General features: G+C 45.6%; 3 protein-coding genes across 5 annotated transcripts; 2 read left to right on the top strand and 1 right to left on the bottom strand.

Annotated features, from left to right (window-relative positions):
- Positions 1-1,282: 1,282 nt before the first annotated feature.
- Pinx1 (PIN2 (TERF1) interacting telomerase inhibitor 1) lies at positions 1,283-65,600 on the top strand. Of its 3 annotated transcripts, none has more exons than XM_027390347.2 (8): positions 1,283-1,422; positions 4,669-4,778; positions 6,425-6,517; positions 8,280-8,358; positions 12,286-12,378; positions 17,593-17,669; positions 27,703-27,768; positions 64,834-65,600. In XM_027390347.2, exons 1-8 carry the CDS (start codon positions 1,404-1,406, stop codon positions 65,350-65,352), a joined length of 1,056 nt encoding a protein of 351 aa, XP_027246148.1. In that variant the 5' UTR covers positions 1,283-1,403; the 3' UTR covers positions 65,353-65,600. The 3 variants fall into 3 exon arrangements, with proteins under 3 accessions (XP_027246148.1, XP_027246149.1, XP_027246150.1); XM_027390349.2 differs by lacking the exon at positions 1,283-1,422 and adding an exon at positions 1,594-1,738; XM_027390348.2 differs by lacking the exon at positions 27,703-27,768.
- Positions 65,601-90,817: 25,217 nt separating this feature from the next.
- Positions 90,818-96,728, top strand: Sox7 (SRY-box transcription factor 7). The gene is made up of 2 exons (XM_027390346.2): positions 90,818-91,055; positions 94,756-96,728. The coding sequence occupies exons 1-2, from the start codon at positions 90,818-90,820 to the stop codon at positions 95,667-95,669; spliced, it is 1,152 nt and encodes a 383-aa protein (XP_027246147.1). The 3' UTR covers positions 95,670-96,728.
- Positions 96,729-120,571: 23,843 nt separating this feature from the next.
- CUNH8orf74 (chromosome unknown C8orf74 homolog) lies at positions 120,572-138,561 on the bottom strand. The gene is made up of 4 exons (XM_027390041.1): positions 138,514-138,561; positions 136,173-136,365; positions 122,610-123,025; positions 120,572-120,811 (listed from the first exon to the last, which is right to left on the bottom strand). Exons 1-4 carry the CDS (start codon positions 138,559-138,561, stop codon positions 120,572-120,574), a joined length of 897 nt encoding a protein of 298 aa, XP_027245842.1.
- Between the last annotated feature and the right edge of the window lie 4,786 nt (positions 138,562-143,347).

Raw genomic sequence — 143,347 nt, forward strand, 5'->3', positions numbered from 1 at the left:
GGGAATGCCACGCATTAGCCAATCCTCCTTGTCCTGAGGAGATCCTCTAGAGAGGAGTGAGAGGCTATACAATAAAGCCTGTATCCTCACCGTGTGTGAGGAAATGCTCCTGTGTGCCCTCCTGCTTGGAAGTCCACCGTTTTTCTGGCCTTGGGAGTGGTGATCTAGATCAGCAGCACTGGCCCTAGGAAAGGGCAAACTGGAAAGGTTTTTGGTCACAGTCCAGGTGCTCTAAAGGGGTGATTTGGTCAAACCTAGCCTCATAGTTGCAGTGTCATACCTCCGGCCTTTTCTTTCTTGTTTATAATTCATGGTCAAGCACATGACCCTTCTTAGCTGAGTGTTATCAATCTCCTCATCTTACAGGTAAGTAGATGGGGGCAAAGTCACTTCCGATTCTCAGGTCTGTTGACTCCCAGTTCTGAGTTGTTGCCCCACCACAGCCATTAGACAATACCACTTCATTTCCCCAGCACACTGCGTCCTAGAAGGGCTGCACTGACTGCAGTGCGGTCTACATGGGTTGGGTAGTTGGGTCTGATGAAAAGTGGACGTGGCCTTCCCAAGAAGAGGAAATGAAGAAGAGCCCTGTGAAGGACAGCGCACTGGCCAGTGCTCAAGGCATGGCTACAACAAAGATGTGAGAAGAGCTAAGGTCTAGATGGGAAGGGAAGCCTTGGCAAAGAAAGGGACCCTGGAGGGAGAAGCTAGAGGGAAAAAGCAAATACACAGCTTGGGGGATAGCTGAGGTCAAAGGTCTGGAGGAGAAGGGATGCAATGTGGGCGCGGCAGAATGTGGCAGGATGATTTCAGCAAACGCCAGGTATGGCAGATCTAACAATGGGACTGGGAAAGGCCTTTGGGATTTAAGTTTGTCACAGTGAAGACCTTTGAAGAGTTAACATTTCTCCACCGTTGAGCACAAAAACACATGGTGCTTCATTTGCCTTTGCCAGCTAGATGTCTGTGTCTGCTTTTTCTCCCTCCCTCCTCGCTCAGCATTCCCAATGAGCAGAGGTAAAATGTGAGGAGCACAGGCTTCCTTCCATAGTGCCAAAACCTTCTTCTTCAGCTGTCTCGCCAGCTCTTTAAAGGCCCCCAGGACAGAACCCCCGAACAGCTCTAAGGGCGCTTGCACACCCATTTTCGGAGTTAAACTATGAATTGCTTTTGTCCCACAAGCTCCGGCCGAGCCCTAGAACGAATCTGGATCTCTCAATCCTGCAAGGCGGTCCCGCCCCTCAGCTTCACGTGGTTGATAGCGAGTCGCGTACAGCTGACGTCACTAGTATGCGCCCCCAGCGCCCCTTTCCACCCGGCGTGCGCGCCTAGGGTTTCTATCTTATCCTCTCTTCAGACCCCTGGGCTCCCGGTCAGAGGCGGCGCTCGGCAGATTTGCGACAATGTCGATGCTGGCGGAGCGTGAGTGTCGGCCGAGCTGGGCGACTGAGTGATGGGTTGACGGGCACTGGCCACCGAAGTACCCAGGGCGGGGGGGGGGGGGGAGTGTCCGAGCTCCGGGTGGGGACCGCAGTGACTGCCGGGCTGGCGCGGGACAGACAGCGATGTCCCCGGGACTCTGTTCCTGGTGCTAAAGGCTCGGGTCGCACGTTCACGTGTGCGTTCTGAGGTTCAGGACACCAAGTCTCAGACTTTCCCTTGCGCGGGCCATCGTGGCCACCTGGGAGGATTCTTTCACTTCTCCGGGCTCAAGTGTCCGGAGGTTGGTTCCAGAAAGGTGGGTCCCGCAGCATCGCTTCAGGCTCTGAAATTCAACTGGCCAAGTTGTGTTGGACCCGAAGAAGAAAAGCGGAAGCATTACAAGTGTCAGACACTGAGTAGTAGCCCATGGCGGGAGTGCAGGCTGCTGCTGAATGGTTCCAAGCGAGATTGAGAGGGTATCCGTGGTTTGAGGCGACGTTGCCTCTATGTCTTTGACACTTGAAGTCCACAAATTCCCCTCCTTAGAGGCTACTTTTACTTATAAATAATAAGTGTAGCTATGAATTCTTGCCACCAGTAGGCAGTCGTGTGATGTTAACTAAGAACCGGCTTTTAACTTTTCCTGGAAGTTGTGTGAAGCTATTAAGGAGCTTAAACAGATATTTTCTTTTTAAAAGATGATATTATGCATTTTAGAACAAGGCATGTTTTAGTGATTCTTATTCCCCATCTCCCACTACCCTACTGCCAACCCTGATCCCCGGTGCCAGTCTGGGTTCTCTGTTTGTAGTTTGCCCCCACTCTGTTTTCATGGAGCATACTGCACATCGGGCAGGCAGCTCAATAGTTGGAGTGGAGAGCGTCCTTTCTAGGTAGATCAGTTGATTCGACCCTCTTCCAGGCAATTCAGCTGGTCTCTACTAACATGAAGTTGGGGCTCGTTTCTGCCTCATCCAGGCTTAATAATCCTGGTGAGGTGATTGCATCAATACAGATTGGAGTGTCAGCAGTAGTATACAGGGGAGAACAACTGACCTGGCAACCAGTTCCTTATATAGCATGGCAATGCATCTTGGGTAAGTATGTGACAGGGATGCATTTCTGATGGGATGGGTAGGCTCCTTACAAGCCATGGTCAGCAACCCCGGCAGGCATTCTCTAGACGTTCATCAGAGGAGACACACATGCAGACCACCAGCTAATACGACTGTCTTTACTGTGTGCATTAGTGAGATAGTGTGCTGAGTATATACCAGGTTGTTGAGCCAGGTGAAACAAGTTTTTGGATCAGCTCCCCTCCACCCCCACCCCACGCAGGCATAACACTGCAAATTTGAATCCAACTCAGTTTGGTTTGTGGTGTTTTATTGTTTTTGTTCTTTTTGTTTGTTTGCTTCTGCCTGCATGCCTGTGAAGGGATTCTTGTTTTTGCTAGGGTACATATAGGTAAAGATCCCTATTGATTTTACATAAAAGACAGTGAGCCCTTTGACAAGGGGCTGTGTTATTTTTCAGTTGGGTTATGAGGCTGTTGATAGTGTGCTTACATGAGTGCAATGGGTGAGCAGTAATAACATTCGACCTCCAGATTCCTTACTTGGCCACAGTTGACTTTGGAAGTTTAGATTCTTGTTTTATTGACCTGGTGGGTTCTTTTCTGCCATAGTTTTCCCTCAAAATTGTAAGAGTGAAGCCAAATGTGGTGGCTCCTGCCTGTTTTCCCCAGCATTTGTAGAGCTAAGACTAGAGATTGCCACCAAATTCAAGGCCACCCTAGTCTACAGAGATAGACTGTCTCAGAGAAACAAACAAAACTATAGTGATGAACTTGTTCTTTTTTTTAGATTTATTTATTATATATATAGTGTTCTGCCTGCATGTATACCTGCAGGCCAGAAGAGGGCACCAGATCTCATTGTTGATGGTTGTGAGCCACCATGTGGTGCCTGGGAATTGAACTCAAGGACTGCTGGAAGTGCTTTTAACCTCTGAGCCATCTCTCCAGCCCGAACTTGAATTTTTAATTGTCAGTTATTTATATTAATTCCAGAGAAAAGTTTCCATGCAATTCAAAGCAGTTCCCTTATTTCAGCTATTCATTCCTTTCTTCCTTTTTTTTTCTTCCTTTCCTTTTTCTCCTTCTTTCTCATTCCTTCATATACTCATACATTTTTATCAGGTGCTAGCTATATGCAAAGTGCTTATTTTCCTTCTTGCAATGAAACATAAGAATGAAGAACTGAATATGATACTTCAGGGATATAGAGTAACAGGACACATGGAAGATGGGTATAAACACCACAGTGCAGTAGAATGTGAAGTGCCACTGATTATTCTGGAGGCTCAGTGAATACGCTGTGATTTTTATTAAGAAGGGAGGTATATTGGCTGTTAATCATAATGTACAATTAACTTTCCATAAGTTGTGTATTAAGAATATGATGAGTTGATCTGGGCATGGAAGGTGGAGGCAGGAGAATCAGGAGTTTAAGGTTATCCTTAGCTATATAGCAAATTTAAGGTTAGCTTAGCACCACATGAATCTCCATCTCACCCTTCCCTTTAATAACTTTTGAAATCCATGGAACCTTGATTTGTATAAAAGGTTTGGGTTTTACTTGGAGATGTTAGGCAGATATTATTCTCCTAGACTCGGGTCTTCTCATCTGAAAGATAGAAAGGTAAGAGTATCTGCCTTCATCGAGATACTGTGGAAATTGAATCTAATGTATGGGTAGCATTTAGCCTACAACATGAAGCAGTGAGCATCGAGGTGCCTGCACCTGCTGCTGTGGTTGCTGCAGCTGCCAGTGAGTATGAAGGTGGCTACAAGAGGGTCTTTGGTTGTTGCCAGTGACTGGATGTGGATGCTTTCTTTTCCTTTTTTTTCTTTCTGTTTTTGATTTTTTGAGACAAGGTTTCCCTGTGTAGCGTTGGAGCCTGTCTTGGAACTAGCTCTTGTAGACCAGACTGGTCTCCCAAGTGCTGGGATAAAAGGCATACGCCACCACCACCTAGCAATTTTGCTTTCTTTCTTAAAGGGAATATTTTGCTTTGAATTTTGCAAGATTAGTTTATATGCCAGGAGTGTATAATTACAGGGAAAACCAGGGGAATGATTCTATTATCCTCTTGGACACTGAATGTGTCCTGTTAACATGCAAGCATGTTCTGATTTGCATGTACTCAAGACTGGTTGCTGATGACATGCCTTTTCATTTACAGCTCGGCGGAAGCAGAAATGGACTGTGGATCCCAGAAACACTGCATGGAGCAATGATGATTCCAAGTTTGGCCAGAGGATGCTTGAGAAGATGGGGTGGTCTAAAGGAAAGGTATCGAATCAAACTCTAAAGTATTTGTGCCAAGCCTGTAGATCACAAATCAGAAGATAACCTTCTTAGAGTCTGGGAGAACTTTGTGCTTTAGGTCAGTAATTGATTTTGGAGAACTAAATTGTGGCCAGGTGGTAAAATTAGACTGGAACATGAATACCAGGTCTTCTGGTTCCTGCTGTAATATCTTTCTTAGATATTTTTCAATTCATTACACATGAATCATACTCCAGCTTCAGTTTTGTGTTTCTAAGAATGGTACTTAATTTTCCTTTGGAGTAGATGCATCCTGTCTTGAATCCCTTATGACCCACCCACTCCTCACTATAGTGAAGCTTTTAATGTGAAACTATATGTCCTATTTCTGTCAGGGTTGCAGGGCTCTTGCTGAATTTAGTGGGTGTAAGGTATCCTTCAATTGCCTCACCCTTAGCAGTGCTCCACAAGGTTGTTTTGTGGAACTTTGTTGTGGTAGCATTACTACCCTTTCTCTCGCCTTGTTCTTTATCACATCAGCTACCTCTAAATCATGGCCATCTTCTATCTCTAGACTCTTGAGCTGTGGAGCTGATTTGTATAGTCTGCTTGGGTGACCTCATTAATTACCTACCATGCATTGAATTGTGCCTCCTAGCTGTGATACTTAAGTGGCCACCTCAAAATTATTTTTTATTACAAATCTCTTGTCCCCTAAAATCTTCTCTTTTCCATGTTTCCCTGGCTTTCAAAGATGGTGCTAACTACCCAAGCATTCAAGCAATGCCACTTCCCATTTCCCTTCTGTCCTTTCACCATACCACAACCAGAAGAGCCTTTCAAACTGAACTTTAGATCATGTTGCTCCCTTGCTGAAGATATTTCCGAGGACTAAAATCTACATCTTGCTCCAACTTTCAAGGTCCTGTGATATTCCATCTCTGTTTTTATATTCTTTCCCCATTCACCTAGCTGAAGCCTTCCTGGAGGCCTTCCATGTCCTGTAGTCCATAAAGGTCTGTTTCACTTACAGTCTCTGTACTTGCTATTCCTATGACCTACAACCTTAGGAATGAGAGCAAGGTGAAACCAGGGTCATGGAGTGCTCCTCCACTTTCTTTCTTGATGTCATGTTGTAGTATCAAGTAACAGAGAATGTGATGTGCTCCACATGCTCCCGTAGGCTTCTGCCACTTGCTGTAACAGTGCCCTACTCCAGAACATACACAAGATATGCACTTTACACAATGTCTTCATGGACCCTGTATTAGTTCTTGGGTTCAAGAGGCAGCATTCACAATTAAGAATGCATCCTTGGTGCTGCAGACATTATCTTCCAGAACCTTCTGGGCCAATGGTTCTCAACCTTTTTAATGCTGTGACCCTAATATACAGTTCCCCCTTTTGTGATGACCCCCATCATAAAATTATCTCATTGCTACTTCGTGATTAACTTTGCTACTGTTATGAATCGTAATGTAAATATCTGATATACAGGATATCTGATATCTGACCCCAGTGAAGGGGTTGTTCCACCCTCAAAGGGATTGTGACCCACAGGTTGAGAACCATTGTTCTGGGCTGTGTCTTTTTTGAATAGAAAGAAAGCAACAATTTCTCTTTGTAGTTGATGGGGTTATATTTAATCTCTTTCTGTTTAATATCCACAGGGTTTGGGAGCTCAGGAGCAAGGAGCCACAGAACACATTAAAGTTAAAGTTAAAAATAACAATCTGGGACTTGGAGCTACAAACAATAATGAAGTGAGTGACTTCTGATGTTTTCTTTGCAGAGTTGAGTTGTATCAGCATAAATTGACATTTGTGCAAGTAGATGGAATGGTTTTAATTAAAAGTATGGTACCTACTTTGAGTGAAGAAAGACATAAGAGCACTTGGTTTAGCTTTCCTCATCCTGTGACTTGCATACACCACCGTTGCCTTGTCCTCCTGGATCCTTTACTTAGTTATGGCCTAGCAAGGCACTCCTGTTTTATAGCTGAACTTTGTAAAAAGTTTTTTCAAAGAAATGTTCCTTTCAGAACAGAGCCTATTTTTATCTTTACCTGTGTCCTAATACTAGTTTGTCTTATTAATGCAGGTAGCTTTGAGAGTGGGAAGTGATGGAGGAAAGCTGGCTTGTTTCTGACTGTTGGTGTTCCTCAGTCACGTGTCCTGTTGAACACAGACTCTGCACTTGCAAGTCAGCAGCTGCCAGACTTTTCAGGTTTAGTACCCACTGCTCCTTTTCATTCAGAGTCAGACCTGGGAGCTTTGTCCTGACCTCTTGTAGCAAACAGAATCCAGTAAAAACAAACAAACAAACTGGGAGAATGACTTTATGGAAACAGAATTGCTTAGAGTAATTTGGTGTCTCTGACTAAAATAGTCAAAATTTTTTTGAGTAACAGCTAAAATTTTAGCCACCAAAGAAAGAGTCTCTATAAGGTTAATGGTAATGCTGCTTTGAGAAACACAAAACATTCTATACTTACATTCTTAGGAGAAGCATTGCGTTCTGTAAACCTATTTGTACACCTTATCTTTTAGGCTTTCTTAATAAATGCTTATGTAAAGTTATATGCAGAAACCTTGATGTCCACTGGCTTGTATTATTTAGAGGTCATTATTAGTGAACACCTTGCAAGTAGGAACTCATTGATTCAGAGACTTGGGGTGGCCTTCCATAGAGTTCTGTAAAGTTGCTGCTGACGCAAGTAGTTAGAATTTAGCAGAATAGTCCAAGTTCTGTTGAGCAATGAGGAGAGCTATGCTCTCACTGCCCTTGTCTTTATCATGCCCATGGTATATGTCATCCCCCAGGTTTATTTATTTTATTTTATGTGTATGGGTATTTTACCTGTACATATGTGTCTGTACCACATGCTCACAGTACCCATAGGTGTCAGAAGAAGGCATGGGATCATCTGGAACTGGAGTTACAGACAGATGTGAGCTGCTATATGGGTGCTGGAAATTGAAACTGTGTCCTCTGCAAGAGCAGCCAGTGCTCTTATCTGCTGAGTCATATCTCCAGTCCCCAATAGTCTCTCTGTGTGAGAAAATACTAATTTTATATTGCGTTAGTGTAGTATTTAGCACACACATTGCCTTTGTTTTTGTTCTGACTTAACTGTGGATGAGCCATAAACTTTTGAAATACAGGTTTGAGCTTCCAAGCAGGTTCCTCTAAATATAATTATATTTTGTTGACTTTGTGCTGCTGGGGACCAAACCTGGGACTCTACATGCTAGACAAGGATTCTGCTATTGACCTTTTCCCTAGACACTCCAGCTTTTATATGGCTCTGCTTAAATCTTATTTCAAGTTTATACTATTTCTTTAATCCAGTTAAATTTATTAAATAATATTGCTTGATGTTAGTTGTAGGTGCCACAGTAGAGAGAGAGTAATATTTTAATAAACATGTATAATTTTATATTAATGGCCAGGTTTTTGTTATATGTCTATGTCAGCAGTACAGTAAGTTTTGGGCTTGCCTCTCATACTTTTTGGTGCTTCCAGGACAACTGGATTGCTCACCAAGATGACTTCAACCAGCTTTTGGCAGCACTCAACACTTGCCACAGTCAGGAAACAGCAGGTAAGGACATTAACACTGCTGCTCCTCCCATTGGACTCGCATTTCACCATAGACCTTTCAGACCCAAGAGCTGAGGTGATGGAAGCAGTTACCAATACTTGACTCTGTTTATATTTTAATGGTCCTATTATTGAATGAGCTTTTGCTCACTGATCCATCTTGCTGATCCTAGAAACGTTTCCCATTGTCACAGCTATGGACATGTTACAGTTATCTGGTAATGCCAGAACTGTGACTATATGTCCTGCAGCATAGACAGCTGTGCCCCACAGCAAAGAATGCCTAGTTTTCTGGGAAGAAGCAGCAGGGCATATTAAGAAGGGGCACATGAATGCTTTTAGATAGTGCTGGTAGTCTAACCCTGGAAGTAGTGACAAAGGGGTTCACTTTATAATTCTTCAACTGTATAGGTTTTAAATATATCTATATGCTACACACATGTTATGATAAAAAAAATTGTGAACATTACTTGTCTTCCTAGCAAACTTAAGTAAAATACAGCAATGCTGGGTGGTGGTGGTGCATACTTTTAATCCCAGCATTTGGGAGGCAGAGGCAGGCAAATTTTTGTGAGTTCAAGGCCAGTCTGGTCTATAAAGCTACACAGAGAAACCCTGTCTCCACACACACACCCCTAAAAAAATTAAATAAGTAAATAAAATACAGCATATGTAATTAATACTACATAAAGACTAAAATGAAAATTAGCTGCAGAGTGACAGTGACAGATATAGCCTTTGGCTACCAGAGAGTCCACCTTAGTGAGTATCTGGTGATATCTAAGTGTCATGACTAGGGTATCACTAAGCACGATATGCTTTTATGACCAGTGCCTTTATGGACCTCTGAACCTGGTTCTTTCTCAGAGATGCCCACACCCTTGTTCTTAGTCAGAGAAAACTGTTTTGCCCTGGGTTTAGCATTGTTATTGTCACTTAGTGCCTTGTGCCTCAGGGAGTGCTTGCAACTTTCAGGTCACAGAATTCCAAGAACTGATCTGCTCCAAGACCTCACAAAGATCTTGGATGGGTTACGTGGAGAGAGAAGAGGTTTCCTTTCCCCTAGTCTGATGGTGTTATGATCATTGTTTCCTAGGTGAGAGGTAACATTTTAGTAGTGTTAGGACCTTGTCTCACTCAGGACAGGCCTCCTTTGTTCCACACTAATGGCCAAAGCTGGGCAGTGTCATTGCAACAGCCCCTCCTGGAGTGTTTAAGTAAGGGCAGGCAGTGGGCATTCTGAAGACACAGAGGACTAAGGTGTTTGTCAGGAAGGCTGTGACTGACTTCACAAATGACAAAACTTGCCTTCTTCATCCTCCTCTAGGGTTAATCTTCCATGGGCTTTCTTTTCCTTGGTGCCCAAACTGGGAGTATTTTAAATGATGTCAAAGCTGCAGCATCCAACCTGCAGATAACTCCTGTCCAGACCACTAGAGGGGGCCAGTAGCCCTGCAGCTCTGATTATGCATTTAGAGAAGCTTGTTTGTGACTCCATTGCCATCCAGAACTGGAAGGACGAAGACGCTTTCAGAAGAGTCCTTTTAGGGAAACCCTCCCTACTCCCAGGACAGACCTGGAGAGCTAACAGATTATTTTCCTGCTGTGCCACCTGTTTTGAAGGCAATGTCTTCATCCACATTAATTTTTTACTATAGTCATGCATTGTTTGCATTCAGTGGTAGATGGCATAGGAGCCTAGTATTCCTTTCTGTTGTTAAGATCCCTTAGTAAATTCAAACTGTTTGCCTTCTAGTTAAGCAGACCTTTTGTTTTGTCCTCTCGTAGGACACAAAAAAATCAGAATGTTCTTTTCAATTTCATTTTTAAAAGTTACCTTGTTTCACACATTTGGGTGTAGTAGGTTTATAATCCCAGCACTTGGGAGGAAGAGGTAGAAGGATCAGAAATTCAGTGCTAACTTCATGTAAATTGTCAGTTCATGGCCAGCCCATGGTACATGAACAGAAAGGAGGGCAGGGGCTGGAGACATAGTTGTCAATAAAATGCCTGTTGTACAAGAGTGAGGACCAGGGTTCAGATCCCCACCAACCATTCCAAAAAGACTAGTGTGTGGCTGTAATCCCAGTACTGGGGGAGCAGAGATCCCTGGAGCTCATTGTCTAGCCACCCTTGCCAATCAATCAGTGAGTTCTGGGTTCAGTGATAGACCCTGTCTCGAATCATCCTCTGGCCTCCACATGCCTATGCGCACTTACACACCCATGCAGACATCTACACAAACAAGTATATAACCCCTCAAGTATGCATGGGTGCGTGTACACATAGGAAAAGCTATCCTGTCTCACTTAGCCAAATCCTAAGGGGTTCACGTTAGCATTTTGATGGCACTTTCTCATGGTATCTGTATATTAACTTTCTGATATTTTGCCACTCATTTGAAATATTTTGGGATAGAAACTGGGGTGCTGAGACATCATTAAATACAAAGTTAGGTTTGAAACAGCACCCTCAAATTTCTACTCATGTATCCCCTGGAAGGATTTTGAAAAGTACGCCATATCATACATTTCTAGATCAACATCCAAAAGATTTCAAAGCCACAAGTACATTTCCAAAGGATGAAATTTCTGGTTCATGGAGATACTGACATTTTAAAGAAAATTATGCCATCACTTTTAAATGTGCCCTATATGCTGGAAATGACATTTATATCTGACACTTTTGTAACAACCCTAAATGCCTGTAGTGAATGCTAAATGCCTTCTAGTTTGTTGTCCATTGTCTCTGAAGTATACAAATATATACCTCTGTAGTGTCAGAAAGGCTATTTCATCATTCCTTTCCATTTCACATACCTCATTGCACTGTATGTGAATATATTTTTAATCTTAAATTTTTTAAAGTATTTGTTTGTCTTTTGAGTTGGGGTCTTATTAGGTAGTCCATGGTGACCTTACATTCATGATCCTCTTGCCTTCCCCTCCCAAGTACTGTGATTATAAATTAGCATCACTATGACCAGCTTTATACCCTTTTTAAATTGGTCACATTTCTCTACCATAGCACAGATAGAACATTTTGTTTCCTAGTGACCTCAACACTCAATATAGATGCTTTCCTTTGGGTTAAGTTGACATAGTAATTAGTGGATTAAAATGCATTGTAAATTTTGACAAATGCTCATAAATAAAACAGGGAAATCTCTGGCATTGTGTCTTGATAAGCTGAGAGGCTGGTTATGGGAACCCATATTTGGGTTTCTCATTGGTCCCAGGTTGGGAGCTGCCTCTCTTAAAGTGGGATGAAGGCATGTGGGGAAGGAGAGCCATGCGGATTGTGTCCCTCAGCTCGGAGAAATGCTTGTGAACCTCCAGAGAAAAACTCACCCCCTGAGCTCAATCCGGACTGGGTGTCCTTCCACAGGGATGTTTATATTCAGAAGGTGCCTCATAACCTGAGAGCATCTCTGATAGACACAACATAGTGGTTTAGGGGATGCACTCTCACTAACCCATGCTGAGCATGGTCAGAAAGCTGAAGCACCTGTCTTCACAGTATTCCTAGCCTGCTCTGCTTCATGCTCTGTTTTGAAATTACTAGGAACTCCTGGGGGAGATCATGGCTACCTAAGATGTGACTCAGTGGTCATGTTGGAATCAACCAACCACTCTTTACTGCAGATGATTAAATTATATTCCAGTATCAAGCTGTGTCAGTGTGAGCTCAGCCATATTGAAAGGTTTTTGGATTACCTTGGTATTGTACTGTTATGAATAAGTGCCATGAATATGTAAAGTGTAAATTTTAGTATGAAGACATATTTTCATTTCTCTTTTTCAAGGGTTTTATAAGGCTCTAGTTTAGTAGTAAATGATGACTCACCTGTAAAACCTTGTATAAAAAAGCTCTTCAGCCTTCCATGAAGAGAATGAGTTACATGGTATTTAATGTTTTTCTTTTAAAGATTCCTCGGACAACAAGGAAAAGAAATCTTTTAGCCTTGAAGAAAAATCCAAAAACTCCAAAAACCGGGTTCATTATATGAAATTCACGAAAGGTAAGAGCAGGCATTCACTTGTTGAAGTATATGTTGGCACTGGGTTTCCTGAGGCATTGTGATGCCTGCCCAGTACTGCAGCACTGGCTACTTGTTTGAAGTTCTGAATAGGGAGTTCTGGGCAGCCTGGCGGATTGATCTGCATCAGCTCTGGGTATCTTATGAAATTGCAAATTGAGGTGCAGTGGTGCCAAGAGGAACCTAGAGGAGGCTTCAGACTGGGCAGGCCCCGTTTGTGCTGTGAATGGAAGTCCATGTTCTGTTTAGAGAAAATGGGAATGCTGTGTAGCTAGATCAAAAAATAATTTAAATTTCTGTTTTTCAATTTTACAGCTTTTATACTTTTTTCAGTTCTTAGGAATTGTGGTGGATAGTTCCTGTTTTGACAGTTTGGTTCATTAATTATATCAAAAATATTCACTGTAATGACTCAGACCCAAGGTAACCCTTGTAATAGTCCACACAAGCTCTGCATCTCATGGAGTATCACTATAGGCATGCCATGGCCAGGGTGGTGTTGAGAAACAGGACAGTTGGAAATTGGGCAGTAAGCCCTGCCTTGCTCACTCACCATAAGTTTCCTAGGCCACCTTCCCCATGTAGCTCATTGTGAGTGCAGCTGTCCTCTGTAGCCATTAGGTGGCAGCCGTGTACAGATGAGAAGTCTTTACCTTGCTGTAAACAAATCTCAGATGTTTCTGCAGAATGGCCACAAGCTATCTATTACATGTTGTACTTCGTGTATACTAGGTGCGATGGTTACTGTTCTGTGACATCCAGTCACTATCTGATTGTCCTTTGGCATAAGGGATGTCTGTTTCTGCCTCTGTGCCAGGAAAGGCATATCTCTCTTTGCCTTGGTCTTGGCATTTGGGGAATTGCTTAACTCCGATAAGCTGCCGGAGTAGCAGTGGCAGACAGAGTCTGGCTGGACACTGTTGATAGTAGCTGTCCTTCAGAGCCAGGACCCCAACAAGTAGAACTGCACTTGGAAGAAGTGAAAAGCGCAGCCTGAGTTCAGGAGCTCTGTGGGAGGAGAACTGGAGTCTCCTTCCTTCCCCACATGTGGTTTTAATTGCTCCCTTGTGCTTTCCCTTTCTTTTTCACAGGCAAACACTCTTGTTAGCAGCCTATGAGGCGTCTAACCAGGGCTTATCTCTACTATACCATAACCTGTTGTAGGACAGAAAACTCCTGTCCCCCTAGTCCTTTGAAGGTGAGGAATGGTAGCCCCTTAAACAGCCCTTCTTTTTTCATTAGACTAGAGACACTGCAGAAGGCTATTGCAGAGCACACAAGTGGAATTCACTTTTGGATGACATGCATGCAGCCTTTCTCCCTTCTTTCCTAATGTATGTAGTCTTCTGATTGTCCTTCAGTCCCTGACTGCATGCCTGACTTCATCCGAAGCATTTGCTGAAGTTAGGATAAACCCCTCTAAGCTGCGCTAATCTATTGGATACTGGCTATGTTTGCTTGCTATTTCTAGCACAGCCACCCCCTTACTGGTGACCCTGCCAAACTGCTTGGTGCATTCTGCCTTCATTTCTCTCTCATGATGGAGTTTGTATATTTATCAGCCTTGCTTGTGAAGAAAGGAGGCGTTGGTGTGCAGAGAAGAAAGAGCTAGAGGTGTATTGTGCTAGGGGGAGAGGAGGTATCAGGAAATAGAGGACCCAAAGGCTAGGAATAAGAAAGGAAGAGAAAAAGGAGTGAAACAGTACAGGAAATAGCAGGTACCACCTTCTGCAGTGTCCAGTGGAAGTTGGTGTTACAAGTCTTTCATTTCTTAAAAGCTGTTTCTTTTCACTTGGTCTTGTCTCTGGGTGTGAATGATAACCACGAACTATTAGATTGTCTAAAGGAGCCTGTCTGGGTCAGAGGAAGCTGGCTTCTGGCTGCTGCCTTCCCAGACACATCCCGAACTATTTCCCTTCCTTCAAATTCTGTTTCCTCTTCTGTAACACAAGAGAATATTTGCAAGCTGCCATGAAGCCAAGCTAGACTCTGTTCTGTGGTTTGTGAGACATGACCCTTCATATGGATCTCATGCTTTTCCAGCCTTGTGGAAAGAGGAGCTTGAATGCTCACAATGAAAGTTTTTAGTTCCCTTTGCTAATGAGGATGAGTCACTTGGTAAATCCCTGTGTGTCCAGAAAACTAAAATGTAGGAAGGTGGTATCTCTACAGCCTGCTCAGGACCTTCCCAGAGCAAGGCTTGGCCATCGTGGTGGTGCACACCTTAAATCTCCACACTGAGGAGGCAGAGAGGCATGCAGATCTCTGCTTCCACGACCAGCTTGGTCTACACAGTGAGTTCAATGCTAGCCAGACTACATAGTAAGACCCTGTCTCAAAGAAAAACTGCAAAATACCTGGCAGAGCAAATGGTATCTGCTACTGCCTAAATTCTGCCAAAATCATTTTAGTCCTGATGCATAGTTACCTCTTTATGTAGCTTCTACTTGATAAATTTTTATTTGAAATAATTAATTTTATATTTTTAAGCTACTGTCATCCATATTTGTTTAAAATCTAGCTCCTCCCACAGTAAGACTATGGTTGTAAGGGGCACTGCTTTTGTATTTAATTTAGTCTTATTGACTGAATTATGAAAATGAATTTTGAAGCAACTGAAGCTACCCAGATAAACCTGTTTTTTAATTTACAAATATATTTACTAAACCCAGCATTTCTTTATGGTTGGGCTACAGCTGTATTTCGTCAATATTATATCTATGTGTTATAATATATTTGCTTCCCAGGTGCCAGACTGGAGGGTGCAGTTGGCATTTGTTGACTCTGAGAGTTACATTCCTTCTCTTAGTTACCACTGTGACTAGCTGGAAAACCTGATAACCGTGATTGATAGCTAAATAGCCAAAGCTGTGCTAAATACAGCATTTCTCTGTGAAACCCTACACCCAGCCTTGCATGGACTTCCTTATATCTGTTTGGCTCCTAGAAGCCTTTCTTCCTGGTTCTTGAGATGCAGTTTTAGCTAAGCTAGAATAGCCACAGCTGTTTTCTGCCTTCTTCAGTTTTTCTGTTTGCTCTTTTGTCAAAGATCTAAATTTGTCAACAGTCTTTGCTGTGGTTTTACCATAGTTCTAAAGCTACTGTGCCTTCAAAGTTAATTTTTACTATGTGTATGTCACCCAGGAGTGGTCATAATTTCATAATGCTTATAAATGATTCAACCAGGACCATTAGTTGACTCCTAATTCCAAAATCCCACCGTCTTTCTATTTCACCACTTACAGGTTTCTTTTTTAATGGACTGTGACTCTCATTTCTTCTTCACTGGGTTCTTGTTTTGTAGATTAAATCCACAGCAAGTCCTGTACAGCCCTGGTTTCTACAATCACTTAAGTGAACTTTGCTAGAGGATAGAAATTTCTGACCCAAGAATCCACACCAGAACTCTAGAAACCCCCAGCACCTCTATTGAACACTTCTACTGGCTTGGCAGCTTCCCTTTGAATCTAAGATTTGTTTTGAATCTCAGTGTGTTCATTTTTTCACATACTGGTTGTGAATTGTGGCCCTGTGTTCTCTCCTTTGACCTTTTGCATTTAGTGAAATTGTTATAAAAAGAGGTATGAATTTGTGTTTCTTTTAGAATAGCTCTTCTTTTTAGGGACTGAGTTAAGGGGAGCTGGTTAATGATTTTGGGGGGGTTGTTTGCTTTGATGTTGGGGTTTCTTTCACTGTGTGGCACACTGGCTTAGAATACTTGATCTCTCTTGCCTTTGCTTACTGAGTACTTGGATTACAGTTTTCATCATCACTCTTGGTTTCTGATGCTCATTCTAAACCAAGTGAAGCTGACTCTCTTTTCTGGGATACAACGACCACAGTGAATGTGCTGGCAAGAAAGAAATGGATTGCACTGGACAGCCGAGAATAGGTTTCTACCTTCTTACTGCTGCCACTGCAAGTTGTCTTTGCTACCCTCTGGTTTTATTGCCTGTGCTACTGTTTGTAACAAGCATGGCTCTGTTCTTAGGTGGATTCTCCATGGGCTTTTTGAATGGGGGTTCTGATGAATCAGGGGTGCTAGCATTGGCTTCTGGTGGGAGGAAAGCAACATTGGGAACCTTCCGATCCCTCAGGAACAGTTGTGCCAACTGCACCATCTATTCCAGTACCACTGCCCCTGAAACTGGTTCTGGCACCTGGTTTTGCATCAAATGGAAGGGTGTTTTGTTTTTTCAATTTCATGGAGTCACTGAGCAGTGTCATATTTGAATGCCCCAGTGCTAATCGGTGAACCAGAACCTTCTAGGTCATGACATTACTTTGTCAAGTCAGTTTGTGGCAGAAAACCAAGACTAGTGAGCTGGTGACTGGAACTTGGCTTCCAGCTAGAAATCCAGATTCCTGTATGTGACCGACCTCTCTTCCCAAGCTTAGCAGGCTTCACACGGAGAGTTGAGTTTTCAGATGCACTTTCCTTGAAGGTGATGGATGGGAATGGATTTGGCTGACTGCTCACAGGGTACTGTTGGGTAGAAGTAGAAATTCCAAAGTGAATTTTAAATTAGTGGTTTGTGGGTTTGAAATTGAGAGTTAGTTTTTAAAATAGGAATCATAGATTCTTCGGCCACTGCTCTTAGCAGAGCCATTTATTTCCCTGTTGCCACCATGTGACTTTCTATTTAACTGGTAGAGCTGTAACAAGTAAGATTTTAAAAAGAGAAACTAAGGTTTGATTTGCTTTTATTCTTTTTAAGTTTCACTTAGTTATTATTGAGATCTTGTGTGACAAAAATTAGTAAATGTGTGAGTATTTAAAGGGTTTGAGATTTTGTGCCTATTAGAATTTTCAGTTCTGCATTTTGCAACCTCAGTACTAATCACTGTTTCTCTTGAAGGGTAATGGAATTGTTTTGCAGATAGTGAACCCAGGAACCCATAAGTCCCATCATCATGACAAAGCAAGCAGGAGGGTCACTTCTAAGTGAAGCTTTCTGTGCAATCCATGTGCCAGGTGGTTTGTAATCAGGAAGGGACTGACAGCTCTGGTCCTGAGACAGTCACTGAAGCTTTAATTGTGATCTGTGTTGCGCTCCGAGTTGTAATGTGAGGGGGTTAGACTTAACAGCCGAACCTCTGCTATCAGCCTTCTGTCTTTCAGGAGTGACATATTTCTACTTGTGCTTCCCATTTCCAAATGAATGGTCTTACTGAAAAGCTCTGTGTTCTTTCTAGGGAAGGATCTGTCCTCCCGGAGCGAAACCGACCTGGACTGCATTTTTGGGAAAAGAAAGAACCAGAAGACTGCTCAGGTACCCAGCTCCAGTTTGTGATGCTGTTTGTGTATTCTCATTCCGTCTCTTCCCAAGGGTATAGAAACTTTACAGACAACTGTTTCCCCCCCCCACTCCCACCCTTAGCCACTGGGAGCAGGGTAGGCAGTGGGCACACCCTCCATTGTACATTATGGCTTGTTTTAAAACTGGAGGAGACAAATGAACCTGTAATTCATAACCCTAATGAGTCCATTGGGCTGTATATTGCACAAAACTTTTGCACTATTTCCAAATGTAAGAGACAGCTCTGTATGTCATTTTTATGTGAAAACACTAGATATTTTAGCTGGATTTCTGGAAATAATGAAATTTATTTTATCTAACTAAACCTGGACTATATAGCTAACTACAATTCCTCAGTGAACCTGGTGTGTCATGTTTATGTTCCTTTATTGGTTCCTGGCCAAGGTCCATGGTGACCATAGAACAGAAAGACAACTTTTATTAATCTCTAGCATTTTCCCAGACTGGCAGGTGTCTTTTTCCGAGGGTAGTAGATATTTGTTACTCAATATTATGTTTAGAAACTGGAGAGTTATCTATGAGAGACTTGCTTTAAGCAATTTTCCTTTGTAGGTTAAGGCTGGATTCCTAGGTATCCTAGCCCCACTCTGTGCCACTCTTTAAGCAGGATAAGCATGGAGGAAGCTGTTTTATAGGGCTCCCAATGACCTGCTGAGACTCGTGGTTGCTGCATTATGTGGAAAGTGGTCTGTCCTTAGTGTTGATGTGTTCTGATAGTGGAAGAAAACAGTTAATTAATTTACTAATTAATTTTTTTAGATTAGAGAAAATGACACAATAGATAAGTAGAGTTAAGATCCCCAGAGCCCACAGAAAGAGCCAGGTAGCCCACCCGTAATTACAGCTAGGAGGTAGCATGGGGGTGGGGAAGGTGACACATGCCACAGGGAATCTCTGAGCTGTGCTGGATAGTCAGACTGCCTGAGACAGAAAACTGAATGAGAGACTCTGCCTCACTATATAAGGTGAAGAGGAATAGAGGAAGACACTTAAAGTCAACCTCAGGCTTCTGTTCATCTGTACACATTCGTGAACATACATGCATACAGACACAGACATGCGCGTGAACGCGTGCGCACACGTACACACACACACACACACACACACACGCACACGCACACACACACACACGCACGCTTATATGACTAAGAATTTGTTTTCAGTCTTTGTAGCTGATCCAGGTGATTACTGAAGTATTATATGGAACCTGGGTTATGAACACCAGAGAAGCCTTGAAACATAGCTGTACCAAGAGAGCTGCTCCACTGTCACCATGTGGCTGGCCTTCACAAACCTCCAGGTGTCACACAGTCACCAGTGGAGCTTGCTAGCCTGCAGATTCTGAAATCTGCCTGTCTGTGGAGTATCTGGGTGTTATTTATCCACTTCCACACTAAGAAGATAGGCCCATATGTACAGCCACATGCATTCAGAAAACAATCTATCTAGCTGTGCTAAGGACAGCAAACAAATGTTTCCCTATGCAGAGTCCTTCTGTCTTGGATATATGTTGGACTTGTCTTTGAGTTCTGGGTCCAGCTGCACCTCCTTAGTGTTGCTAAGAAACCTTACCATGTAACTTACAATAGTCTGCACAGCCAAGGGCAAAAGGCCTTTGATCAGATTGGTTTGAAAATACTTCTTTTGGCTCCTCTTCTAAGTTGGATTATTGTGTTTTCCTCCCTTGACCCTCATAGCAACATTGGCTTGAATTTATGTTTTGCCAAACATTGTGCCTAATGATTTCATTGTATCTAGTAAAGAAATCTATCTACTGTATTGTACATGTGGACTTTTTCATCTGTCAAGTACATGTAGGCAGGACAGTGAACAACTTAAAAGACAAAAGACTTGTTTTATATCCAGTTCTAGGTTACCAGCTTGTGCTGCATCCAATATGGCACATGGTAGGGGTTCAGTAAATAAAAATTTCATTGTACTTCCTCTTTTTAAAATTGGGCTTTAGTTGTTAAATATTTTTTAAATGGTGCCTTGTATAACTATGGGACTGGTATTAGAAATACCTTTTCCTTTAGGAGATATTCATCAACCTGCCCTCTATGTCAGGTGCCATCTGCTGGTGTCCATAGCAGGCTCTTGAGAAGGGATTATCAAATAAATACTTGCTTGTGCTACTTTATGTTTTAGAAGATCAGTACAGTTTGTCAAAAAATTGGCCTTCAGACGTTATATCTCAGGCTAGAATGTTTCCTAGCTGTCCCTGTTTCTCATTGCCATGGAAGTTAAAGCATCTCTGCTTTGACTTTTCTGCAGACTTTATGGGAATTAGCATTTCTTCCAGCTGCAGAGGCTGTTGGGAGGAGCACAATTTCTGGCTGCATCTAACTGTTCAATAGAACTTGTTTAATGCATGAAGAACGTCACACGCTGCCAGTTACTCAAGAGAAATGTTAGAAAATACACAGTTTTCAAGTTCTTCCTTTCCCCAGCTTGATGCTATATTAATTGAGAAACAGTGAATCTGAAGTGAGTGCTCCCTAAATTGGATCTACCTGCATCCTCCATGGAAACAAAGAAATGACTCAATATACTGAATTGAAATTACCTGGTTAGCCGGGCATTGGTGGTGCACACCTTTAATCCCAGCACTCGGGAGGCAGAGGCAGGCGGGTCTCTGTGAGTTGTTGTGCCAGGACAACCTCCAAAGCCACAGAGAAACCCTGTCTCGAAAAACCAAAAAAAGAAAAAAACGAAATTACCTGGTTCTTAGGAGAAGCTTGTTACTGCTAGGAATTATGTGTATGTTCTCAATGGAGGGTGTTGGAAAGTGTCTTCTCTCTCTCTCTCTCTCTCTCTCTCTCTCTCTCTCTCTCTCTCTCTCTCTCTCTCTCTGTGTGTGTGTGTGTGTGTGTGTGTGTGTGTGTGTGTGTCCCACAGTTTGCAGATTGAAGTGGAGACACTGAAAAACAAATTCCATTAGTTCCTATCTAGTTGAACTTCCTGATACTCCCTAGTTTGTTCCCCCTCTCATTTTTTCCCTCCCCCACCTTCCCAGTTTCCTTCCTCCATCCAGCTTATTTCCTGATTCAGCCTTATCACTAGAGAAAATACTCTGAAACCATATCGAGGGTTGGAAATGTGTTACTAACAGTCTCACTTTGTTTCTTTAAACAACAGGCCTCTGGCATAGGCTCTTGGCAAGTAATTATCTTCGTCTTCGCCATATGACCTGACTTAATTAGAAACCTGCATTTCTTGTGTACACTTATAATACCTAATTAATGATGACTTTCTTTGCACAACTTCTTTGAAGTCTGTTCACTATTTCATGTTGCACATCCATTTTTCTGTGTCTTGCTGATCATTAGATCTAAAAACTGCTTTCAAATAGATCCCTTTTCTGAGTTTAATTGGATTCATGGGGCATTTTAAACCATTCTTTTTTTTTTTTTTTTTCCTGGTTGGATGCAGTACCTTAGTCTCTTATATGAAAAGTGAATGTTAAAATAGTTCTTACTTAAAATGTCTTTGGATTGGAGGCTTGTTTGTCCATTCATTCTGGATTCCATGCTAATAATTCTGTACTAGTGAGCTAGGTTGAGTTTGGTAAGTAGTTGAAGGATGTGCCTCTCCCTTTCTCTATCGTCTTATGCCCACTTTGGTCATGCCCACCCTGTCCTCACTGCAGAGCTGGGCACCAGAAAGGCAGGCATTCCTGATCTGCTAAGAACTTTTCAGTTAGAGCAAATCTGGCTTAAGCCCATAAACATGCAACGTAATACACTTGAATTCTACAATTGATTCTTCTCATCAGTAATGATTTCTGTAATAATTGTCACTATTTGACCATAGATAACAGAATCCAGATTTAAATAGTCTAAGTTGGAACATTTGGTCCAAACTTTTCTACCTCTTGAAGATAAATTAGTGAGATATGTAAAGTCTCACTGAATCATTACATTAGAGAATAGGACATGTAGCCCAAATTAACCAAGGTTAAGACTTGTAGCATAACATCTGTCTGAATGTGGGCAGGTGCTTCTGTGAAAGGGTTTTCCCTTTTGCTTCTTTGTTCTGCAGTCTGGCTGGTTGCCTTCAGGCCTGGGTGTCATAATTCATGAAAAAGGTTTCTGGGATGTATGTTGTGCACTGGAACAAGTAGCAGAATTGGGTGTGGTTTGCAGGTGAGCACAAAAGAGAGTTTGTGGGGATGATGGGGAGTCTGGAGATGATGGGGAGTCTGTGGAGACAGCTGCTCAGGGAGTGAAGTAACCCAGACTGACCACTGGCTAGTGGCTAAGGATGCAGCTGTGGTCTTTTTCCAGCTGGAAGTATTGTACAGGTAAGAGTGATCAAAAGCTTTGATTCTGGAGGACAAGCACCCTGTGTGACTTGCTGCTGGTATCCAAGGTGTTTCATATTTTCCTGAGCTGCCAGCAACCATTACTTGATTTTTCTTGTTTCTCATAGTGGACAACTGGGCTTTGTCCACTTACCTTCTTTTTTCCAAAGGGTGGATTGAAAGATCTTGAATGGTTGTTCAAGACAATGAGTGTTGAGGATAAGGTAGTTGTCTCGATATTACTAGTTTATGAGTAAGTGCTAAATTATATGTTCTGGTAATGATTCTGTTTGCCACTGAGGGCCACAAATGCATCCCATTCCACATGCTCTTACGTGTTCACTTTTGTCACCTCCTCCTAAGACAGTGGAGGCCAGCTGTCCTTGGGTAGCTTTGATTTGTTGACAGCCAGTAGACTGGCTGTAGGGATGCTCTGGGGCTTCAGAAGCTGTATGAACAAGAACATTTGCTTGAAGTCCTCCCCCTTGAACTGCTGCACCGAGAAACCCAACACCCACATGGAGACCCTGCTCTTGCTAATGGCAGGAAAAGCTACAGAGAACTAGGAGTACAGGCTGCTGTGCTTCTGGTACAGAAAAGACCTCAAACTCCTGTGCTTGCCAGTGTGACTGAGTAGTCTTTGAGTTAAGGGAATGAAGGAAACTGTCAAGATTCTAAGATGCATAAAACTGCATCTCCCTTGCTGAGGTGATGGCAGTAAATACTCTTCTCCAAACAGGCAGAACACTTTTGTGTCTGTTCTTGTAGACTGCTAGTTGTGTCTTTGGCTTTACTGGGAAGCCAAGTGGGTAGTTTTCCATGCTTGTGTGTGGACTTGCATAGCCTGCTGCTTCCTTCATCCATCATTGTATTAAGCATGTTGTCTTCTGGATATGAACAGCTGGATCCTTTGCATTTGAACTTCTGCTTCCTTGTGTGTTATTGCCTGCCAAGGGCCTAAGGATGGAGGAGACCCTTGGACCTTGTGGCTCAGGGTTTGTATGGCAGGAGTAGGATGTGATGGGTAGAATTGACCTTGGGGGTACTTCCTAGCTCTGAATCCAGAGCACAGGAGAAATCATTGCAGTGAGCAAGAAACATTGCAGAGCCGTTTTTCCTATCGAGCCCAGCCTGTGGTAAAAGGAAGATCAAGCTATTGACTTTTAGGTATCCGTTCTGTTAATCACAAAGGATAAATTACTGCTTCTCAGAAACAGAAAGGTCTACCTTGGGTTGAAGGCAGTTACGCCTTTCTTTTATATGTTTTTCTCTTTGTTGGTAGAGGCTCACTTCTAGCCATTTGCTCCTTGGGGGTTTTGTTAAGGACTGAAGGGAAACTGAAGGGCACTCTTGATTTATCTCCTATCCTTTCCTTTTGGTCACTCCACGGGGCTAAAATAGCCGAGTTGGCTTTAATATGTCGCCATTAGAGACCAAACATTAGCTGCAATAAACCATCATGCCTCACAATGAAAAATGTCCCCTGATTGGCTAATTAATCAGTCAAAGGGGAATGACATGGCTCTCGGCTTGAGGGACTCTTGCTAGAGAGAAACAGGCTGTTGATAAATGGTTTTCCAACAAATTCATATATCAAGGAAACTTAGTCATTTTTTAACTACAGTTTGTGTGACTGCAATTTTTTTCTCAACTTTTTCTTTTCTGCTGTTCTTGCTGTTTAGGCAGTGTTTTTGTGTTGTTGATAGAAAAGTATAGGATTTTAGAGATGAGAAAATAAATGCTTGCTATTTACTCATGTCGGTTTTGACTGTCTGGGTTTATTCATAGGTGAAATCCGACAACTTTCTACATAATAATTTGTGAGATTATCCTTCCCTGGCTACCTTCAAAGTTAAACTCTCCAGACTTTGTGGTTCACACAGGCTAAGTCCTGGTCCAAGTGGTGTTGGCAATCACTTATCTTCTCCCAGTTCACATTTTCTCATCTTTAAATGGGGACCAGTAAGGGGCTGCCCTGCCTGGGTGAGGGTGAAGGGGGTCACCTGTATAGCATCTGTAGCAGTGGCCAGCTCATAGAATGGGCTTTTTGAATGTTTGCTGTTATTTTTTTTTTTATCAAGTTAATATCACCCATAGGTGTGGAAATGTTAAACTGCATGGAATAGCTCACAATGAAAAACAGAATTTTTCTCACACCCGTTGCCGCCCCAACTTTCTGGCTTACTTCCTATAGAATCTTCAGTTCTTGTACCTTAGTATTTTCATATACAATCTTATATTGACACCCCCCCTGTTTTTCAAATTTGCCTTATAAATTTTATTCTCGATGTGGAATAATTTCTTCCATTGCTGAAGTGCATCTCCCGGTACCCTAAAAAGTAGCAGGAAATTCCCAGAGCCTCCAGGGAGTAGGGGTGAGAGGATATGCTGGGGACTGGGGAGGCCTGCATTCCCAGCCTTCCTGCCCTTGCCTCTCAGCACAAGCATAGCTGCTTCTTGCTGTTACTCATCTCTCCCACTCAGTTCTGTGATAAAGACCAAAAAATCCATCCCTATTTACAGCACAAAATAGCCAGGATATGAGATTCTGCCACAGTGGAGAAGGAAGGTAAGGGGAGCTTGCTCAGGGCCTGCTTCCTTGTTGTATCCTATAGCTCCTGAGTATCTTCCTCATCCGCTGGTACCTGCACAAAGCTGATCACTGAGCCTTGAGCACAGTGGTTATTCACTGACAATGTATTTCTCAGGGCCAGGGTGTTAGTGTGAGGTCAGCTACTGATCCACAAGATAGATGCTGGGGTCTTACTGGGCTCTACAACCATATCATTGCCCACAAGGAAAAAGGAGTAGAGGTGCATGGTGTGGTGCTGTGCACTGTGGGCTGGCTGGGGAGGGAAAGATTGAGTGTAAAGCCAGGAGTCTTTACAGAAGCCTGAGTGCAAGTCCACCCATTGACATTTCTCTTGGTAGATAGGATTTGGGCCTTTTTTATATCTCAAGTAAGTTACTGATGTTATTATCTGGTACTTATATTTTCGCAACTATGTAAACTGTACCCCCTGCTAAGTCAAATATTGTTCTAGAATATTTCTGCAATTTCGTTGTTTTCTGATGGAAACGGGCTTCTGTGACTTACCCTCTGCACCTGTAGGTGTTGTAGCCCCTTGCTACTCTTTGTGGGTTGCTCTGTCCGATAGATGTGATTGCCCAGAGGATCTCCCCACCACTCGCCTCACTGGGACTCCCTGCTGGTTGCTCACACCCAGCTTACCCATATCTTGCTCTTTGTCTTGGGTTAATTTCTGTTGCCATGATAAGATGTCCTGACAAACAGTAACTTGGGAAAGAAAGGACTTATTTAGCTTACAGTTCCGAAGTTACAGATGTGGAACTTGAAGGAACTTGAAGAAGGTAGTCACATTCACAGTCAAGAACAGAGAGAACATGAATGCCTGTGGGCCTAGACTCAGCTCCCTCCCTATACTTATACAGTACAGGACCCCTTCACCAAGGTTGAGTCTGGGCACCTTGATTAGTACATAAAGATATGCCCTCATGCCAGCCTAACACTGACACTCTTCCCAGGTGATTGTAGTTGTCAAGCTGACAAAATTAACCACACAACCTCTTAACCTGCCCATCCTAAGCCTCATGTCCAGAAAAGAGTGCAGGGCTGAAAGTAGCTCTCTCTGCAGGTGAGGGTTAGAATGGGACTGGAAATCTATCTCCGAGGTTTGAAGGTTTTACTCTTGTGTTGTGGTACTTGTCAGTGCTTATTTCTGTCCTTTACAAGGACCTATTTTCTTTGTCTCCCATGCAGGATGTTTTAGAAGCTCCTTAACCTTGGAGTCTACAGTCTCATAAGTGGGAGTTGAGTGTTTATATTCCGTAGACATTTCATAGCCTTCTGGCAGCTCTGGAAATCACCTCTACTCATCCTTTTGTACTTACCCCATTCTTTTCTGTAGTTACATGGGCAGCTCCCCTACCCCCTTTGTAGTTGCATGGGCATCTTCCCCTCTTCTCTGTAGTTATGTGGACATCTCTTCCCCTGCTTCTTATAGTTGTATGGACATTCCTCCCCCTTCTAGTTTCATGGCGTCATTGGTTAGGCTTTAGATTATTCTTGTCTCTGATTTTTCTGTGTCCTGGCTGTACTTTGGAGGAGACCTTGGATTTATTTTCTAACCTTTCTGTTAAAAATCTTCAATTTAGCTCTTAACATTTTTATTCTTCCTTATTTCTATATGCCATTTTGTTTTTGTTTCATGGATAAGTGCATTCCCTTGTCACCAGATTTGGAATGTTTGTCTTTTCTCTGCATGCCTCTGTTCTTTTGGCTTTGGTTGTTTTCTCGAATTGGAGGATTCCCATATAGTCAGTCATCCTTTGCCATCTTCTCTGTTCTAAATCAGTTAATGAAATTCCCTTAGGAGCCCATTTGTAGGGGCAAGCAGCTCTTCTTGCCTGGCTGTCCAGGGATCCTGGGTACCTGGCCTTTTCACTAGAAAATCCTCAGATGGAAGGGCTCTGTTTCTCTAGAACAACACGGCCAATGGGCACAGTTCTGGTATCCAAAATTAGAAGGGTCTCACTGTCATCAGTGGGCCTCTTCCTGGCCTTCCAGCCACAACTGAGTTCCTATTAGCAGTACAGTTCAGGCTCCTTGTCCCCAGAGATTATGCCTCTGTCACCTCTGTGTTTTCATTTGAAGAGAAATATGGCTGACTGGCGGTCTCCATTAAATAAATTAAATGGGGTCTAATCCTAGGAACATTGAGCAAAGTAACTCCAGGAAAAAAAGTCAGATGCACTATAAGAGAGCCTTTTCAAATCAAAAGAAGAAATTGTTAAGGGATCTGTTGCCTTTTCTTTTTCATCATTTCCAAATGTAGAACTATTTTATTTCAAATGTTTAGGCAAGTATCTTAGTCACTGTTTTATTACCAAGAAAAGACACTTTGTTAACTCTTATAAAAGAAAGCATTTATTTGAGGGCTTGCTTAGTTTCAGAGGTTTAGTCCATTATCATCATGGCAAAAAGCATGGCATGACAGGTATGGTGCTAGTGAGGTAGTTGAGAGATATATCTGATCTGCAAAGAGAGAGAGAGAGAGAGACCGAGAGAGAGAGAGAGAGAGAGAGACCGAGAGACCGAGAGACCGAGAGACCGAGAGACCGAGAGACCGACCTTGGGCTTGGTATGGGCTTTTGAATCCTCAAAGCCCACCTCTCAGTGACACACTTTCTCCAACAAGGCCACACCTCCTAATTCTTTCATATAGTGCCACTCCCTAGTGACTAAGCATTCGAATATAAGAGCTAATGGGGGCTGTTCTTATTCAAACTACCACAGGGAGCTAGAGGTGGCTGCCAGTTTCAAATCCAAATGTACAAGCTTGTTCTGCTGTGCCTGGTTCCCTTAGGCTAATTTTTGCTTCTTCCTAGGAGACCCGTTTAGGCAGGAGTGTTGCCTGAACACCTTTGTGAGTTTTAAGAATATACAGTTCTTAGCTTACTTCATGAGTACAGATCCTTAGAAGAACATGCTCTGGGCTTCAAGAAATACATCCCTGTTATACTTCAAACTAGAAGCTTTTTGTGTGGCTCCTGTCACCAGCAAACTGCCACTGCTGTGTGTGTTTCCTCTTAAGTCCACACTGGGGAACAGGTCATAGGTCAGATGCCTTCTTCACTCTCCTTGATCTTTCTCATCTACAGAAAGAATATATGCTACTCCACCAGAGAGGCAAGCCCCTGTGCTGCATGCTTGCCCTCTTTGGGAAGGTGAGTGGAAGCCGTCTCTTACCATGTGAAGTGGGAGGAAGATTTTGCATGGATACTCCAACAAGATCTCTAGTTCAGTCAGATCCAGTGGCACCTTCTTCCATGACTTTGAGGCACATCTTAACTTCTCTGGTACAGTTTTACACTAGAGGTCTGAAGAGGTCTCTTCACATAAAGATGGTAGGAGGGGACTAAACCCTTAGAGTTCAGGGAGAAGTGAAAACGCTGACATGCTCTATGACTGATAACAAATGTGAGTGTGATCTTCAGCTTTCCCTTCTGACTCTATCCTGTTGATGCTCTCTAGCCTGTTGGTTTCTAAATATTTTTAATGCCTCAGACATTCCACTTTTTTATTTCTTCTGATAAAGCCATTCCCCATCATCATTGCTCCTAAGTGGTTTTTCTAACCCCAAGTCTTGCTTGTTTTCAAAGCATCTGTCATCACATGTTTCCTCAAAGTGCTTCTTGTCTAAGTGCTGTCCATTATCAGAAGTCCCTATGTGAAGCAAGTTCAAAATATTAGGCCTCAGCCACCTCCATGTTTTCCAAGCCTTTGCTTCACTTTGGGGGTCCTAGCCTTGTGTAGTCTGTCTCAACGAGTAACCTCTCACTCTACAGGTCAAGCCCTGCTTCCACAAACACTGGGAAAGGAAGAGTGCATTTGTTCAGACACACAGACATTGGTCACAAAGTCCTGACTCACCCATGTATTAGGCAGATACTAATTAACTACTTCTGTGCTTGGCTAAGTTTTAGACTTGAAAGATAGATATGGCAGGGAATAGAACAGATAAAAATCACTACCCCCAGGGAACTTATACTATTACTTCTTCGATGCTCATCCTTCTTTTTGCCCACCTATGCATTTGTCGAATTTGTTGATCATGGTGTGCTGCCTCAGCTTGTTGACTCTTCTGCCATCTGTTCAGTAGCCTTGCTATTCTACAAATTTGATGAAGATCATTGGAGGTCCTGGCTCAGTGTCTTTAGTAGTTGCTCACTGAGTAGCTAGGTAACTTTTAGGTAGTTGTATAATTAAATAGGTCAATAGATTGAGCTTTAATGCTAAGCTTATTTGGGTTTCTTTTCCCATTGCTGGCAAAAGTAACTTAAGGAAGGAAAGAAGGGTTTACTTTGGCTTATATTCCCAGGCTTGCAGTCCCTCGTGGCAGCAAGAGTGTGTTGCATCCATAGTCAGGAAGAGATGATGATAAGAAGATGGCTTGTGGGTTTTGGGATTGAACCCCAGTCATCAGGCCATCACGCTAGCCCTACTTTGTCTTTTTTATTCAGTTTGGACTGTTGCCCATTGGATGATGTTACCCACATTCAAGTTTTCCCTCCTCAGTTAAAGCTTCCTGGAAGCAGCTACAGAGACATACAGAGAAGTTTATCTCCATGGTGAGTCTAATCCAGTCAGGTTGACAGTGAAGATTAGCCATCCCAGTTATGCATTATACTAAGAGCTACTCAAAGTGAACTTAGGTAGTAGGTCTAGTTTCAACAGAAAGAAAGGTATTTTCTGATGCTAACCAAGAGCCTTTTATCTCACAGGTCAGTGTTGGTGTGCTGCTGGAGTGACACAGCCCAAGTCCCTAAGTACCCTCACTAGAAAATTGAACCTAAAGTCAATCCAGTCTGAATGTAGTCTCTAGTCCTAGAAAATACAGAGTATAGAGGAATTACAGGCTTAATGCCCCCATAAAGAAAAACAAAAGTTCAAATGTGGGACAAAGCTCAAGACAACTGACATAATTTCTACAATAAGCCCTTGGTGTGGGGGAAATGAAGTAGTAGAAAAGACAGGATGCTGTATATAGAGAGACCCTACACAACATAATAACCAGGTATCTGTGGGAGTTTGATTGCAAATGTCATTAGAACTCACATTAGATGACTGAAGTCTGATTCTTAAGGTGTCTGAAGTACTAATACTCATTTTGTTTTGTGTGCTGCTAGTGTTGTGGTTGTGTAAGGTGGTGTCTCTGCTTCTTACTGGTGTTTATTTGCTTATTTTTGTGGTGCTGGGCATCAAACCCAGGGCTTTGTACATACTAGTTAAGTGATCTACCACTGAGCTATATAATACACCCAGAATTTTGAATGGCTTTTTAAAACTTTAAGAATTATTGCAAGGAGTATGGGAGTGTCTTGGTTAGGTTTTTCTTTGCTGTGAAAAGACACCATGACCACAGCAACTCTTATAAAGGCCAACATTTAATTAAGGCTGGCTTATAGTTCAGAGGTTTAGTCCATTATTGCCATGGCGGGAAGAATGGAGATGTACAGGCAGACATGGTGCTGGAGAGGAAGCTGAGAGTTCTACATCTGGATTGGCAGGCAGACATGAGACTGGCTTGAACATTTGAAACCTCAGAACTCAGCCCCAGTGACACACTTCTGCCAACAAGGCCACACTTCCTAGTAGTGCCACTCCCTATGAGCCTGTGGGGGCCATTTTTATTCAAACCATCACAGATTGCTTGTTAATTTCTTTTGCATATTTAAACATTTTTCAGATTAAATTTGTTTTACAATTTTTTGTTTGTTTTTATTGTTTTGAGACAGGCTTTCTCTAGCTGCCTTGCAACTAGCTCTGTAGACCAGGTTGGTGGCCACCATGCCTGGCTTTGTTTGTTTGTTTTAAAAGATATATTTTAGTGATATGTTCTTTAACATTTTTTTCACCCTACCAAAGACAGCTTAATTACTTTGTGTGGTAAATTTAAAACATTGTGATCTCCTTAAGACAATTTTGGTCTTTGTTATGCTTATTAATAATAATAGAAGTTGGGAGGTTATGATTTTGATCTCACTTGGAATATAATGCCTAGTCCTTTGAGCACTCTTGAGTCCCTAGAGATCTAAGAATCCCTGCTTTCAATCATCATGTGACTACATAAGACAGAGGTAAAGTGTGGAAGGGGAGTTCCTGATTCTTCATGGGCCTCTTATTTCTGGGAAGTATTGTTATGTGGGATCTGGCAGAGGCAGAAGTTCCCAAATTGGAGCTATTTTAAAGGTAGTACTTTCTGTTATGAAGGGTTGGTATGCAAATCTTTTCCCCACCTGGAATATTCAAGCTCAATTACTATCCCCATACAAGTAAAATTTCTTCTGCCTGGGGTAACACACTGAGTGTCTTTGGTCTCTGCATAGCACTGTGTGTGACAGATGGAGCGTCCACTGCCAGGGGACCGGCTGTGCTTAGCCTGCAAAGCCTCACCTTCAGTCATCCTTATGTGCCTCTAGAGGGCATTACTTGAGGTATGCAACCAGCTTGGGACTTGCCCCAGAAGCTTCTGAATTCAGCACCTTCCTCTGCCTGCCACTCACCTTTTTATTTGCTCCTTTATTTGGAGTTATGGGCCCTCTTCCATGAGCACTTCTTTCACAGTAGAGTACAGTGGTACTAAGTATGTCTAAATTTTCCTTTGACACTAGAGGAACAATGCCTGTTTGTCACGTTTAGATGCCCTTATGTATGTCATATTTTCTCACTTGCTCTTTGGCCAGCACAGGCATGGCTAGTGCTAAGGTACCATGTCTTCTGGCAGACATGTTCCTCTTGTTGCCCTTCAAAAGTGCACTTCCCAGCAGGTAGAGTGGTAACAGGTAACAGGAACTCTTCCTCACCATAGGGCCTCTCAGAGGCAAAACTGCTCAGCTGACCCTTGTCTAGGCAGCATCCTTTGAATCCTTTCAGTAGAGGTTGCCAGGTTGCTCAAGTCTCTTATGCCACTTAGCTCTCAGAGTGACTGACAGTTTTATGACTGAACACAGCCTTCGGAAAAGGAAGGCAAGGTCCAGTGAGATTAAACTTGTTTAGTCTATGAATCAGGATTGAAAATTTCAGGCTGTGCTTCTGAGTGAAGACCTGTCCACTCACCTGCTCTGGGCTCTGCTTCTTACTGGGGAGTCTGGGACCTGAAGTAGATGTGAAGAGTCACCGTTAACTTTAGCTAGTCAGATGCTGCCTAGGTGTGTTGCTGTTTGAGCATAGCAGGCCTTTGGCGAACCATCTGGTTTCTTTGCTTTCTCTCTGCCCTGTTTCCCTCTATAGGGTAAGCCATGATTGCTCCATGAGGGTAGGAAGAAGTCACTGACTTTTGTTGATGCTGTTTTTTGTTTTTTTTTTTTTTTTCTTTAGCTATTTGGGTTTTAGTTTAGTGTTATTCTGTCTTTGTTTTCTTTTCCCTACCCATGGGAATTTTATGAGTTGCTGATGTTCTACCAGTGAGCTACATCCCAGCATAGTTTGGCTTTGTTTATTATTTGTCTTTTTGTTTGTTTGTTTTTGAGACAGGGTCTCCCTGTGTATGTAGCTCATGCTAGCTTTGAACTCACTATGTAGCTTAGACTTGCCTCAAACTTGAAATCTCCCTGCTTCTACCTACTGAGTGCTAGATTATAAGTGTGCACCTCTGCCTGCCCTTGCTAAGAATTTTGAATCCCGAGATTCTGTTTTTCAGGAGCAGTGCTTTCATAAATATGTCTTGTCACAATCCTGCTAAGCATAGACAATAAATCTGAAGCAGAAGAAACCTGTCCAAGGATTCTATAAGGTGCAGATGTCTTATTAAACTTAGGCTTGGCCAGGTTTCTGGTCCCTGTACTGAGTAGTACAGGCCCTGCTAAGCCAAGCGCCTTGCCTTGGTTGTGGGAAGGCTGGGAAGAGAGTGGTGCCCTTTGTTTTTGAGACTAGTATAGAATTAAGAATTCCTACGTGTTCCCAGCCGGATCATGTAGGCTAACACCATTCTGTTTCAGTTAGCTGTGACCAAGAAAGCCCAATTTACTAATCAAACTGCTCTTAGTAAAAGAGCCACGGAATAGTCTGGCATTGGGTGGTGCCCTGTGGTGACATCTGATCACATTGATACTCTTCAGCTGCACAGCTTTGTTTCTATGTTATGCTGTCTACAGTCACAAAACCCTAAGAATAGCACCAAATCCTGTATTTCAGGCTATTAGGTATAGTACTGTGTAGGGAGAAACCTCAGTGACAGCAGAGGTGGAAGAATGTAAATCAAATCAAAGCTAGGTGTGTGTGTGTGGGGACAGTGGTGGGGTTAGATGAGTCTTACAGACCAGAAATACCCAACAAATGAGACCATACAGTATCAAGACCAGGGGTGTTACCATTTCACAGACCTTCATCAAAGTCCTCTGCCCTTCTAGTCCTATGACCTTCAGGAATTCAACTCTAGGCTTCATTGGTGAGTCAGAAATGCTAGCCTAGCATTGTCTACTGGGGTCTTCATTCAAGCATTATTAGAAGTCACCCTAACCAGAAAAACCTGTTTGCTCAATAATGTTCCTGTGGCCCATGTTCCCACCCATAGTTTTTGAAAATAGTGTCTTCCCTTGGCCTTCTGCTAAGAATGACTCTTAGCTCTGTGCTGTGCTTGTAGATACCAGGCCTCTCTGTCTAGTCACATTCAGGGTCACTCTGACACACCACAGTTGAGAGAGACTGCTAGGATGACAGAGCTGCAGAGCTGTCTGTCCCTTGGATTTGGCCTCCCTGGTTTTTGCCTTCTATGGGGGCTTCTCAGGATCTAGTCCTTGTCAAAGCCAAGTGGGTACTGAGGGTACGGCCTAGGCATCTCTTGTGGTAGACACAGAAGGTAGAATAAGCTGCTTTGTAGAGCCAAGCTGGGAAAAGGAGGGAATGGAGTGACACTCTTTGTCTGCCTGACAGCTCTCAGGCCTCTGGGAAACCCTTTGCTTATACCCAAAAGCCACAGCACTGACACACTTGTGTGCACACACCCTTTGATCTCGTCAGTTTTACTAGTCATCATTGCTTGGGTTTCAAGCTACCAACATAAAAGAATAGGCTTGTAATAAACATTTAACTTAGTGAGTCACCCTGCCACTTTTTTGACTATTTCTTTTGTCTAAATATAACAGAATAGTATTTTTTTTTAAATGACAACATTAGGAAACTTTTCTCCAACTACCATTTTTATTGAAATAGTTTAAATATGCTACAGCTTGCAAGTTTTTAAGAAGTAGAAGTCATCATTTATAATTCCTTTCTGTAAAAGTATATTTATGTACAAACTCAGTTTTTTTTAAAAAATCTGTGTCATGGAAGGGCCACTTCTTACAAATAGCAGAAAATGATATGTAAATACAATACATGTCTGAGCATCATTAATCATAATTACTAGGTTAGAGGCAAAATGCTCTTCGTCTGGAGGGTCTGCCAGGAAGAGATTGACCTCTTGAGTGATGGCTATGTTTCCTACAGATCATTCATTCTTCCTTGTGCACAGATTTAGAAACTGAGGGTGTCTTCTGGAAAGCTGGCACCAGGTGGAGCTACTGAGTAGTGACATTCACTGCTGCTAGTTCATGGCAGAAGAATCCTCTGGTGGGCTGATAGACACTTAAATATTCAGTCTCTGCCTTAAGTGGACAGGTTGACATTTTTAACTGACTTCTAGGACACTGATGTGTGATTGCAGAAACACAAATTCAAAATGATTCCTTTTCCTTGGTTTAAAAATAAAAGATATTTACCCCTTTTGAGAGTTTCAAAAACAGCAGATGAGCTGAAAGGGATTGATGTCAGCTTTGTGCAGTTTGTTACCAGCATGCTGTTCCACACATCCATGATGATTCAGCTTCTCAGTTGCCTGCTTGCCGTTTGAACTCAGGAGCCCTCGCTACTGGCTGGACTGATTAAAATAACTGAGGTATCTTTTTTTCCTCATTAATAATTTTCATTGTGGAGCTAGAGGTGTAGTTCAGTTATTAGAATACTTGCCTAGAATGCATGAAGCCCTTGAATGTAATCCCCACCACTCAGGAGGTAGAGGCAAGAGGACCACACTGTAGATGAGCATGTGTTTGGGGGTAGAGGAAGATTGGGATTAGATCAGCTTCAGTTGAAGCTGTGGCCAGCTCTTCCTGTCGGCATTTCTATAGGACAGGGTCTCATACCCCCATCTTCTATCCCATGTGTCCCATGGGTGGTAGCTGTTAGTAAGCATACACTCAATTAACAAAGCCATATTGCAGCCTTCTTAGAGCCTTTTATGCATTAATAAACACAGCCCTTCTCCCAAACTTCATTTAGCTATCTGACTATAGAACCTTTTTTTCTTTCTTTTTTTTTCTTTGGGGGGAGGGTGCTGGGGGGGGCTTCCTCATAGGATTAAATTGTAGAAAGTTGTTCTGGGTGACAAAGGGAGAAAAAAAAAAAAAACACTGATCAAGAAAAAGGAATATAGGCAGAGAGACAGATGGTTAGAGACTGCAGTAAGCTGGCTTGTTTTGTTGCACTTCCCATGCCCTTGCATGGTCCAGTAGTCCCCCATATCTGATGAGAGTATATTCTGAGACACCAGTGAATATCAGAAACCATGAATAGCACTGAGCCTTGTGAAATGTATGCTATGTCTTTCCTATATGACCTAGAGGTACTGGACATAGCCTGTCCTGGGTTCCATGCCCTAGAGTATTTTTACAACACCCTGCATGTACTTAGGAGCCATTATTAAATAAATAAGAGTTCTTTAAACACAAGAGCTGTGATACTAGGCAGTTGATCTGATAACAGAAACTATTACCTGGGACTAACAGGTGAGCAGCAGCAGCATATATACCATGTACACACTGCACAAGTCCTAAGCAAGATTATATGAGATGTTATCACACTTACTAGAACTATGAAGCTTAAACTGGAGTTTTCTGCAATTTTGAATTTAATATTTAGGTAAAGGGATTATTGTAGGTGGTTTGGGAAAATCTAGAACTAACCAAATAGAACAGCAAACTGCAAAGCGTGCCTAGTTAGCTGGGTGTCCATTGTTTTTGTGAGTCTGTCCTCCAGAAGACAGACTGATGCCAAGTGAATCTTAGATAAAGGCTGAAACACAAGGTCATCAGTCAGTGCAGTGCCTGTCAGAGTTTTCACACTAATCCCCACCCGGGTTAAAATTCCTTTGTGCTCCACATGGTCCTGGGGGCCCTGGGCCTTCAGTCCTTGGTTCTTTGACTTTGTGGTGAAGCTCTTCTCTCCAAAGCTGCCCACTGTTTCAGGTTTTGCCCAGATCTGCTCAGAAGCCCCTCACCCAAGCGAATGGGTCATTTCTGTGCATTACTGTATGCTTCTGTGGCCATCAGTTTCAGCTCTATCCATCTCCCATCGCGTTCCCAAAGTGAACACTCCAGCTTTGCACCTGTGACCCTCTTCTGTGACTGTAAGAGTTTATCTTAAACCTCCTTTAAGCACTTAAAGCAATTGCTTTGCTTGTGTTTTATTGTACTGATTTTCTGTTCAGATGAGAGGGGCTGAAGCTTAGATACCAGGAGGGATGGGTGATGTTCATAAGTTTTTGTGGTTCTTGCTTCATAGTAACTGTCATATTTGGCCCTCTGTAGCATAGACTTTCATGTTAAAAGTGAGGTCACTTTGATTTTAATGTTGACCAACTTCAGTGACACAGTGTGCTTTGAAAGTGTCGTGGATTTGCCCTGTTTTCCCATAAGTAGTGAATATAAAGTAAGTCTAGGGTAAAGCGTAGTTTTTCCATAAGGTGACATTAACTGCTGGGCATTTTGGTTAATAGCTTCCGAAGGGCGCCTTTTGCTCCTTTGAGTATAGGAGTGTTGTTGTGGGAGCCGAGCCAAGACTTTGTAGCAGTTAAACTAGAGAAATTTCTGTGCACTTGCTTGGCTGAGGTAGAGGTTTGATATCCTTTAGCCCTGAAGATTTAAGGCAACAACAACCAAGTCTCCCTGTGCAGCTCTGGCTGGTCTGGAACTACCAGGGAGCCACCTGCCCCTGCCTCCTGAGTGCACCTCTATGCTTGGCTAGAGGTTTTTTGTTTTGTTTTATAAGTCTTGTAGATCCAACAGACTTTCACTTTGATATTAGCATTTCACCCACCCAAATGACTTCTTGTAGCAAATTAATCTTAGAATTTTACGTTTAGAAAGTCAAGAAGCTCTTGAATTTTATTTTCCTGATTCAGTGAGTATCAGTTTTCCCAGTAAGTTAACTGGAAACATGTTTATTTCCCTCCTTTGTCATCATCTCTCTTCAGTGGTGTTGAAGTCCTGACTTGGACAGGAAGCTTCTCAGTAAATACATTAGACAGCAGTCTCTCTGTTGCTGGGAAGAATTCAGAGCACCTTTCATGTGGTGTTATTAAAAACTCAGCGCCATCTTTACAAAATTGATGCACTAAGATTAGAACTTGTATTTGAAGGCACTATATCACTAATTTAAAGTCCTACCAACCAAAGGAGTTCTTTGTACATTCTGATTCTGTTTTAGCCTTAAATCTATACAGAATGACGCTAACTTTGTGAATAGCATAGCCTTTCTTTGTAGGAGCTATTTGTGTGGATATTTATAGGATCTATAGTTTAACTTTTTATTTTATTACACTTAAGTATTTATTTATGTGTTTATTTATTTGTGGTGAAGGCCCATGTGCCATGGTGTAATGTGCAACTCAAGAACAACTTGTAGGAGTTGGTTCTTTCCTTCCAGTATGTGGGTCCTAGGGTTTATACTCATGTCCTCAGGTTCAACAGCAAGTTCCCTTAGCCACAGAACATCTTGCTAGTTCAGAATCTATATATTCTGTTATATTTACAATTAAAATTCAAATTCTTAGAAAAAAAAATAACAAGCAGTCAATGAATTGCGATACCTTACCAAGAATTGAACATTAACAGTTCCTAGGAGCTGACTCCTAAAAATATTTCTCCATTTGCCACTCTATAACTTTATTATTTTGTGTGTGTGGATTTTAATCCACTTAATAATTTGTGTGTGTGTGTGTGTGTGTGTGTGTGTGTGTGTGTGTGTGTGTGTGTGTGTATGTATATATGTATGTTTGTATCTATGTAGTTTATATGTGAATTGGAGTTTGTGTGTATTTGTGCATATTTGTGCCTGTGTTTATAGAGGCTAAAGACTGATATTGTAATGTCTTCCTTGACGACTTTTCACCATTGGAGTTCCAAACTCAGGTCCTCCTGCTTATGTGGTAGGCAGGCATTTTACTGACTGAGCTATCTCCTCCCTAGCCTGACTTTCTCATTTTCAAAGGGAAAAATCAATAACAACTATTTCGCTAATGGAAATAATTGCTAAGCAACTATCAAGTCCATTTTTAGCTTATATTTATTTGCTCAAATTTAAAGCCATTCCTAAATCTTTGACTCTAGTTCCCATCTCCATGTCATGCAACGCTACTTTACACACCCCAGGTGAATTATTTGCCTCTTGTTTGAATCTGTTACAGGTACTTACTGCAATAATGTTTGTTTAAAGATTATCTGAAAGTAAATCTGTCCAAGTACTAAGGAATATAGGGAAAGTGCTCATATATGACTCATGCTATCATGATTTGTAGCAGCATTAACTATGTCCATGGCACTGCTTTGAGGGTGATGCCCTAGGCTAACTAACTTATGTCCTACTCTTCGTTTCCCCTTTAAAAGTCAGCTATTTTTGGTATAGCTGCTAAAGTTAATGATGAAAATAAACACCTTTATTCCAAAGGTGTGTCCTTTCTCTTGCATCAGCTCATTTGAAGTTTTGGGTAGGAAATGGTAATGATATGGTCAAAACTTTTGAGCATACTGAGCTTAGAGTCCAAGCTTTTGGCTCTTGCTTGACATGATAATAATTCATTTGAAAGTCTCTATGGACCAGCTAACAGAGGATTGTGTAGATAATGTAGACAATATGCTTGTTAAATGGTGCAGGCAGATGCTCTGAGATACATATTTGAGGTCAGGAACTACTTAGAACTACTTGTACTTCTAAGAGGCTTCCAAAGGGAAAAGGCCTTGCTTTCATTATTCTCACTTTTATCTTACCTGTAGCAAAATGCCAGCATGCAGTAGGCACTCTGCGATTCAGATGAGGGTAGGGGCACATGTGGCAAATGTATGAGGATGAAGCTGCCTGGATGGTCCAAGCTGGGCTGTGCTGTGGATCGTGTCAACTTTCTGCAGTAATGTGAGATGCCTAGCAGGAAAAGGTGAGAGTCATGGTGTTGCCATATGAGAGAGATGTTACCTCATCCTCAAGTTGCCATGCCACAGTGCTGAAGTGTGTGCATAGACTGTGGGCACCTTCCTCACAAGGGCTTGCCTTCCTCCAGCAGGCATTGTTGTTCCAAGCAATCTAGAAAGAACAAAGGGTCATGGAGGACTTTCCAGAAGAAGCAGACCCTGTGCATCAGGGGAGTTGGAAGATCATTGTGGAGGCTGTGGTGGCCAGATGTACCCAGCTGAGATACAGAGCACTAGGAACTGGCATGAAGGGCTGGTACACATCTGCCAAGTCTAATTTTCTAGATCTCAACTTAGTTGCCCTTAATCCAGAAGCTTAGCCTCCAGAAGAAAGATATTAGCCAGTGTCTATATTCCCTTTGATATCCCCAGTGAAGGACAGATGTTGTTCTGCATAGTAGAGTGCCTAGTTTCTCCTCACAACGACATTTACAGTCCTCTATGGTAGAGACTGAGGAAAAGGATGGGTGTCTATAAAAGCCATGGGCCGCCAAAGTTCTAGCCAACCTAGAAGACTTAAGTAGGTCCTAGGCAGAGATGTCAGCAGCAGAGCTGGCCAGGTGAGATCCTTTGCCTGGTCCCTTCCCCTCATTTTGGAGCCTACATTTGCGTTGTATGTGGCTAGCAGGTCCTAAGCCCATCAGGGACAACCACAGGAGTGAAACTAAAGCCTCCTGAGTAGAAATAGCTCAGCAGTCTTTTTTTCTGGCTAGCCTCAAACTCACAGAGATCTGCCTACCTCTGCCTCCCAATCACTGGGATTAAAGGCTGCTCACCAGTCTTTTTTAAAAAGGTTGATTTCAGCATCAACCTGAAGCCTGGATCCTAACTGTAACTTGAATGACACCTGTCACCTGGATTCTTGAATCTAGTTTACCAGCTGGCACAGCAGGAGTGGATTTGAATTGTAGGTGTGTTGAGATACTTATCTCATCCCCAGAGTGACTGACTAGGGTCTGGAGCAGCTAGTATCCCTGCCTGGTCATCTACAACCGCAACTAGAACCAGCTGGATATCGCCATGCTGGAGGCTGAGTATACACATGCATACATGATGAGAAGGACTAGAATCCACTATAGGATTTGGGGCAGGGGAGACAGCTTGGTGTCAAAAGAGAAGAGAATCTTTTTTTAAATTGGTTTTGTCTGTGGAGGTGGATGTTGCAGGGTGATATTTCTGAGAACTGTAAGACATATGCTGAGGAGCTTAGACCACCCTCTTTGCCTGAAGTTAGAGGAACTATGGAGTGGTGTCTTAGGGTTTGTATTGCTGTGAAAAGACACTATGACCACAACAACTCTTATAAATGAGATAAACTCTTATCTTATAATAGAGGCTCGATTACAGTTTCATAGGTTTAGTTCATTATCATCATGGTGAGAAGTATGGTGGTGTGCAGACAGACATGGTGCTGGAGAGGTAACTGAGAGATCTACATTTGGATCTTCAGGCAGCAGAAGGAAACAGACTGTGTGTCACACTGGATGTAGCTTGAGCATATGAAACCTCAAACATATCCCCACAGTGACACACTCCTCCAAGTCCACACCTAATAGTGCCACTCCCTATGGGCCAAGCATTCAAACGCATGAGTCTATGGGGGCCATTCCTAGTCAAACCACCACAGGCATCAGAATGGCATGATTGATTTTTGTATCTAAGGAAAGTGTTTTTGTCTGCAGGAATGGGAAGAGAACATGCTAAAGGAAGTCAATCTGCTTTAGAGGCAGAAGATCCCAGAGAGGTATTGGAAACTGGAATCAAGGTTGTAGCACTGAGTTAGAGTAGAACAAACTAGGGGATCCTGGGAAGACGTGAGTGATAGCAGGCTGGTAGCTTTGATTGCACAAGTAGGGGCTTCTCTCAGAGGGGACTTCCAGCCAAGACACAAACCCCAGCTGGCTAATATGCTGCCGGGCACTTGAGGTACCTTGGCTTGCTTGTCATTTGTATTACATTTGCTGTTGACTTTGAGTTTTTTCATTTCACTCGACTGAGGATAGTGTAGGGGAGGCTTTTCCCAATGTTTTCCATGTCTTCCAGAGCCCTCTCCTATGGTGTTGTGTCTTCTAAGTGAGGCACCTCTGTCTCACTTGAGGACTTCTTCCTGTCCTGAGCCAGATTTCCCTCAACCTATCTTGGTCCCTGCAGACATAGGCTTAGGCTGAATCACGGACAAACCTTGAGAGAGAGATTGGTATTGAAACTTGAAAGTGAAATACCAGCAGTATTGGTGTGAGGGGCAAAGGGAATGGCTATCTTTAACTAGCTCTGACACAATGGCCTGCCCCTGCCATTGCCCATACCTAAAGGCTGTTGTCCAATGGAGAGAGTGCTCTGTCCTAGGCTTTTAGGGTTTACCCCCCACCCCCACCCCATGTATATGTATATGTGTGTGTGTATGTGCACGCATCTGTGCTAATTATTTTTATTTTATGCATGTGTCTGTGTGTATGAGTGTCATATACATGCAGGTATCCACAGAGTCCAGAAGAGGGCGTCAGATCCCCTGGAGCTGGAATTAGTTACTAGCAGTTGTAAGACACTGAACTGGTTGCTGGGAACTTAAGGTCCTCTGGAAAAGTAGTAAGTACTCTTAACTGCTAAGCCAACTCTCCAGCCCTACTTACACAATTTTTGTTTATTTTGTGTGGGAGTATGTGCACATGTAAGGGGTGCTTGAGCACCATGCCAGAGCATAGAAGTCAAAAGACAGCATGCAGGAGTTACTTCTTTCCTACTGTGTGGGTCCCAGGAGTTGAACTCAGGTTGTCAGGCTAGGCGTCGGGTTTCTAATTACTTGCTGAGCCTTCTCCATGTGTTTTAATATTGAGTACCCTGGTATAACTAAAACAGTAAATGTCCACTCTTGAGAAGTCACAAGCTATACCAATTTGTGAGGAAGAAGAAAATCCTGTGATGCACATAGCCAGAGACAATGGTTAGAAGCTTTGTGTAACCGCATGTGTAGTAGTGATGGCAGGTACCTATCTGTCCAGAAGCAGAGTTGGCACTGACAAGCTGTTAAACATCTGGCTTTAGGCACTTCAAGTTTTGTCTGTTACTCAGCTGAGGCATGTTCTCTGTGGTCTTCTTGCTCTTTGAGTCTATCCCCAGCATGCTCCTCACTTGCCCACTGCAGCCTATGCAGTGTGGGCCAAGTTATGAGTAGTTTCTAGAAGCCTCTGTTCATACTGGTACCTGTTGTCATTATAGAGTGTTGCAGTGGGAATTTGCCAAGTAGATCTTCCATACCCTTACCACACACAAAGGCCACTGCTGTGTGAGGCAGTAGCTGTGCCAACTAGCTGGGTAGTGGTATATTTCAGCATATGCATAGAGCAAAAGTCCCATTTCCTTAAATCTGTAGTTTTGACAATTACACCTCACAGATCTGGACGGAGCACACCTACCCCAGTGTCAGTTCTTTCTTCTCTGTATCAGGTCCTTGAAGTCCCTCTCTGAGTGGTGGGAACGATGCCCCTTTACTTCCCCTCATGCTAACTGCCAGAAGGGCACCTGGTCACCCCTGGAAAGAATATCCAGTGAGCTGGACAGGTGTGGTGGGTACTGGGCCTGCCCCCACCCCAAAGGCTGCTCTGAGTGGCTCTGCGTTTCCATCCCACCTCTGCTTTCATCCTTTGGTATTTCTCCCCAGCCCTACTCTTCCCAATCTCTTGGTTCCCTAGAATTACATAATATTCCTGTTCGGATCAGTTCCTGTTTTGCTGGGGAGAGGAATTGTGACTCTTTCAGGGAAAACCCCAAAGCTGGCTTCAGTAGAGGCTGCTGTGGCCAGTGCATGATCTCATAAGGGAAATGCAGCCCCCCATCACCGGCCTTACTGTTCCTGTCTGAGTCAGCGCACAGATGGAGCTACCGTTGTGTGTCGAGGTGGCTCCTTAGATCTTCTTTCTGCTATGAGTCTACTGGTCTGTACTCCTCAGTTATGGGCCCACCACACTGTGACATGTCCAACAGCCAGGGATGACTTTCACTTGGCCTCCATGGAGCACTCTTCCCCTGTGCCATCCACCAGACTCTGGTCACTACTACAGAGGGAAGAGTAAATAAGCCTCCATGTACACATCTCCCAATGTAATCAGGCTCCTTCCAACTAGTCTTACACACATCCTCATTATTTGAAACTATTGCTACACATCATAGTACATTGTCATTGTCTACTAAGATACAGATTCTTGGAAGGGGAGATTGCTTCATGCAAGCATGAAGGCTAGAATGTGAATTTCCAGAATCCATGTAAATACAGGTGGGCATGGTCTGTCTGTGATTCCAGCTTCAAAAGGGGACCCCAGAGTAAGCTGACTAGTGAGGATGATTTCATGTTCTTCTCTTTTCTTTGAAATTTATTGTTGAAGGCTATTAAGGTTCTTTGTCTTCAAGAATTCCCCACATTCTGGATTTTTGTTGAGCTCATCCTCATAGTGTCCTTTAATGTCATCACTTTTTGAAGGAAGCCTATGTGGAAACCTGTATCCGTTTTACCATTTGTTTCTTTAATGTGGCTCTTTGCAATATATAACTGAAAAGGTAATCAGAGATGGTAATTATTAATAACTGGTATGATTGATTCTGGAGTGATAATGCCAGATAGAAAGTATGAATAAGCTCAAAAGATAAAGACGCTTGCTGCTAAACATGATGACCTGAATTTGGTTCCTGGGATCCATGTGGTGGGAGGAGAAAACCAACTCCTTTCTTTTGACCTCTACATGCACACACACGCGTACAAATAATAATAAATATTTTTAAATTCTTTTTTTCAAAAAACAGCACTTAGGGAATGATTAGGGAAGTGTTGAATTAAAATCTGTACACTTTTGTCATCAATATACATACTCATTGCCTCTTTCATCCCCACAAATACATGCAAAATAACTGTTGCCTTGAGAGATAATTCACTCCCACCATAGTCTTTAAAATGATTGCACAGCAGAAAGGACTTACTGGCTTCTGGGTGCTGAGCTAGTGGGGGTAGAATTAAGACAATGTACCAGGGGATCCAGCGTTAGTAGGGAATTGGGGTGACTGTTCTATGTCTAGCTTCAAGTCCTCGTGAACAGTTTGTTGCCCTCTGGCTCTTGCATACAGGTGGTGCAGTCCGAAGTGTGATGAGGATGGAGGGCAGGGGCATAATTGGGCAATGAGGGGAGGTGGCTGCAGTTGAGACAAGTCCTTAGCTGTTCCAGATGAAGCTCTTCAGAACTTGCCAGGTTCCTAGATGAGCCTGGCCTTTGTGTCCCTGCAGTGGCTATCCACTTCATCTGTCCCTAGGAATAGAAGCTGGCCTGCGCCAGGGTCTATTCCCAGGAAGATCTACTGTTGAACTCTGTGAGTCCTGGTGAGTAAACCACCATTGAAACAGGCTGGTGGGGCCTGCCCATGCTGCAGGCAAGCCGAGAGATTTGGGAGGGTGGGATCTCTTCTGAGACCCATCCTGCTTGCGCTTTCCTGGCCCTTCTCACCTGGGAAAATTCATGTGGGAACTGTGCTGTTTCCCACCTTTGTGATATAGGTCCTGTGTTTACCAAGAAGACTGATCTGTATGGTATGTGTAGAAACAAATGTCTAAAACCAATCATGTGAGAGAAGAGATCGCTTCCCACTTTGCAGATAAGGCCTTGACCATTCGCTTGTCAGATCCAGTTGCCCCAAGAAGCCCACCTAAAGCTGAAGGTTCTCTCTGCCTAGCACATGCTAAATGACTCACCCTACCCCAGCAGGTGATAGTCAAGTCACTTAGAAAGCTCATGGAAACTCAGCTTCCCAGGTTACCTTCAATGCTTAGGGAGTCCTTAAATCATTAATCATTGACAGAGGTGCAAACAAATGCTTTCAGATTATTCAGCAGGATTATAAGACTTTTTGGATCAATGAAAATGTGAAAAAAAGACTGTACCAGATCACAAATGTATGAGGTGGACACCTTCAGTAACAAAGGGGCTACTTCATCTTGCTAGTCATGGGGAATCCACTAATGTAACAATGGTAGGAACAGCCTAGAATTTCTGGTATCTAATACTGACATAATGGTTTGATTTTTATGGCAATAAACCAGAACAGTAAGGAGGAAAAAAACATCCTCAGTTCATCACTTCAGAGAGTGTGGACTCCTTCCTTACAGGGAAAATGTGTGCTGTGCACATGCACACACACTGCACAGACACACTGCCCACAGTGGGCAGCCCATGCTCACACCATCTACTCAGATGGTCTTTCAACACTGTTGGTCTTTCCACTGTTGTGGAAATCCTTTGTATTCAAGCTTTTCTTTTAACCTGAGTTTGGGGTTAAAGAACCTTTGCTCTAGAGGAAAAAACAGCTTCAACCCCAGCGTATTGTTTAAACTGTCCCAGTGGGATTGCTATTCTAAGACCAGATTGTAATTAGTACAGCAAATGTTTGTACACAAGCAGGCGTCAGTAAATCGCTTGCAGCTACCTGAAAGACTTTCTTTTAAGTGATTTGAATAAACATTTCCTCTGCCTCAGGAATTCTGTGTGATTCAAACTATAATTAAGTCATTTAGCTGATTTATCACCTGGACACTGTTAGGTGGCATCCAAGTGTTTTATATATGTTTGGGTTCTAAAGTAAAGAATTTCAATTAAAAGAGCTTATTTGTTAATGTCCTTCTACAGAATATTTTAGGAGCAGCTTAAGTTAGTAGTACCTCCCTGGGCCTGGCTTTGTGCTTCTTGGTCCATAATCTTATACAGTTTCATTGGAACCAATTTATAGAAAAAAAAAAAAAAAAACAATGCTGCCTCTGAAAGATTTAAGTCCTGTTTTATTGGGAGCCAAAGGGCTGGTGGTTTTCCATTTGGCACTTCTGTTCCTTCCTATCTGGGCAGAACCTGCATCTGGGGAGTTCACCCCAAGTCGGAGTCTCTTAGAGCAACAGCTGTCCCTGCCAAAAAGTACAGGGCTAAGGTGCTTTGGGGTGCTTTGAGCTGTCACCTGCTGCTTTTTGACAGGTTTTTCTTCACACTATATCAGAACATTTTCTTGTACAAATTAGCAGCAGAGGCATCTAGCAGTGGTTATCTGTCCTGAGTTGTCTGGGTCTTCTGTTGTGATTACTGACCACATCATGAGGTTGAGCCTGGGTTTCACAGTTGGCTTTGAAGCAGTATGTGAACCTGAATTCCAAATCACTGTCTGGTATTTGATGACAGGCTCTTATTGTATGGCCTGGAATTACTCCTGCCTCAACCCTCCAAATTTCAGCGCTAGGATTATGGACTTGAGCTCTGCCCTCTTTCCTCAACAGCTTTCTAACAAGTGTGTGAGCTTACATCATACTGAATTCAATGCACCAGATGCTGTGGGATCCCTGTCCACAGCAGAAAAGCTGAACAGCCACTTAACATGAGCTTGGGTACAATGTCAGCAAGCTTTCCACAGGAAGGCTTGACAGGAAGTGGCTGAGTGACTCTAGGAAGCAGTGAGTTAGTTTTCTTTTATGTTCATGTATTGCTGAAACTTATAAACAGAGTTTGCATTTTAAACCTGTGTACGATTCTTATTCCTAAATTGTTAAAAATGTTTTAGCATAAAAACTGTGTGTTTGATTGCCTTTGGATGCTTCCTTGTGATCTTTTAAACAATGAATAGTTTCTAAAGTTCAAAGATAGTTCTCATTGAGTTACATCAGTGCTTTAAGCACTGAGCACTGTCACTGGCCATGTTTGGAGAGCCAGATGTTAGGATGGGGCAGAAAGAAGCACAGTCTCCTGATCGTTTGGTTCTGTGTGGACTTCAGTTACTTGGAATAGGATTAATCATGGTGCATGACACCTTAGTATCATCAGTCACCAGTTATTTCAGACTTTATTTTAGCAGACCTTATGTGGGTTTGAACTACTAGGGTAATACTTGGTGTACTTTCTTAAATTAATGAATAAAATCGGCTCTGTGAGTTGTTGTTACAAGAGAGCCAATACTGGGCTTACTATCTAGTCATTTGTATCTGAAACCACAGTGTAAGGCCTTGGCTGTGGGCAGCTTTATGCAATTTTTGTGGCCTTGGCATAATCTCTTATTATTTCTTTAATCTCCTACTGTTGCCTTAATCATTTTCTTCTGAGCTAGTTTTTCCTCTCCCTCTATTTCTTTCTTTAACCTGACTCAAGTGTTTTTCCTTGTCACACAGTAACCCTGTTGATGATGGATTGTTAGATGTGAGACATAATCCCCAGTTGTAATCTGGGCAGGAAGTCCAAGGCACATACAAAAGCCTGGAGTATGATGTTGGAGGGCTTTGGGAGGTGTGATCACAGTGATGGACTTGGCCCCCAAAGGACAAGGAAGGCAGCAACAATATGGGATCTTCACAGTACTGGCTAGCTGGCGAACCCTGTAGAGGAAAAGAATACCATACCAGCTAAGACATAGATCCTGAGAAAACAAAGCCTCGGGGAAACCCATTTAGATGTGGCTGGGACATGTCCAGAGAGGGGGCAAGTCTGTGACACTTCTCACAATTTGTGCTTTGAAGCAGTCATCCCAGAAGCCAGCATTTTACCCATAAATACTCTAGCACTTAATTATCTTAAGAGATAACAACTCACTGGAGTGATGACTCTATTGATAAAGTACTTGTTTCATAAGTATGAAGACCTAAAACCATGTAAAGTGCTGGATGAATGCAGTCGTCTTAGCTGTAATCTCAGTGCTGGGGGCAGTGGACAGAGGCAGGAAGTTCCTTAGGTATTACTGGCTAGTTAGCCTGGCTTTCTTGGCAAGTTCCAAGGCCAGTGAGAGACCCTGTTTCATCAAAAAAAAAAAAAAGGTGGACAATTTCCTCTGGCCTACATGCATCATTGCAACACATAAAAAGAAAAGGAACTTAAATCTGTAAGTTCATTAGCATTATTACACTATACAGACGTCGATAATAGTTGTGTATGAACATAAGTCTCCAATCTGACACTATCTCTTTCTGTTCCGAGTTCAGGCCTATAATCAACGTTTTTCACATTTCTACTGTTAGAGTGGCCTGAGGCCTGGCAAAATAAGACAAATCTTTTGCTCAGCTTTTTGATTTAGCAACTTTCAGAATGATGAGTATATTCTTCCGTGGTCCTCAAAGGTAACTCGCAAATGTTCCATTCCTGAATCACTCACACGTTGGAATACATTTGATTTATACCAGCACATCTTAGTTATCATCTTTGCTAATGAGTAAACTTTCTGTCTTCACCTAATGAGAGGTTAGTTCCCAAGTACTTCCTTGTATTGTAAACAAGTTTTTATTGGAGGTATGTGAAGAGTACAAGTATAATGTTATGTGATACATATATGGAGCAAATTGATTGTGATGGTGAAGCAAATGACCTTATCATCATTGCCCATAATTATGCACTTCCTTCATAAGAAGAGCAGCTATGAGTCACTTAGCAGAAGTCCTAACTGTGGAATTCTTAACCTCCGGGTCCTCACAGTTATCTTTAACATCTCATAGTCTGCTACTTTGTACTTTTGGACCTTCATTTCCTCCACTATATCCCAAGTAGCCCATAATTTTAGTCTCTGTTTCTGTGTATTAGTTTTTTTAATGTTTTTGTTTTTATGTGTGAATGTTTGCTTATATGTATGTATGTGTGTGTGTGTGTGTATGTATGTATGTATGTGTATGTATGTGCGTGCACCACATGCATGTCTGGTGCCCATGGAGTCCAGAAAATGGCACCAGATCTCCTAGAACTGAAGTTACAGATGGAATGAGCTGCCATGTGGGTCCTGGGAACTGAACTTGGGTCCCCGGCAAGATCAGCAGGTGCTTTTAGCTGCTGAGCCATCTTTTCAGCTCTATATTGGCTTTTTTAAGAAATCTACAAATAAGTGAGGACATGCTGTGTATTTATTTTTGTGCCTCTCTTATAGTATAATGTCTTTCATGTCATGTTCAGTGGAAGATTGAATAATACTTCCCTGTAAGTGCGCCTGTACACGTATCCATTTCTTTCTCCATTAACTGTCAGTAAAGCGTGGACTGTTATTTTATCGCAGTCACTGTGAATAATGTTGCAATGAACATTAATGTGCAGGTATTCTGAGAAGAGGACTTTATTTCCTTTAAGGATAGATTGCTGGATCACTTGGTAGTGATTTTTACTATTTCTATATCTCCTACCTTTTTAATAATCGCTGTCCTAATAAATACATGGTTTTGCAACAGACTTGGGTTTGCATTTCCCTGATGATGAGCTGTAGATAGAATTTCTGTCCTTCCTGGTTCCACAGCTGTTTACTCCCAAGTAAAAACACATAGATTTATATTAATTATAAACTGTTTGGCGGTGGCTTGGGCTTTTTATTGGATAGCTCTCTCTTAATTATTAACCCATTTCTATTAAATTATGTATTGCCATGAGACTGTGGCTTACCTGTAATACTCCAGCATGTTACTCCTTCAGCAGCTTCATGGCATCTCCCTGTCAACTCACTCTCTGTCTTCCTCCTCCTCCTCCTCCTCCTCCTCCTCCTCCTCCTCCTCCTCCTCCTCCCAGAATTCTCCTCCTCTGGTAGCCCCGCCTATATTCCCTGCCTGGCTACTGCCCAATCAGCATTTATTCACCAACCAATAAGAGACACATATATTCACAGCATACAGAAAGACATCCCCCATCAATGAGTGATGCTGAATACCTTTAGCATAGGTGCTGCACACTGGTCTTCAGAGAAACAACTGTTTATATTTGCCCATTTTAATTGGGTGGTGTTTTCTTTCCATCGAATCCTATGAACTTTACATTACTACTGGTTTCTTGGCACATACATTATTTGCAGTGTCTTTCCCTCTTTGGAGGTTGCCTTTTTCTGTGCAAGAGCTTTTTAGTTTGTTATAAATAAATAAGTCCCATTTATTTATTTTTGCTTTTATAACTTGAGTTTAGGATACAATGTCAAAGAAATCATTGTCAAAGCCAAAGTCAAGGCACTTTTCTTATGTGTTTTTTTCCTACATTTTATGGTTTCTGGTTTTCCACTTAGATTTTTTTTTTATACCTATTTTGAGTTGATGCTTATGTGTTGTAAAAGTAAGGGTCTAGTTTCATTTCTTTGCATAAAGAAATCAAGCTCTCTGGACCCACCTATTAAACATAGATTAAATAATCAATGTGATATATCACCTTAATAGATGGGAGGACAGAAATTACATGGTCATCCTAGTTGATGAAAAATAAAAGCATTTGGGAAAGTCTCACAGCCTTTCTTGATGGAAAGTTTCAATAGTTTGGGAATAGGAGAAAAATTCCTTGATATGAAAAAGACCATTTATGAGCCAGACAGTGGTGCCACACGCCTTTAATCCCAGTACTTGAGAGGCAAAGGCAGGTGGATTTCTGTGAGTTTGAGGCTAGCCAGGTCTACAGAATAAGTTCCAGGACAGCCAGAGCTGTTACACAGAGAAACCCTGTCTTAAAAAACAAAAGACCATAAGACTAGCACAACAGTCAACAGGAGGCACAGAAAGCCTTTTCCCTAAACAGTGGTTCTCAATCTTCCTAATGCTGCGACTCTTTAATACAGGTCCTCATGTTGTAGTGATCCCCAACCATAAAATTATTTCATTGCTACTTCATAACTGTAATTTTACTCTATTGCTATGAATTGAAATGTAAATATCTGTGTTTTCTGATGGACTTAGGCAACCCCTGTGAAAGGTTCGTTTGACTCCTAAAGGAGTCACAACCCACAGTTGTGCTCTAAGATCTGGTGCAGACACTGGTGCCCATTCACCCTTACCATACTTGCTCAGCACTCTGCTGGGAATATTGTCAAGTGCAATCAGACAAGAAAAAAAATGAAATTGAAATGAAATCTACAAATTGAAAAATACATAAAATTATCTCTTTGAAGATAGCATAGTTCTATATATAGAAAGCACCAATTATTTCACTAAAAAATTACTGAAATAAAAGATTTCAGTGAAGTTGCAGAATCAATATGGAAATCTACAGTATTTGTGTTTGAAACTAGCAACTTGAGTACTTTTGATAGTCAGTAAGTGGTATTTGGTAGCTTTCTTCCACTCTGATCTAAGATTTTACAGGCCTGTCCTATGCATATACTGTCCTAGACAGAGCCACCCGTTTCTCCTAGGTTTCTTAAATGATGTTTGGAGACCACAGTTTAGGGATTAGGGTTGTTGATTTGTTCCTAGATTATTGTCATATGACTAGGACTTTGTTTTTGTTTTTTTATAATTAAATAAGAGTTTATTATCAGACTGCCCTTCAGATTTAGGACCCAAGGACTTGTGCTTAGTCATCTTTTATCTTTACTCACACATTGAGTGCCATATGAGGAATCACTCCCTATACAGTGTCACAGAATACCACAAAAGTGAAAAAGCAGATGACAGATTGCAAGGGTAGATGGGCACTCCTTGATCTTAGAATATCTTGTTGGATGTGTACAAATCACTATGTTTTAAAGTTATTTAGAATCTTTCTGTGTAGCATTCAGCTAGCTGATTACAGAATCAAGTTTGCTTCATTTTATTTTTTAACAACTATTTAATCAAATCTGTTGACTCCTGGTTATATGATCTACTTCTTGGTTTTTCAACCTCTTCCTCGATGTTCTGTAATTTGGAGGTGTTGTAGTTTGTAAAGGGAAGTCAACCCCTAGACCTCTCATCTTTACTAAAACTGTCTGCCTGGTGGCTGGCCTCTAGGCAGCCTGCTTGACATGCATCCCCAGCTGCAGTACATTCTAGGGGAAGAGTGATTTTCCAGCTAAGCCAGGGAACAGATATTTCCATTTGAATGCTGGGGTGACTGGGAAAGCATTCACCCCTCACCCCAAGCTTCCCAGCAGCTTACTGTGTGTAACACCAGGTCCTCACTGCTGGTTTTGTATATAGTGTATTGTTCTCAAGTAAGAACCTGCCCCTATGAACACAACAGGAAAATTTAAGATTTAGCACCATCAAGAGAACCACTCAGCTTATGCTTGTTTCCTGCTCGGTCTAGAGTCTTCTCCATCAGCTGTGGTTTTCCTTTGGTCTTGCCTCAGAAAGGTCTAGATCCCAAGAATGTAATCCTTTGTGTCACAGGCATGACACAATCAGTATCCCCTGGCCTCACTTGATCCTTTTCAACATGGGGCTGGAATTCTGAGCGTTGTTTAAGTGTGTGCTGGGGGTGGGGAGGCTGACATGGCATGTGAAAGGCATTGGCTCCACAGCCAGCACTTTATAGGCACTGGCCTGAGGACCCCCAGTGAACTGACCCTGTGCTACGTGCCCAGGAGCTGGTAGCACAGGGCTGTGGCAGGGTTGTAAGCAAGGAAAGCAGTACTTCATTCCACTCAGAAAGGAAGTTATGAAGACCCATGTCTGTTGCTGTACTTTAACAAGCAGATGCAGTATCTATGTGTCTAAACAGAGAAAAGGGCAATTTCATTTGAGCCAAACTATTTTAAGATAAAGGAAAAACTTTCTCTTAGCTCACTGAACACCCCTCCCTACCTTGCTCCTCATCGCAAGCTCTGGGAGTCCAGGCCTCCCGCTCCAACTCAACTTGGTGCTTGTCATGTTGCTGTCTGCTCTGGAAAGTCACAGGAAGGGCTGATAAGGAGCTGAGGACAGAAATCTCAGCTCTTATCTCTCCCTCGCACACGGCTCAGTCCTTTTCCTGTCCTCAGACGGGACATAAACGGCCATCTCCTGGCAGCCAGGACTTCAAACAGGATTGGGCTGGCCTCGCTCTGGAGGAGCCAAGAAGGAGAAAGTGGGTTGCAACTCTCTGCAAAGTTGTTCAGCACCACTAAAAGAGTGAGCTGTCTTCCTGGTGGGCACATGTAGCTTTTTCACACAAGACCCTCTAGAGAGACAAACAGAAGCAGTGAGAGTGAGGGGGGCCTGCCAGGCACCCGGGCTGTAGGTCAAGGGCTGCTTTGTTTGGTTAGAGCTTTGCCAGGACGCAGGTTGGGCCTGAAAGGATTAGATTGAGTTTGGGTTTGTTGACAAGTCAAGCAGCTGTTTTTACGGGCTTTCGTGATAATAAGAAATTGACACCCAGATGGCCTGCTTGGGGGAGCAGAAGAGTGATATACCAGTTCATGTGCCTTCTGTCCACCTCCTGCTGGGAAAGTGGCAGTGACATTTTCTCCTAGGTTTCATCCCATGGCATCATAAAAATAGGGTGACAAGGAACGTTTCTTTGACTTAGAGTGTGGGAAAGTCTAGCAGAGAGGACATGCTCCTTGCATGGCATTCTAACGGGAGTAGGCGGTACTCAGCATCACTGTCCTCCCTACGGGCCAGCCTTGAATTCCTCCTCCCTTACCAGTCTCAGAGGGTGCCTCAAGGGATGGGTTTGCAGCTTGAGACGTGGGTCTTGGGAGGTCAAGGATTGATATGTGCCGCTACCTTTGTAAGAAGTGATTGTTTGCACAGTTTTGATGGACAGTTGCATAAAGTTCAGAAGTGCAGATTATGTAAGATTTATAGCTTCCACGTTGCATATATTATCTAATATTAAAGATTCAGATTTATTCTTCAATGCCGTTAGGTACTTGTTGCTGAAGGCTGTGAGATAGTCTAGGCTATCAAGCTTAGCTGCTGTTTTCTAGTTATGTTGTGGTGCCCTAGGACCCTCAGGGGATTTCAGGAAGGGAAAGTGGCTAGGTGTGGTGTGGCATGAATCTACCTCAGAAGCCAACTCTGAGGCACTGAAGTCAGAATTTCAGTTTATTTTCAAAAACTTCTAAATAATTTTTTTCCTGCCACATTTACTCCTAAGAATTTATCTTTAAATGATTCTCTAGACTGACTTCTATAGAGTTTAAAAGAGCCTATGAAGGTTATAGCCTTAAATAATATACAAGAATTGAGAAGGCACTTGTGTCTTTCCAATTTTATTATCTTAAATTAATTTACTTCTGAATATAACCCTGACTAGTTATGGCCAATAAACAAAAATGTTAATTCTGCAAAGATGTTTTTCTTTCAAGTCCCGCTCTCTAAAGAACCTGACATCTTAGTGAATACTAGTAGTGCTTTATCCCCTAATTTAAAAATATTTTTAATGCAATCTGCCATCTTTTAAAACTACTTTGCTTTTTAGGAAAAGGCCCCCAAATTGGAGATGTCAAGATTCCTGAGTGAGTTTCAATCTCCTGTAGAGGAGAAATGGGGGAGCCATGCTCCCCAGAAGCTGGAAGCCTCTGCTTCTACATGGTTGTTAGTGGAAGCTATGTGTCCTGCTTCTTGAGAGCAGGGAGAGAACCAGTTGACCCAGAACTATAAAAGACAGTCAATTTGGATTATTTTTAGACTTCATTCAAAGAAGTCGGTGCCCATGTCACATTGATCATTTCTGCTCTGGAGGAGCCTCGTTAATCTTGTGGTGGCCAGTATGCGGTGAGATGGTGCCACGTGAGCCACTGCAGCTTCCAAGCCTGAGGACCTTCCAGGGAAGCCGGAAGCTGCTCTGTTCCTTCCTCTCTTTTCCCCAGAGGTGGCTTGACTTGTCAGTGATTCTGATGTCATCACTTGAAAAGTTGTTGCCATGGTGAATGGTTCTTCTAAAACATGTTTTTGTTGGCTTTTCCTAATGAGAGGTAGCTTAAGCAGCTGCCAGGCAAATGGAAAAAGAAGGAAAGAAAGGAATGCACAGCTTTGTTAACATTGGCATCCACGTGAGGAGCTTGGCCTGCAGAAAGGGAGTTGCTTTGCGCTTCCATTCCTGCTGCCTCATGGAAGGTCATTTGTCTATGTATGAATTCCAAGCAAAAACCCAATGCCTAACTTACAAGAAACCTCTGTGTGCTCCCAGGATCACCCAGCATTCTCTTTCATGGCAGATCACTATTTTTTCTGAAATACTGTCTTCTGCTCTTTGAAAACAAACAGCAGCCTCTCTCCCATTTACAAGTCCAGTTCTGCAAGGTTAGGCTTTGTTGTTAGCAAAAGACCAAGCCCAAGCTAAAGCCCTATTGTATGCAGCAATCCCCCATTGCTCCAGGTGGATGTATGCTGAGACCTTGGATGTGCCTGCCACCTTGGGTGGAAGGAGTCATTCCTAGTGCCTGAAGTGCAGTAGAAAACTACCAAGAATTTTTTTTTCTTCATGATCACAGTTATGGGAGAAGATTAATTTTGACTGTAGACCTTAGCATCCCCAGCATATATATGATTTCCCTAAGAATTTCTGCCTTTCACCCAATGGATGTGCTTTACAACTTGGGACATATTCAAGTTGCTAGCATTGCTACTCTTATGCTTTAGACTTTAAAGTTAAGAGAATTATTAGAGAAACAAGAGGGCTAGGGTATGTAGCTCTAGGGTATGTAGAGTACTTGTCTAGCATGCACAGTGCCCTGGGTTCCATGAGTGTTGGAAATTCACAGTTATCCTCTGTTGCTCAGGGAGTGAGGCCAACCTAGACTACATGAGATTTATCCAGAAAGAAGACAGTGGAAAGGAAAAGGAGGAGGGAGAAAGGAAAACAGGCATGCTTGATCACAAAGTCTGCAATATCACAAAGTCTGATCACATAGGCCGCTATTAAAATGACTGAAGTGCAGATAACGTAGATAGTACAGAGTCCCTGGACAAAGGATGATCATATTCTAGTCAGATGGACAGCATTTCATTGCACTGACTAGAATGGCAAGCAATTTACTAGAGTTTTCCACTTCGTGTATATTCTGCCATTTTAGCAGAATAGCTAGACTAGGCAATTTATAAAGAACAAAGATTTATTTCTTAGAGCCCTAGAGGCTGGGAATTTTGATAGCAAGGTACCAGTGTTTGATGAGGGCTTTCCTGCTATGTCTGGAAAGCATCACATAGTAACAAACCCATGAGCCCATATGGGTCACTTTTCTTGGAAAGCCACTCACCAAGCCTAGGGCCCCTCACTACTTCCTGCAATTACCTTCCCAGAGTCTCTGTCTTCAAATATTCTTAACCTGTGAGTTTTGGGGGTTAGTTTCCAACTTGAGAATTTTTGGAGAACATGTTCAAACCTTAACACCAAAGAGAAACCAAGAATAAAGGGACTCTCTCTCTCTCTCTCTCTCTCTCTCTCTCTCTCTCTCTCTCTCTGTCTCCTGTCTCTCTCTCTCTCTCTCTCTCTCTCTCTCTCTCTCTCTCTCTCTCTCTCTCTCTGTGTGTGTGTGTGTGTTTGTTTGTGTTATTGAAAAGCATCTTGTGTTCCCAAAAGATTGTCACAACAGCAGATTGTATTTTAAATTTACCCATTAGGTAGATATTTACTTAGCACCTGTGACAAGTACTTGTGTAACTGTGTAACTAAAAAGAAAACAGTTCCATAGACATTTTACTGAGGATATTCAAGCTTTATGGCCACTCAATTTATGTAGTTTCTCATGCTATGAAATATTCTATATTAAATTCTCTCACCCTACTTCTAAGAAATGTGAAAACAAGTGTACGAAGGAGATGAGCATGTAGGCCCACAGCAGTAATTTCTCAGTCCCTGTTTTAGGGAGCCCCTTCTTGGGATCTCTGTGCAGTGGACATTTTACATGTGACTGGGTTCTATATATATTTGCACACATACACACACGTCGTTCCTGTTGAGTTATGGCATGTTTACAATGGTAACCCTGAGTTCTCATTGCTTCATATCAAAACTTGTCTTCTGTCAATGAGGCTTTCAGCTTGTTGTGATTCTCTTATGCACTCCCTAATGTTGAAAGATTGCATATCCTAGGCAAATCCTAAAGCTAGTTTTAGTGTTTAGCCTAATTCCAAATGTAAGTGATAGATGTCACCCCAAAAGTATAAGATTGTATGTTTGAGCAAGCTTTGTGAGTACAAAAGTAACTCTGCCTGTAAGTCATTGTATTTTCCATTACACGGAAGCCAAAAAAAGGGATGGGGAAACCACAGAGATGCCCCAGAAACTTGGTGCCTTCTTCTAGCTGAGGCTTCAAACTACTGCCTCTCCAACCATTGGATCTCAGGCCAGGGGCTGTGAGGGAACTTCATTTGCTATTCAGCCTCACAAAGAGCTATGCTCCTTGTGACTTTCCTGGGCTCTAGAATCTCTTGCTGTCCACTCTGTCAAGAACAGTTAAGTCCAGATAGGCCATCGATGTGTCCAGCTAATCCTGTAGAAAATGTTACAGTTCCCATACTACTGTGCATTTTCCCAGTTGGCTTTTCCCCTGGAAAGTGACAGTGGTAAGGTGAGATAATAGACTCCTGGGAGAAACACTCTGGTCATTTAATTTAGGTCTGTATATTGCTAAGGATCATAGTAATTGGTAGACTGCACCAGACAGAATTTTTGTTCCTTGCAAGCAGAGCTTATCATAAGATAGGGTTTTAACTGAAAGAAATGTCTGTGTCTGGATGGAAAGACAGGGCTCTGCAAGTGCTACTCCCTTTTGCTTCCTGCCCTCCTACGCCTTCTGCTGATACCAACCTGCCCAACAGGTGGGTGGGTGGTGGCTCTTCCCCACCTCTGCAGTCAGTTTTATCCGACGCTCAATGACTTTCGTATTAGAAAGCATGAAGAATACAAGTAGAATAAAAATGGTCCCTGCCCTCAGGAAACTTAGAATGTCCTTAAGAAGATGTTTGCAAAGCAAGTAATCAAAAATAAAAGTAAAAGCAACTAGTTGCTGGTGTGGGTGGTAAACAAGGGCATAGTTCTGCAGGTTGGGCTTGCTGAAGGCTTACACAGGACCTTCAGAGAAGTTGTTGTAGTTACTTTTATCTCGTTTCTTGAACAAAATTCCAGAAAAGCTTAAGAGAAGGTTTGTTTTACAGGGGATGCAGTCCTTGTAACAGGGAAGATGAATGGTAGAACAGGAAGTGGCTGGTCACACTGTCTCCAGTGCCAGAAAGCAGTGACAAATGTTTGTGCTTGGCTCATTTTCCCCTTTTAATTAAATCTGGAACCTGCAACCCAAAGATTAGTACCACCCATATTTAGAGTAGATCTTCCTACCCCAGTTACCCTAATCTAGATGACCCTTCAGAGATACTTGTGGGTATTTGTTTATATAGCGATTCTAGGTCCCATCACTGAAGTAGTAGATGGCTGTGAGGGATCCAAATGAAGGCTATAGGTTCAATAAGGCAAGAGACCGTTTCTAGGGCCTGGAGCAGGTAACCTGAATCAGTTCATTCTGTCTCTTCTCTTGGGAGGTGTGAAGCCTATATGCCATACACTGGGTCTCAGCATTGCCTTTATGCTGTCGAATCATACAGTCACTTTATACCTGGTGTGTCTGTCTGTAATGAACTGGTGTGGTTTCTGCCTCCCAGTGCTCCACTGCAGCCTCATTTGGGTTTGTCAGAACTGTTATGTTGGAGAGTCTGGAAAACATATATAGTGTTCTGAGTCTTCAGACTGCTCTCTTGGCCAAGCTTCTTTAACTTTCCATAGCCTAATCCACACACTCTGGTGACAGACAGGCTGTTGTAGAAGCAAGATTTAGTTCATCATGAACAATAGCAATGAAGCTAATAGCCCACTTGCTAAGTCTATTGCCTTTGAGTATCTGGTACCCTTAAGCTCTGGGTGTCTACATTTTCTTATAGTGAGAAATCTTATTGGAGAATTACTACTATATATGACGTCTGTGTCTTAACGTGCAAACAGAAAGTTTCCATCCTCCTGTTGCTATGAGCAGTAATGTGTGGAAAAGGTTGGTGAGTTGAAAGGTTTGCCTCTGACACCCATCCCTGCACAGCAGTGTCTTAAGTACTCAGATGACATTTGTCCAGAACATCACCTCTAAACACCTCCCTAAGTTCCCTCTCAACCTGCTTGCTTTCCCTGCCCCCAAAGCAGCTGACTATTCTTCTGAAAGTGTGAAGGAGAAGCCTGTCGGGGGCATTTTCTTAGCAATCCTACTCAGTGTACATGTTTGAGTGGTATAAGAACAGAGTTCTCTATAGCCCAGTAGAGTTTTTGCAGAGGCTCCTGAGCTGCCGAGGCTCTAGACAGGGTACCCGGTCTAGGAATGACAGCAAACTAGTACACATACTTTTCAGGTTCAGGCTGGAGAAGGAGGTGACATGCAGTTCCTGCCTTAGGAGGTTATGTCAGGGCCATCTTTCCTTTGCATCCCTGTCCTTTATTTGATTATTGTAAATGGGGTCTTTCTGCTGTGTTTGTGGCTCACTCTGTGCACCTCCAAGCACTTGAATTTGCTGGTTGCTGATGAGGAAACTAAGTCAAAGACCTCAAGCTTGTTAACATGGAGTAGGTGACACTGCAAATACTCAAGGGAGGATTGGACTTCTAAGATAGTCAGACTTCAGCCCAGTATGGTATTGTAACCCTGTAACTTTAGCACTCAAGAGGCTGAGGCAGGAGTATTATGAGTTTGAGGCCAGCCAAACTGGGTCTGAGCAAGACCCAATCTAAAGGAAAAAAACAAAACAAAACCAGTTTTAGTAAAGGAAATTCATATGCTAATTTGACAAATTACAAAATCCTTAAGTCTGGCTTCACAGCATTTTTAAAAAATTATTATTTATATGAACTGTAAACTATATAATACAAGTTTTCCTGTTTTCTTTAAAAATGTGTGTTTTGTTTTGTTGTTTTATTTTGTTTTTCTACATTAAGCTGCCACCTTGGTTAATAATCTGTCCTCAGAACTGAGTTTGGACCTTTGTTATGGATTATTCAGCAGTAAATACACTTTAGTGTTGGGATCTTCTGAAGAGAAAAGATGACACAGCACTTGAGTCTATAATGCAAGTTAAGAGTCAGGATGCCATGGTGGGCAGCAGGGCACCCCATAGCATGGCATCAGATCCTACTCCCTCCATACCTGCAGATGAGGGTCCGTGCTCCAAGTCTCACCTTGGTTCCCTGTAATGGAAAGAGTTTCTGTCCTCATCATGCCATGAGCCACTCATGGAGCCACAAGCTCAGTGCCGGCCACCCTGATGGTGGCTGCCTGCCTCAATCCAGCTGAGTATGGGCACTTTGGCTACAATTTCTTGTGTGACTCAGTGTAACAATCCCACAGATCTCTTCTATCCCTAAATTCTCAACTCAGTAAAGTAGGGAGCAGATCCCTCTGAATTGTCAACTGATCCACAGCACATTGTGGGTTAGGTAGAAATGAGACCCTTGTTAGCCTTGGGGAAAGCCAGTCATTAGGGTTTATTAAACACACACTGTGTACTCAGTGTTGGTATTCGGGCATCTGTACTGGCCTGTCCTTGGGTTCTGACAGGATACGCCCTCATCTGTAGCCACTAAGAACACCACCTGTGCACATTCACTATGTTCCCTTTTACAAGGACCCTGCCCACCTCCCATCCTTCTCTCTCTCCCCACCTCTGTCTGTCTCTCTCTCTCTCTCTCTCTCTCTCTCTCTCTCTCTCTCTCTCTCCCTCCCTCCCTCCCTCCCTCTCTCCTTCTCTGTCTCCTCCTCTTTTCTCTTTCCTCTCTCCAGCTGCTCCTGTTCCCAGAGGCTGGTTTCCCCCCACTTTCCCTTTCCCCTTTTTAATGATCCTTTCCCTAGTAAAAGACCCCTCTGCTTGAACCCTGTCACATGGCATCTTTCTCTCTTGTGTGCTTTTCTTAAATTACTACACTCAGCACCTCTAAACAAAGTGAGAAAACCAGAGGCTTTCTGTGAATAGCCAGCTTAACCAGGAACCTGCTTTATGGAGTATCTCAAAAACTTCAAAAATACATAGAAAATATCAGGCTTTTGCGCTGGCCTCTGTGTAAGCATTTCTTCTTAATAGTGAATGAAATAGCAAGTAGGACAGTGTAGGGAGAGTGTTAATTCTATTGTCACCCTGCCCTCTCCCTCAGCCATTTCTTAGGAAGTCCCCATATTATAGAAGGGCATCTTTTTCTGGTCATGTGCAGTTACATATGACATGGCCCTGCAGAAAGCTGGGGATACACACACTCTCACCTTTTCTTCCCTGAACCCAGGAGAACATCTGTATGTCTCCCTGCATTTGTCTTTACTCCTGGTAAAGCTCAGGGCGTTAGAGTGGGACCTTGGAAATCTTCACTGCAAAGATGCTGATCACTAGTCCCAGAAGCCCCATTCCAACCACAGCCTGCCCTTCAAGAACAAACCTTCAGGTATATGAAGGATTAGTACACATTTCCAAGCTGTGGTTTTTCAAAGTGAACCTCAAATGCAACTGTAGGAATCTAGGCCCCCAGCTTCTTGCCTCCACATAGAAGGCATAACCTTGGAATTATTTTCTACCAAGTTTGACTGTCTACATAGTACCATTCCTTCCAGGGCATTTTTTGCCTTCTCAGTGATAAATGACGTCTGGCTCTTGCAGGTCTCTGAGGTGCCCTAAACTGTCATTCCTTCCCACCCCCTCGCTTGATCTGGTGGTCTGAGTGAGTTTGCTGTGAATTCCCTGTTTCTGATAAGGCCTTCACCAGATCCCAGAGCTCTGCACAGAGCAGCTGCCAGCACACCTTCACTTACCTATTGGTGGCTGAGACACCCCCCTGCCCCCCCCCCCCCCCCCGCACGCAGGCACGCGCGCACACATGTCACAGGCCTTTTTAAGAAAGATTTCCTGAACTCTTGAGCTTAAATCAAATGTTTGACAAATTACTCATTCCTCCCATTGTATTTTAAACAGAACCCAAAATTGTGAAGTTTTTTTACTAGCTTTTTTTTCATCTTTTAATTTATTTTACATACCAACCACAGTTTCTCCACTCCCTGCTTCTACTCCTTCTATCCACTCCTCATCTCCAGTCAGATGGGGTAAGGCTTCCCTTGAGAATCAACAAAGCATGGCAAATCAAGTTGATGCAGGACCAAGCTCCTCCCCCCTGTATCAAGGCTGAACAAGGCATCCCACCATAGGGAGTAGGTTCCAAAGAGCCAGCTCATGCATCAGCGACACATCCTAGTCCCACTGCTGGAGGCCCCACAAAAGACCAAGCTACACAACTGTCACCCAGATGCAGAGGACCTACATCGGTCCCATGCCAGCCTCCTAGCTGTCAGATCAGAGTCCATGAGCTCCCACAAGCTCAAGTTAGCTGTCTCTGTGGGCTTCCAATCATGATCTTGACCCTCCCTTGCTCATATAATCCCTCCACCCTCTCTCCAACTGGACTCCCAGAGCTTGGCCCAGTGCTTGGCTATGGTTCTCTGCATCTGCTTTAGTCAGGTACTGGATGAAGGCTCTACAATAACAGTTGATTACAGGAGAAGGCCAGTTTAGGCACCCTCTCCACTATTGCTAGGAGTCTTAGTTGGGATCATCCTTGTGGGTTCCTGGGGGTTTCCCTGGCACCAGGTTTTCCCTAACCCCATATTGGCCCCTTTATCAAGATATCTCTTTCATTACTCCCCCCCTCCATTCAGCCCCCAGTTCCAGCATCCTGATCCCTCATTTCCCACCCCCCCCATCCCCTCCTCTTTACCACTTTCCTCTCCCAAGTTACCCAGAACATCTCATTTATTTCCTCTTCCCTGGGAGATCCAGCCATCCCTCTTAAGGTCCTTGTTACCTAGCTTCTCTGGAGCTTGAGGACTGTAGCCTGGTTATCCTTTGCTTTACATCTGATATCCACTTATGAGTGCGTACATACTGTGTTTGTCTTTCTGGGTCTGGATTACCTCACTCAGAATGATTTTTTTTCTAGTTCCATCCATTTGCCTGCAAATTTCATAACGACATTGTTTTTTTCTGATGAGTAATACTCCATTGTGTAGATATACTACATTTTCTTTAACCATTCTTTGGTTGAGAGGCATCTAGGCTATTTCCAGTTTTTAAAACACCACTATAAAACTAAGACATTCTCCAAGTTTACAATGTAGTAAAAGTCACATTTAAGTATGGTAGGTTTTCTTTGAGGTTGTGTCATGTATTTAATGGAAATGTAAGAAGGCAAATTGTTTCTGAATGCTTTTTTGGAAACATAACTGTTTTTGAAATTAGACCAGATTTGAAAATAGTCATTTTCTTATAAAGGTACATATGCTTTTAAGTTTACAGAACCAAGGTTTTAATCAGTAGTGAAACTGGTTTCCAGTTGCCAGTGTAGAATGGGAGTCCTGAGCATTGCTCTCTCAGGAATCAGATTGCCAGCCTGTTAAAAGCCTTAGTAAAAGGTAGATTTCCCATGGTGAAGGAAGGTGGCTGTCCCCACAGCTCTCCTCACAGGGACTTTGTCACTCAGCACTTTTCTTCTGCCTGGCTGAGCTGAGTGGTATGCCTGAGTTCTCAACTTCTCCCCATCATAGGAATTGCTTAGGACCATGCTTCCTGGGGATTAGAGACCCAGGAGATTGAGTAAGTGACTCAGAAATGGTCTTGTGTTTCCTAATAACTAAGGATGATTAATACCAGCAGCCAGTTCCTGCTATTAAACTATTGAAAACAGGAATTCTACAGGTAATAAGTAAAGGAACAGGAGGAGCCATAGGCTATCCTGCCTGAACATTAGTTCCAAACTCACACAGGCTCAAAGAAGAGCAGCTCACACCCGGCAGGCAGCCATCAATGGGACCTCTGTTACATTAGTGGGCCACCTTCCCAGCGCCCATGTCTATGCATGGCTATGGGTGTGTGCACTTACATGGGAGGCAAGATCTTTCTTGTCCATCAGCCTGGCATTGGCAAATACCAAGAGCCTTAAGAAGGTGTTTCATTCTGTCATGCAGAATTCCAGCTCTCACTCAAAATATCTAAGTGACCTGGTTTTGGAGTCCTAAGACAGCTAATTTTTATTTCTTTCGATGTGACCTGATGAGATACCAGCAAAATTTGCTGACTGACAGGTATATATATATATATGTTTGTGTGTGTGTATGCACATATGTGTTTGCTCTGGTATGAGCAAATAGTATGAGATTCACAGTATGAGTCTTGTGATAGTGGTTCTCAGCCTGTGAGTCACAACCCTGTTAGGGTCAAACAGCCCTTTCACAGGGGTTACCTAAGATCATCAGAAAACACAGATATTAAATGGCAATTCATAACAGCAAAACTTGATATTTACATTATGATTCATAACAGTAGCAAAATTATAGTTATAAGTAGCAACAAAAATGATTTTCATGGTTTTAGCACATGAGGAACTTACTAAAGAGTCGCAGCATTAAGAAAGCTGAGAAGCACTCGTCTAAGAGAATAGAAGATCAGCTCTTTTGTGTGTGTCTTCCTCAGTAGCTCTCCACAATAGCTTTTTGAAGCATGATCTTTCACTGATCTGCCTGTCTCGACTTCCCCATGTGGAGTTACAGGTGTACTCCATTGTGCCTGGCCTTTTCAGTTGGTTTTAGGGACTGAACTAAGGTTCTTATGCTTTTGCAGCAAGCACTTAGTGACTGAGCTGTTTTACCAGGAGCGTATTTAAACTTCCCCACCTATCTCACTCATTCTACATTTTACTGTTTAAATTTCAAAACTGACAGACTGCATGATTTTGTTCTTGATCCAAGGGCTGGAGAACATACAAGCAGTGTTGACTTGATATGAACTGGAGTTGATGCCCTTTGGTGAGAACGCTGAGCTGCAGTGACCTTTCAAGACCCAGTTGTAATTCAATAGAATGTTGATTCTCTCGGGATTTCAAACAGAACTAATCTCCACTAAAACTTTTGAGGGCTACTGTGTCAAGAAAATTCAGAGTTCAGTATGTGCTACTTTGTAATTAAGAGAGTTGCACTAGCAGAGCATGGCCAGCCACATGTACCCTGTACACAGGATGTCGGAGTTTCTAGATCAGCACAGAAGAACCTGCAGAATCACAAAGCTCCAGAGCATTCATGTCCCTGATGTCTGCAGGAGACTCTGAGCTTAGTCCTCATTTACAGTGGTGTTTCCTTAGAAGTCAGTGAAGCCACTTGCCAGATGAAGTCTGTCTGGCCTTCTCCCCCCATGGTTTTCAGTCAGTGTCACCCCCTTGTTCTGGGCTCAGCAAGTCAGGGCCAGCATGAGTGGCTCCATGAGGCTCCTCCTGGCTACTTCCTGGTATGAATGAGTGATGCTAATTGCTTTTCACTCTTCTCCCCCAGGATGGTTGCAGCACCTCCATTGCAGATGAAGTGGACACCTCCATGATGACTACCACAACCAGTGCCTTCACCATCCAGGAATATTTTGCCAAGAGGATGGCCCAGTTAAAAAGCAAGCCACGAGCCTCAGCTCCAGAGCCTGACATTTCAGAGACCTCTGATGAATGGAAAAAGGAGAAGAAAAAAACCAAAGAAGCAGCAGTCACAGATGTGGAGAACTCTCCCCAACACAAGGCCAAGCGACATAAAAAGAAAAGGCGAGCGAAAGCAGAGGTGGAGCCTGTGATCAAGAAGAGAGACCGACTTGAGCTGCAACCTGGAGGTCCCAGCGGGGATGAGTGTTCTGAAGCCTCTGCCGAAGCTGAAGAAGATTGTGAACAATCACCCAGCAGCCAGGGTGATGTCCTGAAGTCCAAGAAGAGGAAAGCAAAGAAAAAGCTGCAAAGGCCAGGGCGGGTAGAAATAGACACCACACTAGAGAAGGCACCCGTGAAAAAGAAGAAGAAAGCTTCCAGATGACTTCACACTAGCCAGGGTCTCTGGCCACGCAGCTGCCAGCACACTGCAGGGCTGGCACACAGCCGATGCTCTGGCCTGAAGTCAGAGTGCGGTGAACCCCAGGCAGCTCAGCATCTTTTAACATGCCACAGGTTGCCAGCTCATCTTCTCACCACCTTTCCCCCAAGTTGCCTTCCTGAGAGAACTGACTTGAATGTTATAGATCATGGCTTTTCAATAAATAAACAAATAGATTCTTTCTTATACTATGAGCCTTTCACCTGAGTATTTATTCACATCCATACACATGCAGGGGTGTGTGTGTGTGTGTATGTGTGTGCTCGCTCTGGTTTCCTTCCTTCAGTCACTTGACTGGTGCTTCCTTCTGAAGGACTTAGTCTAATTAAGGGATTAAGAGGCAGCAGCGACTTGGATGCAGATGGCTCCTTTTGTTCTTCAGCCAGCCATACATTTCTGCCAAGTGGGAATTACATGACTACATTCCCCAGTGAGGGTTTTGCTGTGCTCTGCTTCAGTGTTGGTGGGAGGATGTTTCTGTCTTCTGCTGAGTGCTGGCTACCAAGGATCCCAGGGCCCCCTTGATGACAGCACCAACTGGGGACAGTGAGTCCCTAACTTTCATAGGTCACCAGGGGTTCCTGCACTGGGTGTTTCATCGGACTTATTTCTGTCTCCTATCTTTGAATGAATCCCTGTGGTGGGCTTGTTTGTATATAATGATCAGGAGGTCCCAGGAAGTTCAAAGCATGGAGAAGCTAAGGCATGAAACTGTCTTCTTGAGGGTAGGCTCTGCATTAAGACTGCCTTATGAAAGCTCTTGCTAGTGTAGATATTTATGAGTAGACCAAGACACCTTCTAGCCATGCTCAAACCAGGTACTGTTGCCTCATGTCCATACTCCCTCCCCTTGCCACACACCCACATGCTTCTGTGAGCCAGCCAACTGCCAAGTGTGGTGGAACCCTCAGCCTCTGTCCTCTCTGCCACTCTCCTTTCCCCTCTGCCTTCGTTTCTTCTGCCTTCTTTCTAGTTCTCCTTGTGTTTCTAATCCCCAGTTTTCCTGCTTGCTTCTTAGACTCTGCTGCCCATCCTTCTGGGGCAGTCTTGTGTCATTGGCCTTGCTTTTCATAGAACTGTTGAGGTAGTGGTAGGGACCACTGTAGTTTTGACCTATGCCCACACTGTGATTTTTTTTTACCCTTGATTTTCATTTCTGAGGTCACGTGTTACATGGGAAACTTGCCCCAGAGAGTTAGAAAATTGAATTAGAAAATCCATGGAGTAGATCTACTGTCTAAGAACACTGAATAGTGTCAGTGGCTTTAAAAGACACTTCACCACCCCAGAGAGGATCCGAGTAGACTCAAGCCTGAAGTAATCTTGTCAGTTTCATCAGGTCTCCCTGAGTTTAGAATCCCAAGCCAATAAAGGCCCCAAAGGTTTTTAAAGTCACTTTTCTTCACAACTGCTTTGCTTGCCCCATTTTGTTTGTGAAACTAGAGACCCAGAAGGGAATGCAGCTGTATGAGAGCTAAAGGGCACAGATCTTACCAGTGTAATGTGTGTGCTGGCTTCTTTTGCCTTCTCTTCGATTGAGTCTAAAGATTGCTTACCGATTTACCTTTATGAGTATGAACAGTTTGCCTGCAGGAGTGTACGTACACTATGTGCATGTCTGGTACCCAAGGAAGTCAGAAGAGGGCATCGTATCCCCTAGAACTGGAATTAGGGATGAGCTGCCATGTGGGTGCTGGAAACCCAAAAGGGTCCTCTGCAAAAGCAGTAAGTGCTCTTAACAGCTGAGCTATCTCTCCAGCCCCAGTTATAGTGTTAGGTTAAATTTAATTTCCTAAATTAGTAGAAAGGTGAGATCCACGGGTTGTTGCTCAGTGAGAGAGAGCTTGCCTGGCTCCATCCACAGTGAAGAGAAATGGGGAGGGAAGATGGGAGAGACGAGGGCAAGAGAAAGGCGTTGTCTACAGAACTGGGAACATGTGAGATCCATTTAGGCTAACTGGAGAGATGAATCCCCAGCAGCCACAGGCAAGTGACTTCAAGACAACTTTATATAGAGAGATATAAAATGTGACTGTAGTTTTAGTGAGCTCCTGGGTGATTTTGCATAGTTTGCAGTGCAGGGGATCAAGCATGGGCCCATCTTAGTGACTGCCACTCAACCATCTTAAGTAGTTGTAACCATTGGCATTGAAGGAGACAGACGCTTTCTTCAGAAGTCTTCCCTTTCATGTTTTCCCACCGGTTCCTCAGACTTTGTCGTGGGTCAGAGGGGAAATTGGAATAATAAGATAAGCACACAGGGCACTGCATGTGATAGTCTGGATACTTGTAAAATCATCAGCACATGAGTCCCACCTTCATTGCTGTCCTCAGCACCCTCAAGTCGTTAGAGAAAATCCGAGTTCCCTGAAGAAGAGCAGCCCTCTGAAGAGTGGCTCCCATGTTGTCTTGCAGTAACCTTTTCTATGGATTTTAATAGATGATTATTATTAAACGGAGTCTTATGTGCTGGGCCCTATTCCAAGCACTTTAAATAAATCAACTTGTTAAATTGTTATTCAGCCTGTCCCCTTTACAGAAGAGCCTTTTGTGATGGCTGGAGATTTATGTTGCCCTGAAGCCCCATGATGCCCCAGTGCCTTCGTCACACCATCCTGGGCCCCTTGGCTCTCAATCCCAGCTTCACCTGCCTTTGTAGGCCCTTGTGTTGCATCGATCCCATAGTTTGGTTACTTACCGGCATTAGGGAAGCAGTTGGCAAACGCCGGAGATTTCCACAGCCAACCCACATTAGCTCTACACAAGAACGTGCTCCTGGGTGCATTTGAAGTCCCCAAAGGGGCCTCCTTTCTACCTTGGCCCTGCAGTTTTTGGGGACCTGACTGAGTTTCATTACAACCTGTGTTGAAGACTGGTTAAAAGGATCTACTTTATAGGAAGCACTGATGCTTTTGGAAGATAAAACCCAAACCAGCATTTGTTTTCCTACACAGACCATGCCTCTGTTTCTCTCCTCACCTGTCCCCTGAGTGGCAGGAGCAGGCCGAGACCTGTTGCTCAGAAGAATCAGCACCAGAAAAGTTTGCTTGCAATCTCTCCCGGTGATCTCAGCTCTTGGATCAGCAAGCAGCGGCTGTATTTAGATTTGAGTAAGAACTTCCTCCCCACCCGCCACCCTGTTTATCTCTCTCAGCTTCTGCAGCCACTGCAGTTTAGAGCCTGTTGTGCTGGCATGGAGTAGAAGAGGTCAGATCGGGTGCCCGGTGTGGTGTGTGCTTTTATGGTGTGCCATTATTCATGAGCAAATTAGTACCATGTCCTAATAAAGGAGGTGACTAACCTTGCATACAAGCACAGTCTATTTAGGAAATACTGAATATATTAAAATGACATACACACACACACACACACACACACACACACACACACACACACACACACACACACACACACACACACAAAGCCCTCCTGGATCTGGCAAGAGGAGAAAAAAGAAGGGAAACAGAGAAAGCTGGCCAAGTCAGAGTTCCCTAAGTGGCGATGGTTGCAGTTAGGGACCAGATAATAGACTGAGGGCCTGAGTTGAATTTTCATGTAACACTAAGTCACCGTGTAAGGAAGACTGCAATAAGTTCTTTAACTGAGGGAAGGACTTTGTAACTAGTTATATCTGGAATTTTCCACACTAGATTTCCTTGGGAAAGTGAACATAGATGCCAAAAGGCAGTTATTGTAAAAAATATTTCTTGATCACCAACTTCAGGCTTCAGGCTGACCCACGAATATCTACCCACATCCCTGTCTTCCCAATTTGCCCTTGAGAGCCAACCAGTAGATTTTAAGCTAATCCCATTGCACAAGCCCAGGCTCTAGCCTCCTCTCCCCCAGCTAAGCAGTGTTTCATCCCAAGAACATCCAAGTCAGTAGTCCAGTTGGGCTGGAAGCTCTAAGGAATTCTTTGCCAGCCCATTATTTAACCTGAACCTGGGAGTCAATGTGTACTAAAAACTCTCAACAGCGTTTCTAGCCAATTAACTGACAGTCATTGTTTATGTGTCCCTTCACACACACTGCAACAGGCATGGATTTTTACTGCACCCCTGGAGTCCATGTGAGTGCCAGAGTCCAGCTACCCTCCAGTGACCATGTCATAACAGGTCTGCTGAGGGGACAGGATGGAAGGAGCAAGGGAGACAGCCTACTCCACCCACTACTGGAGATAACCCTTCAGCTGGAAGGGACCAAGCCAACCACTGAGGTGTCTGGTAAAATGTCCACTCAGCTTTACAATATGAAGCACTTAGGTGGTGAGTGGTCTGGGGCATCATGGCCTAAGAGTGGCAAATGTGTCCAGTATCCCTCCCCTCCCCTCCCCTCCTTCGGCCATTCTATAATGTCCTCCCCAGTCTGCTTTCCACTCCTTGGCCCTTCCTTCCCCTCCACTTGGAGGGGAAGAGGGCTCCACACACCCTGAGTGTTTTGGTGGTTCTGTGCTGTTCTTCCCTCTCTCTAGAGATGCTCCTGGTCTATGTTTCTGCTGCATCCTGGACACTTCCTAGCTCTGTCTGCACCTCAGTGATGCCATGCTTTTCACCTGCTTCTCCAGATGGCCTTTCCTGGCCCCTTCAAATTCTAGGACTCATCAAGGATCTCTTGCTCATCTTTTATGGCTGCCCTCTGGTCCTACTGTTGTCATAGGAACCACATGCATCCACAGATGGTATTGAGAGTTTTCAGCTGCTCTCCCCTGTCCTCCACCAGTGTGCATGAAGCAGGCCTATCCTCCTGGAGCTTACAGCTTAGTACTCCTGCTGGGCCCCTCTCCCTGTGGGAACTGCCTGCATGATCTGGCCTTCTTTGCCACTCTCAGATCTCTGGGGCATTCTTCCCTGTGTGTGGCTCCCTAGCTCTGGCTCCCTGCCACAGACTGTCCCTCTAGCCTGACAGGACTTCACTTCTCTACCTACAAGCCTCCACAACCACTGTAGCCCTTCCTGTCCCAGACTCCACAGGTAGTCTCCCAGCCCCAGGGTTACACTTCCACCCACATCAAAATCCACTTGTATTAAAGTGTGTGTGTTCCTTTCCCCACTCCATTCTGAAGATGTGTTCCTGTAAGACCCAGGACAATGCCTTGCACATAGTAAGTAAGTATAGGACTTTGTAAGATTTACACTTCTTCAAACGTTTATTTTTGTGTATGGTGTGTAAAGGTCAGAAAATGATTTTAGAGACTCACTTCTCTCCCTCTACCATGAGGATCCTAAAGATGAAACTCAGGTCATCAGGCTTGGTGGCAAGTACCCTTACCTGCCAAGACATCCCAATAGCCCAAATATTACATACTTCTGCTTGTTTTTGCAATGTTTGGGATTGAACCCAAGACTTCATGCATGCTAGGTGAGGACTTCACCACTGGGATATACTCTCTAGGCCAGGATTCTTCATAAAAAGCGAACAGACCACAACGAAACAAGAACCTGTGTAGTAAAGACCAGAGGAACACCACAGGAAGGAAGTGCCAGCCACAGTTACACCTTCCTTGAGGTTCCCTGAAATTCCCAGCATGGCGCATGTTCCCCAGAGGTATATACATTTGAACACTGGCTGAGGTCGGACAGTGTGTGGATGAAACAGGCCTGTCCTGGAGCTCACAGCGTAGCACTCCTGCTGGACCCCTCTGCCTATGGGAACTGCCCTACATGCATCGAGCCTTCCTGTCCACTCTCAAGTCTTTGAGACATTCTCCCCCTTCTATGGCTCCCTACCTCTGACTGGAGTCACTGCATCGAGGCCCCGAGAGACCGCTGTGGGAAGCTGTGAAAGAGAAGCCTGAGTTTCTGGGGAGACCCCAAGACACTGGAGATGCCAGAGCTGTGAGACATCTGACAGAGATGTAGACAGGAAGTGAAACAAGCCAAAAGAGATGTGTGTTACCCGCAGCAAAGCTGAGGGAAAGGCCGGGGAGCATGGAACTCTAGTACTTGGTGTCTGCCCTGATGGATTCCTGTCCTGCTTTGGTCCAGTGCTTCCTCACTATGTTCCTCAGTATTCCTTTGGGAAGGGAATGTATGTTGGAACTATGTAATTTGTTTTTATTCTATATAGGTCACAGTTAAGAGATTGCCTTCAGTCTCAAAGGAGACTCAGGACTTTCAAACACTGTTGGGACTGTGAAAGACAATGGGGACTTTTGAAGTTGAACTAAATACATTTTTGCATTATGATATGGCCATGAATCTATGGGGGTCAGGGAGTTGACTGAGGTGGTTTGAACGGGAAATGTCCCTCATAGGTTCCTGTGTTTGAATGGAGTTGGTGGCACTGTGTGGGGAGGTGATGAAACCTTTAGAACATAAGCCTTGTTGGAGGAGGTGTGTTACTGCGGGTGGACATTGAGAGTCTATGGCCTTACCTCCAGTTTGCTCTCTCTGCTTCCTGTTGGCAGCTCAGATGTGAGCTCTCAGCTTCCTGCTCCTGCTGCCATGTCTTCCCCACCTCGATGAAACTTTGTTTTTGTTTTTGTTTTTGTTTTTGTTTTTCAAGACAGGGTTTCTCTGTGCAGCTCAGGCTATCCTGGAACTCAGAGACCAGCCTGCCTCAGCCTCGTGAGTGCTGGGACTGAAGGCGTGCACCATCAGTACCTGGCTTCTATGATGAAACTTTTATCCTTCTAGAACCATAAGTCAAAATAAAGCTCCCTTTGGTCATGGTGTTTTATCAGAACAACAGAAAAGGAACAGATAAACACCTTGTATATGTGAGACCTGCTTCTCCCATAGGGCCGGCCTTGTGATTCCCTGACCACTAGAACCTCACGACTCCTCACAAGCCCCTCTTCCTTTCTTCAGGGGTGGCAGAGAGATTAAATGAAAGCAGGACCTAGCAGCTGGTAATTAAAGCATTCTTTCTGCCTCCAGCTGGCCAAACGAGAAAATGAAAACCAAGTACTTACTGTGACAAGAACACAGTACACTGTCCAAAGCGAGAGTGAGTAATTTCCTCAGCGGATCCCACATCCCCTGTGGACTCTGGGAGACGTCAATATAGATTCACTTACTGTAACCGCCACCCTACCCTGGTGTGGGAAGTGGGTACTGGGGCAGCAGAGTGAACGGGGGGCAGGGGCACATGGGAAATCCCTACCTCACTCTTAAAATTGCTGTGGACTTAGGCCTACTCTAAGAAAGCCATCTTTAAATGTAGAAGCTCCTCGTGTAAAGATGGCAGCCCAGCTTTGAGCAAGGCATCGGCCATACTCTTGGCACACGCAGGTGGCCACGGCCTGGAATGAGAGCTGTGTACTAGGTCATCATCAGGGCTCTGGAGCTCTCAAGCTCTGCTGGTGATCGTGCAGGACTGACGAGCTGAGGATGAGACACTGAAAGGCGTTGTCAGGTCATCCTGAAGCCAGCTGAGTCCCAGGAAGGCTTAGGGCTGGCCACTGGAGGTGGGAACCTGTGAGCAGGCCCTGGGGCAGGGCTGGGAAGGGCTTACATTGACTCAGACTTCTCAGGTGACAGGCTTCGAGATCCTTCCCTTGCCAGGGACTCCTAGGCAGCCCTGAATCAAGCAAGTTGTTGCAATTTAGCTGGGAGGGATTGCAAAACCCTGCCATGCTGAGGCAAGGCACTGCCCATCTGAGGTGAACAGATGATGATGCTAAGTGAGCCAGAAGAGTGAGAGACACCACTGGGGAACTTCCAAATCAGGATCCATTCACAGCTCCAGCCCCGAAACAAGAACTCCTGCTCACCTCACATCTGACCCAGGAGTACAGGAGCCACCGGTATCTAAAGTGGCAGGGAAAGCCTACCCCACCCCACCAACCATTTCCCCAGGTGTCCACCCCTTTCTGATCATGAGAAAGTTTAGGATACTGTGCTTCATTTTTATGTTTTATGTGTGGACATGTGGTCTCCCATGTGTATGTGAGTGCCTTCAGTCATTCTCCAGCTTATTATTTTAAAGATTCATTTATTTGCATCTGTGTGTGCACCTCTGTGTGTGTGTGTGTGTGTGTGTGTGTGTGTGTGTGTGTGTGTGTGTGTGTGCGTGCACACACCTCATGTTCAGAGGCCAAAACAGAGTTTCAGCTATCGGGCCTCTATCACTCTCTGCCCATTCCTTTGAGGCAGGGTCTCTCTTGGCTTGTCAGCAAAGCTGAAAGTCATAAGCTTCAGTGAGCTTCCTGTCTCCACTCCCCCTAGAAACCCAGGTTACAAATGTTTTCAGCGCTCCAAACTCTGGTCTCCATGTTTTCAGGGTTAGAGCTTCTAACTGCTGAGCCATGTCTCCGCTCTCTATCTGATGTTTTGAGACAGGGTCTCTTACTGAACCTGAAACTAACCAGTTCAGCTGGCCTGGCTGGTGGGTGAGCTCCAAGAATCCTTCTGTCTTCACCTCCCCAGCACTGGAGCTACAGCTGTCCTGCCACTTGTTAAGTGGGTGCTGGGAATCCAAAGTCAGGGCCTCTTGCTTGCTACTGAGCCATCCCCCACCCCCTGCCCCGGCCCCTCTGTCGCTTTTATTTTCCATCACTGAATTTAGCCCCGTATTGATACAGTTTAGTTCCTCTGGGGGTGGTAAAGTGCTTTCATACCAGCACAGCTCAGGTCATAAGGAAGGGGAGAGGCGCAGAACTCTGTGGGAAGATGCCAGCATAGGCGCTCATTTAACCATTCCACCAGCCTTCAGGCTACGACATTGCCAGGGACTGTGAACACAGCTGACAGAGACCTGGCCCCAGCCCTCGGATGCTCACGGTTCAGTTAACTGGGTCATAGAAGTTGAAAGTTCTTAATTTCATGCTTCCAAATTCAAGAGGAAGCTGTCAACCTTAAAAGATTTTGCAAGCCAAGGAGTGTTCCTGTGTACCTTGGGCAGTAAAACCTGTGTGGGTGCCTAGGTAGGAGTAGTCTGTTGGTGCCAGCAGGCTTCATGCTCCTCTGAAGAAAGGTCAGAAATGAAGATCTTGAGCTCCTTCACTGGAGCCAGACTTTCCTTATGGGTCCTGAATTTTAGAGCTGGAGGAATCCTATGGAAATTCACCAGAGAAGCGCAAGGTGGGGCAGCAATTTGTTGCAAGACCACTGAAAACAGTAGAGGGACCAATTGGCTTCCTGCTGAATGACTCCCCAATCCTCGCTCTCCCTCCCCTCCCCCTCCCCTCTCTGTGTGTTTTGCACACACCCAAGCACATATATGTAGGCCAGAGAAGGAAGTCAGGTATCTCTAATGCTCTCTGAGCTATTCCCTTGAGACATGGTCTCTCACTGAACAGAGCTTTCCATTTCTTCTAGGCTGACTAGCCAGAGAACTCTCAGAATTCACTGTCTCCACCCCATACTCCCAATGCCGTGGTTACAAATATGTGCCACCATATCCAGATTTTTGGTAGATACTGGGGATTTGAACTTGGATTCTCACCCTTGTTCAATAAACAGTCATACCTACTAAGCCAGCTCCCCAACTGCTCTATATCACTCATGTTGGTCATAATACTATGTAGGATTTCTTAAGTTTCTCAAAGACTTCAGTTCCTGCCTTCTGTATCCCAATATTTGCCCAGGTTATGGTAGCCGAAATGTCTTATCATCATTCTTTATTGATGTGATGCTTTGTAAGTATGTTCCAATTTATCCTCATGGCACCCAGAAGTAATTATGCCACTCTGATTCTGGATGTGGAAGGCAGGACACTGCTTGATTGACAGTTTCTCAAAATCATTCCGCTAGCAAATACTTAGGCCAGGACAGGAGCCCACATGTACATCAGTCCGAAGTTGTCACCAGCTGTTCCCTAGGTCATGAAATGTAAGCAAAGGGGGCTGTAGAGAAAGTTCAGTGGTTAAGAGAACTTGCTTCTCTTGCAGGACCCAGATTCTCTCAGCACCCCAGTGGGCATGGCTACAGCTTCCCCTACACCCCAGCACACACATATAATAGCTAACAACCAATTATAACTCCAGTTCCAGGAGGTCCAATGATCTCTTTTTCCCTCCATGGGCACTGCACGCACTTGGTACACCTGCATACATGCAAGCAAGCACTCATACACTTGTAAGTTTTTAGAAAGCATTTCTATATCTTTCTTTGCAGCCTCACTTTTTAATTTTATATGGGATTTGAAAGATAAATTTATTAAGATAACTATACATCTACATAAATGAGTAATATATACAGATGTACATTAATTCAAATTGATGCATCTACTTTAATGAATAGGCAATATATGCAAATATAATACATGCATTGATGGGTGTACAATATATACAGATGTATGTTAATAAAACAGCTATGTCTACATTAATGAATATATAATATATAGAGATGTGAGTTATGATACACATGGATGGAGGCTGTAAAGGAGTAGAGTTTTTGTGTGTGGTTGATGTCAGGACAATCTACAGTAGATTATCTTACCCTTACAATGTTAGACTTAATCCCCACATTTTGATAAAGAAAACAGATGCTCCATGGAAGGAAATGAGAAGGAAGTCAGCACAGCCCCCTATACAAAGTCAGCTGAGTGCGAAGACAAGTGCCCTACCACCGAGCTGTGTCCCCAGCCCTCTTTTCACATTTTAGTTTGAGTCCGGATCTCACTAAATGAGCTGGGATTATAGGCCTGTACCACCAGACTTGGCTCATATTTCTTTTCATTAATACCAGCATATTATCTATCCCTTTGCTTTTTTTTTAAATGAATGCTTCTGTCATATTTTAATTGCTGTAAAAGACAAATTGGTAGAAAACACTGAATCCATGTGCGTCCATGGAAAAATCAAACAGAGAACTTACGACACAGGCCCTTCTGTTGCATGTTGTCTTTGCTTTCAGTCAAGGCCTGGCTTTTAAAGTTTCTGTTGAAAAGTCAGCTGTTGCTGGAGTGGGGGCAGAGAGTACCTTTCCACAGGAGTTGGCATTTCTCTCTTGCAGTTTCTCTTTCTCAATACACTTTCTCTGTTCTGTGTGTTTAGCGTTTTAACAATGATATAATGTGGGGAGTTCCTTTTCTTTTACTATTTGGTGTTCTGTATGCCCCTTGTACAAAAATGGGCCTCTTTTCCCTAGATTTGTGAAATTTTCTATGATTGTATTGAAAATATCTTCTGTGCTTTGGCCTAGGATAGATATATCACGGGGCTTTGGCTTTTTAACCCATGTTGACCTTGGGTTAAATGTCATCATATAGCTGATTATGCCCTGTGTCTGCTACCATTTCTCTTTCCTTTTTGTTTCCACTCTTTTTCTACCATATAGTTTCATTGAGCATTCTTTGTAAATTCCATTTCCTCCCCCCTTTATTTGCATGTCATTAGCATATCAATTCTTTACTTGCTTAGTAGTCACCCTAAAATTTACATTATACGTTTTACAACTAATTGAAGTCTGCTTTCAAATAACACTGCCCAACATTATAGATAGTGCAAGTACCTGATAACAGAGGGCCCCACCTTCTCACTCTCATCTCTTACCTCTCTGTCATTCATTTTTCTTACCTATTTGTTATAATGACTGAATACATTGTTGTTTGTATTAAAGAATCATAAAAAACGACCAATCATTTTTTTGTTAGCACTGTAGCTCAGTAGCACAGTACTTAGAGCACATGCCTAAAACACACAAGTCCCTGGGTTCAGTCACTCCAGGCTATACACAAAAATTATTTTGTCTTTTTACCCCTTCTTTGAAGACCTTTCTTTATATAGTTTCAAATTGCTGACCTATGGAATTTGAAGAACATTTTTTAATAAAGATTGTGTGTGTGTGTGTGTGTGTGATAGGATTCCCTGGGGCTGGAGGTACAGTAGGTGGTTGTGAGCTATAGGGTGTGAGTAGCTGAGCAGTCTTCAAGAGCATCAATCACTCTTGACCACTGAGCCTGGGTATCTCCAGAACCAGAAGAACTTAAAAAACAAAACATTTCAGGGTAGCTCACAATTTTTGTTTATTCAAAAAAAGTTTTCCTTTCTTTTTCTCTCTCTCTCCTTCCTTCCTTCCTTCTTTCTTTCATTCTTTCTTTCTTCCTTTTCTCTCTTTTTTTGTGCTTGAAACAGAATTATGGGGTGGTGGAGTTTGTTGTTGTTTAGTTGGATTTGTTTTGGTTTTGTGTTTTTTACTTTCAACACTAAAATATTTTTTCTGCTATCTCCTTGCTCATGTAGATTCTGGAGAGACTCAGAGGACCTGCCCCCACCCTCCTCCTATGATGAGATGGTTGTTCTTTGGCTGCTTTCATGATTTTAACTTGTGTTTTGTTTTCTGCAGTTTGTTGCTGTTTTTCTCTGTTTATCTGATATTTTCTGGGTTCTGGGATATTTGGCTTGGGAAGTTACCACACACCATTGCTTCTGATGCTTCCATTCCTTTTCCCTTTTCCTTCTGCTGGTCCCATTATGTGTGTCTCACCTTTTATTGTCCCCACAGTCCTGGACATTCTGATCCATTTCCCCTTTTCCTACAGTTTAGAAAACTTCTATGGCATATCAAGACCATTGATTCTCAGCTTGACCATGTCCAGCCTGCCAACTGCTGACATACTCTTCTATGTTTTTAATTTCTAACTTTTATTAGAAATACTATTTTTCTGCTAATATTAGTATCTGATATTGAATGCTGTTTATGTTTTCTTAGCATTATAATGACAGACATTTTAATTCCCTGCTCTTTCAATTCCAGTGCCTTTGCCCTACCTGGGTTTGACTCTCATACCAGTTCTGTCTCTTTAAGTGTTTCCTGGCTTATTGCATGCCAGCATGAGTCATTCTTCCATTCTCTCCATTTAATCTAAGGCTTTATTTATAAGACAATTTCTTTGGACTATTGCAGTTGGATTTTGCTGCTTTTTTGCACATAAATATTTTACATGATCCCGAGTGTGGTTGTATTTTAATGTAACATCTTACTGTTTTGACTGATCCAACCTGCTTTGGTTTTTAAATTAAATTAGATGTGTGTATGTGTGTGTGTATCTCCTTCCACCCCGGGTTCTAGGGATTGAGCTCAGGTAGTCAGGCTTTCATAGCAAATGCTTTTTGTCTGCTGAGTCTTCTCACCAGCCCTTTTGGGTTTTTTGTTGTTTGTTTGCTTGCTTGTTCCTCATTTTTGTTTCTTGTGTTAGATAAATTAGAACCATTACTTTCTATTATTCAGTTTTATATACATTAATTGCCTATAATCTTTTGAAGTAGTTGCTATAGAGTTTACAGTCTGTGTCTCTTATCACAGTCTCCCATGAAACAAAGTTGTACATTACATATACATAACATTCAAGAGCCTTACAATCATGTGCCTTCCTTTCCCTCTTCTTGGTCTTTGTGCTATTGTTATTATACTATTTTACTTATATATTGTTTTAAGTTCCATAGGAAGTTGGGTTTTTTTTAAAAAAACAATGATCTTTCAATGTCATTTTATGTGTGCCAGCATATTATATTACCATTCTTTTATGTTGATCCAGATGTCTGTGTGGCATCACAATCCTTTGCCTGAAAGACTAACTTTCTTCAACATTCAATGCAGTGTTTGCCTGATGATTATGTGCACTCATCTTTTGTATGTTGAAAAGTCTTTTGTCTGCCTTCATTTTAAAAGATGGTTTTGCTGGGTGCATTGGATTAGATATGTCATGTCCCTCAAAGACTCCTGTGCTGGAAGCTGGGTTTTTAATGTAAAGCATGGAGAGGTGGTAGGAGACAATTAGACCATAGGAACACTGCCCCAGATGGGTGATTGACATTTGTCTCATGGGAGTGCTTAGGTCTCAAGAGCCTGCCTTAGTTACTTCAAGAAGGATCTGATATGAGAAGAGGCCACTCCATGTGTCTTCCCTTTCTGAATCTGCCACTCACCACTGTACATGCATCCGTGCCATGGAATGTGCTCTGCCATGCAATGTCTTTTGCCACAGAATATCATCTGCCATGGGATGTTCTCTGCCATTGGTTATATTCTGCCATGGGACATTGTCTGTCATGGTGTATCCTCTGCCATGGAATATCATCTGCTGAAGATGGAGGTTTCTGTTCCTCCTGGTCCCACAGCCACTTTACCCCAAATAAACACACAGATGCTATATTAATTATTAAACTGTTGGCCGGTGGCTTAGGCTTCTTATTGTCTAGCTCTGTATTAATTTTATTAACCCATTTCTATTAATCTGTGTATTTCCACGAGACTGTGGCTTACCTGTAATCTGGCATGTTACTCCTTTGGCAGCATGGTTATCATCTGCCATGGGAAAGCCTCTGTCATGGGATGTCCTCTGCCACAGGATGTTATCTGTCATGGGATATCATCTGTCATAGGATGTCCTTTGCCATGGAACAGTATGGGCTGTGGCTCCTGTCAGAGGTCTCTGTCCAACCTTGGATTCTTCCATGTTCAAAAACATGAGTCAAAACAAATTCCTTCATAAAGAACCCAGTAGATAGTTGGTATATAACTTAAGGTTGAGAAGCCCGAGTTTGGAGTTTTGTAAACATTGCTACTCCGAGTTGCTTTCTGAATTACAGCATTTCTATCACAAGGCCTTGTTGCCATTCCATGTCTTGCTTTGCATGTAGGATTTCTCTTTTCTTCTCAGTGCTTTTTAAGATTTTCAGGTACTAAAGGCCTGAGAAGATGGCTCAGCAGGTAAGAAAGAGCCTTTGCTTGCTGTATAAGCATGAGGACCTGAGTTTAAATTCCTAGCACCCACTTAAAAAGTGGAGAATAACCACACACCTGAGCCTGTAACCCCAGCACTGTGGAGGTTGGAGACAGGAGGACAGCTGAGGCTTTACTGACCATCAGCCTGGTTACGTGTGGCCAGTGTTGTTTCTTTGCATCTCCTCTAGTCAGGGATTTTGTGCCATTTGAAACTGTGTGCTTATGGCATCTGTTAAATTTGGAAACTCTTGGGCCATTATTCCTCTAAACCTTTCTTCTAGCCCTTCTCTCTTCTGAGACTCTGGCTGCTTTTGCGTTCAGCACTTGGTGTTGCCTCACAGGTTGCTGCTCCTGTTTGCTTCTAGCTTTTTCTCTGCTTTTCCCTCAGGAGAGTTCATGTTGACACACCCCATGTTTGCTATCATCTCTTCCTGTGGCATCCAGCTGGCTGCTGTTCCTGTATCACGTGTTTTGTATTCCACGCATTGTCTTCTGCAGCTTCTGGCTTTGATTTAGGTCTGTTTTAGACTTTCTCTTCTCTCTTCACATTCCCACTTTCCTCCTAGAGAGAGTGTAGTTTTAAAAGCCTTTTTACTGTTATCTGTTTCATCAGACCTGTCATTTCTGGTTGTTTCTGTTGATTGATGTTTTTCCTGACTATAGGTTATGTGTTCTTGCTTTCACCCCTCAGGCTACTTGCATGACTTAGGAGGCCTTTCTAGTCTAGAATCTTTCTGTCCCTGTCAGAATTCGGAAGACCAACAACTGTCCTCCTACCTTCACCAGTGCTCTCTCCACAGACTCAGCATACACACACACACACACACACACACACACACACACACACACACACACACACACACAGAGGCATGAGCACATGTGTGCATCAGTTCTCTGTAGGTACTCCAGAAGAACTTCAGATTCTACCCCCAACCCTCCCCCTCCCACCGCCAGCCAGCCTCAGTCAGCCTCCTTTCTTGGCTTTATCCTTCCTGAGCTGGGAACTATCTCTTCAGCTCACTGAGTCCCCTGGTCTCAGTGGGTTTCCAACGCCCCCCCCCAACCTGGTAGCACACAGGATCTGTACAATGTACACCCTTGTTCGTATTTCTTCTCCAGCTTTGTAGGCATGTGAGGCAGGGAATGAGCTATGATCCTCAAATCTCCATCATGGGCACAAGGGGGATTCCGTACTCACAGAGGATTACATTTGATTGGATCCAGCCTCATTGCATTCAGCCCTGTGTCCTGTGGGACACCGGATAGTGGCCAGGCATCTGGAAGATGGCCTTAGACTGAGCCTGTTCCCCATCCGGCCATTTGCTGTCACTTCTCTCCAGCAGCCTCATTGTCAGCTACAGAATCTGCAATAATAGCAGACCTCCCCTGCTGACATCAAAAGGTGTCTGGAGATGGGATGGGATGGATATGCCTTAAATGTGTATTCACATGCAGAAGTAAGACGATGACCTATTCTTAAGCATTATACTTAGTGGACCCCAGGTCAGGTGAGCAGGGTGACTCCAGTCCGAAGGCACTGAAGGGCTGAGGAGCCATGTTTAACACCTACCTTTAAGTTCTTCTCAAGTTGCACTCAAAAGCCCCTTCAAAAGAAACCCTACAAATTTCACTTCCAAATACATACCTATGCCTCCTTCAGCTCTTTCCAAACACAACTTCACTTTAATGTCCACCCTGCCCTTCCAATTGCTCTCTGGCTCTGAGCACATATTATATACCTCAAATCCTTTACTTTAAATGGGATGGCTGTTCTCCTTTGAAGCCCCTTTAAAGGCACAGCACTGGGTAGCTTTGCTGTTAAATGTGTGTGGAAGGCAGATGTGAAGAGGAAAGCGCACTCCTTGGCCTCCATGTTGGGGTTGGGGTTGGCCTTGGGGTTAGAAAACATCTCAGGTGTCACAGTACTGCTCTTTGGGCTATCAATCTTTGGAGTTTTTCTTTCTGCCATCTCACATGCCACTGAAGAGTCATGGTGTCTTTGACACTCCATTTGGAGATTTAGGATCCATGTTTCCTGCCCTAAATGTGGCCAGACTTAGGACAGCTTCAATTGATAGGGGCTTGGCCAGCAAGGTGATGTCAGGTGACTTCTGAACCTGCCACCAACGGCCATGCATCTTGTGCCTTGTGTTGGGGGACACTCATTCCTGGATCGTAAGCTGATATGCAAGTAGTTTCATCTGCTCTGAAGCCATCCTGGAAGGAAAACAACACCACAAGGAGAATCTACACACAGACTCTCTGGTCAGCATTTCCAGCCTCACCTGCCCTGGAGCAAGCACCGGTGTCAGCCAGAAGTGTGAGCAAAGAACCTTGCATGGGCACCATTGTTTCACTGCACTGTGTTCAGGTGCAAACAGTGGGTACATGCCCCTTCCAAAGTCCCTGCTGGACCCAGCAAAATTGTGGAGCAATGGTTCCAGGACCAATTTAGGTAAGCGGTCTAAGCAGACAGGTTGAATGAGGGACACATGTCCCATAAAGTCTATCTGTGAAAGGTCCTCTAAGACTGCCAGAAGGCTAGCTTTCTGTTCATATTATTGCTCCTCCATCACTTCGATTGTATTCCAGGAGCTTGGCCCAATGGTTAGTTGTGGATTTCTGCATTTGCTTCCATCTGTTTCTGGAAGAGGGTTCTAGCTTCTCTGGGGTTGTGGATTGTAGGCTGGGTATCTTTTACTTTATGTCTGGTATCCACTTATGAGTGAGTACATACTATATTTGTTTTTCTGGTTTGGGGTTACCTCACTTAGGATTTTTTTTCTAGTTCTGTCCATTTGTCTGTGAATTTTAGGATATCATTGTTTCTTACCTCTGAGTAGTACTCCATTGTGTAAATATACCACATTTTCTTTATTTATTCTTCAGTTGAGGGACATCTAGGTTGTTTCTGAGATCTGGCTATTACAAATAATGTTGCTATGAACATAGTTGAGCAAATGTTCTTGTGGTATGAATGTATCTCCTTTGGATATATGCCCAACACTGTTATTGCAGGGTCTTGAGGTAGATTGATCCCTAATTTTCTGAGAAATTGCCATACTGATTTCCACAGTGGTTGTACAAATTTTCACTCCCACCAGCAATAGAGAAGTATTCCCCTTTCTCCTCATCCTCTCCAGCATAAGCTGTCATTGGTGATTTTGATCTTAGCCATTCTGATCAGTGTAAGATGGAATCTCAGAGTGGTTTTGATTTGCATTTCCCTGATTACTAAGGATGTTGAGCATTTCCTTAAATGTCTTTCTGCCATTTGAGATTCTTCTGTTGGGAATTCTCTGTTTAGATCTGTACCCCATTTTTTAATTGGATTATTTGGTAGTTTGATGTCTAGTTTCTTGAGTTCTTTGTATATTTTGGTGAAGATATTTTCCCATTTTGTTTTGTTGAGCATGTTCTTTGCCTTACAGAAGTTTCTCAGTTTCAGGAGGTCCCATTTATTAATTGTTGCTCTCAGTGTCTGTGCTGCTGGTGTTTTATTTAGGAAGTGGTCTCCTGTGCCTAAAAGCTAGCTTTCTGAATATGGACCCAGGAGCTATAGGACAACCCTACACACAAGCAAATATGGCAGAAATAGGGTTCAGGCAACTTCTTAATTTGCTCTGAGTAAATACAGCATTGGAAAGCAAGGCCACTGAGAGAACCCTCTTGTTACCCACGTGGCTCATCCATTGTTCGCTGTTTCTTCCCACCTTCCTCTTCTTCTGCCCCAGTGCCTACAGTATGCAAATGATTCTTTTAGGTCCTAGAGTTTCAAATATGGATGCATATTAATTATGTTTTCCACTTGCTTAATATGGATGCTTCAAGTCCTAGGGCTTTGCCAGCCCTGGAGCACCAACCCTCCACAGTTAGCAAAGTCCTAGAGCTAACTCACCTGTGACATACCTTTCATGTGCAAACCATTTGCAAGCCCAACTTCAGTCACCTCCTTTGTGAGCTTCCATACCCCAGGTCACGATCTACCAGTCTTATTACCTCAGGATGAGATGCCACACGGCTAGGGACAGTTCCTCATGCCCAGAGCCTGCTGACACCATTCCCACTAGCCAACCCTAGAGCCTATACTTAACCCTACCTGTTCCCTCTGTTGGTGGTGAAGTCTCTTGCCCATAGCTATCACATTCTTCCTTTGCCTCTTGTGTAATCAAAGACCTCCCCTGGGCTCCTTCTGGCATAATGTCCCTCTCACCCTGACAACTGAGAGTAAAAAGTTGTTTTCTTCACTGCAGTGTGCTCCAGTTCTGTTGGCTTTACTATAGCTCAAATGTTTTAGTGGCTATTTTATTTAAACATTTGAGTATGTTCATGTTTGTCTGTGTCCGTGTCCGTGTCCGTGTCCGTGTGTGTCCGTGTCCGTGTGTGTGTGTGTGTGTGTGTGTGTGTGTGTGTGTGTGTGTGTGTATACACAAATCACCAGAGTCAGTTCTCTCCTTCCACCTTCCACCTCTTCTTCCAGGAATCAGGCTTGGTGGTAACAGCATGAAAGACCCTGTTTTATGAGAACTTGCCATTTCATGATGTGGCTGGGGCAGGCAACTAAAAACAGCCGGATTGAGAACGTTACCCTTCCTACTCTGAGCACTAAGGTGTGGTCGCTGTGTAAAACAGCCAGTATGCGCCCCACTTTTCTGCAGATATGGTGCACCTCAATAAAAATACAATACAAAATGATAGTAATGTTAAGTCCACCCATTAAGTCAATCCCATAAGCTAAGCAAACAAGAAATGTCCTCAGCTCTCTCACATTGGAATTGCTGGCTGCTGACTGAGCTCTGAGATGAGATCTGTATCAGGCTGTCTCACCACCACTGTCATCATCAGCCTGACACTCCCTACAAAGGACTCAGTTGTGTGTACCTAAGCAAACACTTACCTTCTATGTTGTGTTTTTACTGTACTGTTTTTACTCACTTTCACTCTTTCTAGGCATTTAAAAAAGACAGGATGGAGAATGTATTTCCTTGACCCTGCCATTAGTTGATCTCTGTCTGTCTGTTTCTCTCTCTCTCTCTCTCTCTCTCTCTCTCTCTCTCTCTCTCTCTCTCTCTCTGTCTCTCTCTCTCTCTCTGCAGAGTTTCAGTCCAGGCTAATCTTGAGCTCACTTGAGGCTGGCCTTGAATTCCTGATCCTCCTGCCTCTGCCTTCAGAATGCTAGAATTACAGGCTTGTGTCACCACACCCAGTTGATTTGTTAATTCCTTTATCAGAATCCAAGAATTTGGTTGTAACCAATTAAGTGCAGCATTTCCAAGCAGCAGTGTGGCAGCATGCTCTCTTTGGAGCAAACTAACTTTTCAGAGTGGAGGGAAGCAGGTTAAGCTAGAAAACCTGTTCCTCTCTGGGTTCCTCTAAGGATCCTCTTAGAGCTGTCTGAAAAGTGCACAAAACAAGGGCCTTCATTTCAGGGGTCCTTGAGATCCTTCATCTTACAGATAAGCCCCCTCGACCTGGTGCAACCAACTGGTTGGCTAACTTATGACAATTTCCATAACCAGCAGTGACGAGTTGGTTTTGGCTTCTAGAGTCCAGGCAGTACTCCTTCTGGGCCATCTCCCAGAATCTACTGAGAGGCAAGATTAGTCAGACAAATGACAGGAGAGCTGGCATGCTGGGGGTGGGGTGGGGGGGTGCCATAGGAACCTAAGGTGTTTGATCTGAGGAACTTTAAGAAAACATTGTTTTGATATTCTAGTGCTGTAATTGAATCCACTATTACAAAAGAGTCTGCGGGTATCAAGGGTCTACTTTATTCACACCCAGGAACAAAATAGTCTGAGAACAATTCCTTTCCATATTGAGGACCTTTGACCCTGTGACCTGTGAGACTCTGTAAAGGTGTCCTTGTGCTCTGCCTGCTCCAGTCTGCCCAGTTAAGCCTACAGGGGCATCTCAGATCCTAGCTGTTAGTTTTCATCTTGAAGGTTATTTATTATAAGTTAGGAGCCTCAATAAGTTTATCTTCGGTGACTTTGAAAAGATTTCTGTGGCTTGTTAAAGAGGAACTCTCTAGGGCAAACATAGGGAGATGGGGGCTGCTAACTCTGAACCAGTTATAGGTGAGGAACCTATTGAGGGAAATGGGGAAAGTATGGGGAGGGAGGAAGGAGGGAGGATGGAAAGGGGAAAGGAAGAGGAAAGACAGAAAGACGAAGAGGACAGATAAATAGAAGTCGCTTGAGATGATCTGTGAGCACAGTGAGTAGGTAGGGCTGGGCTAGCTCCAGCTGCTCCTGGCCCATTTGATTTCATGGTCCAGGACAAGTCTTGACCTCTAGGTGTGACTGTGAGAAAAGTTCTACTGAGCTTAGGGGAAGGGGTAAAAAGGGTGAGTAACAAAGGCTGGTGAAATACCCTTGCCCTGGGCATATGAAAAGCAGGGAACAAAAGACCCCAGGCTGGCCGGGTTTCTACTCCATGGCTTATAGGCACAACCTGACTATCCTTACCTGGGAAATGGCCCTGTGCTAAGCTCACAGTGGACTTCACAGAGGTGGTAACTGAAGCAGCATGTAGCAAGCCAAATACAACCAGCTTGCACATTGTCAATCAGATACAGACCGATCGGTGTAAACAAATAATTCCCGGTTAATTATTACTGACTGCTTTTCCAGAGGTCCTGAGTTCAATTCCCAGCAACCACATGGTGGCTCCCAACCATCCTTTATGAGATCTGGTGCCCTCTTCTGGTGTGCAGATATACATGGAAGCAGAATGTTGTATACATAATAAATAAAACCTTAAAAAAAAAAAAGTAATTCCTACCTCCAGCCTAGATCAAGGGCAAACAGCAACAAGAAACATTTGCTCTAAGTGGCTACAAGTGCAGCTGCCAGCATCCAAAAGAGATCTGCCTCTCCTCGCTAACAGAAGGCTGCTAGGCTTGGTGGTGGCTCAGTATCTGCATCTCATAGCTGCTGCTGCTGCTGCTGCTGCTGCTGCTGCTGCTGCTGCTGCCGCCTCCACCTTGGTGAATCAGGAACCTGCAAGCCAGTTCCAATCCTTCTCCTTGCCCCTACCCCCCAAAGCCATAGAAAAATCTCCTTAAGGAGAGATTTTTAATTTATTTTTTATTTAAATTAGTAACAAGCTTGCTTCACATGTCAATCCCAGCTCCCTCTCCCTCCCTTCCTCCCCTGCCTCCACCAACCCCCTCCATAGGGGATCTCCAAAGTCTGTCATATCATCCCAGGTAGAGCCTAGGCTCTCCAGACTGAGAGAGCATCCCTTCATGTGGAATGGGCTCCCAAAGTCCATTCATGTGCCAGGGGTAGATACTGATCTACTACCCAAGGCCCCATAGATTGCTGAGACCTCCTCACTGGTGAAATATGGCCCCACATGACCAGCTGCAGCCCCTGTGCTTTGACATCCACGTTCAGGGGGTCTGGATCAGTCCCATGCTGGCCTCTCAGCCATCAGTCTGGGGTCCCTGAGCTCCCCCTTGTTCAGGTCAGCTGTTTCTGTGGGTTTCATCAGCCTGTCTTGACCCCTTTGCTCATCACTCCTCCCTCTCTGCAACTGGATTCCAGGAGTTCAGTTCAGTGTTTGGCTGTGGGTGTCTGCCTCTGTTTCCATCAGCCACTGGATGAAGGCTCTAGGATGGCAAATAAAGTAGTCATCAATCTCATTATTGGGGAAGAGCATTTAAGGTAGCCTCTTTAAGGAGAGAATTTTGAAGGTCTGGCCTTTTAAATCTTTTAGATTTTTACTTATTTGTCGTTTTCTATTGTTTCACGGTTCGTTAGTGTGTATGTGAGGGTTTCTGTTTCAGGTTATGTCTTCCTGAAAAACCGGGCTAGAGAATTACAGAACTGAAAAGGAAGAGGGATAGAAGAAGAAGGGAAGAAGGGGAAGGGGGAAGAAGGAAGAAAGGGGAAAGTGAAAACTAGACGTTACTTAAGAGATGAACAGAGAAAGGGGTTATTTAATGAGTAGCCTGTGTGAGTTGGCCCTGACTTTGTCCAGATAAATTTGCTTCATGGTCCACGTGTGGGTTCCAGTGTTGCCTTTGCCTCTCAGGTGTCTGCGTGTGCGACTCTGCTATCATGAATCCGCAGGAGCCAGGGATCCCTTTCCACTCTGGGTTATGGCCCCACATGACCAGCTGCAGCCCCTGTGCTTTGACTCTGCGACATTGACTGCAGAGGATTGGTGCTTGACAACTCCTGCAAGGACATGGAGTCACCAGCCTAGGAACCAACACATGAACACAGTCCTGGGCCAGCATCGGGCGAGATCAGGCATCGGTTGCCTGTCCGTTGGTCAGCCGGCTTTAGACTCTCTGGGACTGAGCGAGCCTGAACTCTGCAAGGCGACAGGGTCACAGTAACTCTGTGTCTTTTGGCGCCTCCCCGCCCCTCCCCCACCACTGGCCCAACATACACTGGTGGCAGAATGTGTTCCCAGGTGAATATCCAACCTGGGTTCCAGCCTGAAGATGGCTCCCAAGCTGCGGATCCGGAGCAGGCTAGCAACGGGCTCCGGAGCAAGCGCCATCCCGTGTCTCCAGACTCACAACTATCACCAGATGAAACGTATGAAACAAAGCACTTGGAAGCAACGTTCCCTAGTTGTATTCTCTGAGCCCAGCCCCACGTTTGGCCCCAGGTTTGCCAGGTATCTGTAGCCTTCCCTAAAGACTCTGCATTCTACTAGCCCAGCATCTTCACAACCTAGCCCCTCCTGTGGCTCCTGGGGGTCCTCGGCACAAGGGCCACTGAGGGTGAGCTCAAGTGGGAGTTCCCAAGAGTACAAGAGTACACTGCGCTGGCCTCTCTGAAGCTGCGTAAGAATACTCTGGCCATAGAGCTGAGATATGGTCAGAAATAGCGAGCTCCAGTGATCTGCTGTCGCTCTGTCCCCTTTCCTCGAAAAGCCCTCCCTCTCAAGGAGAATCATTTTGACATAGAGATCCTCTGGAAGCATTCCTGGCAGCAAGGCCCAACATTGCAAATGCGCCCCCCCCCAGGAATTTCCGCTTCCATGGTGGATACACTCTTTGTGGCAACCCTTCCAGTTTGGTGCAGGTGCCTGGCGGCCCAGTTGCCTGCACCTCAGAACACCACCCCCTTCCAGGCCAGTGCCCCGTTGAACCACCCTTGGCTGGCAGTTCTGGCTTTGCACAGTAGGGGGGTGGGGGTGCGAGGATGACCCCGGGCTTTAAGGGACACCGGCCTTGGAGCGCTGCTGCTGGGGAAGATGGAAAATGCCAGTCTGTTTTATACCTAAAGCACGTGCCCTGATGAATTTTGTCTAGGATCTTGGAAGGTAACATTGGTTCTTAAACTCGGAGAAGTTGAGGTTCTTGAATACCTGCATCTTCTCAGCTCTGGATGGCTAGCACGTTGTAAGCGAGACCATCTGTGAATCTAGTCATCGCGCGCGCTGGGATTTAGGACTAGAGCGGTATCTCCATCAAAGATTACACAGCCGCAGCTCGCTGGATTTACCTCATCACCGCCTGTGAGGTCAGCCTTATCGGCTGGTTTTAGGATTACAAAAGGTCTTGGGAGATATTGGACTTGCTGCCACGCCTTCAGTAACTCTAGGCAAGCTCTAACACCCAACCCCACGGTTGTCCTCTCAGACGCTGCCTCTTTCGAAGGTCGCCTCTGCGGAGCCTCCACATGGGGTGGCGTGCCATAAATATTTGTGGGTCTAATTCCCGGATCTAATCCCGCCTGCTATGGTTTCTACGGTGGAGGGTGTGTCTAAACCGTATTGACTCATTCCTTCGTTCGTTCATTCGTTCGTTCATTCATTCATTCATTCATTCATTCATTCGACAGTTCTTGAGTGCCTACTGTGTGCGGTGTAACAGCAGAAACAACCGCATCAGGAGTAGGCGGTCTCAAGTTTTCAGGTCATAGCCCGTTTAGCCTGGAGTATCAGGAGGTGGGAAACAAAGGAGGCCCCTGGGTTGCAAGAAAGTCATTGGGGGACCTAGGAGCTTAAAAGCGGCTTCCCTGGATTAGGTGAAAACTCCAGAAAAGAATTCCGCGAAAGAGCTACTAGCAAGGGAATTGCAGACTCTGGAGTGCGGGGAGGCGGCAGCAGGCAGAATGGGATGGGGCGAAGGCAGAAGAGGAAAATCGGATGGCAGAAAAACAAGACTGACGCCCCTTCGGAGACCCAGAGTATCTGTCAGTTTGGGAAGGGCACTGCACAGAGCCCGATGTCCCGATAGATTGCACAACGGCCTAAGACCATCCCTGGTGGCCACCCACGTTGTCTGGGGCGAGATAACCGAAGCCATAGGTGTGTCTGGCCGACCTAGGGACTTTGATGGTCAGTGTCTCTTCTCTTCGGGTATCTCTGCGAAAGCTGTTTGAGTTCAGTTTTCCCTTGCGGGGAGTTTTGGTAGAGTCTGGTCCCTGGGTCGAGGGCGGCCGGCCGGAGGGGGCTGGACCTGACTCTCGCGCCACGCAGGGGAGACTGAGGGTGGTGCGCACGCTCTCCGTGGCCCTGCAGTACCTGCACCCGAGCGCTGATCCGGGACAGGCTCGGGAGGCGGAGGGGAGGACAGGGGCGGGCACCGGGACAGGCCCAGCCCCTCCCTCCCCCTGCCGGCAGGTCGCAGAGGGGACGCCGCGGCGGGGCAGTCGGGAGGGGCCGCGCCGCCCCTGAGAGTCATTGGAGGACCCGGTGGCCCGAAGCTGATAAATAAGGGCCCGGCCCGGGGCTTCGGGCCAAGTTGGACGTCGCGACCCGAGCAAGGGCCAGGTCAGCGCCGGTCCCACGAGGCGTAGCCAAGTGACCTGCGTTCGGCCATGGCCTCGCTCCTGGGAGCCTACCCGTGGACCGAAGGGCTGGAGTGTCCTGCCCTGGAATCCGAGCTGTCGGATGGGCTGTCGCCGCCTGCAGTCCCCCGACCTCCAGGGGACAAGGGTTCGGAGAGCCGGATCCGGCGGCCCATGAATGCCTTCATGGTGTGGGCCAAGGACGAAAGGAAACGCCTGGCGGTGCAGAACCCAGACCTGCACAACGCAGAGCTCAGCAAGATGCTGGGTAAGTGCGCGGGGCGCGAAACTGGAACCGGGACCGCGCGGATGATAGCGTCCGTTCGCAGAGGGCGGAGTAGGGGGGCGTCCGACCACGGACACCACCCAGGCCTGAGCGGCCCGTCGGTGAAACCGTACTGGTCCCCTTTCGGGGACGCGGAGCAGAAACCCGGGTCCCAGGGGCGGGCGTGACCAAGCAGCGGGTGCTGAGGACTGGAACTCGGGCTCAGGGACTCAGCTAGGTGGTTATGTTCAGCCTGGGTGGAACCCACATTGCCTGGAAGACTGAGGCAGGAGACTCCATCATTTCCCACGTTGTATGACTGGGACAATCAGAGAGAGTGTGTCACGGATAAGAAGATAACGAATATACGTCAATCGAAGCCTTACCGGGAAGAATCCCCATTTTTAATTATTTAACAGGAAAAAAAGGCAGCAACAAAAGACATCCACCAGAATAGACTTGATTTACTAACCTATTTATCATAGAAGTGTAGATAACTTGAAAAGATACTTGAAGCAGCCAGGGAGGGTCTGCAGACCCCATTGCTTCATGCTTGCAGCCTTGGCAATGTCCGCAGATAATCCAGACTGGGACCAGACAGGCCAGAAAAATCGGAGATGAAAATACTAAAACGTTCTTAGAAAACTGAGTTTCTGTAGGATTTTCTTTTCTCTCCAGTACCCTGAGCGGGAGCGGGAGCGGGAGTAGTGTGTGTGTGTGTGTGTGTGTGTGTGTGTGTGTGTGTGTGTGTGATGTTATATGTGTGTTTGTGTTAGTGTGTGTATGTGTGTGTGTATGAATGGGAGCATGCCACGGTGAGGGTGAGTGTGTCTATGTTGGGGTGGGGGGATCAGAAGACAACTTTCAGGTGCAGAGTAGGCTCTTTCTTTCCAACATATGGGTTTCAGGGACCAAACATTGCTATCTTCAGGCTTGTTGGCAAATGCCTTTTTACCCACCAAGCCTTACCTCACTGATCTTGCTGCCAAACATTTTTCAACCTCACCTGACTTCAAACCTCTTTACCCTTCAACGTAGTTTTTACTTAGTTTTACCAGTGAAATCCCTTCAAAACATTTTGTGTTTACAGAGGGCACCAGGCTGGCCAGGAGAGACATGCAGGCCACTGGACCCCACCCGCTGCTGGGCTGAAGCCCTGCCCTTTTCCGTAGGAACCTGGGCTCTTTCCTCTTTTGGAGTCACAGAGAGGGCCGACTTTCTGCTGGCAAAAGGCCTGGGCCTAGAGAGAGGACTCAGCCTGCTGGCTCTCTGGAGCCCCCAAAAGCAGTTCCTGAGAATTGTGGGGTTCCAAGCACCTCTTGTCCAGCCTTGTGGTCAGCTGTGCCTAGCATGTATTGGTGAGCATTGCATTGAAGGTTCCTTCCTTCATACAAAACAATAAACCTGTATATTTTTACTCTATTGATATAACAAGAAATAGACTAATATCTGCAACAGTATATTTCTTTGACCTCAAAGCTTATATTGTTTTCTTGAGACTTTAAGAGAAGTTTTTTAAAGAAAGTCAAACCCTTTCAGTTTTATGAATTCCTAATTTTCTCCCTCATCACTCTGTGGCCAGTCACAGCTGAGGACAGAATGTTTCCACTTTTGACTAGGTTTTTGTCACAGGCCCTGGTGGGAGGAGAGAGAAGGGTGGTGAGCCCACAGAAGAATCTAGGCTGCCTGTTTTGGGGGCGAGGGCAGGGACAGACAGTTTGTGGGACACAACTCTTCCTGTGGGCTAATTCTTTCTGGAATAGAGCCCTAGGCTGTAAGAGGGCACAGTTCATCTTGCAGAAAAGACTCTTCCCCAACCCCAGAAGTTCACCCTAACTAGGGTGAGGGAAAACAGCAGGCATTTATTGCTTGTTAAAACAGAGACCTTGCGTTAATAATATGGGCAGCAACAGCCACCCCTGTGGCTTTCTTCCTGAATGCTTTCTTCCCTCTCTGGCCTATGAGAGGGAAAGAAGGCTGGGATAAGAGACTCCCAGCTTTTGCTACTATAAGCTTTCCAAATTTTAACCTTTAAGACCTAGGTAGAGGAATTTTAGCACAGGTGAAAGTGAAATATTTTAGTATATCATGAATACATTAAGTGAAATATGTCTAGTGCATTATGAATGAGAAGGTGTATCACAAATTAGACATTTGTTAGGATTTTTAAAAAAATGGAAATGGTATTTTATTAATACTATATGGCATTTGGGTACATTTGGATACCAGAGTCACATTTTATATTCAGATCATGGATAGAGTGTGGGGTGTGTCTGCATCCTGGACTACTTGCAAGAGCTTTGTGGCCTCAGCCATAGCCCGAGAACGAGAGTCATCTTTACATCTGGTCCTGGGAACACTCTTCAAGCTGAAACTCAAAGTGACAGCTAATTGTAACTGGCAGATTTGTGATGACTTCTGTCTTTGAGCCCTCACTGTCCTATGATATCCTGACCCATGAAGTCAGCCTGTAGAGGTGAGGGCAGAGACAGAGGACTGTGGGGACAAGGGCAGGGCGTGTATGGCCCTATGCTTGGCCACATGTTGATTGTGCCCAGTGGCAAGACATGGCCTCTTTCTTTTGAGCACTTGCATGGCCTGATGCCTTGTCTTCTTGACTAGAGGGTCTGAAACTGCAGGGTACATTAAAGTCAAGAGAAAGCATGCTAAATTTGTAGATTCTTACCTTGGGAGGAAATGGTTTCAATAGCCTAGAAGTGATCCTTGGAAATCTCTGGACCAGGACTGCATAATGCCCATTGAAAGATGGAAGAGGGATCCCAAAGTGGCTTGCCAGGCAACAGATAGGTAGGGAATGATGAACAGAAAATCAAATACAAGCAGCATTTTAGCACCAGTGGGGTTACACGGAGAGGATGCTTCTAAAAGAGAAAGCCTGAATTAGAAGCAGCATGTATAAGGAAGATAGAGACCCAGGGAAGTCAAAGAGTTTGCCTCTGTGGAGAGCTGTGGCTAAGCAAGTATCCTGCTATATCCAAAAGGTCCTAATTCCATGGGAGAAAGTGGTAGCATGCATGTGTAGGTAAGTGTACCTGTGTTTGTGAATAAAGGTTAGCTTTCAAGCCATGCCTACGTCTTCACATAGCAGGGTCTATTTGACCCGCAGAGGTGAGGAGTAGTTATTTGTGAGCCTTAATGAGATTCTTGAATCTAATTCTTGATATTATAATTGGCTGGGCTAGCAAAATAAAGGCTATGAGATTTATACATTAGTAAACAGCATGCTATCTCTTCATTAGCAGCAGGGAACTTAATGTTAAAATGCCCAAACAAACAGAACTGACCCTTCAAGGATGGAAAGAACCCCAGTCAATATTATGGTCCTGAGATTTTTTTTTTCTGTTGCTAATGATTGGGTCAGGTGGGACCCTCACAGTTTGGAATGGTTGGGCCATCTGGTGGTTTGGGGTGCGATGGTGATTTTTAAGCACTTTCTCTGTGAGGCTAACTTTATGCAGTGCAAACAGGAAGGGTGCATTCAGCCCCTTCACTGCATGTGGGATCTGGGAGGGAATAGAAGCAGATGGAGTCCTTTGTGGCTGTGAGAAGGTTCCTTTGGATGGAGTAGAGGGACAGAGGTGTTTGCACATGGGATGCTAAGAGGCATGAAGCTGTAGTGGGTGCAATGGCTGAGCCAGTCGTTTGGAGTCTGAGCATGCCCTTCTCTGGTTTGTGTGATCAGGAAAGTCATGGAAGGCACTGACCCTGTCGCAGAAGAGGCCCTATGTGGATGAGGCAGAGCGGTTGCGCCTACAGCACATGCAGGATTACCCCAACTACAAGTACCGGCCCCGCAGAAAGAAACAAGGGAAACGCCTCTGCAAGCGTGTGGACCCTGGCTTCCTCTTGAGCTCCCTCTCTCGTGACCAGAACACGCTGCCTGAGAAAAACGGCGTTGGCAGGGGTGCACTGGGGGAGAAGGAGGACAGGGGTGAGTACTCCCCAGGTGCTGCCCTGCCTGGACTACACAGCTGTTACCATGAAGGTGCAGCCGGTGCCCCTGGCAGTGTGGACACATATCCCTATGGGCTGCCCACACCCCCAGAGATGTCGCCCCTGGATGTGCTGGAGCCCGAGCAGACCTTCTTCTCATCCTCGTGTCAGGAGGAGCATGGCCACCCCCACTGCCTCCCCCACCTACCAGGGCCCCCTTACTCACCAGAATTCACTCCTAGTCCCCTCCACTGCAGCCACCCTCTAGGTTCTTTGGCCCTTGGTCAATCCCCAGGGGTTTCTATGATGTCCACTGTTCCCGGCTGTCCCCCATCTCCAGCCTACTACTCTCCTGCCACCTACCACCCTCTACACCCCAACCTCCAGGCCCACCTGGGCCAGCTCTCCCCACCTCCCGAGCACCCTGGCTTCGACACACTGGATCAACTGAGCCAGGTGGAACTTCTGGGGGACATGGATCGCAATGAATTTGATCAGTATTTGAACACTCCTGGCCACCCTGACTCTGCTGCAGGGGCTGGGAACCTCAGTGGGCATGCCCCACTCTCCCAGGGAACTACAACAGGCCCAACAGAGACCAGCCTCATCTCTGTCCTGGCTGATGCCACAGCCACATACTACAACAGCTACAGCGTGTCATAGAGCCAAAGGCGTGGAACCTGGCCCAGCCCTGCTGTCCTCTCCTCCCTCTGAAGCACTGAACAGAATAGAAACTGTACTGTTACCATCCCTCGGTGGCAGGAGGTCAGTACTGCTGTCCCAGAGCCTTCAGTCTAAAGCCAGGATCCAGCGCCCCTTGTGTCCCTTCAAATGTGTTTCATTGGCTTCACCCTGGAAGCACAGCCGTGAGGAGCTGGATCTGGGTAGGACTTCCTGGCCACTCTTCTGTCTCCCTGTCAGTGTGGCTGATGGTGGGAAGCCCAATACCTTGGAGCTCCTGCTTTTGATGTAGCCACTTCTGATCTGTGGTGCTCCCAGTGAGAAGGACCCTGAATCTGGGGTCCTTCTCAGTTCAGTCTCTAACTGGCAAAACCCCATTCTGGCTTGACGAGCCTTAACTGTTCTCTCCTGTAAAGTGGGGGCTGGTTTGATAGCCAAGCCCCTGCTCTATGGATCCCTGAGTTACGGCCCTCTCAATGCCAAGAAAAGTGTGACCCCAGTAATGGACAGCCTCATGGGGACTTCACGTGTACTGCCCAAGTCTCCAGGTTTTCTGCTTCTCTGGTCTTTCTGGTCTACAGCCACCCTAGAGTTCCAAAGGAACTCCTCCAATTGAGAAAAATATTCTCAATTGGCAAGATGGCTCCTGATGGCTCAGTGGGTAAAAGTGCCTGCTGCCAAGCCTGACGACCTACGTTCTATCCCCGGAGCCTCCATGGTAGAAGGAGAGAACTGACTCCTGAAGTTGTATTCTGACCTCTGTGTGCATGCCATAGCACCTGTGCCTCTGAATTCTATGTGTGCTTGAGCGTGCTCACATACATACACACACATACTGAACGCAATTTTTTTTTTTAAGGAAACATGTACTCTGGTTTGGGAAATTAATGAGTATGTTCAACTATATCACTGAAAGCAAAATTGAATTCAAAGCTTTTTTGTTTGTTTGTTTGTTTCTCTTCTGAGACTGGGTTCATCTGTGTAGCCCTGGCTGTCTTGGAATTCACTTTGTAGACCAGGCTGGCCTCAAACTCAAAGCCTGCTTCTGCCACCTAAATGCTGGGATTAAAGGCGAGTGCCACCATGCCCAGACTTGAAGTTTTTTGTTCTTGTTTCTTTGTTGGCTTGCTTTTTTGTTTTTAATATATACTTTAGCTATATTATTTTTTGTTACATACACTCCAGGAGACTACAGAGTGAGAGAGATGCCCTTATGCAGGCCTGCCCTTCCTCCCAGGGTTTGTAGCCTGATTTAGATTCTTCTCAGCTGTAGCAGTGACTCACTGCTTCCCTACTGAATGACCCAAAGAGCTAGGCGCCTAAAAACACTGTCCATAAAGCAGGAGTATCGGGTGTGCTGATTTCTCCAGCACAGCTGCAGCATGGCCCTATCTAGAGATGGAAAGGAGGCCTCCCGTCCGGCTGTCTGCTGCTCCTCACTCACCCTTTCCTAGAGGTTTTTTTCTCCTTGCTGTTACTCTCCCTCCACTCCAAATGGCCCCCAATTCAAAGGGCCCCTGCCTTGAAGTCCCAGGCATGAGTCCTCTGGCCATGAGGGGAATGTGCTTCTTGTTCTTCAAGTGGCTACATCAGAACAGTTCCCTGTCCCACCGTCCTTTGGCTGTCTCAAACAAACACACTGTGACACCCAAAGATGTTTCTGAGCTCTTATCCCACCCCAGACATTTCCATCCCCTAAGTCTCCTTTGAAGGAACGTACCTAACACTGAGCTAGCAGACTCTTGTCTGTCCTTGAACACGTGTGTATTATTATCTTTATGAAATGTGTTTTTACATTCTGCTGTTATTGCCGTCTTACATTTTGTATTGTTGACAGATCCCCCTCCTAGAAGTCTTATTATAAAATCACTTATAAAATATACTTAATCTTTATGCTATTACTGTATATACCATGTGGTGATAAATAGTGAATGGTTGATGATATGATATGATTGACTGGTGCCCAGTCACGATGTGTATTAATAATCTCCTAAGACAGTATCACAGACATTAAGCTACTCTGTTCTATTTTTTCAAAAAGACTGCATATGCATGGAACAGTTATGAATATTGATTTGTTGAAAATGTTTAATTTAAATAAATGTTTTTGTACCTTGGCCATTCAATGACTTGAAATAGTTTTGAAAAAAACAGTTTTCATGCTAGATATAGATATTATACCCAGTGCTACCTGCAATATTATTTAAGTGACTTTCTGCATCAAGTTTTTTTCTTTTTATTTTAAGAAGCTTTTGGTGTATGGGGTTTTTTAAATTTTATGAGGCACGCCAAAAGATAGACTCCAATTCTGCACATTGGGAATGATGCTGTTCTGGTTGACACTGGAAAAGGAAAGCCACCACAGCCCATATGAGTAGTTTTCCCATGCCTGTGCAGTGGAATGGAATTAAACTACAAGCTGCCCAAGCATAGGCAATTGCCTACCTCGCCCTCTCCCCTACATGAGTGGTATAGTGGTATGCAGTGGCCCTCTGGACTGGACAGCATGCTGTGGGGGAGGCAGATGAACAGCCTGGGAATCAAAGCCGAGAGCAGGAGGTGGAGACACTCCAGGACACACCCACCCCCAGGCAAAAAACAGCACTGCCCAGTCCCTGTGTAGGGCATATCCTACTGGCCTCTCTCTTCATGGAAAGAAGTGACTTGTTCAAGTCAAAGGTGGCTAGCCATGCCCCTTCCCAGACTGCCTGGGACCAAGGATTGGGTCTTGAGAGATCCTATCTGGACCTCTGCACATCCTTCTGCATTGATTATAATCTGCAGTCATATTTAAAAACACTTCATAGATGTTGGGTTTTGGAGCTGCTTCTCATTCACAGCCCCAGGTGGAGCTCGTCATTCCCACTCCATTGCACAGCCAGGAACACTAAGGCCCAGGAGGGCTCACCACTCTCCTAAGGTGATGGCTTCAACACCCATGAGACACATTTGTTGGCAGCATTTGTGGCTAGTGGCTTAGTACTGCTCTTTGGTTTTAATTTTTGTTTTGCAATGCAGCCTCATGTTGTGGCTAAAACTGACCCGGAACTCACTATGTAGGCCCAAACTAGCCTTGAACCTGTAGAAATTCTTCTTCAGCCTCCTTGGTTCAGTTTTCTGGGCTACACTAGGACCTATCAACAGCTCCTCGATCCATGAGCATCTCAGTCCAAAGAAGAAGAAAGAAGTTGTTGGGCTTGGCTGAGATGACACTGAGAGCCATGCTGCTCGGGCCTGTCACTGCACTTGGCAGTACACAGGGCTATACTGAGGTAGAATCATGGGCTAACCTGAGCTCTGGACTCTGGCAGTATCTGGTCAAGACATGCCCCTTGGCACTGCCAAATGGAAATGTGTCATTGCAGAGCACAGTATGTACATGCTGTCCCTGTCCTTGAGGTGCAAGAAACAGGCAGGAGGGTACTCAGCTATCTGAGAGCAGCCTGGAAAACAGGGTCTCTGTGAATCTCAGCTACCGGTACATCCTGCCTGTGGTAACCAGGGCATGCTGTGGCTTATGTCATGGCTCATGGGAAGATAATACATGATGACAAGTTGTTTTTCTGAAATGCTGATGTCTCCATATCACTCTTTGCCTTAAAAATCTCTGTTCCTGTTCCTTAAACAGTGAGCACCAAAGGAGAGTCACCTTGTGGCTGAGAAGCCCCGTATTCCAACTCTCACTTGTGTATGTTCAGGGAAGTCTCTGTGTTCACAAATGGTTTTCATAAATGTTATAGAAAGGGGGATACTTTTGTGTTCTTTCCTTTAAGAGATACCTGCCCCATATCTCCTGACAACTATACAAGCTTTGGGCCTGTACTGCCTTCTCAGTCCTGATGTCAGTTTCCCCCAGGGCTGATGCTCTTTTTCCCAGAAATTTCTCACTCAGATTCTCCCAACCTCCAGGGCATCTTGCTGCAAGAATATCTGCTGTTGCCTGAGAACATTCTTCTTTCTCATTTTTCCATGTTTAATCATGCCAGCATCTGTCCTGGAGACCCTCACAACATCACCTGTATAGTGCTACCTCACACAGTGTCCAAGTGGCAGGTCCTTATTCTCCCATGGACCCTGGTGGCTACAGTGGCTGGACAACTGGTTTGTGTGCCCTCCGTTGCTAGACACAGAGTAGGTTAGAGAATCCTAGTTGGGCTGAGTAGTGGTGAAAGACCCCTATCCTTTGGGTCTATTCTCCTTGGAATTATGTTCCTAAGGTCTTTGGGTATGTGTCCCTCAGGTCCATATGGCTGAGGAGGTTGTCCTGTAGGCTGGAGATGGGGCACAAGCCTTCCTTTTTGAATAAATAGTGTTTCCGCCCTCTTCCCAGTGAAAAGCAGAGGGGGAAAGGGAAAAGGAGACACACACCCTGTTCTATTTGCTTCTGTGTTGCTATGATGGAACACTGACCAAAACCAACTGGGGGGCAGGGGAGGGTTTATTTGGCTTATACTTCCATATCACAGTCCATCAGAGTAGGGACCTGGAGGCAGGAACTGAAGCAGAAGCCATGGAGGGGTGTTATTGATTGGCTTGCTCCCCAGGACTTGTTTAGTTTGCTTTCTTATATACCCCAGGATCACCTACCCAGGGGTGGCACCGCCCACAGTGGACTTGGCCCTCCCACATCCATCATTAATCAAGAAAATGCCCACAGGAAACCCCTCAATTGAAGTTCCCTTCTCCCAGGTGACTCTAGTTTGTGTCCAGTGGGCAAAAAGTAACTAACACAATGCACACACACACACACACACACACACACACACACACACACACACACACACACAAAATCTTTTCTTTCTTTTGCCATTTCTCTCTTCTTTTGTCTTCCTTTTTATTTCTTGCATTTTCTAATCTGTGTATACAGACCTATTCATCCAACCTCCTGTCTATCATCTATCTTTGAATTCTAAATATAGACACAGTCGTTGCAGCAAATTTAGAAAAATAATATCATAAGTAAAAGAAAAGTTACTTCTCACCCAAAACTTAGAGCCATCACTATATATATATATATGACAAATATTCTATTCTTTAATGTTACAGTTTCTCCATGTAATTCAACTATTTTCTTCCTGCTTGACAAAAAATATAAACATTGACAGTCCCAGAGGAGGGCCTTTATCCAACTACTCCATTGTGTAGCAGGGATACTGAGGCTGAGGCAGGAGGACAGAGGATTACAAGTTTGTCCCCATTCAGCACTACATAGAAGAAAGAAGGTGAGAAGGAGAGGAAAAATGAAGAAACAGTAGAAAAAAAAGAAAAGGAAAAGGGGAAAGCCATAGAAAAACTAAGAAAGAAATTACTCACTTGTTGTAACTACTTCCCTTATGGTCATTTTGTGTGTGTAGAATTTCCTGTCCCATTTCCCAGCTCACACAGTAGGATGTGCTATTATTGTATTCATCTGTGGACACACAGCCCACTGGTAACTCTCTTACTCCCTTCAGCACCCTACAGTAGGAGTTAGCCCATGACATCTGTCTTCATACTGACTTCCTCTGTGGCTACACAGAACTTCAGGAAATGACATCATAGCATATGTATTTTACTTAGCCATCTCATCACTTTCTCATAATTGGATTGCTCAACCTGTTGACCAGATAGCATTTACAGAGAACCTTAAAAACTCACAAAAGAATTTATAATATTTTATGTGACTTTACAATTTTGTGTTGGACTGCACTTATAGCTACACTTGCCAGTGTATAGCTTAAGTGGGTATTGCCTTCAGTTCTTGGTTATGTCCCCAGGTACAAAGAAGCTGAGATGCTCCCGTAGACCCCACAGAGAAGAGCAGATCCTATGGGAAGAATGGAAACCCCTGGTGACCTTTTGTCACTGACTTCCTGTGACCAAGCTCTTGGGACCTCCATTTTCAGATGTCATGGGCATTCCAGAGATTCACTGTGTGCTCCCCAGGCTATCCAACCACTGGCAACACCTGCATTCCTTTCCCGAGCCTCACTGTAGAGGACACACACTGTCCTGACTCATGGTGGAGCTGGCAGTCTGAAATGTGTGCAAGTGGCTTTTACCTTGGCCCTTAACATCAGCTTACCACTGGCAGCTACAGATGGCACCTGAGACCCAAGGGCACAGGGCTACATCTGTACTACATGCTCTCCCAGGAGAAGCTATCTGGAGGAAGTAGGTGGACACAGGAGTGGGCATAGGCCATGTAGACAGCTGGGGACTTGAATTGAGAGACTGGGAAGCTTCACGAAGCCAGTCTGATTGGAACTTCAGAGACTTCAGTCGTGATTTCTATGTCTTTTCAGTCCTGGAGAGTGTACGAACTTGAGAACTTCGGGTCATGTGTCTGTTGACTCCCAATCTGGAGGAAAAGTGTATTCCTATAGCATAATCAAGGGTCTCCTAGGAGGTCTCCACAAAGCTCCCTTTTGGTCCAGTGAGTCCTTTCCTTTCTTAGACCATTCTCCTTCATGGGGGATGACCTTTTTGCCTTTCTTCGCAGCTGCATTTCTATTCCACATCAGAATCCTTCAGAAAGGGGACTTTTTCTTCCCCTACTGTAAGCTAGTTGAGGAATTCCATAGTCAGGAAGTCCTGTCTGCTTCACCAGACCTCTCCTGACTCATCCAGACTCCGCGTTTGCTTAGCATCACTAAGGGACATACATGTATCCCCATCTAGGCTGGCAATCTCCGTCTCTGAAAGCCATCTTTTTGGGGACCCCATTTTAAATCTGGGAAAAGGAATTGTGGCTTCCTTTCAGACCATGAATATTCCATAGATGGGGCAGGGGTGGAAGGGAGAAAACGGGAGAGGAGAGTAGGATCTCACTAGAGATTGAGAGAATATACCCTGTGGATGCCTCTGGGATGTACCAGAATGGTGTTGGTGTAGTCATTCCTCAGAGAGGTTCCTATTATTGGGTCAAATGGTGGGTCCCTCAACCCTCCTCACTGTCCTTGCATAGAATCAGTATCCCTCATCTATCCAAGAGGCTGAGAAGTGGACGACCTGAAAACATGGCAAGCATACTTCCTAGAAGGTTCTGGCTTCCAGTGTGTGCAAGGCCTTCGCAGCCTCCAGAGGCCCCAAGGAGACTGGCTATTGCATCTTAGAGGTAGTGAGATGTGCAAGGTAAGGTTGTCCGGAGGGCAGGTGGTCAAAGAAGTCCACTCTCCCTTGTCTCTTCACGCTGTTGATTCTTATCACAGAAACTGGGAGACAGAAACAGCTCCTCCATCAGGTCTCAAAAAGCCAGAGGACTTTCTCTCTGCTTATTCATTCTTGGAAAGACAGGAATACCAGCCCCATCACCCCACTGTCTCAGGGTGCTGCGAAAGCCAGAGAACATCCTGAACTACACTGAAGAGAACAGAGCAGAGGTGACTCATCCCCACTGCCACCTCTTCAGCCATACTAACTTAGAGCACAGACATCCCATGGTATGCATGTAGGCTCCTGTGGATACTTAAATCCCCTGTGCTCTGGCCCTGTGCATAAAATGGTACAGTCTGCACTTAGCCTGAGTACACCCACATCAGATGACTTATGACACCTGACAAAAGCTCTATGTGCAACCTGTCTTTATGCCAGTCTTTGGAAAATGATAAATAGTGACATGGAGCAAAGCCTGTCCAGGCTCAGTCGTAACAGACTGTCCTGGGTAGAGATGCATAGTCCACACCAGCAATGGTTCTCTGGGTCCTTTCAATCTGAGTAACTGAGTCAGCAATATGGACCACTTGATCATCAAAGCATGACTGATTACATTTTTAATGGAAAGAATATAGGGTTTGGAAGTAGGAAACTCTCATCCCAGCTCTGATCCCCTGGGGTAGATGTAGAGAAGAGGACAAGCAGGTGGGGAGAGGGAAGATCCCCAGGTCCCCTCAGCCCAGTGTCTCCAGCACAGGTCCCCAGGGAACCCTATTTGCAAGAGTACCTGTCTCAGGAGGCAGCAGGTAGCAGTGGCTATGGATCAGGTGGAAGGGACCCAAGGCAGATGAGAGGAGGTGGGGCCATGGCTAGCATGTCTTCAGGAGGTTTCTGTAAGGTTTCTTTCTGTGCCAGTCGACACTCAGCTAGGGGCTGGGATGAGGTTCAGAGGAGATGCACAGAACACGCAGCCCTCACAGCAACCAGAGCACATTCACAACAGGCAGCACACAGAACACACACACACACACACACACACACACACACACACACACACACACACACACACAGTGCACCTACAGCACCTAGGCAAGCCTCTGCCATGCTGAAGAACAGCTCGGAGGGTTACTCTGGCAGGAGAAGCCAATGAACAGTGGCTGCTGAGCTTTTCCTGCCCTGAGAGCTGCTGTGACCAGGAGTGAGAGGAAGTGACCAGAGCCCAGTGTTTCCTGTCTGATAAGGCAGTCTCTCCCTGTAGAGCCTGGCCACCACCTTCAGGCCAGCCGCCACGGCCGCCACCAAGAGAGCCCTGCCCAAGGAAGGGCCTCCTAGGAGGAAAATCTCTTCTCCAGATTAGCAGAGGTCTTTGCCTTCCTCCCTGTCCGCCTGAGTGTCCCCAGCAGTCACAGGAAATGCAGGGCTCTGTACACCCAGGGGTCCCGCCTAGGGGCTCCGCCTGTCTCAGGGCCCCACCCAGAGAGTAGAAAGCTTGCCCCCAGCCAACTGTTTTCAGGATGGCAGAGCTTCCACTAGCAGAAGCTGATCAGACCCACTTCTGGAATTCAGTCTTCAGAAACCCCTCAGATTACTCAGTTATCCAGGAACCGCTTCCTCCCAACTTCCTAGTTGGTCATCTCCAAGGGACATTCCAGGATAAGGGGTTGTGGGTTCTGGATGCAGGCTTGCACCCCCACTTTCTCTGACAGCTCTGTGAAGCTAGTTTTGGAGAGCATAGCCATGGGGGAACTAGGGACTATTCCCTTTTAGATTTGGGAGCTGGGCACCTTCAGGAGTAGCAGTCATGCTGATTCAATGCCCCCATGCTCTGGGAAAGAGCAGGCAGATGAGTGGCCAGAGGAGCTGCCTTTTGTTTCCAGTGCCCTGTCTGGCTGACCTCAGCTCCTCTTCCTATAGGAAAAACATCTCTGGTTCCTACTCCTGCTAAACTGCCCTGGTACCAGACTCTGCCATGTGGAGAAGGCCATGTAGAGGTACAGTGGCCAGGTATTGGATGTAGGGAAAGGGCTTGCTGCTCAGAGCTCTGCTGAGAGTGAACGAGGGAAGACTTTGTCCTGGGAGAGCTGCACCCCTTGTACTTCCAGACCCCAGCTCCTAGATGATCTTCCTGCCACACCTCCCTTCCTCAGACCCATCCCGGGCTAAGGCATCCCGTCCCAGAAAGTGGGTCAAGTGGGTAGTCCCCCCCAACTTACATTCTGGCCAATTCTCTTCTGGCTCACAGTTGACTCCTGCTAACAAAGGTTTGCAAAAGAACTGGGGAGATGGTTGAGTCGGTAAAACATGAAGACCTTCATCCATTTGCCAGAACTCAAGTGAAAAGCTGCGCATGGTGGTACAATCTCGTAATCTTAGTTCTGGGGAAGCAGAGGCAGGATTCCTGGGACTCACTCACCAGCCACCCCGGCCTACTTGTTGAGTTCCAGGACAGTAAATGATCTGACCTAAAAACAAAAAGGTGGCTGGAGGTAGTGATACACATCCTTAGCCCGAGTTCTGGAGGCAGAGACGGGAAGATCTCTGTGAGTTCCAGGCCAGCCTGGACTACATAGGGAGATCCTGTCTACAAAAATGACAACAGAGACAAAAACATCGGATGGCACCTGAAGAATGACATCTGAGGTTGTCCTCTGTCCTTCTTGTGTGTGCACTCCTGTACACACGCGTGTACTTCCACATATGGACATGCACCATTCATAAGACTTTTTTACTGCCCTGGACATGTGTGCTCAGGCTTGCTGGGGATACATGTACACCCCTCAGGCAGGCGGTCTTGGGCACATGTGAAGAGGTGAGTGTGTACTGACTCTGCCTGTTGTGAGTGCTGGGCCTTGCCACCCTTGCTGGTTCCCTTATCCAACTCAGCCATCTTGACCCAGGTACAAGTGTGCCCCGCCTAGATGGGGAAGCTGATACTGAGGTTTGTGAAAGTCTGGATAACAGGGAGCCTCATCCACAGAGTTGGCCACAGACTGGCCTTGGGTAGTGGAGGCCAGACCCTCACTCCTCTCCCCCAGTCTCTGCTCCATCTGTTCAGGGTCTTCTCTGACCCAAATGGGCAGAGCCTCATGCCCTCAAGCAGCTGGTGGGCTCCAGGAGGAAGGAGGGAAATTCCCAGGGAAATAAGGCTGTTGCAGCCTCGACTGATGGTACAGGGCCAAGACACAGCCTAAGTTCTCTAGTGTGGGAGTCAGACCAGGGTCAAGGTCTTTTTCTCTAGTGCTCTGCCTGTCCAGTCCAGCTCAGCCATTCATTCATTGTGCAACTTTGGGCTAGTTACATATCCTCTCTGGACCTCCCTAAATTAGGAGGCAGAACTCACAGTGTTGTATGGCTCAAACACCTGGGGTTTTCTGAGCTGTGGAAAATCAATAAGGACACTTTAGTCCCCTCCCCTGCCCTTGGCCTCTGTATTGGGGTGGTCTCTAGAGTGGTGGTGGGGTCGTTAGGTAAGAGTCCAGCCAGGTGACACTTGGGAGCTATACACAGCTGGGCTGGAGACACAGCTGCTGGATCCGGGCCCTGAGAGTGGCTCACCCAACATCTTGGCTGCCTCCATTGCCATGGCTGCCACCCAGCCTTCTGTCACCAAGTGATGGCATGAGGCCCCCAGACACCTGGCCTGGCCCTATTCCAATCTGTCACCAGCCTGGCCCCCATCTCCTGAAATCACTGCCCCGCCTTGCCCACATCTGATTCCATATCTCTCCTCCCAGCTTGGATCATCTGGACAGGATGGGACAAGAGGCCTCTATCGGCTCAGTCCTGCCCACAGGTCCTCTTGCCTGGTGAGGTCTGGGCTTCTGCTCTGAGAACAGGATCTCTGAGCCCCTGGCCTCCTGGATTCAGTCCTGCTTATTTCTATTACCCTGGGCCGTTCCCTTTCCCAGTCAGCTAGAAAGATGGTCCCAGACAACTTCAGGAGGCAATTATCCACTTTAAAATACCTGCTAGCTCAGTACTGCTAACAAAGTAAAACTTAACCCTCTCTCAGAGGGACCCTCCAGGACTCGTTTCCATGTAGTCCTATTTTCCTTAGCCCGAGCTAGTGTCCAGCAAACTTCCAAATTGGGTATCTGTTACTTCACCCCTGCCCCAGGCCTTGGTGTATGGGGTTCTCTCCAGTTGAGATGCCCTCCTCTACATCTTCATGTCCCAATATGTGTTGGGACACTGCCTCAAATGTTTCCTTCTCTGAAAGCCTCCTCATGATGGCCTCCACTCCCGGCCTCCTATCTCTCAGTCCCCACCAGAGCCGACTGGTACACTTTTGAACACAGCAGTGTGCTGTGTTGGTGCCAGCTCTGTTCGTGTCTCCTCCCACCAGTCTGGGACTGTGTTTATCTGGGAAGGGCATCACACTGATCTCTGTGGCAAGTACGGAGAAGGTGTCCTGTGCTGGCTGCAGAGTGGATGAATAGCTTAGCTGTTCAGGCCTGAGATTTGCACTGCTCTGCCTTGGCCCAGGTGTCCACCCCATCCCAGGGCTCCACCCCAGTACAATGACCCCACCCCAACCCAGGTGTCCACCCAATCCCAGGACTCCACTCCAGTCCAATGACTACTCCGACCCAGGTGTCCACTCCAGCACAGGAATCCACCCCAGTCCAATGACTCCACCCCAACCCAGGTGTCCACCCCATCCCAGGACTCCACCCCAGTCCAATGACTCCACCCAAGCCCAGGGCTCCACCCCACCACAATGACCCCACCCAACCTAGGTGTCCACCCAATCCCAGGACTCCACTCCAGTCCAATGACTACTCCAACCCAGGTATCCACTCCAGCACAGGAATCCACCCCAGTCCAATGACTCCACCCCAGCCCAGGGCTCCACCCCACCCACCACAATGGCTTTGCTTCTCTGCATCTGTGTTTCTGTCCGCAAGGTAGTATTTCTTGTCGTCAGAGGTCCTACAGAATCAGCTGGAACAGCTAGGGATGGACCATGGTGAGAAATAGTTTCCCTGTAGTGTCACCTTCTGATGATCCTGGGACAATCTAATTCTATTCTGAATCCTGCCATTTCCTAGGCTGTAGGCACACCCTATCCTGGCATCAGTCATGAGTAAAAGTGCTTGGGAATGCTTTTGTCGCCAGGGAATGGCCAGGAAGGAAATCTGTGCTATGTGGAACACACATGTATACATGCATATACATGCCTACACACACACACACACACACACACACTCACACACACACACGTATACATATATGCATATGCTTATATTACACATACATACGTGTGAAAATGCACACAGGCACATGCATATATATAGATGCACATCTACTTAAAACATACACACATACATACGTGCACACATTATACATGTGTGTATATTAGCATATATGCATGTAAACACATGCATACACATATGCACACACATATACAGATACACTCATTTATATACATACACATGGACACAGATAAACATCACATTTAAACATACACATATACACATATGTACAGCCATACATGTATAAACACATTCATACACATGCACTCATGCTCAGGTCACCAAATCTTGTTTTCCCATTAATCCCCTTGGCATAAGGGAGATCTCTATAAGCCCCATATGTGATACTGTCTGTTAACAATTCATTGTGTTCCTTCTGATGTTTTATAGATTTTAATCAACCAAAGGCTTTAAAAGTCTTTTTAGAATATTGGGTTACTGGGAGTCCATTCCACATAGAGGGATACTCTCTCAGCCTAGACACATGGGGGAGGGCCTAGGCCCTGTTCCAAAGGATGTGACAGACTCTGAAGATCCACATAGAAAGCCTCACCCTCCCTGGGGAGCAGAAAGGGTATGGGATAGGGAATTAGTTGGGGGCAGGGGAGGAGGAGAGGGAGAGGGAACTGGGATTGACATGTTAAACAATCTTGTTTCTAATTTAAATAGAAAATGGAAAAAAAGAATATTGGGTTATTTTACTGGTTTGGAAACATGCTATTTTTCCCCATGTGGTTCTGGGGATTGAACTCAAGAGTCTTTCACAGGTTGGGGAGGGTCCTTTATCACTAAGCTACAGCTGAAGCTTTTGGAAACTGGCTTTTTTTGAAGGTGTAGTACAGGCTCGCCTGGAATTTGTGATCCTCCTGCCTCACCCTCTTCAGCTCATTGATTTCCCAATGTCCCCAAGAACAGTCTTGGAACTTGCCTTTAAATGGATAAATGTAAGCCTCAATGTCTTCCTTGTCACTTCCTCTTATCCCTCTGTGTTGACTGGACACCTGTGGTGGTCCTTCTACAAGGCTCTTTTCCATTTCCATGTTCCTGCACTCCGTGGATACCCTGGGTTTGCTGAAGGAACTAGAACCAAGCCTTGTTTCCTCTACTAGGCCCTAAGCACCATTCCTTGCCTCCAGCTGAACCCTCATACCAGCAAACACACACCTCCGGGATACTTCAGGAATAGTTCCCACCACCAAGATGTTCTGGAGTTTTCCTGCCAGGACACAACACAATAGCCAGTAGCAAGTCAGCTTTGCTCAGAAACACTGGAAAGGCCTGACTGGGCTCCATGCCCAGGCCCCAGTGGCCAGGGATGCAGGGATGCCCACTTTCAAGTCTGGACCACTGCTCTGAAGGGAAGTGACTGTGCAGAGAGTTACAGAGTGAGTCAGTAACTTGGCCCCGATGCCCCACAGTGCTGGGAATCAGTCTGGGCCAGGATGGTCAGGTTCAGCCTCTGACTTGCACTATCTTGCTCAACATGGAAACCTCTCTTCCTGGGAGGAGGGGCAAAGGCCCGGGGTTCCTAAGCCTGGAGGTGCCTCTGTTTTCTGTAAATTACATGGGTATTTGTCCTGTGTGTGTGTCTCTGCCAGTTGGACTGTGTCTTTGTAGGATGTGATTTTCTTATCTTCTAGGCACCCAAGATAGTCTTGGTGGAGGGAAGGGACAGAGCAGCTCAGGAAATGTGTGAATTAGAAAAGAGCAGGTCTTCCAGACAGGTCCTCTGGGCCACATTTTTGAACTTGGAGTATAGAGTGCCCCAGTCCTGCCTCCAAAAGATTCTACCACCCAGCTTTAATGGACCAATGTAGCATTGATACTCCATTCAACACAGCAGCAAACTTTTTCGGTTTTTTTTTTTTTTTTTTTTTTTTTTGCTTTTCGAGACAGGGTTTCTCTGTGGCTTTGGAGGCTGTCCTGGAACTAGCTCTTGTAGATCAGGCTGGTCTCGAACTCACACCTGCCTCTGCCTCCTGAGTGCTGGGATTAAAGGCGTGTGCCACCACCACCGGGCTAGCAGCAAGCTTATGCTGTTGTTTTCCCACTGTTTTTCAGCCTTCCCGTTGTGGAATATTCCTTTACACTGTGTGACTATATGGCACTGTGATTGGTTTAATAAAAAAGCTAAGTGGTCAATAGCTAGGCAGGATTTTCAAGGTAGAGAGAACACTGGAAAGAAGGGTGGAGACACCAGGAGATGCCAGAAGATGCCGTACAAGCAGCATGAGCGTTACAAAGTAAAGGGAGCCGAGCAATGTAAAAGGACACAGATTAAAAGATATGGGTCAAGTTATAAGAACTAGTTAGGAACAAGCCTAAGCTATTGGCTGAGCTTTCATAATTAATAATAAGTCTTCATGTAGTGATTTCAGAGCAGGTTTATGGAACAGAAAAATATGCCCATAAATGGCATTCAGTGTCAGGCACATATTTCCATATAAGACTAGCAAAAGCTTTTTTAAAAGGTTCCAAACACACAGAAACAGAGCCAAATGTTATTTCCTAGTCCTGCAGTCTCTCACACAGGTCATGGCACAGTGTTTCCAGGCCACTGTCTACTGGATTGAGCAATGGTTTAAGGTTTTGCTCATACACACAAAGAGATTTACAGATACGTAATAAAGCAGATTCTGATGAAATAAATACCTCTAAATAGGTTACAATGTGTTTAAAAATGTGTGTAGGTTTAAGACAGAAAAAAGGATATAGGCAGTCATAGAAAAAATTGAGTTTGAAAATAATAACGTCTTTAAAGGGAGAGTAAAGTAATAAAAAATAAGCCTCATAAGAATGGAAAATACACAGGCAGTCTGGATCCTGTATGGTGTCATGCTAACTTGGAAAATTTAAATGCTACTGTACAAAAACAATAGCTTGTGAGAGTCATTGGATTGTGGAAACTGCTAAATTAAACCAACCTATACATTTTTTAAAATTTCTTAACTTCAAAATGAAGTTGGACAATGTGTTGCGTTGGGGGAGAGGTTATGCTTTCGTTTCCCTAGGAACGAAAGGCTGTGGATTCCTTCCAGATGAATAGACATCAGATTTGATCAGGAGAGACCTCTTGAGTATCTTCGCTACAGACATGTGGTGATCCCCAAACATAAAATTATTTCATTCCTACTTCATAGATGTAATTTTACTATTGTTATGAATCATAATGTAATAGCAACCTCAAATGGGTCAAAAACCCATAGTTTGAGAACCATTGCACTGGATTCAAACATTCCCTCTTGGAGGACAAAAGGCTCAGAAGGCTCATATAACTCACAAGAAGTATCTAAGGGTTATGATGGTCCCAGGAGCTTATAGCACACAGTTGCTGAGGCAGGGGCTACTCTACAGTAGTGTAGCTGCCCACAAGCTGTGCAGGAGGCTCCAGTGGCACAGCTTTCCTGGGTCATCACTCATGCAAGGGTGGGCTTGCCAGTGGTGAAAGCTACTGAGTCACCTGTGTAAATAACCCTTCGCCCACATGCCTGAAAATAACACAGGAAATTCACTGGTTCACCTAACTTGGATGAAATCATCTCTTTGATCACCCACTACTGTTTCTATCTGGATTGACTAGAAGACTTCCCCAGATATCCACGGAGCAGCATGTGGGTTGCTCAGTGTGAGACTGCAGATACCTCAGGCACCTTGCCCTACCAACCCTCCCCCCAGGCCTCTCAGCACCCAGACATCTCCCCTGCCCAACAAGTCTCTCTTGTGCTGAGTCCTGCTTCTGTGATCAGCCTTTCCTCAGCTCTGCCTCCTCTTGTATTGAATGAAAGGTGTCGGAACTCCCTGAGATCTCCCAGTAGACTTGGCTGTGATATCCATGTTGCTGATTGAGGGAAAGGAGTAGCTGGCCTGGTTTGATCCCAGCATGTGAAGTATTAGTCAAGGAGAAAGAGAGAGAGAGAGAGAGAGAGAGAGAGAGAGAGAGAGAGAGAGAGAGAGAGAGAGAGAGAGAGCATGCCAGGATTACCCAACATCTGGACCTGGTTTTCTCATTCATAAGTCGAGGAGACTAAAATCAGAGCCTTGCTCAGTAGGCATTCAACATAAGCCAGAGCTTATTTTTATTTTATGCTTCTTCCCATGATATTTGTGGGCCACAAATGTACCAACATCCCTGGACTGTAGAATGTGGAACAACGCAGTGCCTGAGTCCTCACCATAGGTGTCACTGTCTGGGTCATGTGGCTACACGATTGGCAACGGAGTAGGCCACCATTGGAGCAAATGTGGAGCATTGAAAACAGAGGGGCTTTGTGAGTTCCTGGTCTGAGGTCCTTCCCACCATGACATCCTTGGCTCCTCCTGTGTCTGAGTTCTAAAGTTTCGATAACTGTTCCCACTAGGGCACTGAGGGGGACTTCTGGAGATGAAGCTTCATAAGGGACTGGTAAGGCAGACTCCTATGCTTCTATAGATAGCACACCCCAGGGAGAAGCTTTGGCAGCACCCCAGCCACAGGACAACAGCCACCATGGATGCAATAGGCAAGCCCCTTTTTTGCCTTCTTCCTTTCACTTAGTTCAGGGATGACTGAAGTAGATTTCTGCACCACAAGGATCCCTTCAGCTTTGATATTTCATAACTCTGAGGACAAAAAAGGAACCGACCTATCTTAAACAAATCAGCATTAATATCTTATTCTAAGAGTCCAAGCGGGGTGCTGGAGCCGAGCAAGGAGGACACGCATGGGGTCTGCTGGTGGCTCGCATTCACAGATTTGCTTGCTCAATTGATTGCTAATTTGCTTCCTCGCTTATCCAGTGTCTGTGCCAGACTGGCAGATTACAGATGGCTTGAGATGAGTGTCATGCCCTGCCCTGAGGGCTTTGTCTATCTGCCTGCCCCCTTGAGTCTTGGTTGGCCTGAAACTATTTCAGGAATTGTGATGGTTAATCTGGATTTTCAACTTGATGGGATTTAGACTCACCATGGAAACAAACTTCTGGGCATGTCTGGGAAGGAGTTTCAAGATTAGGATAATTGAGGTGGGAGGATCCACCCTAACTATGGATGGTACCATTCCACAGGCTGGGGTCCTGGAGTGGATAAAAAGATGAAGCAAGCCGAGTAGCTGCATACACTGCTCTCAGCTTCCTGAGTATGGATGCAATGTGACCAGCTGCCAACACCCCTGCTGCTGGGGCTTCTTTGCCATGATGAACTGTGCTCTTAAACTGCGTGCCAGAATAAACCCTTCCTTAAATCACCTTTGTCAGGATAGTTTATCACAGCAATGGGAAAAGTAACTAACTGGAATGAACTGCTGTAGAATCGGGGTCCTGCCTCTGACCCTAGGAAGAGTTTGCTGATTTCTTCCTTCCACTGGAACCTATCTCCATGTTGTGAGGAAGCCCTGGGGGTGAGAATACAAGCTGCCAGTTAACAGTCTCACCTGACAAGGCCCACCTTGCCAACTATTGAGGCCAGCCATGCAGAAGTGAATGACTTGACCCCTGTTGACCTGTCTCAGCAGATGCTGTGGGGAGCAGAGGCAAGCTATGCGCATTAACTCCTACTACACAGTGTGGCCAGTGATGCTTGTTGGGAACCACAGAGGTCTGCAACGGTCTGTCAGGTAGCAGTGACAAGGCTGCACTGGCTTATGGGAACACAAAAGGAGAACCACATGGTTGAGCCCAGATTCTCTTGTGAAAGTAGAATCTATGACAAAAGCGCTTGCAGTATAATATTTCTCTGGAGACCAATCTCAGAGAGCGGAGGTGAGACCCAAAGAGAAAGACAAGTCTGTATAAAATGTATCCCCGTGCTGGTTTTAAACATCTCCTGATATAACCAAAATCAGCTGGGAAGAGACTCTCCACATGGGATCGTCTAGATCAGATTACCCAGTGTGAGGGACTGTCTTGACTAGTTAGATGAGGTGAGAAGACACAGTTCACTGTGAGCAGTGCCATTCCCTATGCAAGGGATCCTGAACAGTAGAAGAGTGAAAGTGACCCGAGTAGCATGTAGTTACTCTCTTTCTGCTCTTGGATGTGATGTGACTAGCTGCCTTGAGTTCCTGCCTTGATTTTTCCACAATGATGGATTGCAGCTGGAATTAGAAGACAAATACACACATTCTCTTGCAAATTGCTTTCTGTGAGGGTCAGTAACAGAAACAAAACTAGGACATCCCCCAAACTAGCCACTATTGTGGGTGACAAGTGCCTGATTCTTTGGGGCCTTCTGATGATCCATGATTATCTACCCTAGGGACACAAGGGAGAAGTGGTTGGCCAGAGCTGAGATGTCCCATGAGATACTGAGCAGCAACTCGAAGGTCTGCATGTGCAGATGCCATGCTGGCTCCTCTTGGTACCTACACTGTGACATCAGAGAAGGCACAGGAAGGAAGTAGAAGATACCTGGTAGAGCTGGTATCAATGACCGCCATTGTTGAGTGGGTTGGACGCTAACGGAGGAGTTTTCTGTAGCCTTGTCTGGAATCAGAGAATAGCACTTAAGAGTGGGTGGTAGGCCTGTGTGGAACACACAGTCTGTCCCTTCATGGTTCCTGATTCACAAAGCTGCCCAACTATAATGGGCTATGAGTCTACACCCCCAGCAAGCTCTCCACACATGCCTATGATAGCAGCGAGGACTGTCCTTGGACACTATTTCGAGACTGTGGCTGCTGGCCTGTAAGATTCTCATAGAATCTCAGGTGGCATTGTCCCATTTTTCCTCACAGCTCCATGCTTTTGTTAGAAAAGCTCCAAAGCCATACTGACCAGTCTGGTAGAGACCACACACACACACACACACACACACACACACACACACACACACACAGAGAGAGAGAGAGAGAGAGAGAGAGAGAGAGAGAGAGAGAGAGAGAGAGAGAGAGAGAGAGAGTCATGCATACACGCGTGCACACACATGCACACATACGTATGCACGCACACACACTCTGGGCAATCTCAGCTGTGCCACTTCCTGTACTTTAAGGGCCAAAGGAAACTATTTCCAGGTTCTGCTTGAAATCTGAAGCCCACAGGAAGGACAACCCCTGAGAGCCTCCTCTGAAAGGGCAGGGCCTGGATACCACGGTCACATCATATCTGAGTCCTGAGTCAAATTTAGAAACCCTATGCCTCGTATCTCGTGGAGCCACAGCTGGGAATCATGTTCTCAAAACGCCAGAGTAGAAGGTACCTCAGGGGAGACATGGGTTCCCCACCCAACCCCTTAGTTCAAGACTGGGCACTGTCAATGGATGCTGTCTCTCACCACTTGGGATAAAAGACAACTTTCAGACAGTGTTGGGAACCTCTTAGACATTTCAAAGGGGCCTCATGAGGAACCCGTTGGCAAAGCATCAGCGGCCCATGTAAGCTTGCTAGTGAATGGGCTCTGCTACAGCTCCAAGGCAAACAAGCTCTGTTCCATTTGACTTCAAGTGCACAAGTTCCAGAGGGAGGAGCTGCCTCTGAGCCTGGATAGTGTTCTGCTTCCATGGAGACCACCTATGGTCTCTGCCACAGAGCCCATGACTCATGTGGGGAGGGTGGTGGTCCTGCTTACAGGACCCACCTGAAAAGGTTGTCAGGGGTCCAGGAGTTGTCATCCAGGCAAGTGGGAGTTTTGGCTGCTCCTTCCAGAGCTTCACCCTCTATTAGCCAAGGGACTTTGAGCAATCATTCCACCTGTGAGCCTCAGTTTCCTTATCTGTCAGGGTTGCATCCTTCCCTGCCCTTCCCACTGACCTCAGTCAGATAATGGGTGTGTATACCTTGGCTCATACAACCAAACCACTGAACAACAGGGTGGAGCTTCCCCCAGCGTGGGGGATTAAAGATATAATCACTCTCTCAGAGCTCTCCCCTCTCTTGCTCATTTTGGTCTCTCGTCTTCCCTCTCTCCAGCTTGAGTCTCAGTCCCAAGCTTTCCTCACCCCCCTAAAATTCTCCCAATCTCACAACCAAGAGGGAATGAGCCCTGTCAATTTTAAGTAGCAAAATCTCCAAGTCAATCATTATGACTAGGGGTGTGGTGGAAGGATGAAGTATGCTAATTGGTCCAGTTTGGGTCGTGTTCCCCTGCCTGGTCCAATCACTGTGGTCCATGGCAGTGGACTGTTTCAGCTGGTCCACTTGGGGAATGCTCTTACCCTGATGGAGGGGTAACCTTGGTGAGGAGTCCCCATGAGTGCTACAGTGCTAGGGCACTCATGTTATTTTTTCTGTCTATGCGTAAGACCTACCCACCCGTGTTTGGCACAGAGTGAACATTGAACAGCCTTGGCAGTGAACACACTGACACCCAAGATTACATTGCTGTGTGTATCTGTTTATGGCCTCTGGGAGGCAGGACCTGGCTCGCTGAAGTTGGTTGCTAGTGGCTGGACTTTGAAGTTGGTATCTGGCCCCTGGGTCTAGCCCTGGTGCTGCTTGTTCTCTTTCCTGATCTGCTACAGTGTGAGCACCCTCAGGCATCTCCAGGCATCTTATTTAATCATTTCTTAATTTCCTGCTTTAGAATTCAAACCCTTTATCGGGAGGTGGTGGCGCACGCCTTTCATCCCAGGCCTAGGGAGGCAGAGGCAGGAGGATCTCTGTGAGTTCAAGGCCAGCCTGGTCTACAAAATGAGTTCCAGGACATCTAGAGCTGTTATACAGATAAACACTGTCTCAAAAAATACCCCACCACCACCAACAAAAAAATGAACAAAGAATTCAAGCCCCTTTAAAGTGGGATACATTCTCAGTTTGTTCACTGTTGCGTCCCCAATGCCTAAGTGTCTGGAACTCATAACTAGTCAATTAATACTGGCAAAAAAAAATGTGATTACTACTAACTGTCTGACAATGTCATCGGCAGAGACCTGTCCAGTTTCCTCCTGTCTGCCTCCCTTCTCTCTTGTTCCTGTGGATACAACTGATAAAAACACCCTAAAGCAAATACTTTTTATCATTAATGAATGTTGAACTTTATGTATGGGGGTTCATGTGTGTGCACACGGAGAGGATGATTATGTACCAGTGGAGGCCAGAGGTCAAATTTAGCTGTGGCTCCTTGGGTGCCTTCTGTTTTGGGGTGTTACTTTGGAGTTTTTTGCTTGTTTGGTTGGTTGATTTGGTTTGATTTGGCTGGTTTGGTTTGGTTTGATTGGTTTGGTTGAGACAGGATGTCTACTGTCTTGAAAATTGCCAAGTAGACTAGGCTGGCTGGCCAGGGAACCCCAGAGATCCTCCTGTCTCTGCCTTCTGGGTGCTGGATTAGAAGCCATACCCAGCTTACTGTGCCATGTGTGTACAGTGAGCACTGCACTGAGACAACTCCCCAGCTGAGATGGTTGGACTATGGTTGAATTTCCGATACTACTCACAATATTGAAGACATTCCACATGTGTGGTTCCGCTCTGCCTCAGTTGTATGAAAGTGCATAGCAATCTTGGAACTAGCAACCTTTTCTGTTGAATCTGCTTTGAACACAGAAAACTGGCTTCCTTTACCAGGGTTGAAGGCCTTTTGTGTCAGTGCATGAAGCAGCGTGTATAAGAAATCTTAAGAGTCCACAGAGAGCAGTCATCCTGGAAATGCCTCATGGTAATATGCTCCTTGTGTGTTGGCTTCCAGATTCCAGATAGCCTTAGAGTCCTGCTGGCCTCATGGGATGCCTGATCATTCTTTTTTTGGGGGGGGGGGTTTCAAGACAGTGTTTCTCTGTGGCTTTGGAGGCTGTCCTGGAACTAGCTCTTATAGACCAGGCTGGCCTCGAACTCACAGAGATCCTCCTGCCTCTGCCTCCCAAGTGCTGGGATTAAAGGCGTGCGCCACCAATGCCCGGCTGCCTGATCGTTCTGTGCTCGTGGATATTTCTGTGGCTTTCCTGGTGTATCCAGTACTCAGTTTGTTCATATTGTTGCATTGCCATTAGCTTTCTAGAAAGAAGAAAGCTAAAATAGAACTCAAGGGAGTGAGGCAGGAGGATTGCCGCAGGTTTGAGAACCAGCCTAGTCTACATTGTAAGTCCTATCATAGCTAGGGCTACATAGACAGAGATTCTGTCTCAAAAGCAGATAACATTTTATCAGCCAGGTTCTTCTTTGTCAGATTTGTTGCTGCCAAATTCACTACTGAGAAATTAAAGTGCAATAGCAAGCATTGGAGTGAGTATATGGCTGTGGGTTTAACATACCACCCCCACCCCGGGCCACAGCCAAGTCCTTCCTTCCTAGTCTTTACCTTCTACACAAGTGCCTGGCTCATCTCTCCACCCTTCCCACAGGCTCTGGAGCCTGCTGGCTGGTGGCTTCCCACACCTACAGTGCATAGTGGCTTGGGGACTAAGCAGCTGGCAGGAGTCTTCTCTGGGCTCCACCCGAAGAGGAGGAGCTGACTCTCTTGGTTGTTTGTGTTGGCTTGCACTGCACTTAATAGCCCAGGGAGTCCCTACTATCCACAGAGTGTTCCACTGAGTTATGGAAGGCTTGGACAGGTGAGGTATGTCACCCATGTCTACTCATGTACCCTGAATCCGCAAGAGAGCTCACTCATGCATGTTCTTGCATCTGTTAATTACTTTTTGCATGGCTGTGACCAAAACACCCATGAAGCAATCTAAGGGTTGAAAGTTTTACTGAGCATTTGGGTCCCTCATGACAGGGAAAGCATGGCTGAGCAGCTCAGTCCATGGTGGGAGGAGCATGCAGAGAGGCTATTCACACTGTAGCAGACCAGGAGGCAGAGGAAGTGGAGCCAAATCAGGAGCCAGGGACCAGGAATCACACTTAAAAGCCCACCTCTGGGGACATACTTCTGTCACCCAGCCACTGCTACCCAAAGGTTCCACAGCCTCTCCAAATAGTTGCCCACTGCCTGAGCAACAAGAATTCACAACAGGAGCCTGTGGAGGACATGTTAGATTCAGACCATAACAATGTCCCCACCAAAGGTGTGATGGCTGATCCTGGGACAAATGAACACATCTTGTCTTCTTTTAAAGCAAGTCTACTGATTTCTATTACATTGGGAATAAAGAATAAAGCCAGCCCAGCAGATGCCACTCAAGACTGTTCCCAACAGAACAAAACCTGTAACTACTCCATCCTCAGAGCCTGACACTGTCCTAGATCCATCCTGGTATGGGCAGCTCTTTTCTCAGGCTCTTCACAGCTTGGTATGTGTGTGGGGCTCAGGGAAGAAGCTCTCAGTCCATGCTCAGCTTAGAGTCCACCCACCCGAGCTGGAAAATCATGTTTGGTGCCGCTAGTCATCTCCGGGCCATTGCTGTTATCTAACTTCTCAGCCCTCTATTTGCTCTCATCACAGGTTCAGAAAGGCCTGAGAGGCAGTAGAGTCTCCCCTCTCCTGAAACCCGATTCACAAATACCGGGAGCTTACTCTGCCATGGAAGTCAGGCAGAAGTAGGCATGTCAGTTTCCCCCTCTGAGCTTGAAACTCCTAAGGACAGAAGCATCCAGTGCAGAGCAGTTCAGAGCAATGCAGTTCTCCCCCATGTGGTTGTGATGAAGGCGTTGGCTCACTAGAGGCTTGCCCCTGAGATTCTCAATCTCTAGGGACAAAGGAAGGAGATTCTTATCTCATTCCCCATCCACCCACCATCCATCCATCCAGCCCATTATTTTATTATTATTTTTTTTTGAGACAGGATCTCGTGTATCCAAAGCCGACCTCTACGTAGCCAAGGATCACCGGGAGCCTCCTAACTCTCAGATTCTGGGATTGTAGGTGTGTATTACCATGCCCAGTTTATACAGTGATGGGGATCAAACTCTGGGCCTTGCACATGCTAGGCAAGCATTCTACCCACAGAACGATAGACCCAGCTTTGCACACCATTCTCTAACATCCCACCTACACAGTGGATGACCCTCTAGTGGAACTCCACTCCTTCTGGGAAGGGGGTCCCAGAGGGCGAAAGGATTCTGCCATGGCTTTGTTGATGCAGGGTCACAAGAACTACCTTCTCCTGGCCAGCTTTGCCGCATCAGTTCCTTCCAGTCTGGCTTGGCTGGGGCTGAGTTGGATGAACCTGGCTGGGCTGGTGGTCTACTCATGCAGGTGTGCTATCATCCCCTGTCAAACTAGTAGCTAAGAGCTTGTATTGGGTGTCTGCATGAAGGCATAGTGCCCCAGGGAAAGATCCCGGATATGGACGAGCATTGGCTCCCCTTTCTTCAGCTCTGATTCTGGGTGGCTGTGAGCCTATTGGACCTACTTGACCTTGCGTGAACTCTCTCCTGGCATGCACTGTAAGGCCCTCTACCACTTGTTTTAGGTCCAGGGAAGGAGAACCCCAGGGTGTGTTCTGCTCAGGCAACCCCTGTGGTCCCACTAAAAGAAAGGTCTGGCCTAGCCAAGCAGCTACCCTCTCCCATCACACACTGGTTTCCAAGACAGAGGCAGCACAGGAGTAGCTTTGTTTCTTTTAATCACTAGGAGCTTCTAGTCTATGCTGAGCACACCCATGTTGCTTCTCTCGTGGGTCCTCGGGTGGTAGGTGCCAGCCTCCTACTTCTTAGCTTTGCCTTTCTTTCCTTTATTGGATTTACTGGCCTTAGGAGACTCCTCTACGGCCACCTGGCCAGAGGTGATACAGGGAAGTGGGGGTGGAGGAGCACCGAGGCTCAGTGTCTTCTTCTGCAGCCTCAGGTCCAGGATGTCAAAGGCTGCCTGGATCTCATACTGTAGAAGCTCCTGCAGGCATGCGATCTGGATGTGGATGGCCTCACTGACCAGACGCTCCAGAGCCTGTGGGACACACACTAGTGAGTATTCTTGGAGGACAGCTAGGGCCCACCCTTCTACCGACAGCTGTGGCTCCCCGTGAATGTACCTCCTGTCCACCAGCTCGCTCCCTTTCCCCTTCAAGTCCCAGGTAGAAATCTCCTTGAGTGTGTCATTTGTTCCTCACATGGTTCTGGGGTTTGGGGACCAGAGACCAGTGGAAAGTCATGTACCGCATGGCCATAGTGGACTCCTCCCTCCCTCCTAGTGATGTCATCGGAGGGGACAGGCAGAGCTTTAGAGAATGGGGTTACCTTGGGACCAGCCCACTACAGACAGAATATGATGATCTCAGCCACCATTTGCCATTCTAACAGAACACACCGTGACCCCCTTCACATTCCTGACCCTATAGTGCCCTGGAGACGCAACAGAGGAGAAGTTATGCATGATATCTGGGAGTGATGAGGGATATACAACAAGGTATGCTGTTGTTTGTAATACATACTTAAAATCTGGTGTACAGTTTACCTCAGAATATTCCTTGGGTTTTATTTCAATATAAGAATAATGTTCTTCTCCAGATCTTTAGAGAAGAATCTAACCCCATAGAGCTGTGTGTTTGTCCTATGGTGATGGTTGTCGAATGCCTCCCTCAAGCTTATTGCCAGGGCCGCCAGGCTTTGCCAGAGAGCTCTGAGGAAGATTAAAGGGGAGCTGAACAGCATGGTGGAGCAGGAGCTGGTATGAGGTAGCCCTCTCCTTACCTAGCCTACAGACTCCACAGTATCATAGAAAAAGGTCCTTGAAGGACCTGGAGACAAGCTGTCACTGAGCTTCCTGGATCCCCATTGGATGTCTGTTGCTGCTGTTTTGTGATGGAGTCTCATGTAGTTAAGGTTGGCCTTGAACTCCTGATCCTCCTGCCATCACCTCCTGACTGGTAGGATCATAGGTGTTACACCACCATGACTGGCTGCCTACTTTGGATGTCCTAATGTACTTAGATAGCAGAGTCTTGTCCTGTTACTATGCATCACGAGTCTTGGCCCTGAATGAGTGTCATCTAACCTGCTGGGTTATTATTTTAGCAATTTCCCAAACATTCTTTTGAACTTCGGAGGAATACTTTCTTCTTTAACTGACAGATCAGAAGCCCAAACTAACCAAACAACCACATAACCCTTTCAAACAATCTTAAAATTATCTCTCCTGCTGTATCTGTTCATGCTTTCTTCTCTCTCTCCTCTCTCCCTCTCCCTCCCTCTCTGTCTCTTCTCCTCTCCTCTCTCTCTCTCTCTCTCTCTCTCTCTCTCTCTCTCTCTCTCTCTCTCTCTCTGCTCTTCCCAGTCTTCTCTGGGCCAGCTATTCACAGACCTTTCCTGAGCTGTCTGCACCCTGGGTCTCCATGATGATGGGTCTGATTGCAGACAAAGGGCACTGGGACATTCCCCAACAGCTCAAAGGTCCATGTCCCTTTCTTGACTGCCTTAGTGGAATCTGTCACCAGTCAATGACATGGAGGGAAAAAGTCAAACCTCAAGGTCTGCAGTCTTTGAACAACCAGGAACTCTACTCCGTGGTAGCTTGATGGCATCAGACAATTGATGTTCTTTAACCCCATCATGGCATCATGAAAACAGGGACATGAGTTTCTACTCTGCAAGGATATTGTGCGAGGATGTGCATGCCAAGTCTGTGGGAGATACTAGATGCCTGTATGACTCTGTCCCCACTACTAGCGTAGACAGTGAAGGAGGCCTATGAGTTAGCCCAGCCTGCTGTGTCTCAGAGATCCTGGGGCTGGCAGACAGAGCCTCACCTCTCTCCTCAAGGTTGGTCGGGGCTGCAGTTGCACCGGAGCTTCCTCACCCCCAAAGGCCTTCTGTAGCATATGTGCCTGCTCCAGGCTCAGTGTCTCCTTCAGCAGCAGCACATTCGTCCGCTTCTGTACCTCAGCTGTGCTCAGCTCAGCCATCTGCTGCTCGTGCCTCCACACATCCCTATCCATGCCTTCTGTCAGCGGGAGGGGCTGGGGTGGCGCACACATTTGCACATGGGCAACTGTCAGGTTGACCTCCTGTTCCTGACTCAGGACATACTGGTAGAGTCTATAGTGTCGGATGAAGGTGTTGTGGAAATAGTCACAGAGGGCCAGCAGGTGGGTGACGTTGAACTGCTTCTGGTAATCTCGAAGCTTGTTCCCCAGGACTGTCACAGCCTCTGTGATGGAGCAGCCTGTGGGTATAGAGGAGTAAGGTACAGAGTGTAAATTGGGCTGTGAACCCAGGTCCAACCTTAGAGCCTGCATCCTGACTTGTTCTCCAGTCCCACTCATTAGCTCCCAAGAGCTCTGGAGTACATCTCATTTCCCATTTTATTTTGGTTTCCAGGAAACTCAGGGCCAATCTTCAGCAGTAAATTGTATGTATCACATTTTCCCTATAGGATTATTTCACCCTCTGTTTTTAAGCTTCTATTCTGAGTTGCTTCAACTGTGCTTCATATTGCTTCAATTCCGGATTCCTTGGGAAAGAGAAAAGGGAGCAACAAGGGGTTTCTGCTGTTTGAGGAGAAGGAGATAACTGGAAATGTGTCCAGGTAACCTGTATACTGGGAACTTGGGACAGAGTCGGATAAATAGTGTTGACCTCACACAAAGAGTAAGCTATGAGAACAGCACCAAGAATGTAGCTCCTCAGAGGGGGAACAGTTCTCTCCTGTCACTTCCCATGCCTTAACCTCCAGGTGCAATGGTTGGAGGTAGACGTCCATCCAGGCTGCCAGGACTAGACACAGGAATTGGTTCCCGAAGAGTCATGGCAGAATGCTGTGCAGCTCCTGGGCAGAGCAAGTCAAGATGTGGCTTAGGAACATGACCATGCTATAGCCAGGAGAGCTGGTTCTCACAGCACTAGGGCTAAACACTGTGAGCTTGGTCATGACTCTCCTGCCCTCCCTTGCAGGAGACTAGTGAGCCACACAGATCCATTAACAACTGTGGAAATCAAGTTCACAATGCAAGAGTACGGCTTTTTCCTGAAGCTAGAGTGACTCCTTTGTGTATCTCCTCCTTATTTCCTCCTATCACCCCTTATTTCCCTGGCTTCAGAGAGTCTTCACCTCTACCCTTCCAATCTCCCACAGAGGCTTGGCTTTGTCCCTAGGGTGGTGTTGAAAGTCCTCCATCTTAGATCTCCACTCACTCTGCTCCTTGCTCTATGTGGGAACATTGAACATCATCTTATCACTTCGGGGACCCAGAGTTGAAGCGATGTTGCCTTGGAAACAGCAGGTAGACAGGACCCTTCTTTGCTGAAGGCCTCCTTAATACATGCTGGGGAGATTGTCTGGTATGGTTTTACATCTATGTGGCTGTGACCAAACCCAACAGAATCAACTTAAGGGAAGAAGGGTGTGTTCTGTTTTGGATCATTTTTGGAGGTATTTCACAGTGGGGAAGTCATGGAAGGCCAGGTAGTGAGGCTCTGTCTGTGGCAGTTTACGTGTGAGATGGAGACTATCATGTGACAGTGGACCAGGAAGCAGACAGAATGCAGGGCTGGGACAGGCATTGGGTGCCACCCTCAAAGGCCCATGCTTAGTACCCCAGCAGGTTAGCCCATCTCCTAAGGAGTCCCTGGGAAGTGGATCCAAATACGAGCCTTTAGGAGACATTTCAGATTTAAACTGTTAATATCCAGGCTCTACAGGTGAGTGAGGAAGGGAGATGGCTACAGGCTGGAGCCTGACACGGGCAGACCCCCACATTCAGAGTAGAGCAGGCTCAGTGCTGAGAGCTGTGCTTTTGCCTCTAGGGAAGACCCTGGCTTGGAGGCCCAAGACACTCAGTCCCTTCCTAGCTGGGGCAACTTTGAGTTGAATGTAAATTGAGGGTTGCATATATTTGCTTTAAAAGCTTGTTGGAGGGTCCTGTGAGCTAATATATTCATTTGTCTCGGGGAGAAAGCCACAGGTGCTACAGGGATGGAGGAGTTGTGCTAGCCATTTGAGAAAAGTCTGTCTCCTCTTTCCTTCCTCCCTGGTACCCTCCTACCTCCCTCCCGTCTCCCTCCCTCTTTGCTCCCCTCTTCTCTTTACTCTTTCCTGTATCCCCTTGCCTCTCTTCCTCCTCCTTCCCCTTCTCTCCATTCCTTCCTGTATCCCCCTTCCTCTCTCTCCTCTCTCCTGTCTTCCTCTCTTCCTGCACCCCCTTCCTGTCTTGCTTTCCTTTCTGAGCTCCCTCCCTTCCCTTTTACAAGGTGACTCTGTCAACTGTTGCTAAGTCTATGCCCAGCTACTGTCTGTTCTTTAAAAAGGTGCTGTGCTAGGTGCTGCTAGTACTGTGATAAAAAAAAAAAAAAAACACATCCCTGCCCAGGAAGTATGGGTGGGAGAAGCTATGATGTTCAACAAGGAAGAACAGAATTGGGCCAGAAGAGCACTCAAATGACAGCTCTCTGAGAAGGGGGTTGGGCAAACGGCTTTGTTCTGGTTAAAAGAGGCAGAGCTAGGCAGGGACAGTAGGTTCAAGATGGAGCTGAAGAGCTGGGTAAACAACAGTATGGGCCAGGTTGGGGTAAGATTGGGCCCCGAATGGTAAAGGCAGATAGATAGCAGCAACTGTCGATGAGAAAGTGGGTAGCAAGCATATGGAAGGGAGCCATGGGCCATGCTCAATAGTTGTGGCTTTTTTTCAGGACAAGACAGTTTGGAACATCTGAGCAGCAGGCTGAAGGTGAGCAGAAATGGGTTCTTGGGGTAGGAGTGGGATGACTGTGAGCAGGAGCAACAGGCCATGATGGAGAGAAGAACTGACCCATCTGGAGGATTGGCTAGGAGCAGGTGCTGGTCTGGCTCACCAACCTGAGGTTCTTGGCAGCTGCCATCTGGGGAACAGTGGCCATATCAATGCCTAGTGTCCCTTGCTGCCCTATTGTTGTCAGAGCTGACAACAATCTGAGAAGCAAAGACTCCTCTAGTGCAAGGACAGCTGATTGACAGTATCAGCATCCCTGGGAACACAGTGAAGGGAGTAACCGTGCTCTAAGGAGCAGTTTGGGCCCCTCATCTGGTACTAACCTGGGTCCAGAAGCCAGCCCAGCTCCCTCTTGCTGTGCCCCCTTTGAATGATACTTTCCTGAGTGCCTCTGATGTGTCACCTTTGTCTACTGTTTCCTGTGATTATGACCTAAGCGCTGACAGAGGTACTTGCAAGATTTATTTGGGCTCACAGTGTTAGCCCCACACAGTGGAGAAGGAACTGGGGAGTGGGACAGTCAGTGGTGTGGGAGCATGTGGCAGAGGCTATCACATACGGTGGAGGCTAAGGAAGCAAGCTGAGAATGGAACCAGAGGCAGGCATCACCTTCAAAGGCCCTCTCCTAGTGGCCAATTCCACCCAATCTACTCCTAGAGGCTCCACAGCCTGCAAAAATGCTCAGAGCTGGGGACTAAGTGCTCAAAACAAAAGCCTGTGGAAGATGTTCCATGTTCAAACCCTAACATCGTTTAACTTCTTTGGCCTCTTCCCATCTTGCCATTCTCTTGTGTTCCTCTGATACACACAGTTTCTCTTCTTTCCTCTTTCATTTTAAAACTCTTATTATCCCAGGCCACATAAGGCTATTTTCATGCACGTATACAATGCACTTTGAACATCCCTCCATACTCTACTCCCTTCCCCTCTCCTCCTCCCTCTCCTTCAGTCCCCTTTGTTTTCCCTAGTCAGTACTGCTTCCATTTTCATGTCATCTGTATGACTTTGACTCTATAATAAACATGGGGGACAGGATAGACAAGAGGACCCAGACAGAAACCCATGGGACAGGATAGACAGAGGACCCAGACAGAAACCCATGGAACTAGAGCTAAAGATTCTAAAAGAATACATGGAGAAAAGACAGTTTCTTCAGCCAACAGAGCTGGCAAATCTAGGTCTCCACGTGCAGAATGAGACTAGATTCCTATCTCTTGCACATTAGCTTATTAAAACTCCAGCGAGTCAAGGGGAAGCACTTTCAATGGGACAAAAATTATCTGCGCTCTAACCATGTTCTGATGCCCAGCTCTGCCAAAATCCCTGGTCCTTAACATGATTTTTTTTCCTCTGCGTTTCCGGAGCACCATACACATCCTGGTTAGTGGAAAGGAAGGACTAGGCCCAGTGGAAGCCCCCAACTGTGCCTCTCAGCCCTGCACTTTAGAATACCTAGGGACTTCTGGGGTGCAGATGGTTCACTCCATACATAGCCCTGTCCCATCCATGTCAGAAGACAAGGACTGGTTCCTAGGACAGGGTTGCTTTTAGAATTTCTTCCTTGCATCTGAGACCAGAGCCATGGGGCCCCAGCCTCTTGCCCGAGGGGCTACCAAGCAGGATGAAGTGTGATCAGCAGGAATACAGAGCCTCCACTCTCTGCAATCACTTCTGGGTCACCCACCTAATGCTGGGGCCTTTTCTACATGTGTGTGAGTCTGGGGCTGCTCAGATGTGTAGGCATATTGACAGATTCACATCTGCTTTTGCAGGGGGTGGTAGTGGTTGAAAGTGATGAGGGATAGGCAGTCTTGGCTTCTTTGTGGGCACATGTATGCTACAAATTACCTAAGCAAGAGCCGAGCATGCATGGATAAGCACCTGCAGTCCATGCAAGGCCCAGGATGAGGAAGACTGGGAGTACTGAGGGGCTGGATAGAGGATGGGTGCTAGCTGAAGGAAGGCATATAGTTCTTAAGTTCCTCCAAGTTAAGCATTACAGCAGAGCTCCAGGGCCCTCAGGGGTAGCGAAGCAAAAAGCAAGAAACAAAAGGTTCATTAGGCTTCAGACTGAAGATGGCAGCCATGTAGAGAGACACCCTAGCCCCGCCCCAGGTAACCGGGACAGGTGTTCTGGGACACACCCGTGAGGGCGGGGTGAGGGGAAAGTCTGAGATGACGTAGAAGGAGGTTCAAAAAGAGCGGGGCTCACGTGTAAAGCCCCTTCTCTCTGGCCACGCTAGCTTGCTACCTGTGGGCTCGCTCTGGCTTGCGTTTTGGACTAGTGTTTACCTGAATAAAGAAGTCTTAGCCTCATGGACTACAGTTCATCTTCCAGCACACGCGGCAACCACAATCAACCCAGCCAAGTAGAGGGACCACCAGACAAGTGTTCCTAGGGGAGTGCCAGGAAGTCATTGCTTATGTCCATTAAAGCTGGCCTGCAGGCCTGGGTGAAGGACTGTATGTGAACCTTCACTAGGTGACCCGTCAGAACTTCTCTAGGCTCCTCACGGTGAACTTGCCAGAAGGTGCTCTGTTCTGCCTGCAGCCTGGCTTGGCATGGTAGTGCACAGGGTGGAAGACCTGCCCCCCTATGTGAGTGGTCATGCCTGCTGTTTTCTCCAAGGCCATCCTGTGCTTTGTACCCCCAGCGACTACACACATTTCTGTTAAGCTTTCTTGAAAGGTACGGGAAACACTAGTGTAGCCTTTGCTTGGGTCAAGGAGAAGATCACTGTTTGAATTTGAACTCCATCTAAGATGCTGTCTGGGCTCAGTAGACCTTGTCCCTCTCTGCTGTGAGATGAATAATCTGCTCCCTGTGTCCCAGTGACTCAGCACCAAGGGATTAAACAGTAGAAGTCTCTGGTGGAGGCAGGCAGAGCTGGGCCTGCACACTGCTCTTCAATAACAGGGAGTGGCCTTCATTTGCATTGGCCACTGGGAACTTCCTGAAGTCTGTCCCCAAACCCCTGGAGGCCCACACCTGTGAGGAGGAGCAGAGTGGAGGAGGAGAGGAATGATGGAAGAGGGGTGTGGGGGAGGACCTGCCGATGGCAACACAAGATGCTTGCTCCAGCACTAGGCAAAAAGGATCTGGAAGGGGAGTGCTGGCATCTCCGTGAGGCCACCCTGAGGGAGGGGAGGATGTGGATATGGTGAAGAGGGACTGATCTTTCTAGATGGGCACCAGACGACCGAGGGGTCTCCGACAAGATGGTCTAGTTGCTGTGTTTTGGATCCAAGGCAGAAGAGTCAAGCCAGGACACACAACCTGACAACTTGACTTTCTCAGTACCTGAGCAAGAAGAGGAAGGCAGAGGGAAGACCACGCCTATCATCTCCATCGAGCTCCACTCTGTGCCCCAGCATCCAGGAACCTAGTCAGTGACTACCAAGGCAGCATTATCCTCGGGGTCGGATGACCCCACAGCATGTGTCCCATGTCCCTGTGCCACTTGGGCTCCCAAACCCCTCTCAACTCAGGGAGGCTCACCCTTATTCACGGGGTACATTGAGGCTCAGAGAGAGGTGGGGGATTCACTTGAGGATGCATAGTTGATGAACGGCAGAGTCCGAATTCAGTCCCAGCCTCTTGTCTCCAAGTGGCTTCAAGCTCTCTTTGTAGAGTCTTAGAGGTAGATGCAAGAAGGACCTCAACACTCTCAGATTTCTAAAGGCCATTCTGCAGTAGGTACTATATCAAAGATGCCTGGTCTGAGCCAAGGACCTTGAAAATAAACCCATCTGAGGAAACTGAGCAACCCCAATATGCTAATGAGCTCAGTCGGGTCATCAACAAGGTGGAGCAAGTGCAATGTTTTTCAAATCTCCTTGGGGTAGATCATCTCTCTAGACCACAGGATCTTGCTTTAAAGAAGGGTAAACTGAGGTCCAGAAAAGGGGTGGGACCTGTCCCAGCCAAGGCATCAGGATCTAGTCCTGGAGTGTTTCAACTCCTAACCTGGGAAAGGGACATGTTTCTATTTCTTTCCCTTGGACCCTGTGGCTTCTTGTGGTCAGAGGTGTCTCTGAAGGTAGCTGGCCACAGTCTCTAGGAAAAGAAGGGCTAGGCTGGGGCAGGAGACACTTTTCTGCTGTGACCCTGGGAGTGTGCTCTATGTCTGCCCTGCTGACCAACGGCCAGGGACACAACACTTTGAGATGACAGCTGTGAGAGTTCTTCACCTTTGCCTGGCACTGTTTCCATGTCACCTGCCTGGGTCTCTTGGATGCTGGCTTCCTTTCTCTTTAGAGCAAGAAGTCCCCTCAGGAACACCCCTCTCCTCTGCGAAGGCCAATGACACTTCAGGGACAGGAGAGTGGGCAGTGTGATTCTAAAACTCTGGCGGAGGACCACCAGGACCCTCCCAGACTGCCAGGTTGAAACTTCCTCTCTGCCCTGGGCTTTTAGTTGAGCCTTTCCTGATCTCTGCCTCCCTGGCTGACAGTCCCCCACTGAGCTCAGGATGGTTTTGACACTGGGAGCTGAGCTCAGAGTTTGGCTTCTCAACAGAGCACCTCAGTGAGCCCCTAAGAGCCCAGGCTGAGAATTCACACCTGCTCACAGCATGCCCTCACTTGTACAGGTGACTCTGTCTAGAAATCAGTGCTTTCATCTGGAAAATGGAGCCAATAAAAATCTTGCCTTGTCAGGTCCAAAGACAGTGAATATCCAGGGCTTCCCATAATGATAAATGATGTGTTTTTGCGTGTTCACCCTCTCCTTCCTCCTTAGGTCTCTACCAGCACCTCCCTGGGGATAATCTAGAATCCACCCGGCTCTCTAGAGGTGTGGATACCATCTTAGGGCCCTGAGACCTGGATACAGAGTGACCTCCATCCAGTCCCTTGAGAGTCATCTGGTATCTGATGTGGGAAGGGGAACACAGGTGTTGGAGAATTCGAAAGTGTGCTGTTTGATGGGTTGGGGATAGATCGGCCTCCTGGGTCCCTTTCCACTCTAAGAAGCTGTGAGGATTTCCATGGAGCCGGCAGTTCCCCAAGCCACAGTGGGCTGCTGTGGGTGCTGGGAGCCATGCTTTGCAGTGGGCTACAGTTTAGGAAGGGAGCTCTGACTCTGCAGCCCCATCATTTTAACTGTCCCCCCTGCCTGCGATGGAAACAACCAAATAATCCTGGAGTGTCAGGGACAGGACTCTGTCCCTAGCCTGCCAATTAACTACTTTATCCAGCACCTGTGCTCTGGATGCTAGGGCCGCCGCTGGCTGAGGAAGGACACTCAAGAGCTGGAGTACCAGCCTGCAGGAGACATGCATATTAGTCCAAAGGTGGCATGGACAGCTGGCAGACACAGGCTACTCTCTCAGTCTGGGTTGAGACACTGACCCCATGGGACCCCTCCTGCTGGTGACTGGGATCAGTCCCCAGGCTCATGCTGTAAGAGTGTACTCCCTGGAAGCTTACCTGGCCCTCCTATGTGCTTTTTCTTCCCTCAGGCCAGTTTCCCATGCCACTTAAGGCAGGGGCCCACTCTCAGGATACCTTTCTACCTCTCAGGTCTGTATACACCCCAGGTGCTCAGGTCCTTGATCAAAATGCAAGTCACCATGTAGGGTGTGGATTCTGAGTCAGACAGAGACCTGGATTCAAATTTGAACCCATTTACCCTAGGTGCATTCTTAGGAAAGTTAATCTCACAGCATCTCATCTTTCAAACACTGCTTTTCATACCAGACTATAGGGAAGATTACTGATGCCACAGGTAAGGCTAGACTTTTCATAGCCACCCTTGGCGGGATAGACGGTATGACCAGGGAACAGGAATGCTTCTGTGGCAGTCCTGTTGACATAGTTAGCAGTGACCTCACTGTATACCCTGGTTGAGTTCCTCACCCTCACCCATCCTGAACTGCTCTTTTTTCTTTTAATATGGACTCTTGTGCTATAATCCAGGATAGCTTCCATCTCAAAACATTCTATCTCAATCTCTGGGATGATAGACACATGTCACCACACCTGGGTTCCCTCTTCAAATTTATACATTGGACACCTAACCACCCCCAAAGACCTTAGAATGTTTTGTTTGTTGGTTGTTGCTGTTGTTTTTTTTTTTCTTGGCGGAAGAGATAAAGCCTTTAAAGTTGTTGGGATTAAATGAAGTCATGTAGCCTGAGTGGAGCCTTATGTGAGAAGTAGTGGATATGTACAGAAGGGGGACCTCGTGAGGACATCGGGAGGTGATGGCAGCTGGAGACCAAATGAGAGCAGTCTTAGAAACAAGCAGCTTGCCAATAGCTCTTCTCGGACTTGCAGCCGAAGGTGGTAAGGATGGTGAGGATGGTAAGGAAACAGGTGTGTGTTGCTGACTCTTGCTGTCCATGGCACTTTCAAGAGTGGCCTGAGGCATCTTATTCACCCAGGGGAATCTCTGAAGTGAGAGTTGCCGTTTGTCCCAAGAAACATTTCATGTCTCCACCAATGGCCTTGGAGGAAACCTAGGCAAAGAAGCTTGCCCTAATGTCTCCATCCCAGCCCAGTCTGGGGGTACCTCTGCTCAGTCTGTCCCAGACAGCAGGAGCCAGCACCTGCTCTCTGCTGTGCTGGCCTGGGGTGCTGCAGGGGGTAGTGGTGAAGGTACCCAAGTTGTGCATGGCCATGAGTACCCTGAGTTGAAGAACCATGCTGGGTAGCCTGGTGACTCACTGCTTACTCCAGTCTGGGCTGCTGGGGACAGGCAGGTGGCTGCCTTCCCACCCTGTGGTGGCCTAGTGACATTTCCTGGAGAATCAGGAGTGGCATGGGTGGAGCTACAGATGCCAGGAGCATGACACATTCTGCTCTGCTTCTATCAACTGGTCCTCCAGGCTGCCTTCATACTAGCCCCAGGATTTTGTGGCCAGGCAATAGGACAGTGGTGTCTCCCTACCTCATGTGTCCATATTGTCATGGTGACAAGATATGGAAGCAGGTAGTTGGCTGGGGAGCATCCTTCAGGCAAGCAGAGAGCAGGGGCTGTGGAGTGAAACTGAGGTAGGCTAGGCTGCTCCAGCTCCCTTCAACCCTTCCTTCCTGACCATGGCTTCCTGAGCAGTAGTATATTCAAGGTTCCCTCTTTTCTCCCGAGTCTCCTGTGGCCTGGGTACAGAACATAAAGTCTGCCCTTTCCTGCCATTCTCTCCCCACCAGGATGTGGCAGACTGGAAGAACTCTGCAACTTGACCCCATGGTTGGTGATCTCATCCCAGGCCTGGGGCAGTGGGGGGGGGCAGCTGGATGTGAGTTGCCCAGTCTTCCCGGAGGCTGGCACAAGAAGGTGCCAAGTACAGAGCCTAGAATTGAGGCCAGAAGATCCTTTGCCAGGACGGAATCAGCTTATGCTTTTGAATAAAGGGCCGCCATTTCCCTCCCAGTGCTGGGCTCGATTGGGCAAGGAGATAAGCTGAGCTGGCAGCCATCCTGTCAGGGCTCTGAATCACTGTTGTGCAAACACTACCCCTCCTTAAACACTGCCTGCCAATGTCCTCATCTGTCGTGCAAACAAAATACAACCATCCTTAGCCTAGGTTAGCCACAACAAAGCACCCCAGGGAAGCCACCTGCCAAGAAGAGTGGCAGCCAATGTGGATGTCAGCCGGAACAGAAACTCTGATGGTGTTGGCCTGTGGCCCCCACTGGCTGCATCCTATGCCAACACCTGTCATAGGTGTGATGTTCCCAGGAGGGACTGGGGCAGGAGACTCGGGTGCCCTCGTCAGGATAGTGAACAGTTCCGCCGTCGCTCATACAGATAGGTGCTTGTGTGCATGTGTGCCAGGATAGGTCATGACCTATGGCAGCTGGATTAGAAAGCACTCAAGAGATTTCCTGGGCTTCCTTTGTGCTGACCCATAACCTGAACCCATCTACAGATGAAGGGAAGATATGCAATGCCTTGTCTGGCTCCTTATTCTGGACCATTAGCTTTTCACTTAGCCCAGTGCACTTGACAGAATATCCAGTAGAGTGGCTGGCCAGGGCTGTGCAGAAACAACGCTTGAGTTTATAAACACACCCTCTGTCTGCATTGGCGTTACCTCTGCTGCTGAGGCACCAGGAGCTCATAATAATTGAAGAAGCCAGCGTGGTAACCGACTGCTTCAAAAATAAGTATGTGGGAGAGGAAAAAGACACTTATGCCAGGACACTGCTGTTTGACTGCCAGTTCCATCTGAGCCAAATTTGAGGATGCATAGGGTGGATTTCCACACCCAGGAAGCAACATCAAACCATGGCACTGGAGGCAGGACAATAGAATGGAGAACATCCGTCCAGTTTATCACAAACCATAGAAAAATTTAAAAAATATTAGCATCTATAGGGGGAAAAGCAGCTACCCACTATGATAAAAGACTTCAAAGTGTGGTCAGTGACTGTTGAGTCAGGCAACTTTGCAATTTTTAATATAGCAAATGCTGTTCCTGGCTTGCATTTTTTCTGTTTATTTATTCTTTTAAGTCTGCTCCCAGTATTTTAAGTTGCTGACATGATTAGTTTTCTGTTACCCATAATGCTGCCTACCTCAGCTTTGCTTCATTTTGATACTTGGGGTGTAAGTGATGTAGAGAGTTCTAATCTGCTTCATGCATTGTTTGCAGATTTGGTCCCTGGAATGTGATCATCACAGCAGACACTGAGCACAGTGTGGACATGCTGATACCTTCTCACTAGACAGAGAGATGGCTTTATCACAATCTGCCTTTGTGAAAGAGAAAATGTCTCAGGCTTTCAGCTCTTTGAAGAACCAAGTAGTGTGTGTGTGTGTGTGTGTGTGTGTGTGTGTGTGTGTGTGTGTGGTATGCTGGCCTACACATGCAAGTATGGAGGCCAGAGATTAATGCTGGGTATCTTTCTTAATTTTTGAGACAAGGTCTCTCACAGAACTTGGATCTCACCATTTTGCTAGCAAGTCCCAGGGATCCTTCTGACTCCAAACCTCTGCCACCAGTGCTGGGGCACACACCACATATGGGCATATAACACAATGCCTTGCCTTTAAGTGGTTGCTGAGGACCCAAACTCAGGTCCTCACACTTGGTGCAGCAATCAATCTATTGAATGAAACATTTCCCCAGCCCCACTTTTAAGAGCTTTTATTTTTTGCAGTTTAGGCATTTGGGATCATAGCCCAATCTGGGCTGCTGGTTCAGATGTTACCAGAGGGGAGAGAAAAGGGGGATCAAGATCAGGGCTGGTGTTGGGCAGAACTGGGGGCGAGCAGCCTAGTGAAGTCAGAGGCCATGTTGGAAGTCAGTGGATGGCACAGAAGACCCAGAGTTAGGCATGGGTGGCTAGTCCAGGGAACAGGCCCTGAGGTTGTACAGGTGAACCTTCAGCAGTGGGGTGATGGTAACACTACTCCCTCCCTTGTGAATTCTGTACCTTCAGTCAAGGCCCCATGTGCTGTAGGCATGGCTTTTTGAATGCTTTCCACTTGTGACCCTTGTGTCCCCCACCAACTTTATTTTGAGACAGGATCTTACTATGTAGCCCTGGGACTCACTATGTACATTATATAGACCAGGCTTGGCCACATACTTACAGAGACCCATCTACCCCTACCTCCCAAGTGTTGAGAGTAAAGTGTTCACTACCATACTCTAGCTTCATGCCTATCAAATGTAACACAACTCTGGCTATGTAGGTAAAGAAAATAGGTATGCAAATCAAACATTTACCAATTATGAGTATTATATATTAAACATTTTCCAGCAGATGTAATTTTATCATTGATTAAAGATTAAATTAAAGTTGTATATTAATGAGATTATCCACTTGTTTATTTAAATATAAAAATGAAATCTTAGATGAATATTTAAGACTGTAAGATATAGAACATCTTCAATGTTTTTCAGAACCGATTAATATTTCAATTTTCTAATGCTGAGAAGACTTGCTTCAGATAAATACACAGTATGAAATTACAGAAGTGTGTCCCGGGTCATTTTATATTTGATGGAAAATTTGTCCTAATCTCAAGCCAAAATCATCACATGATATTCTTATGAAATTCAAGTCAGCAACTCAAGTAGCAATATTAAAAACCAAGCCTTCTAACACAATCCAATCTAAAGATACACTGTGTGATTCACACTGAGGAATGATGGTGGGAAATACTCAGTCTTTATTTTGTGGAATTAAGTCATATGTTTCCATAATGTTTCTGCAGTGACCAGCCCACAGCAGAATGGACACCTTCTGAGGAGCATAACCCACTATGGGGACAACCTGCTGCCCCAGGGCACAAGGAGGGTCCATGAAAGACTCTAAGGAGAGAACTGACACACTTGGTTTATATAAGCCAAGCCAATGTCATGAGCATGTGGCCACAGTGTGGAGTAGCACAGGATTTGCAGGCACTTATAACTAATTAGTCTCCATGTCCTGATTTTGGAGCTGGTTGGTGGCCCCAAAGAAAAAGCCTGGCACATCTGTGTGTGTTGGTATGCATGTGTGGGTGTGCTTCTCTGTGTGTCAGTACACATGTGTGAGTGTGCTTCTCTGTGTGAAGATCAGGGATGGGAAACAGAGCCCGGGGCTCTGCTGTTTTTGAGAGCAGTGCCTCTGAAGAGGTCTCTGGCTCCTGGGAGCTCCCATGTGCCCGCCTTCAGTGTCACTCTTTACCTTTGGTTTCCTTGAGCAGCTCTTCTGTGAACTTGACCACCTGGACCACCTCGACCCATGGGAAGCCTTTTCCCACAGCAAAGATGATACTGTCATAGACGGTGTCCAACAGGATGCTCCGCCGGGCATCCCTCAGCTCATCAAATTCCTCCCAGTTCAGGAGTCTCCGCAGGTGCTCTCGCCCCTGGGGTTTCTGCAGGTTATGGGGAAAGGAGACAATGTCATTTCTGGGCATGGCACCGTTGCATGAAAATCCTGAGAATGATCAGGAATGTGGGAACATCAAGGAAGAATCAGGCTTGGTTTCTAGACAGCTGTGCCTCCCCTTTCTGGAAATATGTTCTTTTGGGTGTGCTCCCATGTGTGTCAGTACATATGAGTGGGTGTGCTCCCTTGTGCTGTGGAATAATTTAACTAGGCAAAGATGTGTTACATTTGTTTATGCTGTGGAATATTACTTTAACTGTGAAAAGGTATGTTACATTTGCTTATGCTGTGTTTGTTTAAGGATGTAAGGATGTGTGTTTAATAACGTAAAGATATGTTAGATCTATTTCATCTTGCCTACCTGAAGCACCTGATTGGTCTGAACAGCCAATAGCTAGGCAGAGAAAGGATATGCAGGGCTAGTAGGCAGGAAGAATAAATAGGAGGAGAACTCTAGGCTCAAAGAGAACAGGAGGAATGAGAGTAGAGGGAGGAGGAAAGAATGAGGGAGATGCCTGGGGCCAGAAGCTGCCAGTCAGCCAGACACAGAGACAGCAAGAAAATAAGAAAAGGTAAAAAGCCCAAGGCAAAAGGTAGACAAAGAGAAACGGGTTAATTTAAGTTGGAAAGAGCTAGCCAGAAATGAGCCTAAGTTAGGCCAGGCACTTATAACTAATAAGTCTCCATGTCCTGATTTTGGAGCTGGTTGGTGGCCCCAAAGAAAAAGCCTGGCACATCTGTCTGTGTTGGTATGCATGTGTGGGCGTGCTTCTCTGTGTGTCAGTACACATGTGTGGGTGTGCTTCTCTGTGTGTCAGTACACATGTGTGGGCGTGCTTCTCTGTGTGTCAGTACACATGTGTGGGTGTGCTTCTCTGTGTGTCAGCACACATGTGTGGGTGTGCTTCTCTGTGTGTCAGCACACATGTGTGGGTGTGCATGTGGAGGTCAGAGGGCAGCCTCAGGAGTCAGTCATCACTCATAGTCCACCTTGTTTTTGAGACAGGGTCTCTCACAGGCCTGGAACTTGCCAAGTAGGCTGGACTTGCTGCCTGTCTCTGCCTCCCTAGCATTGGGATTGTAAAACTTTGGCACCGCACCTGGCTGTCTATGAAGTGTGTTCTGGGCCTCAGACACAGTCAGGCTCTTGAGCTTGTGTGTGAATACTTAACCCGTTGAACTATCTTCCTGACCCCATTCATCCGTTTTGCCAACACTCCTTTCTTTGAGAGTTCTGACACAGCCAGTGCAGTCCCAGGCCGTGCACTTCCAACAAGCCTCAGGTTTTGAACTATGGCTCCCATTTTCTTTTCCCTAAAACAAGTTAATTTCTCTTTGAGACTATTTTCAACTAGCTACCTTGGTACATTCATACTAGAGTGTAAATGACTGGTGGAGAAGAGTTTTAGTGAGGTGATGTTTAGCATGACGGATGTTCAGGCTCCCTTGTGGACTGAGGGGAAGACTGATAGTGTAAACTTTTCCCTCAGTGGTGTGTCTATAGGAGCCTTTTTAGAAGGGGTTGATAGTAGGAGAAGCAAGAGTCACTTCGATAACAATAAGAAATGAGAAGATAAAGAGACCTGCCATACACAGAGGCACTGCTCTCTGCAGGGTGAGGATGTTCTCGCTAGGAGAACTCCAAGTAGATCAATGGCAGACCTCGTGGGCCTAGAGCCCTGTTCTTAGCCCCCAGCAGTTTCTGTTCATCACACTGCTCTGTGCAATGTAGTCCTTCCCTGCAGCTCCCATCAGCAAGAGCCTCTACACCTTCCCTCACATGTGGGGCACAGCTCTAGAGGGCTGCTGGGGACCAAGGCACCAGCCGGCAGGTACTGTATCCTCCTCCCCCATCCATGATGGGCTGCTTCTCCAACATTCCTGGTGAGCTGGTCCACACCCTAGAATTTCCTATGAGCCCAAAACAGCCTCTGACTTCTGGAATTCCATCCTCCAGCATCCATGCTCCAGACTCAGAGCTGGTGACTCTAGAATTCCATCCACAAGCATCCATTGTTCCCTGAGAGGTGGTGTGTTGGGATGTTAGAAGTGCCACCAAGTGCCACCCTTGCTGGCACACCTCCCCCTCCCCACTATATCCATTGGAGTCAATGTCTCTAACCCAGATCTTCACCTGAAACTGGAAGACTTCCTTCACTCCCTGGGGTGTTAGGAGTGCCATGGCCCTGGCTTTCCCCAAGTTGCTAGGCGACCTCACTGGAACTGACTCAGTTCCCAGAACCCCAGCAGAAGCCTGGCTTTGTTATGTCATGGGGTCCTGGGCTCCTTCTAGTTCTTTCATACTGGTCCTTCAGCAGTCCTGCACTATGGGTCACCCTCCTGTATCTGTGTGGGGACCTGAGCCCCCTTTCCCTTTTGTCAATCTTAGCTTTCTGTCTGTTCTCCATCATTACACACATGTGTGCACACACAGACACACACACTCCACTTCCCTCATCCTACACATCCTGCTGGTTGCAGCCTGTGCCTCCCTGCCCGTCTATAGGTCAGGTTTGATCTCCATACTGACCTTCACATCCTTACCTCATTCCTTCAGGATAACCCAACCTGCCCCCGCCACCACCCAGCGGCTTCCATAATTCTGTGTTTTCAATATTATGACTTTGCTCTGAAGACACAGAAAGCAGCTAGGCATTCTCCTAGCCTCCCCTGTCCTGGCAGTACCTGGTCACCCAAGGAACAACTATACCCACCCCACTGCCCACGCCCAGAGCCCCAGTAGGAGGGCCTGGGATCACTGGCTGGGGTCAGTGGTTTCTGCTGCATTGGTTAGTTTGTAGACTTGACCTAAGCTACGGTCATCTGGGAAGAGGGAACCTTAATTGAGAAAATGTCTCCACCAGATTGGCCAGTAGGCAAGTCTATGGGGGCATTTTCTTGATTAATGATTGATGAGGGAGAGCCCAGCCCACTGTAGGTGATGCCATCGCTAGGCAGGTGGTCCTGGGGTGTAGAAAAAAGAAAACTAGGAAAGCCACAGGGAGCAGGCGGTAAGCAATATTTCTCCATGGTCTCTGATTTAGTTTCTGCCTCCAGATTCCTGCCTCAAATTCCTGCCTTGAGTTTCTGCCTTGGCTTCTCTCAATAATAAACTGTGACCTATAAGCAGATAAACCCTCTCCTCCCCAAGTTGGTTTGTCACTGTTTTATCACAGCAACACAAAGCAAACTAAGACACATGGTGGTGGCAGCACTGAGGGAGGGGATCTTTTCCCACTGCCTCCCAAATGTACCCTGACCTTTTTCCTTACTGACTCCTAGACAGGGGAAATTACTGATCATCACGTTCTAAGTCTTGCTGTTCTGGGGGCTTGAGCTTCTTACTGGAGAGTTGTAATCTTTCTTTCATGTTGACTATGCCCCCTAGCCCCCACACGAATACATGCATGTATCAATCATGTGGATTTGGTTATGCCATGGTTTATAGCTATTTAATCAGACCCCAAGCAAGGTGCTGTTGAGTGGTACTTAGTAGATCTTTGACATCTGCGGCCAGATCTGTATGAACAGGGGAGGGTCAGGAGGAGGTCTTAGGAACTAACTGCCAAACCAGAGCATGCTCTTGGTCTTCTCTTTCTCCCTCTTCCTAACTTGAGCGCAGAGACATGGTAAGGCTTCAGCCAGCGTGTAGACCATGATATCAAGGCTGGCTTCGTAGGAGAGGCTTCCTAGACGTTGCAAAAGCCATTTTCCCCCTTCCTTTCCTATCTTCCAAGCAGGAGTGCAGAGATGACTGTCGAGCACCAGCAATCACAAGACTGAGAATCCCATCCTGGACTCCCTAAGGACATCTCCATCAGTTGCCTGACTGGACTGTCCTGGGATGGGCAGCAAGGAGGGAATACCTAGTATGTCTGGTTTAAGGTGCTGGCCTTTGGGGTTAGGGTTCCCAGCAGCTGTAATCAACCCTCTGTGCCACAGGCTTGCGTTTCTTAGCCTTCAGCTGGGTCAAGCAAGGTCATCTGGAAGTAGGCCAACCAAAGAGGAGGGGCCCTTGTTCACAGAAAGCAAATTGATTTGCCAGAACCAGGAAGCTGAGGCGCAGAGGCTTCAGAACGTCTCCCCGGTCACCCATGTAAGCTGCATGGCCCACTTCCTGTGGGCCATGAGAAAGTGACAGCCACTTAGTCATCCAAAGAGAGTTTTCTAGAACCAGGGGAGGCTGGGAGGCTCCCATCAAGAACAGAAGGTGGCGCTGCCATGGGTCTATCCCACCTGCACTTGTCCTCTCCACATCAATTCATCCTGCCTGAGCTTGAAGCCTATGGAGCAGGTGGGAGCCTTGCTAGTGTTAAAGTCCTCAGGACTTCAGAATGTGAGCATGCTTGCACATAGGGTCTTTAAAGATGCAACGAAGGTAAATGAAATCTTTAGGATTTAGCCTCAGCTTCCTGGTTCTGGCAAATCAATTTGCTTTCTGTGAACAAGGGCCCCTCCTCTTTGGTTGGCCTACTTCCAGATGACCTTGTTTGACCCAATGGGCACCTTGATTTTAGAATCCCAACATTGGGGACTAGAAGTATGTGTCCCTATCAGAAGAGGGCAAAGGACATCAAAAGACCATGTGAGGTCATAGGAATCTGAAAGCCAAGGAGACATGCCCCAGAGAGAACCAGCCCTGTGGACACTTGACTTTGGACACCCAACCTCCAGAACTGAGGATGTGTCTGCTCTTTGAGCCCTTTGGTGTGTAAAACTCTGTTACAGCAGCCTGAGCAGGGGCACACAATGGATGGATGTGGCATCTTTGTGGGAGGGTTGGGACGAGGTATGTGTGGGGAGCCAAGAAGCTGCCATGCCTCCTGCAGAGAAGACAGCATCCACCCACATCTTGTTAAAGAGGGAGAAGAAGAGAGTGTGGGAAGGGAACTGGAAGGAAGATTCAGGAAGCAGGAAGGTCCAGCATTGCAAAAGCCAAGTCTGGTGTATGGCTTCTGTTGAGTCTTTATCACTGAATCTTCGGAGTCTGATCAGACCACCCAAGAAGACTGATTTCATCTAGAGTGATATGGATTTGCTGAGTATGTGTTCCCTCCTTGTCCCCCCCTCTCTAATTTATTTAGGCTCATGGTTTCACAGGTGTCAGCTGTTGGTCATGTGGATTTGTTGATTCTGGGCCAGTGCTAAAGCAAAACATGGTGGCAAACACAGGATTTAACAAAGCCTCTTGTCTTACAGTAGTAACCAGGGATGGGCAGTGGGGGTGAAGGGCATGCTAGGACAAAAGATACCCTTATACCCTTCACAGGCACAATCCCCATTGACCTATTTCCTCCTCCTAGCCCTACTTCTTAAGCTGTATTTGTATATACTACTTTGCCTGTGCCCCAGAGCCTCGGTTTGCAGGCTTACTTGGCTTCAGTGGTTTTGTTTCTCTCTGTACATGATGGCTTTGTGATTGTCCCTATGGTCTCTAGGTTCTGGTCAGAACCAAGTCTCACAACCAAGACTCATAATGAGCTCTCTTCTGTGGAGATGTTGAGGTTATTCATGGTCCTGTCAGTCATCTAACCATGCAGCTGGTCCCTCCCCTCTCTACTTATGAGGCCAATAGTGTCACATAAACCAGTTTCTAGACTCAGCAATGTTTATATGGGAGAGCTACCCTGTTTATTGTTGACTACTGAGAAGCATCCCAGGCTTCTGCAGATTAGATGTTAGCAGCAGGCCTCCCGCCAACTATGGTGGCTACAGCATCTCCAATCCCTTGTATTATGTTCTCTAGGGCCAGTTCCGGCCTGCCTGTTGATAGCTGATGTTCTTCTAAAGCCACAGTGCTCATGATGGTTCATCTTCACTGTCAACTGGACTAGATTTAGAATCGCCTAAGAGACACACTTGTGCCCATGTCTGTGAATGCATTTCTGAATAGAATGAACAGAGGTGGTTTGGCCCATTCTGAGTGTCGGTGGCACCACCCTATGGGGCAATGTCCTAGACTGAGTAAAAATACCAACAGGAGAAAGGGAGCTAAGCTCTGTCATTCATCTTTCTCCACTTCCTGACTGTGGCTGCAACGTGACTTCTTCTTCTGCCACTGTGGCTTCTCCAAAATGATGGACTGTATCCCTTTGTGTTGTCAGCCAAAATAAATCCTTCCTTAAGTTGTTTTTGTTGGAGATTTTGTCGCAGCAGAGAAAAGTAACAAATGCAACATTACACAAGCTTTTTGCTTCCGAGGAGGGTGGATGAGCCTGGCCAGCCCAATTAAGCCCCACTACCAACCTTGTGCTGTTTCCTCCTTTGAGATAGTAGGCATGCCACATTCCTATGAAGGGATTGTGCCAGCCTGCTTCTGTCTTTTTGGTTTTCCTCTCTTGTCTGTGTTGATGAACATGGAGCAAAAGGTACATATTTATGCACAAATATCCTGTTCCAACTAACTGGGACTGCCCATTACTGTCCCTCAAGAGTGATGTCATTCCTGTTGCAATATCCGTCTAGCTATAGGACTTTAGTAGTCTATGCTGTCAATTTAACTCAGTTGACAAGTGCTCCTTTGGGTTGCTTGAATTATTATGAAACATGGATGAGCATTTCACTTTAACTAGCTTTTTTCTTGACTCTGAAATGATGCCAGCATCTTTGAGAATCCTTGGCACCCTCCACCATGGTTCCTGGGGCAGTTGGGATATGGTGGGTGTTATAGAGTCATGAGTCCCTTGTGGATGGCTACAGTGTTACAGGTCAGTGATCTTTTTTAGTGATGAAATAACTTGAATGTGTTCTCTATATACTAAAGTCTAGTTGACTACCCAACTCATTAACTTATACCCCCTCATAGTAGGGAGTAGGGCAACCTGATGTCCTAATTGCCTGAGGGTGGTCCTGTTGTCCACAACCGAACTGATAGTGTCCCCATTTTCTCTTCAAAGTGACTTGGTCTTGATAATAAAAAATATGTGGTCACACAAGTAAAGCTACCATGTCTACTATGTAGACATTGA

The sequence above is a fragment of the Cricetulus griseus genome (genome assembly GCF_003668045.3).
Source record: "Cricetulus griseus strain 17A/GY chromosome 1 unlocalized genomic scaffold, alternate assembly CriGri-PICRH-1.0 chr1_1, whole genome shotgun sequence".
NCBI lineage: Eukaryota > Metazoa > Chordata > Mammalia > Rodentia > Cricetidae > Cricetulus > Cricetulus griseus.

Bases quoted from the DNA above. Each gene is read 5' to 3' on its own strand.
- CUNH8orf74 (XM_027390041.1), bottom strand. From the start codon at position 138,561: ATGGCACTCCTAACACCCCAGGGAGTGAAGGAAGTCTTCCAGTTTCAG. The intron at 136,366-138,513 runs GTGAAGATCTGG...CATAACCTGCAG, and splicing joins AGGAAGTCTTCCAGTTTCAG to AAACCCCAGGGGCGAGAGCA. The intron at 123,026-136,172 runs GTAAAGAGTGAC...CTATACCCACAG, and splicing joins GCTGCTCAAGGAAACCAAAG to GCTGCTCCATCACAGAGGCT.
- Pinx1 (XM_027390347.2), top strand. The intron at 12,379-17,592 runs GTAAGAGCAGGC...TGTTCTTTCTAG, and splicing joins TTATATGAAATTCACGAAAG to GGAAGGATCTGTCCTCCCGG. The intron at 27,769-64,833 runs GTGAGTGGAAGC...CTTCTCCCCCAG, and splicing joins TGCTTGCCCTCTTTGGGAAG to GATGGTTGCAGCACCTCCAT.
- Sox7 (XM_027390346.2), top strand. From the start codon at position 90,818: ATGGCCTCGCTCCTGGGAGCCTACCCGTGGACCGAAGGGCTGGAGTGT. The intron at 91,056-94,755 runs GTAAGTGCGCGG...TTGTGTGATCAG, and splicing joins AGAGCTCAGCAAGATGCTGG to GAAAGTCATGGAAGGCACTG.